Below are 109,561 nucleotides of genomic sequence, written 5' to 3'. Positions count from 1 at the left end.
CAGATAAGACCCTAATTTAACTTATATGTGCTATCGTCCCCACAACAGAGGTGTTACTATATTTAAGAGCAAATTGACCGCATCCTGTCTGCTCATCCTTCGGCTAACATTCACATTTTCGGTGACTTCAATGTCCATAATGTGGAATGGCTGACCCACTCAAATAAAACCGATGACCAGGGGAGGTTTTGTCACGATTTTGCCATTGCCTATGACCTCATTCAGATTGTTCACGAATCCACCCATGTGCCCGATACACCCGGTCAATATGCAAGCCTTCTAGACCTTTTCCTCACACCTTCCCCTGAGCTGTGTTCATGTTCCGTTCTATCTCCTCTTGGATCCTCTGACCACTCTGTTGTAGCAGTTAAGATAAAAATGAAATGTAATAAATCTTCAGACGTACCTCTCCACCGTACTGTATACCGATAATCTATGACTGACTGGGATAGATTCCGTACATTCATATCTGACCTACCTCTGCATTCCATATTTAAAAAGGATGTGTCCTCTATAGTATCCTTGATTCCAGTAAAACAACTGGGCCTGATGGCATTCCAGTTATAGTGCTGAAAAAGGTCCAACCAGAACTTGTTGGAATCCATATTAAATAAAGAAGTAGTCAATCACCTCAACAGAAACAACCTTCTTAGTGACATGCAATATGGTTTCCGCTCTACAAGATCTACAGCAGATGTGCTAACGGCTATATCACATAGGATTAGTGAATCTCTTGACAAAGGTTTCCTTTCCAGGGCAATTGCTCTTGACATATCGAAGGCCTTTGATAAGGTATGGCATAAGGGCTTACTTCACAAGATTTCCAGCTACGGTATTACTGGAAATGTTTTCTCAATCATTAAATCATTTCTCTCTGATAGGTTCATAAGAGTAGTGGTTGATGGGCAGAAATCGGAGCCCCACAGTATTAATGCTGGAGTCCCTCAGAGATCCATCCTGGGCCCAACTCTCTTCCTAATCTACATCAATGATCTCCCAAAACACATACTTAAATCATTCGTTGACATCTATGCTGATGACACGACCATCTATGGCAACACATCAAAGGCTGTAAATGACAAAGGTTTCTCTAATTCTCTCTCCTCTGATCATGAGCGCGTGGTATAATAGGGGAAGAGATGGATGGTCACTTTTAATGCATCTAAAACCAAGCTTCTATCTATACATCATCAACGCTCTGATTCCCATCTAGCATCAACTGAAATGAATGGTTCTCGTCTTGGGGAGGCTTCATGTTTTGACAAGCTTCTGGGTTTGACCTTTACTCCTGATCTGAAATGGAACACGTACATCAAATCTGTTGCCAGGGACGCTGGGAAAATGGTGGGATTCTTCTACCACTCCAGAAGATATCTCACTATTAATGCAATTCTCTATCTTTATAAAAGCCAAGTACGTCCAAGGATGGAGTACTGCTGGCACATCTGGGCAGGAGCTGCTAAAAACAGCCTATCCTGCCTTGACAGAGTACAAAATAGACTTTGTGGCTTAGTGGGGGATGCCCTTTTCTCTTCCCTGCAAGCTCTCTCCCACAGAAGAGACGTTGTGAGCCTGTCTTTGTTTTATCGTTATTTCCATGGCAGGTGCTCGTCTGAGCTCCAATCCCTCGTCCCCCCCCCTCGCCAATCTTTCACAAGAAACACCCGTCTGGCTGAAACTACTGTCAATAATTTTCCCCACTCTTTATCTGTGCCTAAATCCAAACATAGATTCCATGAGCAAAGCTTCTTTCTTAGAACTGCATGCCAGTGGAACTCTCTGCCGCTTGCCTGTTTCCCACCTGACTACAACTTGGACATCTTCAAGTCCAACATAAACAAACTCCTGACAAAACCGCCCCCTTAAGTAAGACAGTCTATCAAAACCCCCAATACTAATGATTACTACAATACTATCTCATTGATTACTGTACACACAATAACCCTTATCCCTGAGTGGCCTTCAAGCCTTGAGAAGTGGTGACCCCTATGTAAAAAAAATATAAAAAAAAAAATATATATATATATATATATATATTATATATATATTATATATATATATATATTATATATATATATATATTATATATATATATTATATATATTATATATATATTATATAATATATATATATATTATATATATATTATATAATATATATATATATTATATATATATTATATAATATATATATATATTATATATATATTATATAATATATATATATATTATATATATATATTATATATATATATATTATATATATATATTATATATATATATATATTATATATATATTATATAATATATATATTATATAATATATATATATATATTATATATATATCATATATATATCATATATTATTTATATTATTTATATTATATATATATTTATATTATATGTATATTATATATATTATTTATATTATTTATATTATTTATATTATATATATATTTATATTATATGTATATTATATATATTATTTATATTATATATATATTTATATTATATATATATTATTTATATTATATATATATTATATATATATTTATATTATATATATATTATTTATATTATATATATATTATATATATTATATGTATATTATGCATATATATTATATATATTATATATATATATTATATTATGCATATATATTATATATATGTATATATATATATTATATTATGCATATATATATATATATATAAGAACAAGTAGTTAATAAAACATGTTAAAAAACACTTTGAAAAAGAGTTAAAAACATATTTAATTTTAAAAAAAAGAAGCACAAAATAAGTGGATAATCCTTAATCCACAGAGTTTCGAAGAAATACTTTCCTTCTCATCAGGGGGTAGGATTTAGCAAAATCCAGGATCGGATTTTGCTTGCAAAAGTATTTGATGAAACCACAAGTAAGTCATAGATCTTACTTGGTAACAAATAGTGAAGGATAGGGAATGCAGTAAAGAAAAAGATGATTTCACGTGAATGGATAGTCTGATGAAGGGTAAAATATCCAATAACGGTAAAATCCAAAAAAGTTAGTTAAGTTTCCATTTCCACAAGTAAAATCCAAGGGATTCGCGTAATTGGAAGATGGTCCAAAGTAGTTCCAAAGGCAGAAATCCGTGGAATAATTCACAAATAGGGGCAAGGAAAAGATGTGCGTAGAAAAAAGAATTTTAATCGACTGTCAAGTCTGGGCTAATATTGGGAGAATAGGTAAAGAAGAAGAAGACAAAAATTGAATGGAGATCGAGTTAATATTAGAATAGAAAGGCCAATGTCAAAATGACCCAGACATGATGACATTGAAAAGCCACCAAAATTTAAAGCAGAAAAGGGGTCAGAGAGAGAATAAAAAATGTATGTGTTGTATCAGTTTTCAATGCTTAATCTCTTAACAAAACCAATAATAGATTTGTAATAAGCAGGTTTCTGGGGATGTTTTTGCCATAGTTTACATATATTTTAATGTTTTCTTTGGAGGAGGTCATAAATGATACATCATCCTTAAAATTATGATATTTCCAATTTGCATGAAGGTGAAACAGATATTGAACACAAATTTAGCAATATTCTCAATTTCTTTTTTCAAAGAATTTTAAAGATACTTAAGTTCCAAATAATATTTATAAAGGTATATTATAGAATGATTGTATATAATTCACTAATCTTAGCACAGTTTCTGCTTAAAAGACTTCTTAAAAAATATTGGAATTTTTAAGTTTAAGAAGCAAATATAACATGGAATGATTCTTTTAAATAATTATTCAAAATGAAGTTTCAACTATGTGACATCATCTTCAAGCATATAAAATTTGATTTTCTTATTTAAAAATAAAACTACTTTATCAATTTTCATAATTTTTTCATTTTGTCATGGGTATGTAAAGATTTTTCTTTATTTTTGTTTTTTTATATAGTGGGAATTCTGAACAAGAACCAAAGATTTTTATATTCTAGCCACCCTCTGTATTTGTGCTCATTCCAATGTAAAAAACAAAAAAAAATGTGCCTTTTTTTAAAACAGAAACTGAATTTGTTAAAAATTGACTAAAAACAATGGTTCATATTTTTCAACAATTCAATTGTTTTTTTTTTTATCAACCATTATTTATTTTTTCAAAAATATCAAAAACCTTTTATTCATTTTTACATTTTATCTATTTCACTATTTAATGACGCCAATTTTTTCTTCTTACAAAAATAAATCTTTTCTTCAAACACCTTTTTTGTTAGATTTCTTTTTCTTTTTTATTGAAAGTATTTTTGTTTTGATTTTGTTATAAAAAAAAAAAACAGTACTTGTGCAGAATTTGAACCAGAAGTAACTAACCGTCTGCTCAGTTTTGCTAGCGACATGATGTCATGCGCTCAAGTTTGATTGTAATCTGACGTAAGATACTGATCAGTTAATCAATGCGTGGCAAAGGAGCAGATGATTCTTGGGGAAAATATTGGGGAAAAAAAAATCAATAAATTAAGAAACAACACATGCTCAAACGGCCATTCTTAACAACTTTATGCAAGATAAATATCTTCACCCTGGATCAACAGTTGCAGACACCAGATGTTGTTTCATATTGCCAAACAAAATGATTAATTGCTGCAAAGAAAAATTGCGTGTCTTGTGGCGAGAGGTGCCAAAAGACGATCCGTTAAGGATGGAGGTGTAACAGGACAAAATGCCAGCAATGGACGAAATGTAGGACAAACTGGGAGCTTCTCAACGATTATCTTTTTGAGTTTATGTGGCGACAGAAATTTGGCAATGATCTGTTTGTCTCCATCTTAAACCATATATCGGAAAGCTATCTTGTTGAAGTTTCTTCCACATCCGCTGTGTCTTCTCACCACACTTTGACGTCATCTGATGCGATTGCAGGAATAAAGGCAGCCTTCTTATTATTATGGATATTATCGAACCATTTAATGTTGTCATTGGTGTTAATCCATTGGTTTAATTCATATTTTTTTTAATTCATAAATTGATTCTTTCTAGTATTCTTTTGCTTATTCTTCCTATTTTAGACTTAGTGGGGTTTATAAGTCTAGTTTGAGGTTTTGTTTCAAAATTGGGTTTATGGTCCTTAAGCAGAATGTAAGCTTCTTTTTTGAAAGTTTTCCGACTCTGTTGCTAATGTTGAGTGTGTCAGTAATATTTTTGCTGTCTAAATTTATGTCCTTAACTAGATCTGATATTTTATAGTTGGTGATAATGTTTTCTTTAAGTAGTTTTAGGTCTACCTAATCCTAAAGGAATATTCTGGCTGGCTTAATTTAATACAAATTTAAAAAAAAAAAACAGTTGTCTAGCCCCACCCTACAGGAAAAAATTTTTTCATGAAAAAATAAAATAACAAGAAATAAGTTTTTTTACAAATGAGTTACCACTTATCAAGGCCCAGAGGCCACTTGAGGATAGGGATTAATGAGTGTATGGTAGTTGATGGGAAATATCATAATCATTATTAGTGGGAATTTGGTAAATTGGATTACTTAAAGGGAAAATTCATCAAGAACTTGTTAATGTTGGGCTTGAAGAAAAACAATATTGCAGTCAGTTGGAAAACAGAACATACAGTTTTAAGAAAGAAGCTTTGTTCATGGAATTTGCATTTTGGTTTCTTTTACATTAATTACAAAAATAAAGAAAAAAATGTAAAAAAAAATAATAAATGAAAAACAAAAACTTTAAAAACTTTTGTAAATAAAAAACAAATTTTTAAGTTGGTTATTTTATTTGAAATACAACTTGTTTATTTTTTTTCACTTAAAATTTTTATTTTTATTTTTTACAAGAATAAAACAAACTGTTATGGTAGGTCATTGTTTCTTTTTTATTCTCGTTATTTTATTTTATTTTTTTGTGTGATTTATATTATATTTTAAATATTTTCTTCAGTATTTTTCTTTGAGTAGCGTTGTTAAACTTTGATAATCAGCAATGCTCAGCGAAAGCTGGCAGCTGACATCATGTTCCAAGCAGCCTGTTAGTTACATCTGGTTCAAATTCTGCACAAGTACCAAAAAAACAATAGAAGAAAGCTAACGTTTTGTCACACCTTCACTGATCTGTTGGTATGTATTTTTTTTTTTTTTTTTTTTTTTACACGGTGATCACCACTTATCAAGGCCTGGAAGCCACTCAGGGATAAGGGTTATTGCAAGTACAGTACGTTAGTGTGAAGATTTGATAAAGTGTTTACTTAAGGGGGCGATTCATTAGGAATTTGTTAACGTTGGACTTGAAGACATCCAAGTTGTAGTCAGGTGGGAAGCAGGCAGACGGAACAGAGTTCCACAGGCGTGCAGTTCTAAGAAAGAAGCTTTGTTCAGGGAATCCACGTTTTGATTTAGGCACAGATAAAGAGTGGGGGAAATTTTTCACAGTTGATTCAGCTAGACGGGGGTTTTTCGTGAAAGATTTGCAAGGGGGGGGGGACCAGAGATTGGATCTCAGACGAGCACCTGCCATGGAAATAACGATAAAACAAGGATAGGCTCACAACGTCTCTTCTGTGGGAGAGAGGTTGCAGGGTAGAGAAAATGGCATCCCCCACTAAGCCACGAAGTCTATTTTGTACTCTGTCAAGGCAGGATAGGCTGTTTTTAGCAGCTCCTGCCCAGATATGGCAGCAGTATTCCATCCTTGGACGTACTTAGCTTTTATATAGATAGAGAATTGCATCAGTAGTGAGATATCTTCTGGAGTGGTAGAAGGATCCCACCATCTTTCCAGCGACCTTGGCAACAGACTTGATGTACGTGTTCCATTTCAGATCAGGAGTAAAGGACGAACCCAGAAGTTTGTCAAAACACGGGGCTTCTCCCAGACGAGAGCCATCCATTTCAATTGATGCCAGATGGGGATCAGAGCATTGATGATGTAAGGATAGGAGTTTGGTTTTAGATGCATTAAAGGTAACCAGCCACGACTTCCCCCACTGAACCACGCGCTCGAGATCAGAGGAGAGAGGATCAGAGAGAACTTTGTCATTTACAGCCTTTGATGTGTTGCCGTAGATGGTCGTGTCATCAGCATAGATGTCAACGAATGATTTAAGTATGTGTTTAGGGAGATCATTGATGTAGATCAGGAAGAGAGTTGGGCCCAGGATTGACTCTTGAGGGACTCCAGCATTAATACTGCAGGCCTCTGATTGTTGTCCATCAACCACTAGTCTTATGAGCCTATCGGAGAGAAATGATTTAATGATTGAGAAAACATTTCCAGTTATACCATAGCTGGAAATCTTGTGAAGTAGGCCTTTATGCCATACCTTGTCGAAGGCCTTTGATATGTCAAGAGCAATTGCCCTAGAAAGGAAACCTTTGTCAAGAGATTCACTAATCCTGTGAGATATAACCATTAGCACATCTGCGGTAGATCTTGCAGAACGGAAACCATATTGTGTGTCACTAAGAAGATTGTTTCTGCTGAGGTGGTTTACTATTTCTCTATTTAATATGGATTCCAGCAACTTATTCATAACACACAGGAGGTTTATTGGTCTGTACTGAGAGGGAGATGACTTTTCACCTGAATTCTTAAATACAGGGCATACTGATGTTTTCCAGGGTATTGGAAAGCGCTTCTCCTTAAGGCAACGCTTAAACAGTTTTCTAAGTATGGGAGCAAGTTCTGGTTGAAGCTTTTTTAACACTATAATTGGGATGCCATCAGGGCCAGTTGCTTTACTGAAATCAAGGTTCTTGATTAGCTTGGTGACCTCATGCACAGATATTTGTATGTTACCTAGCGTGTTCTGTGTTATAGGAGGAAGTATGGGGAATTGATGGCCTTCGTCGCATAAGGTAGAATTAGCTGCAAAGTTCTTGGCAAATAGTTTGGGCTTGTCTGATGCTAACGAGATGACCTCTGGTCCATTGATAATGGTTGGGATAGGACGCACACTTCTGTTCAGGATCCTATTTGTTATTTGCCAAAACTGGTGGGAACCAAGCCGCTGATCAGCTACCTTGGATTTAACAGACTGAGCATATAGCTCTCTTGCATTTTTTATTACTCTTTTACAGTGGTTGCTGGGGTTCCTGAAAGCAGCTTTAGTCTCAGTGCATCTATTATGTTGGTAGTTATGGAAAAAGTGATTTCTGTGCGCGATAGCAGCAGCACATTCTGGGGAGAACCATGGCTGGCTGTTAGGTTTTTGTTGGAATTTTTTTGGATGGTATGAATTGGTCTATGCCTACAATTAACCATTCGGTCAGATCTGATACTATAGAGGACACATCCTTTTTAAACATGGAATGCAGAGGTAAATCAGATATGAATGTACGGAAGCTGTCCCAGTCAGCCATAGAGTATCGGTATACAGTACGGTGGAGGGGTACGTCTGGGGACTTATATTTCATTTTTATCTTAACTGATACGACGGAGTAGTCGGAGGATCCTAGAGAAGAATGAACAGAACATGAACATAGCTCAGGGGAAGTTGAGAGAAAAAGGTCTAGGAGGCTTGCATATTGACCAGTAGTATCGGGCACATGGGTGGGTTCGCGAACAATCTGAGTGAGGTCATAAGCAATGGCAAAATCATGACAAAACCACCCCTTGTCGTCTGTCTTATTTGAATGGGTCAGCCATTCCATGTTATGGACGTATAGTGTTAGGTACACCTAAAAAGTTAATAGTTATTTCCCTTGGACTGAAGAAGGGAGAGTGATTGCCCTTAAAAAGAGTATGTTTGCCGTGACGGTTTTAGAGGTAGACAAAGATGCCTCTCTATCCGACTTTAAATCGTCACCCATCCAGCAGCTTCAACATTACCATTTAATTTGTAAATTGTTAAATGAATGTATTAAAGGTTATTCTTTGTCCATTGCTGATTTTTGAGTGATTATTAAACCGATAACATATACCATCAGATGATGTTGATGTTACAGAGGAGGAGGGAGTTGTAAATGGCAGAGGTAATTCTGGAAAGGACAATCAGCTATCTGTGCTTGGAAAAATGATGTCAATAGAAGCTGGAACTAGGAAAGTCGGTTAGAGCAATGATCCTAGAATGAGGTGCACCAGCAATGATGTCAAAGAAATTCAAAATGGGGGATACAGAATTCCAGAGGATTTTGCATCAGCTGAGACTGACCAACATTTCAAATAATAAATTAAAAAAAGGCATGGCAGAATGTTCTAACGTCATCTGTCCCAATTAGAGGAAAGAGAAGAAGTGACCAGGGCAAGAGAATGGACACATCGGGCAAGAGAGTGGACACATTATATCTCGGCCATTTTGCACACACACCACCACTAACTTTTGACCTATATTTGCTGTCAGCATTGTCACTGGAGAATAAACATTGTTCTAATTATTCTCGTTACTTGTTATTAAACGGACAAGAGGCTTTTTTTGTTTGCATCTGATTGTGGAGGCATGCATAATTGTACGGATTCAAACAAACCACAACCAACAATCCGGCTAATCTTATAAATAACAGAGTATTGATTGACCAAAGCAGAACCAATACATATGTAAAGATTTGACTGCAGAATCAAAAATTGAACCCAACTCTCCCTACTAAAATCAGGAGGTGCTACATTAGGGAAGAAAGATGAAAAATAACTAAATGTACAATAATGCAACAACAAAAAAAATGTATGGTAGAATAATAATTAAGATTAGTTGAGTAAATTATGATAGATTTATTGCATCCCTTCAATTCACCAGATTCTATTTTGACTTTTAAATCAAAATTATAAATAAATAAGAGATAAATAAATTTTTAATTGAAGCAGCTTACGACCACCCAATCTTATCTGCATACCAGGCAACAGGCATCAAGGATTATTAATAAAATGTGTGATCGTTTCAGAGGGAGAGGGCCTAACTCATAACTGCATCTCCACATATCATCCCACCCACTGACCTCATTGTACCATTATACTAATTGGATCACTAACCCAAATCACTTTTTTCCCTTTTCTTCTAAATCTAACGACAGTTGATCCAATTATCTTTATGACATCATTGACACAACAGCGTTTCAATCCAATCCCGAAGATGAACTTCCTTAATTTTTTTCCTGTGACACCACTTGACGACTCAACAAGCCCAAATGTTGTGTGCCACAACTTTGTTCTCCATCATTTTATCTTCCTATGGCCATATCGCCATAGTTTCTCACACTGGTGGCCGTCAAGTGGAGTGCATAAGTTTACAAGTAAAAAAATAAAATAAAACAGGAACAAAAAGAAAAACAGACTCTGACACTTCACAGATATATCAGCTGGACTCTGGGTGTGCGCAACATCATTGACTTTCTACTTGCTAAGGTCCACATCTATAACTCCTGTTGAGGCTGTGTTGTCAGTTGGTTGGTCAGTTCATTTGTCTAACTGCTCTGAGCTACAATCCATTTTTAACTGCATCCTAACTGTTCAAGCATCCAACTCTACTCTTGTCAAATGTATTGTTAACGACTATTTGGTTGGGAGTGTTTAAATCCAACTTTGTCATTTGTCAATCATTTCTATTGTCGTTAACTCATAGCTACCCCCCAAGGTGCCCGTAAACCAAATCTAAATATATCTACAGGTCCATTGTTCAATCCCTCCGTTAGTCACTACCTTATCAACAATCTCGTGTCAAGTTTCTTTGTCTACCTTCCTGTCTATTATTTACTAATAAGCTCTATTTCATATTTCTTTTGTTACTCAATAACCTACTTTTTTTTCTTTTGTTATATATCTTTTTTCTTTTTATCTCCTACTTTCTAACATTTGGAGTCGACTATAGTATCACATTCAATAAATCCTCATTATCAGCTCCAACCGATTGAAAGGAGAAATTTCCATGTGATATATTTTCATCCATTTCCACACATTTAACTAATACTGTCTTTCTGAAGTCATATGCTCTCCTGCTCAAGAACCGCGACCCCAACACTGTGTGTGCCATGGTCTTCCATTCATCTTCATCTCTTTTCGACTTGGCCATGTTGTCGTCTCTCACACTTTCACGATTGCCAAAGGCAAGCACTCGTTTCACAAATATAAAAAAAATAAACAAACACAAGAGAAACAAAAGACTCCAATACATTTCCAGTGTCTGTGTAATACCATTGAACCTCTAAATGCCAACATCTATATCTTAGTTTTCTGTTGAGACCTCTTTGTTATCGGTTGACATTAAACTCATATCGATCAGCCTGCTGTCAACAGTCATCAACTGTAAATTGTCGTTAACTGCCATAAACACAAGACTGTCCCTAAAACTCATTCCCACTCCTAAAACCGTTTATGAACTAACTCTAAACATATTGACTTCTATGTTCGGTCCTTTGTCCTAGTCAATGCCACACTTTGATTAACAATCCTATTTTCAACCACTTTTGTGTGTCTTGGTGAACCATTGTCTTTCTACTAAACTCATTGCCTAACACTTTGTGGGGGCGGGACTCCATAATATCCCACCAAGTCAACATGCATAGGAGTTCAATTGACCGTATCAATATCTAAAAAAAAGAAAAATAGAAATATCACTTAAATCAAAGTGTTCAACTTAAAGCCTACTTTTTGATATTGCAGTCTATTCAAATGAGATCTCTTTCTGATTCAGCATACCCAACAATATATCACCCAAGTGAATATGGACACACCGAAGACGATAAAGAAACAATGAAAAAACTACGCAGGGTATGTACATATCTCTTGCAGTTCTCAAATATTTTGAAACTAACAGGACCTGTGGAATTTCTACAGAATGAGAAATATGTTTAATCAATAAATATCTTTTGATTAAGCTGAGAAGTCAAGTATAAGGCGCCATAAATGTCGGGAACTGTGGCTCCCCCAAAAGGTCTATTCATCATTGTGTCACAAATAGAACACCTCAATTATTCCAAAATCACCTCATTTATTTATGACTTACACAGCCTGAAGTGCAAACGATTTTCTCTGGTCATTTCCTTATTTGAGGTAAGATCTTTATAGGCTGGAGGCCGTTTCTGACACATATTCAATATGATAATAGGGAACAATGCTTTTATCAGGACACCATCTCTTGAGGACATGTGTTGCATGGAGAGAAATGATATGAGAATGATACAATGGATGTCTAATGTAAAACAGACTTTAAACAGGTAATTTTGACAAACATTGAATAGAATGGATGAGAGTTCCTGGGACAGTAGATGTAGAACAGTTGAGGTAGTAGAGTTAGTTGGCAAAAGAAAACATAGGAGGAAGTGATAAAAATGAACTTGAAGGAAAGACGGATAAATAAAATAAAACCTTATCATTTCTTTCCATGTTTTCTTTGGCCTCCCACTGCCACCCTACCTAACCTACTACCTCAACTGTTCTACATCTTCTAAACAAAGAACCCTCATCCATTCTTTCAATATAAACAAACCAACAAAGTTTCATGTTCTGCACACGTCTCCCTTTAAGGTAATCAGATCTAGGTCTGTCTTTCAGAATCACATTACACATCCATCGTGTCATCCCATATCATTTTTCTCCATGAAACACATCCTCAACCCTTACAAGCTAGGTTTCATTTCTATACATCGTCACACGTTGTACACATGCTGAATAGACTCTTTCCTTGGTCAACAGTAATGATCTGCTGGTTAGTTATAGCAGATGTCCCTTAAAGTGACTTTTCCATCCACCTTCCTAATTCTTGCAATCACACTAGCACCTGCTCCTCCCGTTGTTCAATCTCAAGAGTCTTGTCATCCATTGTTTTACATTTCTTGCATGCAAACTGATTATAATCTCTCAACCTACCAGTAATTCCACTGCACTTTTCCTCATGTACCCGATCAAAAAATTGAACTGCACTCGGCTCACTTTTATCCGAAATCCACATAAAAAGAAAGATGAAAAAACTTTACAAAATGAACTTTGATGAGTTTTATTTTCTAAATTATTTTATTTTATTTCTTTTTTTTTTTTTTATACAATATGAGTTATTAAATTGCAAAACTGCTGCATGAATTTATGTACATGCATTGAAACTCATTTCTGGGACAACACTGTCTAAATTAAGAACAAATCCAATCGTGTGATCAGGCGTAGATAAATGATAATAAAGAAATCAGGTTGTTCTTATTTACTTGCCTCCCCACGAGGACACAAGGTCGATTTTTAATGTGGGGGAAATCTTGCTCCCCAAAAAGAAGTAATCTGAACTGGAACAAAAGTAAAAATTGCCCAAGTGTAGAAGGATTTACTCTATTCACTGAACAAGGATAGAATAGATTAAATGCAGCATCGGAACAGATACCACACTTTACTCCTTGCCAAAAGACCAAAGGCCAAAGGAATTGTGGTGTTGCTGCAAAAAAACGAAACATGCATCCTAAATGAAAGTAATATAACATGGATTTGATTTCTGCAACAGGAGTCGTTTAATGGATATCATTACCGTCTGCTTTGCTCTCGCGAGTATTAATACACTCATAAATGAAGGAGAAGACCCCCCCCCACACACACACACATAGTCATAGTGGGTAAAATAGCAATCTGTATTCAACTAATCATATACAATTGCTGAGAGTAAATAATGTGTTGATCCAACAATGGTTGATTATGTTTTTGAATTTTTGAAATGATGATCAATAATTTGTACTATTTGAATTTTTTGTATTACTGTTCTCATCTTTAATGTTATTTTCACAACGTTGCGACCAACGTGACCTCTGACCTTCTTCAAGGCAAGGTTCAATCCTTAGCGTGGCCGATACTCAGGATATAATTCCGAACTACTTAGGACTTCTACTGGCCATAACTGACGGAACAAGAATATGCTAATCCCATGGATTAAATAACCGTGCAGATCCTCAAGTTTCACAAGATACACCTAAAGAAGGTTACATCATCCGAAACGTTGTGAAAATAACATTCACGGTTAGAAGAGTAGTTTGAATAATCCAAATAATTTGAATTGTTGATTAGAAATGAAAAAAACATTCCTCATTTTTTTTTATCAATGTTTAGTTTGTCTAGAGCAAACAAATTGAAATCATTCTTTAGATGGTGCTGTTTAAAAAAAAAATGGATTCCTCAATAAATAAGCTATAAGCTATAGTCTATATATATATATATATATATATATATATATATATATATATATATATATATATATATTAGCGAGGGGACAATTTCAATATTTTTCCCGATTCCGATACAATTACCAATTCTGATTCCAATTCTTTATTTAATATCAAATATTTAACTATAGAGTTGTTATGTTCCCAGATTTCTGTAAAAATAAAAATAAAAACATGTTAAATATGCAGGTATTTTCTCAGACATAAAATTACACTTGTGGGGGATATCTATTTTTATTTTACTGGTATTTTAAAATCAATAAATATTTATTATTTCATTAATATTACCAGCAATGGAAGATTTTGCTTTAAACAAAATCAAATAAAAAAAGACAATTAAAAGAATCATTTTGGCATCGGAAAATAGGCATCGATTTTTTGATTCCGATAACGATTCCAATCCCTCCAAATTTGTTGATTTTTCCGATTCCCGATTCCGATTAATCGTGCCAACACTAATATATATATATATATATATATATATATATATATATATATATAAAAGTGACTTCGTCTGTGTGTTTGCCTATTTGTACTGTGTGAGAAATGGTCTATACCAAACTACTTTGTCAATTTTTGGTTTACAAGACTAGTTAAGGATTTAGTTTGGAATTCAGGATTATCACCATTTAATAATAGATATGCTTTCTTATATCTTTTTTTCTACTCTTATCTTATGAATCTGTGAATCATGATAGCTTTATTATTGGAGCTTATTATTCTGACTATATAGTCAAAACGGTTAACGCACTCAGCCATAATACATATGGTCTGAGGTTCGAATCTTAGATACAGTCAAGCTGCGCTGACGAGAGGTAGTACTTCGAAACACGTGTTTGTAGATTACTGTTGTGTATATATATATATATATATATATATATATATGAGTAACGTCTTGAGTGAGTGTCAGGCCTTCATTCAATGCCTGTTCATGGGCCCACTGATGGCTCTGCAGTCTTGCCAATCAATTATATAAACTTGAGCAGGTCTGACACTCATGAAACGGCTGTAGATAAAATGCTTCCATGTAATTGATAAGACCTGCTTTTAACAACAAAGTTCAATCATAACACCTCACAGATCCACAATTGTTGGTAAGATTTTATGTTTCCTGCATGCTCTTTGTTTTTCTTTTTTTTTTTTTAATGCACGGTTAACCATGGCTGCTTCAAAACGTTCAATGCCATTATAAATCTGTACCCTCCACTACCTACGATCAGATACTAGGGACTCCCAATTGTCTGCTGGAATAGCAAAAGATGCCAAACTCTCATTGACACCATCTCAAAATTGTTTTTTGGGCTCATGTTTAAATCTTTTGTTTGAAAGAAGCTCACCATAAAACAACTATTTTATGAGTCTGCAATCATCAGACCAGACAAGATAACCAGACCATTGCATTTGGTTCCTGATCACAAATGTAGCAATACTGCTGTCTTCAAAAGACCAAAAAGAAAGATATACTATAAAATATTAAAATGACCAATTGGGAGAGAGGAAAATTGTTCAACTTCTTGACTAACTCAGTGTTTGAGAGATAAAGAACTTTCATGGAACATTCAAATATCTATGTACCTCATATAGAGTTCAAATGTTAGCCCCAGGTAGAGAGCCCGTTGATTTCTGAAAAATTCGACTGAAGGAAAATGAAACAAAAGTGTTTTAGATTTGGCTAAGACACTTATGTCAAAAACGAAACTGTTCTACCTCAAACAAAGAAAGTGTCTGAAGGAGTGTTGATGAAATCTTTTGAGCCATTTTATATGATTTATCCAACGTTCATGTTTCAGAGACATAAAATATTGATGATAAAACATGTTTGAAATACTGACAGCTTTGTTGTCAGTTATATCACCATTAGACCAAACTTTTTTACAACCTAACAACTCTGATCCCTTTCTGATTCTGTCTTATTCCTGTATCAAGAGATCCATCATCGGATAAAGTACTACCAAGCAGACGAAATCCTTGATGACTTCAAAATACTTCCCATAGACAAAGATATCAGGTTCCATATAAAGATCATGAAGAACAGGAGTATACATAGCTTTAGTTTTCTTAATGCTAACCATCAATTCAAAGCAGGTACAAGCATTCATGGAGAGATCTATGTCATTATTGGAAGCAAACCATATCCTCTGGAAAGTGTGTCACTAGGTCAGCATCATCAAAATACAACAGCTCTTTTATAAATCCCTCACTAATAAGGGTTTGGGCTTAAAATCTTGTTAGGTTGAATACTTTTCCAGTTGTTTGGGATCTAATATAAACACCAATATTGTACCTATTTACTATGCCTCCCCACGGGACAGAGTTAGACACCAGGGTCGTTTTTTAACGTGGAGAAAAGGTACAAAAATAAAAATTGTCTCAGTCGTGAAGGATTTCTCCTCCACCGAAAGAGAACAAGAAATAGAAGTGCAGCATCTGAAGAACAGATACTATTGTAACTAGTGTCTGTAGGTATTAAAAAATACTTATAGTAATAATTATGTCTGTCCCTTTAAGAATTGAGTTCTTATTGTTGAGCACTTTATGTTGAAATGAAAAAAAGTCGGTCACTTAAGCCCACATATGCAGATCATGTTAAAATTATTTGATCACTCTCGACCTTCTTGAATGACATTTACACTTTATATAATGTTAATTTCAACTATATTCTCACCATGGTTCACGTTGGCTGAGTGATTTGTTCCTTGCTAATAGAGTCAGAGATAGCTTTGTGGCCAGGTTCAAATTTCCTGATCGACGGTAATGATTCCCAAAAGGATGAAACATTAGTGTCTGTAGGTATGAAAAATAATTATAGTAATATATATATATATATATATATATATATATATATATAAAATGAATGAATGACAAAAGTCTATATTTCAAAGTTCATGATATTGACCATCTTACAATTTATTCCTTTAATTCAATTGACATTTAATTCAGTTTTACATTTTGAAAATGGCGTAATGTAAACATATTATAAGGTATTTACAGCTTCTCTTCCAATTTTCGAATTTTAATCATGTCAAAACGCACTTTATTTCCTTTTGACGGATTTATTGTTGCTATTTCTTCTGATGAGCTAAGAGCAAAATAGATTCACTGATTGATATAATAATTAAGTGATCGATTTTGTGATACGAAACGGATACTGTCAAGAACTGTAAATGTCAGCTGAATTAAAGGAATAAATTGTAAGATGGTCAACATCATGGACTCTGGAATATAGACTTTTGTCATTCATTCATTATATTGCTTTGTAATTACATTGAGCTTCTTAAATAAGGATTGGTATATATTATAAGGAAATAAGGTATAAAGTATATAAAATCTAAATGAATAAATGCAAAAGTTTTGTCCACTTATCCAAAGTACATCAACGTCAAAATAGGTCAGGGTTATTTAATTCAACAACACAATATTTTTAAATACTGTACACATAGTAATTCACTAACGCCAAAACAAAGAAATGTGTATGCCTAATTTGCATATTTATTACTAAAACAGTTTCTAATAAGTGTTTTATGTGATTCAAAATGTTTATTGTCCTATTTGCTAACATATATGCAGAAGAGCAATTACTATTACTATTAATATCAATAAAAACAATTTAATGAAAAAAAGATAACTTTCCAAAATATTAGTGATGGGATAATTCCAATATTTTTTTCCAATTCCGATACAATAATCAATTATTTTAAATTCACAATTCCAATACAATAACCGAGTCTGATTCTTTTAAAATGTTTAGATATTTAGTTGTAGAGGTGTTTATTTTTTTTATTATTTTCAGATTACCGTAAAAACCCACATAATATGTCCATATATTTTCAGAAGTGTAAAATTATACTTTCAGAGTAATATATAGATTTTAACTCTATTGATAGTTAAAAATCCGTAAATACTTATTTTTTCATTAGTAACAAGCAATTAAAAATTTTGTTTTAAACAAAAATAAGCCGAAAAATAAACATTTAAAAGAATCATTTTTGGCATCATAAAATAGGCAGAGATTTATCCGATTCTGATACTGACCCCTCCCTCTCCAATTTTTACAAATCATCTCAACACTAATTTCCGTTTTGAAGAATACGGGGGGGGGGGGTAATTTTATTGTCCTATTTGCTTATACATACACAACAGTTTTATTAATATTATTGATAATAATTACTTCTTCCATGAAAACTAAATAAATAACTTCTTTAAAATTAGCAAATTAAATGGCTTATTTTTAAAGTCTAAACAAAAATATTAAAAGTGTGTGGTTAAAATTATGGTTTACAATGTTCAAAGTTAAATCCCAATTCAACAATATTCCTGACATGGAATTCTGAGTAAAACTTAATTTTTAAAACATTTTAAATTATGTCCTCCACTCCTCAGATTAATTGCTGCCCAGAATGCATAGAGCTTTTTGCTCATATTATATATATATATATATATATATATATATTCATAATTAAATCCCCAAAACAATTTTCACAGTAAACAACTGATGATCCTTAAAATAATATTAAAACTAGCATGAATTATTGGAAGCAAACCGACACTGATTGCAAGACATTAATTGACTTACAAGTAAAATAGTTTCCCAACAAAGGACTTCCGATTAATAAATTTTTTAATTTTTTTTAATACAGATTTAAAGGTTGAAAAACTTCCAAAATATATATGCAAAATTTAATCATTCACAGACAGCTGATTCATCGTCTATGACTTAACAGTGTGGCTAGACATAACAAGTGCATCCAAAATTTAAAACTAGAACAGCTAACATCCAAATACGGCCAACAGTCACACACCATATCTATTGCCCAAAAGGCCATAAATGACCAAGTTCTCTAATTTTCTCTCCTTTGATCTTGAGCACATAGTGCAATGGGGAAAGAGGTGGCTGGTTAATTTTAATGCATCTAAAACCAAGCTTCTATCTTTATATCATCAACGCTCTGATCCCTGTTTGGCATCAATTGAAGTGAATGGCTCTTGCCTTGGGGAGGCTCCTTGTGTTTTGACAAGCTTCCGGGTCTGACCTTTACTCCTGATCTGAGATGGAACACGTACATCAAATCTGTTGCCAAGGCTGCTGGAAAAATGGCGAGGGTCCTTCTACCGCTAGAGTAGATATCTCACTGCTGATGCAATTCTCTACCTGTATATTTTCCCATTGACTACTGTATACTCATTAACCCTTATCCTTGAGTGGCCTCCGGGGCTTGATAAGTGGTGACTTCTTTGTAAAAAAAAAAAAAAAGAAGCTATATTTATGTACTTTCTTTGTTCACATATATTATAACACAGCCAGTAACTAAGAAATCTATTCTTTACAAAAGATTTCTTTATGCTAAGTGCTATAAATAGGGAGCATCTAATAGTCATCCGTAAACAGTTGTTTCGCCAAGGACTCATCAGTGTGGTTAGATATAGAGTGTATCCATGCTGAGACTCAAATCTTGTATGTCCAACCCACCCAAAATGTGACTAGCAATCAAACATCGTCAGATATTGTGATTGATGGCTGAATGGTCAGAATCGTTGAATATCAACTATATGGTAGAACTTATTACCCTAGCTTGAAACTCTTGCCTATTTAGCCATAAAGAGCTGTGATACAGCAGAACAGTCTATGATTGATTAATGTATATTTATGATTAAAATTTAGTAAAAACAAACAAAATGCTTTTGTAAACCACGTTTAAGATGCAAATATTTTTATTAAAAAAAATCAGATTTTTTTTATCTTGATTATTTTTACTCATTAATTTCAGATAATACAGGGTGGAATGATAAAATTCTCGCCAAAGAAAAGACAATATGATTCCATTTCTGTTTGATGAAAAACAATTTTCTTTTTTTGGTTGCAGACTATCTGCTAGTTAACCACTTGTGTATAAATCCCAAGGACGATAGGAGCCTTCAATCATGTCTGAAAATGACACAATATTTAACAAGTGAGATCGGAGATGCGCCGCTGTACAGCTCATGCTCTCTACTGATCCAAGTTATGACAACAGGACCATTGACAGCATCCTCAAAATTCAAATCTGGATAACAGGGACGTGCCCAAGGTGATGAAAACAAAGTTTCCGGCCACAGTTATGGTCTTTGGTCTGGTTTCAAGTGACGGTCACATCATGCCATCTTACATATTCGAAGTTGGCTTGAAAATCAATACCAAAGTGTACCTGAAGAGTGTGATGATCTCCTGGTGCAATCAGGTGTCTGCTAGCAGACCCTGGGTGTGCCAACAGGATGCTGCACTGGCCCACAAGTCCAAAGAAACCCAGGCTTGGCTTCAGAAGGAATGCTGCAACTTTGCACCCTTCTTTCACTGAACCCTGTCCTTCCCTGACCTGAACCCGCTGGACTAATTTGTTTGGTCATACGTTGAGAACATCATCAACATGACCTGCCACAACACCAAAGCCAGCCTGATCGCTGAACATTTGCAGAGCTCCTGCCGGCGCTTGTGGAAAAGGCATGCTCACAGTTCTGGACCTGTATCGAGGTGGTGATTGAGGTTAAAGGCGACTGTATTGAATAGACGTTAGTTCTACTACATAATCAAGTTATCTGAATTGATTTTTTCAATAAAAGTTTTAAAATAAAGCTGTTGTGTTGTTTTCTTTAGGGAGACAATTTTATCATTCCACCCTGTAAAATATCTGTCATCAGAAATCAAGCGTTTATAAAAAAAAAAAAAAAAAATTAAAAGTTTTACCATTATTTGTTTTTAGTAATGTCCTTGCCACATGGTGGATGCGACGGTTAGATTTCTTTAAAATGATGCATGATGAAGACTCATACGCTCATACTATAAGATGATGCATGATGAAGGAACATTGCTTCTTTGAACTTTTGGTGCTTGTTAAGATAGTCGACAGATAGATTTTTTTTAAATATGTGGTTTTAAGCAAAAACAACAGTACTTGCTTAATTGTCATGTTGAAAATAGTAATATATCCAAAAATATATACAGAAATTATGAACATTTATCAAGTAGAACAACTGCTGTTGTGTTTTTTGTTAAAAAAAAAAGTTTATCACTATAGACTACAAATGCCGGAAGCCATTAAAGTGGTGAAAAGGGAGATAAGTATGTCTCTTGTATTCGCAATCTTCAAAGTGTTTACATCTAAGGAAAATGCGATTTCTTCCAATTTTCCGTAAAAATTAATTTTAACAATAAATAATTTTCTACTCAATGAATTTTGGTAATTTTTGGATATATTACTATTTTCCACGTGACAATAATTTAATAGGGTGTTTGCTTAAAAATTACATATTTTAAAAAAATTGATGTTAACTCTATCTTAACAGACTTTTTTTAGCATGTAGATACTATAGCATAATTAAATTAGCTAAAGTTTTCTGAAAGCATCTTTTGAAGAAATTTAAGAAAAACAGACAAAATGCCTGTGTAAACTATGTTTAAGATGCAAATATTTTTATCAAAAAAAAATCATTAAATATTTTTTATCTTGACTATTTTTACTTATTAATTTTAGATGATAAAATATTCATCATCATTGTTTTCCTCAATTTTAAATTTCTTAAAAGATTCTTTTTAAAAAAAACGTTTGCCAATTTTATATAGATATATGTATGCAATTCTCAAGATTTTTTTGTTATAGAAGTTAATCTAGCGAATCTTTACCTCAGGATGAAAACAAACGGAATATTTTTTCTTTTTTATTTTCATCATAACTTAGCCTAAATAAGGCAGTAACTGAAACATGTCTGCACATATGTAGCCAAAATATTTATATAATAAAAATTCATGCACAAACATACACATAAAAGCACACAGCATGGTTTCCTGTTAAATACACTGTATCTACATTCAAAAACATTCCTGTAAATATGTTTGCTATTTATAAAGCATAATACAAAATACCTTCAATAAGTTACCAGACCTTTTTTTGCATTTAAAATTGTCATGGACGCTTGAAAATTCAGTATCTTATTACTATACATCTTATGAGATGACTGACTAATTTTTATGATTTCAGGTTCAAAAGAACAGATACAGCAGGAATTGGAATGCACCCTACTAAAGCCTGATTGTCACCGCTAGTGCATTTCAAAAATGCAATCTGGACATGAGGACATGTTAGAAGAATGACATGCAATACAATTCTGTTAGAAAAAATGCCAAAGAAACGTATGGAATGCTCCAGACTGCATGAATCAAGCATCAGTTTTGGAGTGGCATAAGAAATTCAAGAAAGGCAGGAAATATGTGAGAGATGATCAGAGATGTGGGAGTAGTAAGGAAGTTAGAACATCAGAGTTGATTGGCCAAATAAAGAATTTCATGGATAAGGACTGTCATGTGTCTATAGAGACAATGAGTGCACAGTTTGATGTCAGTGTGCGAACTGTACATACAATTTTTTGTAAGTAACTGAAGATGCAGAAGATTTGCGCAAAGTTTATCTCAAGGATGCTCAGAGAAGATCAGAAAGAAAGACGTTATAGGCATCTAGAAAGTTCCTAGAGTCCAGACCTTGCTCCCCACGATTTTTGATTATTCCCTAAGCTCAAGGAAAACCTTATGAGACAATTGAGGAGATGAAAGAGGCTGTGACGAGGATCATTGACTTGCTCACACAAGGACTTCCATGGGGGCTTACAGAAGTTGTTGGAATAGTACAACAAGTACATTGCAGCCAGAGGAGATTACTTTGAAGGGGACTAGAGTTTTATGTGTGTCCATATGAAAAAGTCTGGAAACTTATTAAAGGCACCTCATGAATGTATGCTTTAGGTTCAAAATAAAGAATTGTTTTTATTCCAAAAATCATATAACCAAGTAATCTTTACTGTTGCTGCTTTGATCTCCAGAAAGAAAAAAAACCTTTTCATCTTGGGATCATAATGAATATACAAGCAAGGAATGGCACAAAGAATATACTGAACAGTAATCAAAACAACAAAATGTAAGGGTTCTTCTTCAGAATTGCCCTTATATGAAAAAATAAAAATAAAGAAAAATCTGTATGATGTACGTATCCATGACGAAACAAAAATATCATTCTAAAAATCACATAAATTGATCAAGTAGTTTTATTTTTATAAAGAAAATAATTTTTAAGCGATTAATGGGAATTTGTAGGCATTACAGTATAAATCTATAGTATAAAGTGTTGAGTTATCTCCCTTCGCTTAGAGATTTTTTTTTCAAAATAGCAGGGAGACAGTCACTTCTTTGGTAGTCGTAAAATTTGATTTTTTTTATTTAAAAATAAAATTACTTGATCAATTTATGTAATTTTTGGAATATGATATTTTTGTTCCATCACAGTTCCGTAGATCATACAAATTTTTTTAAATTTTTTTTAATATAGGGGGAATTTTGGGTAATAGCCAAAGTAAGATACTGGTTCGAATAATCCCTACGATAAATGCATGTGCATATTTACATAAGTAGCATTCGTAAAACTAGATGAGTAATTATTTGCAATGGAAATGCATTAGAATGGCATCGGAAAGGATAAAAAGTTTGGTTCACATGTTATTTCTTATGTTCTTCTTTGATGTGTTCGATTAGTTTGTTGTATATTGCAAAACTTTTGCCGCAATGCCGACAATCGAGAGGCTTGTCCGTAGTGTGAACCAATTTGTGTCTGGTCAGCTGAGCTCCATGCTGGAATGTCTGGCCGCACTGGTCACATTCAAAGTGATTCCGCTTGCTGTCGTGGATTCGTTTATGGACGATGAGATTGGAACGATATGAGAATCCTCGGTTACAAAACTCACACCGGTATGGTGTGTCGCCCGTGTGAATTCGCTCGTGCTCTGTCACCATCGATCGAGTCATGAATGTTTGGTCGCAGTACTGGCACTGGTACGGCGTCGCCCCGACATGGGTTTTCTTGTGAACAATGAGGTCGACTAATGAAGAATACTTCTTTCGACAGAACTCGCACTCAGTCGGACCCTTAGCCCCGTGCATACGCTCGACATGGTTAGTGAGGACGACTTGGCTTGTAAAGATACGATTACAAATCTCACACTTAAGACCGTTGCTATCGACACGACTCACAACCTGTTTTGAATTTGCATAAAGCTGTGAAAACGTGTTGCTTGTTGTAACTGAGGTAGAAACTAAATTTTTTTCATCTTTGGAAGTGGTAGTGGCAGTACTTATAGAAGTGGTAGTAGAATTAAGATTGGCGCCTACATTGTCACCATAAGAACTGGAGCATTCACGTATATGAGCTGCAAATAAACAGCTATAAGAGAACGATTCGGCGCAATAATGGCATTTGTATCGCTCGTCTTCAGGAAGGACAGATAGATATTTCAAAATATCGTCGTTGTTGTGAACTTTGCCGCACATCTTGCAGATTTTGCTGCTGCTGTTGCTGCTGCTAGATTCTGTTGTGGGTTCAATCTTGACCATTTTTGCCTCTGGAGCAGAATCATCCTCTTGGACATTTTTAGTTTTCTCAGCTTTAGTCCGCATTTTGTTGTTGTTAATTTTCTTTACTGGAAAAAGGGGTCCAAGGAAAATAAAGAAAGATCCGATGGATTCTGGATAAAAAAAAAAAGAAGAAATAAATGTATGATCAACAAGATGTCATCTGTTTGCACACATAAACAGATGTAGTTGTTACATAAGATGTAAAACACACTCTGATGAAAAGTTAACAATTTATTCAAAGCAATGTTTACCGCTTGCCTTTGGAATTCCCTTCCTGCTCCCAGTTTTCCTGATCATACCAACATGCAAGATGTGGAAAAAAAAAAAATTTCAAAACCTACCTGGTAAATATAACTAGTGAACCAAGTTCCAGAGAGATACAAATTGCACTTAAAAGGACAGTTAGAAATGTTAAAAAAAAAAAAAAAATCTATTGGAATATGTAATAGCAAGTGAATGCCTAGCACTTGCGAGTCATAGGAAGCTAAAACAAAATAAGGAAATTAAAAAAAAAAAACATCTTGCTGCTTAACTTTAAACCTATATGGTCCCCTTATAAATTTGGTCCTTATTACAGAAGCTCCTTTCTCTTCAATGACAATATGCCTTGTTTGGGATGAACAAAAAAAAAGTGTTTCAATAACACATCTGAAGCATACATGACACATGAAAAACTGATGCAGAAGCTCCAATACTGCTGATATTGGGGGATCAACTCACCTTTTTGAATCCCGTTTCTCAAACATCCAATTCTTTGAAAAATATATATAAGATCTTTTGGGGGTTATGTGACACAACAACTTGGATAACAAAATGTTGCCGTTTGTATTCTGAAATGTCAAGTGCTAATAAAGCACGATTAGACATTACTTGTCATAAAACGACTGTCTCATCTCAAATTCACTCATCAACATTAATCGCGTCAACTGACACTATCTCCATCACACAGATGTAATATCATTTATTTCTCCGGGTTTTTTTTTTGTGGAGGGGGGGGGAGGCCCGACAAAAGAAGGGTGGACCTGAAATTTCACCCTTGTCTGTTCGCCTGTCCGCACTTTTCTCAATAACTACACTTTGGAATTCTTTTAAATTTTGCACAAACATTAAACATGATATGAGTTAAAAAGTAACAGAATGGACTTCCCAGGAAAACTCTGGTTGCTCCCTCTAGGGGGGGCCTTTCAGGTTAAAATGGCTAAAAATTGACACTTTTGTGATTATTAAGAAAAAAATTGATGGCTTGAATTTTTATAAAACTTTCTGAAAAGTTGTAATTAACTGGTTTCTATATAATTTTGTTATAACTCTTATTATTAGGGATAATAAAAACACTCCATTTTTGGGACTATTTTACCATATTTGTCCAAAATTTACTGTGTATGTCTATTTAGCAGTTTTGCATGGTGCTGAACTTAAATTGAAATATGTTAGGGCCTTGGGGATTTTGGGGGATAAATGAGGGGGGGGGAGGATGATGGACGTAGTCATTTCTTTTTTTTTTGCATGTGCAGAACTCAAATTTATATATGTTAAGGCCGAAAACTGCACTGTTTGTTCATTTTCACCAGTATTTCACGCCCCCTGTGGGGACTTTTGGAGCTAAATGGTGGGGGCAAATGCTGAACTTAGCACTCACGGGGGACCATGCATACTTCACTTGTTTTTTTACAAGTGAGTCACCACTTATCAAGTACTAAATGCCACCCGAGGATAAGAGTTAATGTGTGCAGTGGTCACCGAGACAACAGCATAGTAATCATTAATGGTAGAATTTGATTATTTAAGTGGACGTCTCAACAAGTACTTGTTTTAGTCAGCTGGAAAGCAGGCCAGTGGAAAAGGGTTACACAGATGGACAGTTCTAGAAAAGAAGCTTTCTTCGTGGAATTTGTGTTTAGATTCAAGGCACAGATAGAGTGAGGAAAATTATTGATAGTGGTTGTGTGACTAGATGAGTGTTTTTTTTTTTTTGTGAAGGCTTGGCAAGAGTTGAGAACCATGGATAGAAAATCAGATGAGCACTTTTAATGTATTAATGAGTCACCACTTATCAAAATTTGAGGATAAGAGTTAATGAAATGAATAAATTGACAGTTGAATGATGAACGATATTATGAGAGGATTGAAACTATAAATAAAATTTGATTCCTCATGAGGATAGTCTATAACAAGTATTTGCTGACATTCAATTTGAACATGATCATGTTATATAGCCCATAGGGAAATCTATGGTAACATGCACCACAGGTTGGAAGTTCTTAGAAATAACTGTTTGTGGAAATTTCTTTGCATTCGACACACGTATTACCACAAAAAAAAACACAAATTAATATGAGGAATTAGTAAAACTAGTGTTGGGATAATTAATCAGAATCAAAAACAGGAATCAACAAAAGCAGAACATTTTGGAACATATTGAGATCATAAAAAATTGTGCCTATTTTCTGATACCCAAAACGATTCTTTTTATTGTTCTTATTTCTTGATTTTTGTTTAAAACTTAATTTTCCATGGCTCGTATTATCTACTATCTACTATATAATAAAATGATTGCAGAAATTCCCCTCTGGACCAAAGTACACTAGGTTTGCCCCAACAGATGCCACATAGAAATTTATTATATTTGAACTATTATCCACCATCTTATGTAACTTTAGAATGCCATTTTAGACACATTTGTTCGTTATAATAAAATCCTACTTTTTATCCTAGGAGAAACATCATCACAATTGCCAACTTCTTTATACGAAGTAATCTGCATTTTCTCCTCTAAATCTAAAGTCCTCATACTGCCACCAGTCTACCATTACCTTTCCTTTTCCAGTTACAAAAATAATCATTTCTCTCTCAATCAATTCCGGCTATTCTCATTGGCTGTAAGTTAAATAATCGCTTATTCCGGAATGCATATCTTTGTAAATAAACAAACACGCGGGACATTAAAAAAACATGGCCACTATCATTTTAACCTAAAACAAACCGATTGTTTTCTTTCTTTTTTTTTTCCACTTTATTTCCTAAATATAATACTTCATTTACTATATTAGTTTTTAGTACACTTAAATTCCTGCACAGACAAACACGCATGTTAGCACGACCTTGGAGGTTTTACAGACCAGCGAGCAAGAGTCTATGTAAGCAAATATATATATATATATATATATATATGGAATAATGGTACTAGTCCAGAGAGTGATCCGAGCATAAATAATATTATTTAAAAAGCCATTCTTAACATGGGGAGGGGAGGGTGTTTTGTGCCTATTCTATACTTCAACCTTACAATTGAATAAAAAACATATAAAACTTTAATTAAACTTGGAAATACGATTTAAAAAATAGCGCGGATCACTCTCTGCACTAGCACCGGAATAATCGCATTGACACACTGGTTCTCGTCAGATCACAGAAGTTAAGCAACATTGAGCCTGGTTAGTACCAAATGGGTGACCATTTGGAAATTTTAGGTGCTGTATGTATTCTCCGCTTATCTTGGCATTTTTTCCAGTCATCCTGAACATACACTCCACTTGCTACTGGTATTTAGCAATGTTGACTCAGGACAGGTGTGGTTGGAGATTGTGCACCTCCTGCCACAAAAATTCCATGCACAAGCACCCCTACGGTGGGTACCCATGATCTGTCAAAGACTGAGGGAGCCTATATATATATATATATATATATATATATATATATAGGGAGGGAGAGATATGAGGAGAGGGAGGGAGAAAGAGAGCGATACAGAGAGAGAGAGATGATGACTGCTCATAATGTCAGAACTTCTACATGGCCAAGGCAACTAGAGTATTTACTTTTTCTCCAACTACTTTTTCTCCCAGTGTTACAACTTCTAGACTGGGTAATGCGGATAATTTTCTTTTTTTTTTTTTTGTACCACTCGATAGGGTACTTGATGCTATTTTCATTTTTTTGTAAGAGGTTACTTAGGTTTTTTTACATTTCTTTTTCTGCAGACTCGCACAGATAATAATATTAAAAGTTTTGTTTCTATTTTTATAACACAAATAGGTCACAAAACATACTATTGTAAATTGCTTTTATGTACATATACTGAAAAATACTTATGCGTATTTTAAATACTTAAAAATAAATTTAAACACAAATAGGTCACGAACCTAATTAACTTGTTGTGCACAATATTTCTTTCAAACAAAAAATAACATTTTTGTTTCTGTTATCTAAAATTAAAATTTTAATTGGTATACATTGTTTCAATTTATAAACTGTTCTATTCATATTATTTTTGCTATAAACACAATTCTGTATATATTGTTTACAATAAATAATGATTGCTTAGTATTTACAGAAAACACTCCGTGTATAGCGTTTCTTAAAATTTTTAATAGAATCTTACTTTGATAGTTTAAACTTTTAATTCTTACTTTGATAATAAACTGGCTGTGAACAATATTTCTTTAAAAAATAAAACAACTTTTTTTTCTGCTGTTTTTTTACATGACGAGGGGGGGGTCATATTACCACTAGACAATGCCAATTTAAGGGTCCTGCTAGTTAATTATAAAATGATGCATATTTATTGATTTTAAAATACCAGTAAAACTAAAATTCATAGATTTTTCTCTTCACCACAAGAGTATTTTTGTTTGCAAAAATATAGGCACATATGACATGGATTTTTATGGTAATCCTCCACCCCTAAAAAAGAAAAACTTTACAGTTAGAAATTTCAAAAGAATTGGAATTGGCAATTGTATCGGAATTGGGAAGTTAACTCTAGCTTCCCTTATTCTGTCCTTTAGTTCTCACATTCCAGGAGCAATGTTTTTGACAAAGGAGGGAGAATTGCTGTTTTTTGGGTCGTAATCTATTCCCTCTAACACTTATCGTTGGCAAGTTTTTGACTTTGAAGTACAATTTTTTTTAGCTCCTTACATCAAGTGGCTCCATGCTTTGTCTGGAGCAATTTCCATTAAAAAATAAATAAATAAATAAATAAATAAATAAAACAAAATTGGTAATTGTATCAGAATTGGGAAAATATTGGAATCGTCCCATCACTAGTTATTACATGGAACGTGCTCGACTGAGCTTCAATCTCTCATTCCTTCCTGTAAAACTTTCATAGCAAGAATTTGTTTTCCAACCAAGACTTCAAAAAAATTTAAATACTTTTAAAGTTGAGTTTGATATGATTTACCAGGCATAACAAGTTTTACGGTATCTTTTGTTTATTAAATTATTAGATGAAAGTACAGAATAATTATAAAACGCTCTCCCTCCCCATGTTAAAAATGGGGTTTCGAAATAATAACGTTATTATTTCAGTACGGTCTTTATTCTACATAAGTACCTACAACACTTCCACTAACCCTAAGTTCGAGTGGCAATATCGCACCCCTACTATAAAATTACTATGGAAATTACGTGTGGAGATTTTCCACTACAGAGCGTCGGTTGTCAAAGGTTTGCAACAATGGTTTGTTGCGACCTATGTCGTAGGTTAAAAAAAAACAAAAACGTATACTCTCGTCTGTCTGGTAAAGTTAATCTCCTCCACTGATCACAACCTCAGAACGATTAACCATCCCTTCATGTGACTTTTTATACCCAAGTCATCCAATCAAACGAATCAAACGTTCAACAAACACTCTCACAAACATTTCCTTTGCTCCAGTTCTTCCAGAGGGTCGCAGGTAAGTGTCGTGCAATCGTGCATCATTTTTTTTTTTTGACATACGTAAGAAAAAAAAAAAAAAATGGTTTATAAACGGAGGTAATTCTATGAAAATACTGAGGTAAAATAAGAGAAAATTAAAACGAACGTTTTTTTCTTTAATGCCTAATTTAAAAACAATATTTATGACTATATTTTGAATTATTTTTCTCTACATGATTCTCACCCGGTCAACATCGGTTTAATGCAGTTAGTTTATATATTTATGCCATTAAGATGCTTTTTTTTATTTTATTATCCTTGTATATTTTAACAGAAGAAAAAAAAGTGGGTATTTTTTACGACCTGCCCCAAGCGTAGTATAACCCCCCCCCCATGTTGAGAACGGCTTTTGAGGTTGGGGGGGTGCTTATTTCGAAAGCCGTTCTTAACATGGGAAGGTTGGGGTGTCTATAATACGCTGGGGCACGTCGTAAAAATTTACCAAAAAATGTTTCAGATAAAGTCGACGGATCGAGTTTTTTTTTTTTTTTTTTTTTTTTAAATATGTCGTTTTAAGTAAAAACAATATTAAATACTTAATTGGCATGTCGAAAATAGCAATATATTCAAGAATTATGAAAATTTATTGCGTAGAAAGTTATTTATAGTTAAAAGTAATTTTTGCGGAAAATTGGGTAAAATTGCATTTTTCTTAGACATTATAAAGTAGACAGACAGTAAGAGTCTACACACAGGGGATATAACTTGAAACGAATATTTTAGATTACTTCTTCATGGCTGCAATATTTGGTACTTGTGCATTTTTAGTACCGTGCTGAAATAACGTTATTATTTTGAAACCCATTCTTAAGGAGGGGAGGGTGTTTGTAACTATTTTGTGCTTCCACCTAACAATTTAATACAATAAAAAAGGTATCGTGAAACTGGAATTTAACCGGAAAAAACTATTTAAAAAATAACGCGGTGCCAAAAATGCATAAGCACCCTTTATTTTACTCAAAACACAATCGCAGTTGTTCTACTCGATTAATTTTCGTAATTTTTGGATATATTACTATTTTCAACATGACAATTAAGTACGTAATATTGTTTTTGCTTAAACGAACATATTTAAAAATCGATTTGTCGACTATATCTTAACAAGGCCCCAAAAATTAAAAAAAATAAATAAACCCAATTAATAAAATATGAAAGATAAATTATTTACATTTCTTGTGGCCTTTTTTCTCTCTTTTAAAATGTCCCAAAAATGGCGTAGAGAATGCGAGCGATGAGGATCAATATTCAATAAACAATACAGCCGCTGTTGAAGGATCTAAGCAAACTATATTTCAATCGATATAAATAACCTATTATAAGAGGTTAATCATTTGTATCGAAATGAATACAATTTCTGAATTGTTTTTTCACTGGTGGCGACAAGAAAGAAAAACGGTGCGTATTTTTCCTCTGATCAGCCTCTTTCACTTTTCGCTACAAAGGGAGACAACTTCTCGGTGTCATAGAACACAAATTCCCCATAAATATTCAAACGAATTGGTTCGTCTCATAAACGTTCTCAACCAGGGGTAAATTTACCCCTAGGAAGTAAAATATTACATAGTCGGACATAAATAATTGAAGTACCTGATAATTTAAAAAATAATTATTTCTTTTCAGATAGTGTCATGTCTAAGAAACGTAACTTCATACTTTTCTATTTAGAAAAAGGTTTGATTTTCTTTATTTTTTTTGTAATACGAATGTATAATACTATTACAAAACCTAAAGTCCTATACAATAAGAAAGTTCATTTTTTTTACCCTCTTGTTTTTTGTCACTTTATAATGACTATGAATTTTTTGTATAGGAGTAGGGGAGGTAAGTGGAAAAATACATGAAGTCGATAGGTCAACGACCAGTTGTCACTATCCAGCTCCTCCACCCCCCTAGGGGGAGCTGCCCCCCCCTTTCCCCCTCCCTCCTTTCTCTCCACATTAAAAAACGGCCTTATGCCTACTTTGCTCAGTAGGGAAGCAAATAAATAACCAGCGATGGGGGAAAGTTTGAAAATGGCTGCTTTAATTACAATCGAGCTAATGCATATGTTGGGATGGGGGGGAAATAATGCGCAAGTAGGCCGCTACAACTTTTCAAAGGCATAAAGACAACAATGAGCAAAGAAGGATGACAAATACATGAATTAAGACTAGCAACAAAATCACACTTTTTCGCTGTAAAGGTAACTAGATGCGGGAAGATTTTCTACGCTTATATTTTCTTCTTCAAACTGCTTGTCTTTGGAAATCCTTCCCTCCTCCTTGTTTCACCAACCATACTAGCATGCAGAAATTTAACTGTAATGTTATACTGCGAAATATATGATCGCTAACAGACCTATATTTCCAAGTAAACAACATCATTAACACAGATTGTAAAAGCAGTAGCCAAATCGCAGCAGCAGCAATAGCCACACATGATTAATAATAGCAGGAGCAGTGGCAAGCGAAAGACAATATCGATATACAAATAACAATGACGACCCTTTATGTAACCCAAAACTGTTCAATCAATTGTTAATGACACGCTAAGGTATCAGAAACTGTACGAGCCCTTTCTAGTCTCGCACAAAAACATGCGTTCACATCTCAAGCCATTTTTCTTGTCATACACATACGCGCACACAAACATACGTGCACACACACATAGATATATTCACGTTCGCGTACATACACTCACATTCACGTGCATACACACACACGCTAACGTACACACATGTGTGCATACATACACACACTTGGGCAACGTCACTTCCCCTTTGAAGGAAATCCACACATGCGCAAAAGACCACCGGAAACAACTATAAAAGCAAGAGACATAAGCCGTTTCCCTATTTTCAATTCGGCTTCCGACCTGAGAAGTCGACAGACCAACCGGTCCCTCCTGGGGCGCACGCGCCCACCTCACGTCACCTGCTACTATGTGTGGGGGCAAGAGTCAACAGACAGTACGTACACCTTACACGCTTTCTATCTCCATGGCCTGGATTGACTCTCTCTCTCTCTCTCTCTCTCTCTCTACAACAATAGTCTTTCCTTCTCACCAGCCAACAGCAAGAGTCACACGCCAAACTGGATTGACTCTCTCTCTCTCTCTCTCTCTCTCTCTCTCTCTCTCTGCAACAATAGACTTTCCTTCTCACCAGTTAACAGCAACAGACGCACGCCAAACTAAACACGTGCTGTACCCTTTTCTTTCATGTGTTTCTTCACAAAATAAACTCTAGTTCGTTTAATTCAATTTAACACGTTGTTCGTTTCTTCCTCAAAACAATTCATATTTCCTATTTTGCCACACCACAACAAAACTATCCTTCTTGTGCCCATCTTTCCATTACGATACACAGTTCATTCTGGTGAAGAATTATCTGGCATAGCACATTCATGGAACAAACAAAATAACTACGCTAGAAAAAAAAGGCATTTTGATTTCATCAACTGACCATGAGCCTATATTGAATTATTTGGCATAACACATTCGTGAAAGAAAATAACTACACTAGAGAAGGAAGGCATCTTGATTTCATCAACTGACCATGAGTCTATATTGATAAAAGAATAATTATAAAAGCACTGCGAGTGATAAACTTAGCTTAAATCCATGCACAGACACATCAAGTTTGACTGGACACAAACAAATGCAGACTCCAGGATAACGACTATTCCCTCACAACAAGGTCAGTCATGACATAGCAACACATCGACGGCAAGATCTTTTCTTTGATTGCAGCACAAACTGTTTGTCTACAACTACGTCCGCACCATTGTTACATAAAGCTCATGTCATCAGCTGACAGCAGCAGTTGGTAAGTGAGGAAGCCAAAGTGTTTTGTGAACTCTCCTTTCTTTCTTTGTTGCTGACGATGACATCTCCCTCTTCGCCATAGCAGTAGCAGCCTGCTAGCTTGCATTCGCCAGTATACGACTCATACAATCAATCTGCTAATACTGCTTCTTCTTGTTTGTGCCAGACCTGACATCTACAGTTAATGCACTATAAGGATACAGTGACAAGGACAATTATAACACTCTTTTCTTTCAGACTTCGATTCTTCTTAAAACAAGGGATATTACTAATTTCCTTTCCTTTCCAGAACATCCTGACAACAAAAGACAATCTTAACCATTTCGTTTCCTCCAAATAAAGATTTCAACTTAATATTCCTGTATGTATTTCTTGCTACCATACGTTCATTTGTTGTTATAATTGTTGACGTCAAGTGTTAAAATGCAACATTTTATGACAGCGATATAGCAATTGGTATCAATTGCTAATAATAAAAATATAACAACTTGGTGTCAGGCATTTGGAAAGATTGATACAGACAGATGCTGATAGTAATATTATAAATTCAGATAAGTTATTCATTGAAAGTCTACTTGAACAAGACATATTCCAGCAAATGTTCAACTCAGATCATCAATTTGAAAGAATATCTCCTAGCAACACATGACAGCCAGATGACTACTTTTGAACATCTCAGCTGAGTCTGAGACTTAGAATGTTGAGATGGTGAGAAGTTAAAGGATTTCGCAGGCCAACTTGAAACTACACTTAGAGAAGAAGGCGTTTATAGCAAAAATAAATTTTAAAAAGGATATATACTCCTATTTGACTCTTGTTGGATTTGTTTCATTATGTGTGCAATGCTTATGAGTGAGAAGTTAAAAGCATGGAATGCAGACCTTTACCCTCATCTCGTCAAAACAATAGATAACCACTACACCGCAATCGGCATAGCATGCAAGGCACAAAGATATTTGGACTGCAGTATAAAATCTGATACCATCACTTCACAGGATACTGCATTTTTCTCTCAAAAGCAACATAGGCCCAACCAGAGAGAAACATCACAAATATCGCATTCGCATAACTGTCGTAATGGACGTCATCATCCAAACCAGATGAGCATCAACAGCCACTCCAAGCAAGACCACCGTCAGCATCAAGACGTTCGCCAACAATCACCAAGTTCCCAAAGATACCTCAGGGGTGAACTTTGCCTTTATGGACACAGCTGCAAATTCCGGCACCCTCCACACACTCAAACACAGGCTAACGTTGCAACCATGGATGATGATACCCCAAAGATAGAGGATCAGGATTTTTGTTTCAGTCAAGACGAGATGTAATGCCTCATTTAACTCACCCCAACATCTGTCATCATATTTTCAACTTTCAAGGACACACTCACTGTTCACCTATATCCACTCTACTTTCAGCATTGGGGACATATACTCCTCTGGCATAGCGATGCTAGATTCTGGATGCTCAACCTGCATCATACCAGTATCTCACCTGATGAAGCCAGGAAATATATTACCCACTCTGATGTACAAATGAAAGGGAATCAGTGGCAGCATCACCACTCTTGGAAAAATACCATGCAATATCACAATCGGTGGCCCATATTTAACAACATCGATATTCTGATTACGACTTAGAAAACACAGTCCACTCGTACCTCATCAACAACCAAAAGGCAAAAGTTCAATTCAGTTGTACATTGATGTCAGGACCCTCTTCACCCACATCCTCTATTATAGCACCACCATCATCAATTCATACTTCTAAATACGGCAGTCATACTAACTTCATTCAAGATCACACTACCATTGGACTAAAACCCGACCTCCACTCTTTAGAGGAGAAGCTAAACTGGTTGAAAAATAACACAAATAACACAGGATTATCACTACCAATCCACCCTATCTGAGATGAATTAGAAGCTATAGCTGATTTACTCATTCAATATGCTAACATCATTGGTACCAAAAATGGCGACAAGGGCACATTCATCTGGCCTATTCGGATACCAACACATGGCCAATCCCAACGTCAGAAACAACACCTGATCGCTCAAGCAATAGAAACCGAGGATGACTGTGAGATCACATGCATAGCAAACAAGGGCATCATAAAAAAAAATGCAGCGACCCCAAAGGCTTTAATAGTCCAGCATTCGCAGTGTGCAAAAAAAGACAGATCCATCTATACCATCGCTAATTTCAAAAGGACACTCAACAAGGTCTTAGTTGATTTAGACCCTTATCCAATGCTGAGGATTGATCACTTCTTCAACAAAATCAAAAAAGGAAACAAATGCTTTGACTTCCTTGACTTATGTAGTGAATATTGGCAAATTGAAATTGAAGAATGAGACCGACACAAAACGGTATTCACATGAAAAGACCAATGCTATCGATACACATGCCTAAAAAAAGAAAAACAGATAAAATTAAATCTACTCTTCTCTCTTTCCACATCTCTTTAGTTCTATTTCTCCATTGTATCTCTATTTTCTTAGTCTCTTTCTTTCTCTCAGCTTTCATATATATTCTGTCTAAGGCATTGAGCACTGTTCTATTCAACATAAGACTTGATAAGATTAAAATGATATTATAATACATACCAACAGTATTTAGAATATCGAGTACATTTAGATTCAGCATGTACCAAGCACTCTACTGCATTATTGCATGCATCTGTTAAATCTATGGACTTGAGCACTATTTCATGTAGCATATACTATTTATCGAATGTCCTACTGTATTCATAATTTACTAGCAGAACCTGTAGAAATTCCACGGTAGTTGAAAATTTTTAAAACACATAAATAAAATGGATAAAAATAAAATAAAACAAATAATGGCGAATTTAAAACAATTTTTTAGCAAATTCTGTTTTAACCTTTTAAAGCTAAAAAGAATTGATTTTAAAAAATTTAGATTTAGATTTTTTTCCATGAAAATCCAACACACAACACATTTTGTTTTTGTTTTTTTTCTGAATAATTTCTTATGTCAATTTTAAAGGAACAGATGTCAGTTCACATGCACATTTTTTTAAATTTTAAAAAGAAACTAGAATTAAAAAAATTACCCTTTCTTCTCAACATGACTTTTTGTAATTATAAAATAAATAGCAAGTTCAATGTACTCACAAAAAATAGGACAAAAAGACACCAACAGATCCTATATACAGCAATTTAACAGACAAGAATGATTATACAAAAAGTAGAATTAACTTTAAAAAAAAGAATAATTAAATGGAAACACTAGGAACGTGTGTTGGATGAAAGCATGCTGCCTAAATCCACACACACACACACACACACACTCTCTATATCTATCTATACATCTATCTATCCCCCCTATCTCTCTCTCTCTCTCTCTCTCTATTTTTGAAAATGTACACTTTGTGTATATTTTCTATTCTGAAACCGTAAACAGACAGCCATGTTATTTTTTTGGAAAATTTTGGGAGAGGAAGTGGTTTTAATGATTTTTAACTGATAAAGAGCAACTAAAGGGAGGTGATTCGTTTCTAATTAATTAATGTATGCAATGATGATGTTTTTTGTTTTTTTTTGTGAGACTGGATGTATGGACAAGTAAATTATTAATAATTTATTGCTCTAGAGTTTGTTTCAGATTATTGACAGGGACTATATATACCAAAGTTGTATATAAAAAAAAAACTGCTTAACATATTTCTGTTAAAACTTATTTCTTAATCTCTCATTAACATGGAACTCATTTGTTTTAAAACACATTTTAAAGCACAATATTATGAACTAACAAAATATTTCAAGCACAATATTATGAATTAACAAAAACAATTTCGGCGCTTCTACATTATTGGGACGAAATTTCGAAAATCGAAATACTGAATTTCACATGATAACAATGGTATCTACATATTCCTCATATTTTTAAGATGATGTAACGTGAACCGACATCTTGCTGCGCAAATCCCAACATAGTGCCCCAGTAGTTGCTGCCCCTGATAGTAGCCCCCTACACCAAAGTGGCAATGTGCCTTTTTTGGGGTGAAAATGTAATAAAAAAAAAAAAATGATTATATCCAAAAATTATGATAAAGTCGATAAGGTAGAAAATTATTTATTTAAGAAAATAAAAAATGTAATTTGATGAAAACGATCGTAAGAAACAGGAGAGTTCAAAAGGAAGGTAATTTTCTGTTTCAATTTAAACAAGATGGCGGCAATTTTTCACCTACTAACACGATTAAAGTTTTTTTTTTTAATAATTCAGTAATATTCAGGTAATTCAACTGCATAATTTGGAAGCTACCATTGTAATTTATTAGAATTGATAATGATGCATGCTTCACTTGTTCATAATGAAATTACATAGCTCATACCTTACTTCCCGTTTTAACCTGTATTGAAATGTACTTTTAATCATAGTTATATTGTTACTCAAACCTATATCAAATTAATATATTGTACTTTTCGCCCTTATTGACTTAAAATTTGATGCATGACTGAATATTTATCTTAATTCCAAATACCACTTTGCACCACAGTTAATCATCCTATATCATTCTTAAACTAATATATGAACAATATTTGAATCATAGATAAACTCCTAAAATCAACCAATTGCAAAACTACATCCTTCCACTGTACGCTTTTTCACTTACCCCACTCTTTTCCATTAACAATGAAACAGAATTTGTTCATGGCGTGGTGTTCGAAATTGTGTGGACGAATTTGTTAAGGACTGTGCCGTCACTTGTGAAAACATATATATATATATATATATATATATATATATATATATATATATATATATATATGTATTCAGACACGTCTCGTTGAATGTCATGTTCAACAAGACATATCTGAATAACAATCTGCTGCCAAAATATACAAATATATCGTGTAGCGACACCTATATGGTATGATGTTTTATTGTTTCTTTCTAAACTGAGCAAATAACGCTACAAGCAATGCTATGCATATCCAATAGATACTTTGCCTCCAAGATGACTGCCTGTGCCTGTTTTGCATGATAAACATTATCCCAAATTTTTATACTTCTAAACTCTACCCCAAAATCTGTATATCCTAATGTGTATTTATACTGTATTCTGTAAGTTATAATCATCTTTTCTGAAAACTAACCAATTGTTCTTCCCAAACTGCTAAAAAATCACGTATATTGCACATACTTCTGGAGTGGGATTCAGCTTTTGGACCTCAACTTTAGCAGGTTGACCCTTTAAAAATCAATACACACTAAACATCTATAAATTTCTATTGCTAAGGCATGCATTAGTGTATATTCTGATTTTATTGCTTACCTATAAAATAGATACTTATTAGCCATAGTTCTGTACTTAGATTTAAAATGATCTGTATTAAATAACACTCTCTATATCTCTTTCCCTTAGATGGGTGAAAGCAATACAAAAAATACCACAAAAAACTGGGCCGATACTCTTTGTTCTGCAAAATACAATTTCGAATTTTAAACAAAAGATAAAGTTTTTTGTTTTGTTTTTAGAAGTCAGAACTTTAAGAAATATACCTCATATCTACAAGTTCTATATGTTCGTATCTACTGTAAATATGTCCACATTCCTATTTAAACTAAATTATACATACTGAATACACCATAGCTTATACTTTACTTTCAGATATACCTATGCTGAATTGTACTCCAAATCAAAGATATGTCGCTACTTTACTCTATATTGAATAGATACATTTTATTATCCCTCCTTTCATCTTAAATATTCAGAGTTCAAGTATCAAACTGTAATTTAATTCTTAATATCAATTTAATCATACTTTAACTTGTTATCCTATTCCCAAAATAACATATGAATAATATTCTAAATCAAATATTAACTCCATCTCAAACCAACCAGTTGCAAATTTAGTTGCTTCCACTGCATGAATTTTTACTTATCCTTTCTTCCAGTAACAATGAAATGAAAGCATAGTAATATCCTTTTAATTATTCTGAGGAGTATAATTTTTCAGTAGATATATTACCTTTAAAAACTAACCTATTAACATAATAACCCATGCAGAGTTGCAGAAATACCTGGTTTAAGACCTAGGCGTGTGGCTAACCCTCTCGGTGCTGATGGACCTGTAGATCTTCTCAGGTCATCTATCTAAGAGATGGAAAACTCTGAAGCTAAACCTAGGGGTGGAAGACTTCTTCAGTCCTGGTCGACAATCTTCCTAGAGCTGGTGACTCAAATAAATTACCAGTATGCAAACCTAAACTGCTTAAGGAGTAGATAGGCTGTGTCTATCGCCCTGCTTTCATACGCCTTCCTTGCCTATTAGCCAGACACAGAGGTACGAGGACAGGGACTCGACAAAAACACCCAATTTTCAACCTTGTTTCCTGACTAGGGCAATGAACCACATTCCCATCCCTTAAAACTGGGCACTTTGGGGGTGCTTGAGTGCCATGCATGCCAATGCAATTGGATTGGGTTGATTTCTGTCTGATGGGCTGAGAGTACTGGTTTGTCTGTTCCTGGCTGCTGTTTCTGACCGATAGTACAGGTGCCCTAACTCTTTGGTAGTGCTTAGAGCGGCTGCTCCATCATCACTTATATAATATCAGGATGGTTGTAGTCCCATGTCGTGCATGGAAAGAGACCCTACACCCATCTCTGGTGGGCTTTATCGAGGCCACAATTCTGTAGATGAGGAGTTAGCTGATGGTCTACTTGTGTTGCATGTTTGGTATTCTGCACAACCACTTTGTCCAGCACCTCTCACCCTAACTGAAGCTTTTAAATAAAATAAGTCCAATCAAAAATTACAATTAAACCAAGCTTAAACTCAAACAAAACCAATTTGCCTCCTCCCTTGAGGCTTGCATTTATGAACATCCGCGGGCTTAGAACTAATTTAGATGATGTTGAATCTTTCTCCTAAAAAACATCCCAGATATCTTAGCACTAAGTGAAACTAACCTACACTCCTCCATCCCATCTAACCCACTTAACATGCCTGGTTATCTCTCACTTTGCCACTCAGACAGACATATGCACGGACTTGGAGTCTATATTCAAAACACCCAACCCTTGACTAGAGAAACAAAACTAGAATCAGACGACCAGGCCTTTATGTGCTTTAGACTTAAAATGCAACATAACATTAGCTACTTATATTTTCTCTACCGTTCTCCCTCGACCCAAGACTGTACTCTAATCACCCAAGTCTCTGATAGCATAGATACAGCACTCTCCTTTGATACTAGCACACAAGTACATGTATTTGGTGACTTCAATGTCCACCATAGTAATTGGCTTGGTTTCTCTACTTACACAGATGCAGCTGGTAGTATAACATATAGCTTCTCTATATCTCATTCCCTATCACAGACAGTTACATTTTCAACACATTTATCAGATCAGCAAGATCAACATGCATCACTTCTAGATCTATTTCTGACCACAGTTCCCGATAACTGTGTAACAAATGCCCATAGCCCACTCAGAAACGCTGATCATGCTGTGATAATGGTAGAAATTGCCCTTAATTCTTGTCCCAAAACTGAAGAGCAATTGCCCAAAACGACAAGGTATTATAAGAAGGCTGATTGGGAAGCTATCAGGGATCTCATTAGAGATGCCCCATGGGGAAATATCTTTTCTCTTCCCGCTGAACAGTGCGCAAATGAGACCATTGAATGGTTCTAAGTGGCAATTGAAGCACATGTTCCCATGCAGAAATTCTATAATCAAACTCCACTCTTTCCAATAGTTCACTTCCACTTATGCAGCAGCCATTGCACAAAGGTAGCATGCATACCACAGACTTAACTGACAGAAGTCCAACACAAACAGACAAAAGTATATAGAAGCTAAAAGTAATTGTAAGAAAGAAATAGTGACAGCTAAAAGAGAATATACCAAAACCGCCAGAAAACGCACTGAAGCACAGAAAGTAGGAACCCGTGATTTCTAGAAAATCTACAACAGTATAGTAAATAATGGGCAATCAACAATTCCCTCACTATCCAACAATCATGAAGTTGTTTGCATAGCATCCAAGAAGGCTAACATGGTTGCCAGTCAGTTTGCTTCAAACTCCACATTGGACCCAGCAAACCACACCCTCCCTGACTTTTCTTTGCGAACGGATGCCACATCGGATGATCTGAAAATTACCCCTTCTCAGATACATGATATAATAAAAAAACATAGACAGCTCAAAAGCATGTGGATCTCATCTCGGCTGTGCTATTAAAAAAATGTTCCACTGAGGTTGCTCCAGTCCTCTGCAAGCTTTACAACAAATGCCTGAATGAATCTTGTTTTCCTGGCTGCTGGAAAACTGCTTCTATGGTACCAATTTACAAGAATTCTGATGAAAGAACTGACTCCTTAAATTATCGCCCCATTAGCCTCCGCCCGCTTTTTGCACAAAATATTTGAGTCCATAATTAATCCAGCTCTAGTCCATCACCTTACAGATGCTAAACTTTTGACCGAAAAACAATATGGATTTAGGCAAGCCCGTTCTACAGAAGATATCCTAACTGTAATCTCTGAACGTATATACCATGCACTGGACAAAGCAGGGGAGGTAGAGCGATTGCCCTAGATATATGTAAGGCAGGGTATGGTATAATAATCTTCTCAGGAAAATCAGATCATGTAGTATCACGGGACAAATACTTAACATTATTAAATCCTTCAAAAATAAGAGAAGAATCCAGGTTGTCCTCAACGGCCATACATCTAAAAAATATGATATAAATGCGAGTGTACCTCAGGGGTCTATCCTTGGACTTTTATTATTCCTAATATTCATAAATAACCTCCCTGATAAAATTGTCTCTGAGGTGAGTATATTTGCTGATGACACTAGGCACGAGGGGAAAACAAATGAACACATATCTAAGGAAATGACAGACACACTAGAGGAAAACCTCCAATCTGGAGTGGAATGGGGACAAAAATGGATGATCACATTCAATGCTGTGAAGACTAGACCTGTCTCCTTCAATAATTACAAGAAACCTTCTCAACCACCAATAGCTATGGCTAAAGATACATTACCTGAAAGTACATCTTTTAAACTCCTCGGTTTAACGTTCACAGGGAACATGAGTTGAAACAGATTTATTGAGAGCATTGCCAGGGCTGCTGCGAGGAAGGTGGGCTCTCTCTACTGTGCTAGAAAGTTACTTACACCTGAAAGTATCCTATACCTCTACAAGGCCACTATTTGCCCATGTGTGAAGTATTGTTGTCACATTTGGGCTGGTACACATGCTACTAGTCTATCGCTCCTGGACAGGGTTCAAAAGAGAGTCACTGACCTGATAGGTTCTGAACTGTCATTCAAGCTTCAACCATTGTCCCATCAATGAAATATTGCATTCCTCTGCCTGTTTCACAAGTATTTTAATGGTGAATGCTCTGACGAATTACAAGCCCCTGTACCCCCTTGACGTAAATACCCCCAACTAACTCAACAAGCAGCCTAGTCCCAGCCTCACACAGTAGAGATCCCTAGATGTGAAAAGGCCTTCTACTCTAATAGTTTCTTCCTCAGAGTTGCTAGACTTTGGAACTCCCTCCCGGGTTCCTGTTTTCCCAACTGTACTGACATGCAGAAGTTCAAATGTAATGTGAACAGACATCTTGCTGCTCAACTCCCTACATAGTATCCCTGCAACTACTGTCCCCGATAGTAGCCCCCGCCACCCCCATCAAAGTGGCACTTTGCCTTGTTTGGGGTGAAAATGGAATAAAAATAAATAAATAAATAAATAAATAAACAAAATTGTATAACCGTATTCTTGTAGCGTCTAGTATCTGTTCTGTCCTGAGTTCATAGGAAAAAATCCTTCTAGACTGAGGCAATTAAAAAATTTCTTTTTACTCAAATCTACAGTGGTTCTTTTTTAAGGGAGGGGTTCTAAATTCCCTTCCACCCTACAAAACCGACTTTGTGTTTAGCTTTGCCCTCTTAGGGAGACAGGTAAATAGGGACAGGTCTCCTACTATTATTATTATTATTAGCAGTGTTTTCTGGATATCCCAGCTACTATCAAAGTGTAGTATCTGTAACTTTGCTCTCGTAGAGAGGCAAAGTAGGATATTCAAGTGGTCCGCTTCCTTTGCAATTGACAACGGTTTCAGCTTTCATATCAGCAGCAGCCGGGATTATATAGCATACGTGTTGTTGTTTTGTATGTTTTTAATTAGTACTTTTGTTCGTTAGTTTTTAATTGAGGAGTTCATTAGATTGGCGCTATAAGCACTGTAACAAACACGGGTTTCGTGCTTCATCACGAGTTTTCCTGTTTGTTCGGAATGCCTTCATGCGGCTTTTGTTTGTTCCAGCGACCGAAAGAATCAACCAAGTTGTGCGGCTACTACTTATAGTAGCAGTAAGTAGTAGAGAATCCTACTGCAGCAGCGGAACCTATTTCGTGTGGTAAGTAAACAAAATAAGGTACTTTTATTTATTACTGCATTCGATTATCATTTATTTTTGTTGGGTAATTAATCAATTAATAATTGTTGCAACAAATAACATTGAAAATCCATAGTTTCTGAAAGCCGGTTCAGAAGAATTAAGTAACAAGTGTTAATTTTTTGTTATTTTATTAACTGTATTCTTCGGACTACTATTCTCATCATGGTTGCTGTTTTCGATCGATTTAACCTCCGACATTCTTCGAGTGCATTTTTTTTTTTTAACAGAACTTCTGCAGTTTAACATTCTCGAACAAATTTAGAAAGCCATTTTTAACATGAGGTGAGAGGCTTTGTTAACTCTTTTACGTTACTCGGACGGAACTCTCCTAAAATGAAAACCATTAATTTGCTTTTGAATGTTAAACTGCACTAGTGCACATTGTTTTTTATTATTATTTATTTGCGTCGTTCGTGTCCATTTGATATACTGTTTCGGAACTTTTTTGTTTGGATTTATTCGGACTACTATTTTCACCTGAATATAATATTCACAATGTTTTGGCCGATGCCCCTCCCCTTCGAGTAAATCTTTTAAAACTTGTGAACCTGTATAGAATTTCAAACTGAACACTGCGTCAGTGCGTCACTGCGTTTAATCCACAGTGGTAGATTGTTCTCGTTCCGTCAGTCATGACCGATTATGAATGCTTTTTTTTATTATTTTTTCTTCATTCGTAGTTATTATTACCTGTGGTAACGATTGAACCAGAATACAGTGACTCGACTCACTCAGCTTCAATGATTGTTAATCAAAGCTTTTAACCGTTATACCATGGGCCCGACTAGAAGGTTCCCACATTCGGCAGGGCTTTGGTATTATTCCCAATTAACTTATTTTCGACTTAAATCATGATTTTAGTTACAAAATAATACTAAAAAGCCTAAATTATAATAATTTCCATCGCGCATGAGAGACGCCGAAATAAAAATTAAGCCGGAAAAATATAGTTGCCGTCTTTATATACAAGTTGAACGAAACTAATGGCAGAGAACTAGTTATAAAACAGATAATTCGGAAGCTTAACTCATTGTTTTAAGGGAGGTAATTTTAAGAATTGTAAGCATTTTTTTTCAATTACATTAGTAAAATAATTATCTCCCTTAGAATAATGAGTTAAGCTTCCGAATTGGCATGAAAAATAAAATCAATAACATTACTTTGCGTCCTCTGTTAACTCTGAAATTATGAACTTCAAGTTATGTGGCCGTAGCCTCAGCGTCGACTTGTTAATTAAGATGGAGCCGGGCGAATTTTCATTTCGGTTTTTAACGTGTATGATGTAAAGTTGATTGTTTATAATGTTTTGTTTTCAAGTAAAAATAAGGTTCGTTAAAACCTATTTCACTCTAAATAAATTTGGATGATTAAAATAGGAATTAAGAAATAATGAGACATGGTATAAGAAATTTTGTGATTTCGGTTTTTTTTATTTTCTGTTATCAGATATCGTTGGAGTCAACGTGTCGTATAATATTAATTCATTTTGTTCGCAGTGCACTGGCACTCACTGCACTGCACTGCACTGCACTGCACCGACCAGTCTCTTACAGTTACCGGAGTGTGGGAAAAAGACTAACACGTGTAATGAATTAAATTGTGGACACTTCTGGTGTTTCTCGTGTCAACGTAACGTTGATTACACATTGAATGATATTTTATTCGTTCACTATTAATCTAATATTTATTAAAATAAAAAAATGGGGGAATATTGAATTTTCTTGCTCACACGCCCATATTCCTTATTTATTAATGATCGCCAACAATAGATTGCGTCTCCTATGCACCATTGCACCAAGCACTCCTAATAAAAAAAAATAACAACAAAAAAAAAGGCACATTAAATCTTTGCCAAAGAAAATTTTATGAAAATTTGTTGGAATAATTTATTTTAAATGAAAATTAAATATTAAGTAAAACTTTTTTACTAAAAAAAAAAAAAAGAAAATCAAATAATTTGAATTAAAAAAATGATTTCTTTTAATTTAATTATTTGGTGTTTATTCAAATTGCACACTAAAAATAATTGTGAATCATTTATATCGGTGGTACTTGTTTAGTTTAAGACATTAAAAAAATGAAATATAAAAAAAAAAAAAATTTATATTGTACGTACCCGTTATGAAATTAAGTTCTCATAAAAATTTTTCACTTAATTTGATCAAGTAGTTTTTTTTTTCACAGAGTAAAATCAAATTTGAATGAGAGCGTCGCGAACGAGTGGTCGGGGTGGGGTGCATTTAAACGAAAAAGGGATTAACAAAGGACGAAATGAAAAAGGGATTTTAAAAAGAAACTCTGTAAAATAAGTGAAAAAACTAAAATATTTATCTAGCTATTTTGTTCTGCCCATGTTTCAAAATAATCTCGTCAAATTTTGACAAACTTTAAAGCGGTGAAGTGGAGTTATCTCCCTTGGCACCGCTCCTCGTCTGCGAAATAGGCAAGATGGCTGGATACGATCGATCTCATCAAAATTTGATTTTCTTCTGAAAAAAAAAAATCTACTTGATCAAATTAAGTGAAATTTTTTATGAGAACTTAATTCCATCGTACAATATAATTTCTTTTCAATATTTTCATTTTTAACGTCTTGATTAAACTAAACAAGTATCCGTTGATGACGAGCTACGTAACGCACGGGCATAAATTCGTACTAGGGAGTGTTTGAGCGTGAAAATTTAATATCATCCTAAAATCCAATTTAAAAAAAAAAAACGATTTTTAAAAATCCTATTAAAAAATAATAATTACGAAATTAATCCACCACAATGCGTAAACAAGTCTAATATTTTACTAGTTGAAAAAAAAAATTATGCATAGATCAATCCCCATGGCTGCTGAGTAAAATCCGATGAGTTTCAGGAACCGAAAAATGATTACAACAAAATAAAAAGTAAAGAAAAAGCAAAAAAAGCTCATCGATTTATTTACATTGCATTTTTATTTTTTTATTTGTAAATTGTTGCTTCTTTTTATTTATTTATTTTTGTTTTTATTGTATAACTGTCTCTAGGTGTTATTTATTTATTTTTTTTTTCATTTTTCAGTCACGTGAACAATTCGTTTTTGTAGTTTAATTTCACGTGAACATTTTTTGGGTCAATTTTTACGACGTGCCCCAGCTTATTATAAGCACTCGAATCGGGGGGGGGGGTCCGAAAGCCGTTCTTAACATGGAGAGGTTGGGGTGTTTATAATACGCTGGACGGCCCAGCGACCCAGCGTATTATAAACACCCCAACCTCTCCACGTCGCTGGGGAACGTCGTAAAAATTGACTTTTTTTTTTTTTTTTAAATTTATTTCGACGTGTCATATTTTACGAAATTCCAGCAATGATTCACTTTCCAACAGTCAGAAACCACTTTTATACAATCTTTGCTACACTGGCATGACCATGTTTCGATCCATAGTTATTAAAGTCACTGTCACGAAGATCATATACCAGGGACGACCAGATAATATCCGTGAACTACTTGCTGAGATTCGATCATATGAACTTGTTGATGAATCTGGAATCCTAGAGAAAACAGTAAAACACGCTGACTCTCAAGAAAAAGCGTGTACTGGTAATTATTAGGTACGGGCAATAATGGCGAAATAAAGATGGGGGACATTAGTTTTGAAAGCTGGTTTATCATAATTTTTTTTTTTTTTTTTTGGTTCCCGATTACTTTTTGATTGTACTTGAAAGATTAATTTCCAAATGGGGGTGGGGGTGGGGGAATTGTACACGTGAAAAAAAAAAATGTTTGTTTTCATGGTGACATTCGGAAGCTGAAAAATTCGGCTAAATTTTGAAGTTAAATAAATTCATTGTAAAATCCTTTGAAAGATATTAGTTTTCTCGGTTTTAGTAAACTCCTAAGATATTGAATTAAATAAATAAAAAAAAAACCTTGTTTGTACAAAAAAAAAAAAAAAAATAGCTTAGTTAGCCTTCGCATAAACCAAAAGAAAACGAATTCGTCTTAGAATGGATGGATGCCCAAAATAGCATTGTCAAAAGCTGTCTGAAAATGACGTCATGTAGTTGGAGGGGAAGTAGGGAGTGCTGGTTTTCTTCCCCCCCCCCCAGCCATACATTCCTATCGTAAACATTTGTATAAGTTTTACCATTTTTTAATTTAATTATTTTTCTGTGTTTCTGCTTTTAAATTATTATTTTTTTTATTTTTCAAGATTATATAAAGATTGTTATGCTGAAAGTTAGACGTTCATTCAAGCAAGGAAAATATCAGAATCTTACATATAAATATTACGTGAAGCCTGTAATCTAAAAAAAAAGTAGAAATAAATTTTGTAAATATAATTTTTTTTGTGTGAAAATATTAAATAAGCAATACTTAATTCAATGACAATATCGGTAGTTTGAGAAATTAATTTTTCTTTGAGTTATATCGAATTCATTAATATGCACGTTAGCGGCTTTTTTCGTAATGTTCCTGAAAAAAATTCATTTTCTTTTATTGTTATAATTTATGCTTTATTTTCATAAAAAATCAAAAACAAACTCATTCATTGTTTTTTTTTTTTACTGAAAACCATAACTTTAGTAAAGGTGTTTTTTAAAACAAAATAATACATTTCCACTAAGATTCAATTTCCTGATCTTTGGTAAATTTTTAAGTAAAGGGAGGGGTTAAAATGTTTATACATTTTGAGCATCGGCTATTTATTTTGCACGTACCTAGTAAATATCAACAAGGATATTGAAAGGATGTGCAGTGATGCATACTTTGCCAAGAATATTAAGATGCGCACTTGCACGAAACACACTCGTCTAGCTGAAACCACTATCAATAATTTCTCCCACTCTTTGTACCAAAACCTAAATGTTGATTCCATGAACAAAGCTTTTTTCTTAGAACTGCACGCCTGTGAAACTCTTTTCCGTTTGTCTGCTTTCCAACTGACTACAATATGGTTGTCTTCAAGTCTTAACATAAACAAGTTCTTGATGAGCCGTTCCCTTAAGTAATCCAATTTACCAAATTTTCACTACTAATAATTATTATGGTATAGTCCCATTTACTACCATAAACTCATTAACTCTTGTTCTCAAGTGACCTCCAGGCCTTGATAAGTGGTGACTCCTTTGTTAAAAAAAAAAAAAAAAGAAAAAAGAAAAAAAAAAAGTTATGCACACTTTGCCAGGAATACCAAACTGTGCACAGGCACAAGCCACTGCACTCACATGATATCCAATTTCATCCCTAGAAAATCATTACATCAGACTTATTTGAGATTGATGGACAATAATTTCTGCTTGACAGATACTCAAAATACCCAATCGCCAATGAAATGACATCACTAATCAGCAAAGCAGTGGCAGATAAAATTTTGGTTGTCCAGACAAAATCATGACGGACAATGAGCGACAGTTCTCAGAACAGGTCTTCTAAAGCTTCATCAAATTCTGGGTTATCAAGTGCATCACAATCTTACCTCACTATGCCACCAGGAGCAATGGCTTTGTAAAGAGATATATAAGACGTATCAAATCAATAATTAAAAAAAATGCAAAAAGAAGAGCTGACATCCAGCTTACTGTGCTACAGATTAGGGTAATGCCAAGAGACAGCAAACTACCATCACCAGCTGAAATACTTTTTGGAAGACCTACATCAATGTTGCGGGTGTTTTTAGATGAAAAACAGTGGATGAACAACAATAAAAGAAACAACGCTCACAAAAATATGTAACTTACAAAGTGTGTGAATTTATTACATGCGACTGGTACAAGACATGCTTATAAGAAAAGAAGAGGAGGAGAAAAATCTCCATACGGCCATACCGAATGGCATCAAGGTGAAAAGAGAGAGAGAGAGAGAGAGAGAGAGAGAGAGAGAGAGAGAAAAGAAGTCTATATCGCCACCTATCGGTTTAAACATGCAACTCTGGAAATAAGGGGCAATAACTGTATATGTCTCAAACATGAGGGTGTTGTGTCCGTGTGTGTGTGTGCTATATGTGAGCAAGGCTGAAATAGTAGTTCAGCCAACAGTCTCTATACCAACCACCTTACTCAGCCGATCAGAACCAGGAAAAGAACATTCGCAAACAGTTATGTCAGAGATAAAAAATCATAAAAATCTATCATATAGTGAAACCAAAAAAGTTAGCATTATTATATCAAGGTCAGTGTGTATGGGTACTAAATAAACTCTACAACACATGGCACCCTGGAATCGGTGTCGAGAATGAAAAAGGACCTAGAAATTACATAAAGATTAGAACTAGACTTAGCTGTAATCGCACCTATTTGTGCCCCATACTAATTCTGGTGACTAAAACGGTTCACTTTGATATCTCTGAACCTGGCACCATACAGAACACTAAGAAACCAAAGGAAATTAATCTTTAAGACAAAATCGCTAAACCCAACATCACCAGACCTACACTAGATATAAAACAAATATGGCTCCATTCTACTTGGTTTTTCTTTCGTACAACAGTTTTCATTACATACTACTAATAGATAGCAGTACACCTCATTCTTATACATCTGCAAAATCTTAGTTTGAAAAACTGATTTTATAGGGTGTTGGTATCAAGCATATAAATATATATTTTACTAGCAGTTCCGCCCGGCTTTGCTCAGGCCCTATATACTGTCCATAAGGTTATGTGCATATGTATATATTAAAAAGTGTGAATATGTAAAGTAATGTATTTCTGTATAGTAGTCTTCCTTAATTACCATAGAGAAAAGACAGACAGACATTTACACTTTTATAGATGTAGATAGATAGATAGATAGATAGATTGGATGCAATATATAATAATGATTAAAAAAAAGACTCATGCGCCACCATTGAGAATCGAAACCAAAACGTTCAGCTCACAATTTATTTTGCCTCTGCCATAAATGACTGGGCTATGAAAACATGTTTACTGCAAGGCTAAAAATTAAAACATGAACCAATATTAACTACAGTATGCATTCGTAATGGCGGCATTCGACCTTCACCTGGCAAATTTCATTTTTTTTTAATTTTCACACTTTTGCACGGATTTTTCCAGGCTAAAACCCAAATATAAAGTTTTGCATGGATTCAAACATCTTATATATGAAATTTTATGTCCGTAGACCAAAAACTCTAGGAGGAGTTTGGTAGGCAAAATCTGTGCAACAAAAATATATACGTATATATAAATATATATGGAAACAATTTTGTGTTTCCTGTACACTTTTTACGCAAATATTATGCAAGTATAAATCATGTAGAATATCTGCATGAATATAATTACACGTAATAGTTAAATAAAGATGATCACCCCATAAGAAAACCGAAAAAAACTAATAGGAAATTAATTAAAATGAATGTTTAAAAGAATATGCAAATTAGCTAGATCTTTTGCAGATGGATGCAATTCCACAACCCATATATAAGAAAATTGTATTTTCTTTTTAAATAAGTAGAAAAGGGAGTTTTTAATATGAATATCAATACACCCAAAAGAAAAACGAATTTATAGGAATATAGATAGATATAGATATAGATAGATAGATTATAAAAGGTGGCATAAAAATATCAAAGTATCGATACTTTTGATAACTGCTATGTATGAAATAGTGTGATATATAATTTCATGATTCTTGGGGGGGGGTACAGAATTTAAATATCGAAATCATGAAGAGAAGACTTTTTATTCATGATTTAAAAGTAAAATGCGTTTTAAAATAAGGAAAAAGGGGTGAAGAAAATAAAAATAAAAGGGGGAGTCAGCTGAATGGTTTCGCCCTCACTTTCTCAAAGCTGTATTGAGGGATTTTAAAAAGTGGAAATCGAAAATATGTGGATTTAAAATAAAATTATGTTACGTTTCGTTATGTAATTATATATACATACTAGTGATGGGACGATTCTGATACAATTACTGATTCCGTACAAAATTCCCAATTCCGATACAATTACCGATTCCGATTCTTTATAACTCTAAATATTTAACTATAAAAGTGTTATTTTGTCCCGATTACCGTAAAAACATATCTTAAATGTGCCCATATTTTCTCATACGTAAAAAAACACTTGTGAGGGGGTGATCTAGAGATTTTAACTTTACTGGAAGTTTAAATCGATAAATACAAGCAGTCGAAGATTTTTCTTTAATCAAAATAAAATAAAAAAAGATAATTTAATGAATCAGTTTTGGCATCAAAAAATAGGTTCAAATTGTTCTGATTCTCGATTCTGATTAATCATCCGAATACTAATATATAAACAATCTTTTTGTTTCATTTTCCTTCAGTCGAAGTTCTCAGAAACCAAGAAACTCTTTTCCTGGGGCTGACACTTGATCTCTATATGAGATACATAAATATTTGAATATTCCATTAAAGTTTTTCTTTACCTTTCAAACACCGAGTTATTAAATAAGTTGAGCACATGATTTTCCTCTTCCCAATTGACCGTTTAATGTTATCATAAGAACACCCTCATGGTAACATCGTTGCATACTATAAAATCAAAGACAAAACATGATAAATGCACACAGACAACACGTATGCACGTACAACTAAACAGGGAGGATGTTATTGTATTGCAAATAATATTCACCTCTGCTTGCTTGGAATCAAATGTAAGTGTTATCTGCCTGACGCTCTACTGAATAAAGTTGCTTTCATACTTGCCCCATCATTTGGCCCTGCTTTCTTACTAAATACTACCAATTGTCACTTCACATATCTGTATAAATTAATAAATAGTAATATATAAATAGCTCTTTGTTATTGGGCACTATTATATAAACCCAGTAGATATGCTTTGGATTTTATCTTACAAATACATTCTTAACCTGAACTATGCATGTATTTATATGTGTGTGTATATATATATATACTCTTCAGAATAGTTTTTATTTAACAATCAGTTGTTATGGAAACGTGAGATTGTAGGTTTACAAAATATTACTGGCAGTAATATTCTATAAGTTATCCCATCTAAACAAGAATTGCTCGATATTCAAGATAGAGCAAATAAATTAAATTGTAATTCAATGAATTTTAAAAAACTCTCATTGAAATGAAATGAAGTGGTTGAGTTTCATATCAAAGAATTTTTATTATTCTAAGCAAGACAAAGAATGCTTTAGAAAATTAATCTTAACATTTCATTTCAATGAGAGTTTTTTAAAATTCATTGAATTACAATTTAATATATATATATATATATATATATATATATATATGTGCCTGTCTTATCAAAGAACCAACTGTTGATTTTATAAAATTATTTTTACATAATCACTTAAATTAAACGTACAAAAGTCGAGTACCATCGTTCAGTTGTGCTCTAAAAAGAAACATTCATTTTGAATGCGCTCTTGTCTTATAAAAGAACCTACAGTTGATTTTATATGTTATGCCTTTCTGTGCAGTGATAAAATTTCAGATACACTTATGATGTTAGGTTGTATAAAAAGTGTTAACTTTGGTCAAAATCAGATTTCCTTTAATAGGATTTTTTCGATTTTCAATACTTATCAGACACATTCCAATATAAAACCTACATAAGAATACTCCCAGACACATCAAGTACCTTCATGTGAAATTTTCAAAAAATTGGCCCAGTCGTTTCTGTGCCCATTAGGAACAGACTCACTTACACATGCAAAGTTCCTTTTATATAATAATAATAAATAAAGCCCACTGTTCGTGTGACTGAAGAAAAAAAATGAATGAACAAAATCAAATAACACTAGAATACAATTACAACATCAAAGCGACAATTTAGAAAATTACAATGCAACAATGGAACAATGGATACATTATCGGTATCCCCACCACTGCACACATTTTTTTCTGTTTTGTTTTTTTGGGTTTTTTATTTTTTTTTATTTTTCTATTTCATTAACCCGTGTTGTAACTCTTTACCACAAGCAAATATCAACAGGCATGGGTGTTGATCTATATGAATTAAGTGATAAAAATTATGAATTACTTGGTTTTAAATTTGAAAGTAATTTTGGAATCCCTTAAACTGCTGAATAAAACATCATTTAAACTGGCTTTAAAATTCTAAGCAAATCCTCGTGTATTACAAGTTCACTTTTTTTTTTTTTTTTTTTTTACACGGTGGTCACCACTTATCAAGGCCCGGAAGCCACTCAGGGATAAGGGTTATTGCAAGTACAGTACGTTAGTGTGGAGATTTAATGAAGTGTTTACTTAAGGGGGCAGTTCATTAGGAATTTGTTAACGTTGGACTTGAAGACATCCAGGTTGTAGTCAGGTGGGAAGCAGGCAGACGGAACAGAGTTCCACAGGCGTGCAGTTCTAAGAAAGAAGCTTTGCTCATGGAATCTATGTTTGGATTTAGGCACAGATAAAGAGTGAGGAAAATTTTTCACAGTGGATTCAGCTAGACGGGTGTTTTTCGTGAAAGATTGGCGAGTGGGGACCAGAGATTGGAGTTCAGACGAGCACCTGCCATGGAAATAACGATAAAACAAGGATAGGCTCGCAACGTCTCTTCTGTGGGGGAGAGGTTGCAGGGTAGAGAAAAGGGCATCCCCCACTAAGCCACGAAGTCTATTTTGTACTCTGTCAAGGCAGGATAGGCTGTTTTTAGCAGCTCCTGCCCAGATATGGCCGCAGTATTCCATCCTTGTACATACTTGGCTTTTATATAGATAGAGAATTGCATCAGTAGTGAGATATCTTCTGGAGCGGTAGAAGGATCCCACCATCTTTCCAGCAACCTTGGCAACAGACTTGATATACATGTTCTATTTCAGATCAGGAGTAAAGGATAAACCCAGAAGCTTGTCAAAACATGGGGCTTCTCCTAGATGGGAGCCATCCATTTCAATTGATGCCAGATGGGGATCAGAGCGTTGATGTAATAATTTATAATTTAATGACCTAATGATACCGTATTAATGAAATTTAACTTAAAAAATGAAAGTAAAAAAAATCCCGTGTAACACTGGTTATGAACAACTAATATATCTATATGCTACTAAAACTACATTAACTTCCTTGTTTCTATGCACACTTCACCTGCGTATTATTATTTTAGATGCTGGGAAGAAGGAAACTGATCACAATGACTTTTTTTTTTTTTTTTTTTTTTTTTTTTTAATGTAGCTTTTTATTTCTGAACTATGAAAACAAATGATTTCACCCATAAGTATGATATGCAATTTGTGGAAAATCCATCAACTTGAATTATATTGTAAATATGACCAAAAGGGAGATAACCCTAAACATAACGTGTGACTGTGAGAGACTTTACTTATCTCTCCCCTTGATTTGTTTAAATCAGTCATCTTTTTCAGAAGGACTTTTTTTTCTTCTGCGTTTTGTGTGTAGAATTAAATTTTCTATAACTTTTAAATGTTAATTTTTTTTTTTTTTTTTTTAATAAAATATAAATTGTTTGAGAGCAATGGAACCCTGCCAAAAGCCATTTAATTGTAAACACGTGACCATAATGTCTCTCCTCACAAGAGCGCTTGGATATAAATTTAAATAATATCAAGTGTTAGCTCCAGGAAGGAATCTTCTGATCTCTTGAAACTAGTTGAAGTAGAGTAGATCTTAAAAAAAAGGGACGTGGAGGGTACCTATTAATGCTATTTTCATTTAAATCAATAATGCAATCGTAATTAGTAATTACAAAGAAATAATTGCTCGCTAGATTAGATCAATTTTCAGCTTAGTAAATAGTAGCTTAAAATCGTTTTCTTATTGTTGCTAAAAAGTGTTTTACATTGACCACACAAAACAAAATCATTAAATTCTTTTCAATATGTCAATTCATTTTTTTTTTTGCTTTTCTTTTTTTTGTTAAATAAATTTATTGAATAATTAACTATTGCTCTGAAAGAATTGACGACGAACACTTAAATTTGTAAATTTCTGTAATCTTTTAAAATATTTTTTTTTGTTACTATATATTTTTTTACTTTTGTACTGATGAATAAGCATTTAGCAATGACTGCTTGAGGATAAAAGTTAATGAGATTGTCTGTTAGAGAATGAATAGTATTATGAGAAGCTGTAGGATGATGGGTGAGATGGGTAGAATTTCATTAACATAAGCATCAAATTGTCAGGTGATACATTAAAACAAGTCAAATTTTTTTGGTGTGTATGTGCAGGGAGAGGGTAGTTTCCTATGTACATGTAACATAAAAGCATAAATCGGTCATTTTGAAATATTTGGAAAAGCTTATAAAAACAATTGTCAACTGGAAGCAATCATGTTGAATTGTCTTCAGCTAGTATGAACAAAAACCATAGTATTTATTATTATTATTATTATTATTAGTAGTAGTAGTAGTAGTAAGCAGCCCAGCGTTGCCCGGTCGTAAAATAAACTTAAATATGATATTTTAATTTATACAGATTTTGTATTTATTATTATAGAAACAATATTCTGTTCATTATTATATTGTACCCAATATATAGTAATGATTTTAAAAGTAAAAAAAATATGATTTGGGTGCCATCAGCTAGAATCAAAACCAAAAGATGTAGCTCTCCAGCCTAATTCGTTACTATTAGAGCTAAGTTCATATGTATATAAAAACTTAAAAGATAACCTAGTTAAGATATGGATGTATATTTGTGCATGCGTAAAAATAACACATTTAGTCGACTTATGCCTGCCAAGTTCCAATTTTTTTTCAATTTTGACCCCTTAGCAGCTATTTGTACCAGCTAAAGACCAAATCGAATTTGTTCTACAGATTCAAATCTATGTATCAAGTTTCAAGTCTGGTGACCAAAAATTGACAGAGTAGTTTTGTAGAGACTGTTCTGCACACACAAACAGACAAGGTTACTTTTATATATAGATTCTTAAATCAAACATGTTTTTGTCAAAAAACAGACAAAAGAAAAAATACCTCCAAAGTAACTACTGAATTTAATGGTTTTATGCAATAAGTTATTTGGAAATAGTACCGAGCTGCTTATTTTTTTATTTTTATTTATATTTATTGATTTATTTTAACTGATTAAAGCATGTGTCCAAAGCTTCATTTTTTTCAACTTGTTTTTTGTTTTGTTAGTTTTGTTCTGATGAATGTTAAATTACAGTGAAAAAATATTAATAAACACTACAAGAGCAATTATAATAGCCATCAAAGCAAGGTTGAAAGTCTGAAGTAACCAAAGAATATGATGGAGTCTGGTTTGACCCAAATATTAGATTGATTTGTATCACACGCATGTACACACACACACACATGCACACGCTATGCAAATAGGAATAGACAGTTTAAAGGCCTTTAAATCGCACATAAAGAGATTTTGAAGTATATAAACTGTCAATTTCTGGTTATGATTAAATGTTAGTCAAGCAATATAGTTCACTGTAAGATTTTGGCAAAATATGGGTTTCGGCTATATTATTCTCTTAATCTGTTTTATTTTTTTTTATTTAGTATATAAAGAAAGAATTTTAGTCAATTATACTAAAAAAAAAAAAAAAAAAAAAGTAAGATTTTCCTAGCTTTAGAAAAAAGATGAAATAATGGCTTATCAGCATGTGCCAGAAAACACTATTTAATAACATGTCTGATCTATGTAAACACAAAAGATTTAGCACGGTAGCATAACTGTATAAGAACGATTAATGTCTATGGTATATTTAATGTAAAAAATAAAAGAATTCTTGGCTTATGAACATGTTTCAATGTGCCACAGTTGGTTATGTTTAGTTTATTTTATTTAAAACGATTGCCTCTTGTAAGAGTGACGCCATATTTGAAAATTTCTGGAGTGTTTATTTTTGTAATAAGATTTAGATTCTGGAATGAAAGAATTGTCAGCTCCCAGTCAATGAGATTTGGCAGAATGTGAGAAGAAAGAATTTATTATTTTTTAATTTGGAAATGGAAAGATCATGGTATGTCTATGAGTATATGATCCAGTTAATAAGGGTGAAATTCTCCCAGTGATGAGTGGGGGTGGTAGGCGAGCTCCTTATTTAAAAGGAAAAATAGGAAACTTCTTCCTCTAATTGTGATGTTGTTCCTAGGATGAAATGTAAAATTTTATTATGACTAAATGCGTTTAAAAAGGCGTTCTAAAGTTACATAAGATAGTGGTTAATAGTCTAGACATAATAAATTTGTGCGTGGTATCTGTTGTTGCAAACCCACAGTACTTTGGTCCAGAGAGGAATTTCTTTCAAAATATTATATAGGAGATAAACGTTGTCGAATTTCCAAATATGTTCTCTCATCTCATTTTTTCCAAAGATTGCTTGTCTTTTTTTAAGATTGAGTTAGAAATATTGTGCTCCCCTACAATAAGAATTAGATTAAGTCCAGAAAGAACTATAAATACATTGTATTTCTATACTTTCATTTTTTTGTATGTTATATGTAATGTGAAGGCAAGAATAAAGAAGATAATTTTGTTCTATTAACTGATGTATGATACAACACATTGATAATAAGTAAAGGATTTTGTATTGATCTATGCATTACTCGTATTACCAAAATTATAGATAAGATGAAAAAAAAAAAGATCACCAAATTCAGTAAAATAAAGCTACAAAAAACAATATGGAAGACTTCAGTAGTTTTTATTTTGGAATTTTTAAAACTAACAAGCAAAACAGTATATTCAAGATATGGAAAGACCCAAAGAAAAACTTGAAAAATAATGTAGTCAGTCATATGGAAAGTCTTGAAAATCTGCAGCAAGAAAACTTTAAATGATAGAAGAAATTTTTAGTCTCTTAGAAAAAGTTCTCGAAATTGACCAAGGGAACTAATTCTTTTTCTCCAGATTTTGGAATCAATCCAATTGGAGAAATTAGGCGCAGATCAGTATATTTTAGAGGAGGACTTTAAAAAAAGAAAAGAAGATTGTTCTATATAGGAAGAAAAGAAAAAAAAATTGACTCTTGCTTGGAAAATTCACAGCTGCTGAACATGAAAAGTAAAGGAGATATCTCATTTCAGGAAATGATTTTGCTATAATTAACAAGGAGTGTTTGACGAAAGTTCACTTTTCAATATACATTGACAATGTCATTGCTCTGACTAATGGTATGGAAATGTTGAAACGTTGAATCTCTCCATGTAGACTTCTTACAATATATATATATATATATATATATATATATATATATATATATATTATATACATACAGTCACTGTCAATATAGTTGACCTATTTGGCCTTTTGGCTAGAAATATAGGAACAAAGTGTAGTATCTGTTTTGATGCTACACATATTTAATTCTGTCCTTAGTCAAGTCTAGACTAAGGCAATTTAAAATTTTTGTTCCACTTCAGAGTGCTCCTTTTGGGGGAGCTGAATGTTCCTCATATTTCAAACCTTTTGTCTCATTTTGCTCTTGTGGAAAGGCAAATAAATAGGATGACCCATAATGCATTGTAGGTCAGCTATCTTCTCAATGGACAACATCATTCTTTCATTACTTCAACATTTATGACATCATAAAGGAGTTCTTTGTCTTCAACCTGTTTTATTGGATGATGTCATCCAGTGTGCATGGAGAAACAAAGAAACATACCAAATCTACAGAGTTTTAGTATTATATAGATACATATGTAACAGAGCATGGATGTACATATGGCAGCAGCAGCTGTATGCAAATGACCAAGCCATGTATGAAGAAGAAAGGAAGAAAAAGACAAATGGGTGTTTTTTTTTTTTGTTTTGTTTTTTTTTTTTTTACATGGTAATCACCACTTATCAAGGCCCGGAGGCCACTCGAGGATAAGGGTTATTCCGTGTACAGTAATCAATGGGATATTATCATAGTAATCATTAGTAATGGAGATTTGATGAAGTGTTTTACTTAAGGGGGCGGTTTATCAGGAACTTGTTTATGTTGGACTTGAAGACATCCAAGTTGTAGTCAGGTGGGAAACAGGCAAACGGCAGAAAATTCCACAGGTGTGCACTTCTAAGAAAGAAGCTTTGTTCATGGAATCTACATTTTGATTTAGGCACAGATAAAGAGTGGGGAAAATTGACAGTGGTTTCAGCTAGATGGGTGTTTTTCATGAAAGATTGGCGAGGGAGGACCAGAGATTGGAGCTCAAACGAGCACCTGCCATGGAAATAACAATAAAACAAAGACAACGTCTCCTCTGTAGGTTCTGTGTGTTACACACGTGGGCCGCAAATGACAAGAAAAGACCGATCCTAAACATGATCGGACAAAGACAGAGTACCACGTGTTCGACATGACAGATTTTTGTTAAGCACATTGGTTGGTTGGTTATTTTTGTTTTAAGGCTTATCAACCCTTTTCAGGTTATTTAATGCCGAATCCAGTGATTTTGAAGAACAATTTTTTAATAGAGTATATTTGTTTTTGTTTTTTTTTTGTTTTTTTTAAGTTGGTTTCTATTTAACCCATAGTTGGGACTCTAACAAGTACTACCAGTCCACACTCCCCAAAGCCCGCAAGCTGGGGCCTCACCATCGGATATAGTTTAAGGTCATATCCAGGACCTAAGCACATTGTAGTATGAGAAAACTTTTGAACAAGAGACAAGGCATTATTCTAGAAAATGCTGTAAGTAAATGTATGTTCTTTCACTGAAAAAAGTGTGAGTCGAATTATTTTCTTGTCTTTGTTTCCTTGCAACTGTGTGCATACATGTGAGTCCCGAGTGTTGACATGTAACGACCCCATTAAAAAAAGAAGTACTATGTTGCACATCTAGATTAGGCAAACTTCGACCCATTAATTTCTTAATTTTGACATTGACTGATAAAGCAGCTGTTTTTTTTATTTACTTATCTCTTCACGAGGGTAAAGTTAGACAAAAGGTCAGTTTTTAATGTGAGGAAAATCCGGTTTTATGGGTCAATTGCAAACTTTGGGTGAAATTTGCTATGATGGCATTAAAAATATGCATTTTAGAAAATAAAACTATGCAAAATCAATATTACTGTTATTAAAATATTATTTGTTATTCTGACCTATATTCTTATCTTGGTTTGTAATTTTCAAATATTTAGGCCAGTGTAACCACCGACCAAAATGTGGAAATAACAATCAAGATGAGAATAATCATTATCGTTGGTATCATCATCCATTTTATTGTCTTATTTATCTTGATTAGAGATCTGATGTTTTTTGGCTTCTTGCAATCTCAAACTTAGTAATTTTGAGGATTGATTCCTCCAATGTCATTTTCAAGTCTAATGTAAATGTTCCTGTTGAGCCATCCTCTTAAATAATCAAGCCCTACCCAAATTCCACCATTACTGATCATGTAGACTCATTATCTACATAACACTTATTAGCCTTTATCCTAGATTAGCCTCTGGGTCTTGATAAACAGTGATACTCAAACAGAAATAGATTCTTGTTGATGGTGTCTATCAAAAGTCAAGATAATAAAAATTATCAATCAATTTAAAAATTCTAAAACGCATATCATAGTACTTGTTTTTTTATTAATGAAAATAAACTTGAAATCCCTTCTAAATGTTTAAATCCAACCAGTAGAGCAACGTGTGCCATATGTACATGTTTAGGATCAGTTCATTCCTTCTGCATTGTTTTATCTGTAGCAGTCATAAATAAAATCTTATTTGCTCTTGTGGAGAAATGTCCCTGTTAAGTGATTTGGTTACACACTGACCAATCAGCTTGCAGGGCACATTAATTTCATCTGTTCCCCTGAATAACTACTTCAGCACCTTTGGGAATAATAATAAGTCAGCAGAGAGAAACCTGAAAGCAACAAGAAAAAACATCTCTCTCTCTCCTATCCACTGGACACTCAAACATCGACTATTTTTGTCTGAAGATAACTGCTGATAGACTTTTTGGAGACCAAAGAACTTTCTATCTCTCCAACTTTTTTCCACCTATGCCAAATGGTATAAGTAATTAAATAAATCCTTTTATTATTGTTATAAAAGAGGTTTTGGTTTTCCTTTCATGTTAGATGAGTAGCACACCTTTCCCTAGTCGACGAGGAATGGGTGAAGAGACTGACGATCTTGATGTAGTCTGAGTGCGTCCTCCAAGTTCCACTAAAGAATGCTGAGCGTTCTTTTTCACAACATGAGCATGGACAATCAAAATTCTGATGTTGAACCCAATTCAGCCGCTGACAGTTTCTTCCATTTATATCACAATGTGCGCTGTTAAGACTATTCTCATTTGCGCAAAAACTGAAAGGTCCCATTTCAAAAAATATTTGCTCATAAACAACTGTAATTTAAACCTGCTCGACATGCATTCCTCTCCCCCACAAGTTCACGAGGAATTTCGGGTGAGTGATGTGAAAAAGAATGCTGTTCACTCTACACTCTGAAACAATAGAGAAGAGGGTTGGTTAGCTTATGTCCTAGGTGATGAGAGGAGACATTTACATTAGCTATCTCCCCCACCCACGGTGAGGTTTTTGCGGCCACGACAAAAAACATCCTGTACAAAAGTCCTCTGAAGCTATATACACTGTGATGGAATCATTGGTCTTGGTTTCGCCGGGACCGCAACTTACTTGCTAGTGCAGTCTCTGAAGCACCAGGAGCATTGTGTGGCATCAGTCGGCTCAAGGCCCTGGGAGCCTTCTTGGCAATTGTATGCATGTTCTTGGGGGTGGTGTCATTTCCAGCTCCAGCGTTCTTGGGAGTGGCAGAATCTCTAGCTGGGTTAGAAGCATGAGGGGTAGTTGGAAGGATCTTAGAAGGGCTCAATGGCACGTCATAAAAATGTTTATTGCTGAACTTACGTATAGGACTATCCGTTGGATTACTAGCATGGACTTCTGGCAGGGTGGCAGGAGAGTCCTCTGACGCCCCTGGTATGGTGCTGACAGAGGCGTCTTCCGGCAGCCTGGTGACTGGTAGGAAGGACTCTATCACATCTTCATTAGTTGTGGTTCTGAAAAGCTTGAATTTCCGAAGGTGTTGTCGGTTTCTGAGCGTAAGTCTCCCAGAGCCATCTATCTTGACCACATATTGGTGAAATTGTCTCACCTCCACAACGGTGCCTGTTCGTTCCCAGCGTTTAGGGCGATTTCCAGTTAGGTTTTGAATATACACGTGATCCCCCACGCTTAGAGGGGACAAAGATCTTGTATGCTCGCTCCACTTTTCATGCTCAAGGGAATGACGTTTTGCTAGTGCCTTCTCCCTGTTTACAAGCGTCTCAGACCATGTGGGGTGGGGGCAGTACCGACCCATTGGAATCGGGATGGGATCTCTAATGAGTCGTCCGAAAACTATAAGAGCAGGAGATGCCTTCGTCTCTGGGTCGATGGAGTTGCAGTATATTAGCATCGCCCGGTGAAACTTGTCCACATTGATGGATTCGCCTGCTGAGGTGTTATCCATCAGCATTCGTTTGACAGTTTTGACTGCAATTTCTGCTGTGCAGTTGGTGTGAGGGTTGGCAACAGAGGTAAGGCGATGGTAGACTCCCCATGATCGGAGGAAATCCTGAGTCTTCCCAGCAGTGAACTGGGGTCCCCTGTCAGATGTCAGCTCCTCAGGCACTCCGAAAATCACAAAGACTTCTCTTAGGCGCTTGATGAGGCCATCTGCGCCGTTCTCTGCTTGGAATACCATCGGCCAGTTGGAGTACCGGTCGACCACCACAACATAATCATGGTTGTTGTGTGTGAAGTAGTCGCTGGCGATCTTGTGAAACGGGTACTCCGGAGGTGCAGCGTTAAAAGGTGGCTGCATAGCATTAGACTTTGCAATCCGATGGCAGTGGGTGCAATTGTCCCTGACACGTTGGATGTCGATGCTGATATTGGGCCAGTAAACCGAGTCAGCCGTGCGGGCACACATGAAGCTGATTCCCTGGTGGGCCGCATGCAGGGCTTCTAATATCTCTTGGCGTAATGTTGCCGGCACAATGATGCGGTTGCCGGCAAGGATCACGCCATCAACGGTGCAAAGGCTGCTGGAGATGTGGTGGTACGGCCGGAGTGCAGTCCTTAGCTGTCGGCAGTCCAAAGCAAATCCGTCATGAATCAGTCGGTGTAATTCCTGTAGGTCTGCGTCCGAAGATGTAGCTTCCCGCACCATGTCCCAGGAAACCACATTAGTGACTGCATAAAGAGTGTTAGACATGGATGCATGTATCCCATCATCCTCTCCAATATCTGCAGTGTCATCTGTGCTAGAAGCATCATCTGCGTGGCTGGCGGCGGCAGATGGGTACCGGGAGGCAGTGTGGATGACTTTAAAGTTGTAGGAGAGAGTCTTTTCCTTTAGATTCAACACACGGCGATTGTCTATCTCCGTCAAGGAGCGGTCATTGAGTATCCCAACCAGCGGCTTGTGCTTGGTAGCCACAGTCAAGTCACGGCATCTGAGGATGTAATACCGTGTTTGGTGCAAGGCGTAGACAACAGTGAGGGCTTCTCCTTCAATTGGTGCATACCTGGATTCTGCTGCGTGGGTGAAGCGGCTACCCATCAGGCAAAGCTTCCAGCCCTCCTTGCAGCACACAGGCGTCCAGTACTTCTGCATCATGAGGTGCCACCTTGTAACGATAGTGACCCCATGGGGTTATGAAGGTTGTAATGTGGCGATCTTCCTCTCGGATGGGAATAGAATGGTAACCATTCCAAGTGTCCGTGACAGTCTTCCGAGTGTGCTGGGGGACACGATCTGCCGGATGGAATGGACTCTCCACATGGTGAGTCTGCCTCACGGACCATCGATTCTGTGGCTGCAAATCCACTGTTCTTCTAGGGGAGCCGTCAGCTTTTGCGGTCACCACCATGCGGGAACACCAGGTGGTCGGCGTATTGGGGCTGACCTTCTCTAGGACGCCGATAGTGACGTTTCTCTCAAGGTCATTATAGACCTTATCCTGCCAGTGTAGGGGGACCAATGCAGGCTTATGAATGGCGACTGGCTTTGCGTTGGGGTCGATATGGAGCTCCAGCGGTTCACACTTCATCATGGGAAGTGGCTGGTGCTCGCATGTATTAAACGTTGTTGATGAATAGAAGTCAAGCAGCCATTGCTTCAGAATTGGCACAATTTCATTGGTGGGCGCAATACCTGTTGGAAGCTGCCTATTTTCATCTTCGATTGTATTCAGGAGGTCTTGAGGCCAACTTACTGGCACAGTTGGGAAACTGGCAGGTATGACCCCTAATGCCACCAGTGCTTCACGACAAAGGAAACCTTTGCCGATTTTTCTAGACACATATAACAACTTCTTTGTTGTTTTTGGTGTGCCACATACATCAGCTGTGGATACCTCCACGAAGATGCCTCTTTCAACCCCTAGATCCTCCTCGTTAGCTCCTTGCATGAACAATTTGACAGGGAATATGTCAGTCTTGGTGATGCCCATCGCAAGTGCTGATCTGATGGGTATGATGGAACTCTGACAACCAGAATCCGCCACCATAGGTATTTCGATTGATGTGGGGGCCGGAGGATTTTAGTGGGCAGCCAAGCTTCTTGTGGTCATCTGGTAACGGGGTGAGCTTCACCGTCATCATTGGGTGGGGCTTAGAAGGTCTAGCAACCCATTTGCCTTTGTATACATGATGTTCGATTGGCTTGCAGCTGCTAGTTAAGAGTTGAGTCTGGACGGTACAAAGCTGGTCAAATAGTGTGCCAGCTTCGTCATCCCCCATGTGCAAGGTGTCATTACTGTACTTGGGCTTAGCCTTACGGCGGGGGTTCTGAGGGCACCACCTGGAAGATCTGTCTCGGTGGCCCCATAATCCACAGTTCGAGCACTTACTGCAGTTGGTTGCAAAATGGCTTTTTACAGAGCACTTTCTGCATGTTACAGACCAAACACTGCAGGACTTGGCTCTGGAATTCCGGTCGTTTGACTTACCATGCTGTAGTTCTCCGCAGGCCCAGCACTTGCTCTGTCTGTTGCTGCGAGATGGTTGTGACTGGTGGGGTTTGTCGTTGCCATGGCTCATGGCAGCAGTAGTTTCTCCAACAGCTGCCCTGGTGGATTTACCCTGTTCCTTCTAGGTTATATAGGCAACAGTTTCCTCCAGGGTTCGGTCTGTTTTGGGATCACCCAACAGATCAGAAAGAATCTCTAGATCAGCAATACCACGAATGAGATTATCCCTAATAATCTCACTGCTATAATCATAAGTGTGGCCACAGCCCGGTTCCTTACACTTTGCTGTGTACTGGCATAAAGCGGACTGACCCCTGAAAGCGGCAAGGAAGGTTCTGATAGGGGTACCAGGGGCCTGTGTCATCCTACTGAGTTTGATGCGGTGGACCAGAGTGCTCTCCTCCCTAACTGCCAGGCGCCTTATAGCAGCAAGGAGGTCTGCCTCGGTCATTGATGACACATCTTCCTGCAAGTCTTTCAAGAGGTCATTCATGAGGTCCTCATCACAGCAGTGAAAGAGGGCAGTGGCGCACATAGCATCAGTGATAGCCATGCCGGTTTTATACATAGACCATTGTCGCTTGAAGGCTGATCATTGATCGGGGGTGCTTTCAGCACCAATAGATGGGTTCTTGAGCTTAAGCCTGGGAGCTGTTGGTTGTTGGGGGTTTGCCATCAGGGCTGAATGGGCAGTTTGGGCATGAAGGTTCATGGAGGTAATGAGCACGTTACTGAGGGATTCAGGGAGTTTCTGGGATTTCCAGCCACATCCAGTAACTGGGCAGGTGACTTCAATTTTGTCGCTCATTATTTATTTAGGTGTAATGAGTTGCTTTCAGAAGTGGTGAGATCAGGACGATGTGTAGTCATAGAACAGCATAGATGAGTAGCACACCTTTCCCTAGTCGACGAGGAATGGGCGAAGAGACTGACGGTCTTGATGTAGTCTGAGTGCGTCCTCCAAGTTCCACTAAAGAATGCTGTTCACTCTACACTCTGAAACAATAGAGAAGAGGGTTGGTTAGCTTATGTCCTAGGTAATGAGAGGAGACATTTACATTAGCTACGTGTAACAATTTTCATTGCATACTACTAATAAATAGAAGTGCATCTCATTTTTATACATCTGCAAAATCTTAGTTTGAAAAATTGATTTTATAGGGTCTTGGTATGAAGCATATAAATATATATTTTATTATTATAAAAGGGGTGACCTCAAAAAATATCAAAGTATCGATACTTCTGATAATTGTATTATGTATAAAATAGTGTGTGTGTGTGTGCGTTTTGAGGTACAACATTTATAAATGCACTTAAAAACAATGGGTGGAAAACTCTAGAGCTTTTTCAACTATCCTCTCATCAGCAGAAATTGATAGTATGATATGAGAAAAGGCTTAAGTTGACAAAAAGTGGGTCCTTTGTATAGAGAAACTTAATCGATAAATAATTTGGTTTTCACTGGTGTGGTAAAGAGACTTTTAAAGTAATTCTATTGATATTATCAATCATATATACTCTATAAAAGTATGTTTCAAGACAGGTAGCACTAATCCTCCAAAAAGAACAATTTTGCACAATTTTTATGCCCCTTTATGAAGACTAAAACCAAGATATAATACTATGAAACCTTGTGTATAGAATTATTATTCAAATTTTTATCAAAATCCGTTGCAGGAATTTTAAACTTAAGGAGTCTTAAAATTAAATTGAAATTCAAGAAATTTTTCTTAATTGATGTCTATTGACTATGGATCAAATTTAATGTAAATCTGAAATATTTGAATTTTCAAATAGGAAGTTGTTCCCATATTAGAACCCTTTACAATACTCTAACAAAACTGAAATTTAGGTAATACTAGCTGGATGCCCAACGTTGCTTGGTCATACAGTATGCTTAAACATGATATTTTAATTTATGCAGATTGCATCTGTATTGTTATAGAATCAATCCTCTATTGAATATTATATATAACGAGGAATAATTTGCCCACTGGACTAATTTGGAAAAATAATTTACAAAAAAAAAAAAAATGATAATATCGTTCATCAAATTCCATCTGTTTGTTTACAATATCACGTCAGCTGATATTTGGGTTTTACAATGAATGCTCTGGAAAAGTCACTTCTGATTAATGTTTAGTTTTACATATGCAAATGAAGAAATTATTTGTGGTGATTTTAAATGGTACCTCTCCTTTTATCATAAATTAAACTCATAATTAGAAAAAATTGAAATAAAATGGTGAGGTACATCCAGGCTTGAATAGGGAACCATTTGATCTGTAGTCGAATACTTTACCACTGAGCTATATCTCCAGATTACAATAGTTCTGTTTTTTTTTTTAAGAAGAAATGATTTGCTGAGAATTGAATCTCCCTTAATTTGCTGAGAATTATCTCTCTTGGCCGGTGTAACATAAAATATTGCCCTGTAAAAAATTATTTTTTATATATAAGAAAAAAAAAAGATTATTTTTAGGATTGGATTTTTTCGATTTTCGATATTTATCAGATGAATTTCTGTACAAAACATATCTAAGAACATTGCCAGACATATAAATTACCTTTGTGTGAAACTTTCAAAAGATAGGCTCAGCCATTTTGGAACCTATGAGGAAAAAACTCACACACACACAGTGACTTTTATATAATAGTAGAGATTTATTAACGTCAAACATCTACTGTTAAAATTTTGCAAATGTTTTCCACCCATTCCTTGCTAGCTTTGCATAAAACTAAAGTAAGGTAAATATAGCCCACATGTGGACCACTTAGGTCTAATAGCTGTGTTCCAAAATGCATGATGATTGGTGAATTAGTTTAAGAGTAAAACCTATACATAGAAATATATAAACAGATGTACATACCTAACTTTACATAAATAAATATAGTGAATTATAAAGTGTTAGCAAGTATGAAAAGAAGAAAAAATATAACAAAAAAAACAAAAACAAGGAGAAGCAAGTTTATCGACAGAACAATGGAAAGGACGTTGTTCATCAAGGTACACAAAGGGAGCTGAATAGGATTGTTAATCAAGGTGTGGCAGACAAGACTGGACATAAAGGCAGATATTTTTAGAGTTTGTTTACGAGCAGTTGTAGGTATGATGGTGAATTTTGCAACAGTTAGGGACAATTAACATATCATCCTGGGTTTACAACGGTTGATAAGTTTTGCATTGAGGACAGTTGCAAGTTTGACATAGAACACAGATTGTGGCTCAGATTAGCTGATGGCAACTGATGAACACTAGGGCAGGTCGATTTGCAACTTTTTTCAGAAAATCAACATGGCACTGGTGATGATAGTTGTGATTTGATGTGATAAGAACATATGCCAAAAATTAGATTCCCATCTTGAACAGAAAATTGAGCATTTAATTTTAAAAATCGTGTAGAAAAATGCTGAAAAATCCTTCATTTTCATTGTATTTTTCACAACACTGACTTTGAAATTTCACTATTTTTATAAAATATTCAGTTAAAATTGATATATTTATATGAAATACATTGAAAGAAAAATAAATACATGAATTATAATTTTAATTATGAATCACAACTAGCAAAATATCTCAACCTTTACTGCATTAATTAAACAAAAATAGTAAAAAAAGCTAATTAGCAACTAAGTCTTTTAAATTTCACAATTCAAAAAGGCATGGAGATGTATTACACAATATAACAACTTGATACAAGTTACAGAACCATGTATTTTAATTTTTTATTAGAGGCAATAATATAAACTTATAATAGAACTAAATTATTCTGTATCATTTCCTTTTGAGGAAAATGAAGGCCTAATTTGCTGGCACGATGACTTTGTAATAATGTGTCTGTGTCTTGCTTCCTGTCCATATACAACTTTTTGAGAAAAATCAATCAAATTTGACCAGTGTGTGGCTGCAAAATTGATAGCAGTAATTTTTTTTTTTTTTTTGAGTTGTTTACTATTTCTGGAGAAACAGCACACAAAAAAAAAACAATTATTTGGAAAAACTTATTTTTTATATTTTTGCGATTTATTATGAATAAAAAAACTAACTATTGTTTGGGTAAATTAAGAAAACTAATAAAATGTAATGAATAAATATCTATTTACCTAATGGACAAAATCGTTTGAATGCCCTCTTCTCTCACATCCAATTCATCTGAGTTTATCATCGATATTATATTTTCCAGAAGTAGTGCAAAAGCATTATATTTTGAACAGTTTAAAATAGTAATTTGGATTTCAGTTAACTGTTTTGTTCTCTGAATCATATTAAAATATACTGTTGTTGGTTAAAAAAAAATATTGTCGCTTTTGATCTCAAACCAACTAACTGCATACACTTGGATGATAAATTTGACCAGAATGTTTAATTTATCATAGTGTTTGAGGATGGACAACTCTAGTCCATAAACACATTAATCTTGTGTCTTATTTTAGCCATCTTCCTTGATTCAATTTTCTAAGTGAACTTCTCCACAAGAAATGCCAACAGCATACTCAAAAAGTAGCCTCTGGTTTTCACACTTAAATTATTTGTTTCTTCTGCTGTCAGATAATGATGATCGGGAGGGACACTAATGTTTTAGAATTCTACTTGAGGCAAATCTTGATAATTATTGATACAAAGTTTCCCCAAAGGACCAGTAAATGTTGTTAGGCTTTTTGTTGTTCCATCAATTAATTAAAAAATTGCTGTAAATGGCAGTTCTTCTAGTGGAACCTGAAAATTGGAAAATTTGCATGTTTAATGATAGAGCCAGATTACATAATAAATACCAATATATTATTTTATTTTCCACAAAAAGGAACATAATTGCAGGTGAATCTACAGAATTAATTTTACCTCCTTGTTAGGAGGACAAGTGCAGATTATGTGCCTTGTTTGACAATTTTCTGTCTTGCACTTTACTGCAAAACCATCACTTCTCAAGACAGAAAGTTTACAGCTACACGAAGATATATCAAACAGTCTGTCTAGCTGTTCCTTCATTCTTTTCACTTTAATTGCTGCAAGAGATTTCCTGTCAATCTGCTTGGCCGTCTTATAGAAAAATATATTGACCTTCTGTCCTATATAATGTTACCTTAACAAGCGTATTTGTGAATTAACTGCTTGCCAAATACTAATTATTTCCTTGGCAATTAATATAGAAATCTCACTATTTTTTAAGTGGGATAACTGTTTTCGAGGAAATAACTAAACTGAATGACTTGTGAAGTTAAGGTGCTGTTTCATCCAAATGACAAGGTGGGCCAGCAAATTTTGTGAACCACAGGTTAAAACTGAACGTTGTGCTTTTACTGACATTCTAATCTGAAAAGTAAAATAAATAAATGGATTATAACTGAAGGAAAGTGTTTTAGGCTATGTTCCAGTTTCATATGTAAAAAAATAAGTGCTAGTTATTAGAAATAATGAAAAACTTTGTAGAGTTGAATTAGATGTATTGAAGAGAGAGGACCAAACCAAATCAGAGGCATATTAGGGTTTAGTTTAGACATTTTTAGCAGATTTTAGCTCCTCCTTCGATAACATGAATTTATCCTTAAAGAGATTTATTCTTGTTGTAGCTGTGCCATTTTAAACGAGTGTTTAGTGTTTAGAGTTTGAAAAACCAGTGCTTGTGCATCTATGTTACTATGCTATTTTTAATAGTATTTTCAAATTAAATTTAATTTTTATATTTTTGTTTATAAAATTTTTAGGTGAAAGTACAGAATAGTTAAAATACAACCTCCTTCCCGTATTTAGAATGGCTTTCTAAATAACAAAGTTATTTTAGCACAATAACATAGATGCACAAATAGCGAAAAACCTTTAAAGGAGTTTCCTTATTTACTCGTATTAATCTTTGTGGGTTATCTGATTTTAAAATTATAATTTTAGAAGAAAAACACTGCTTAAAAACAATTACTCTCTAAAAATAAAAGAAATTAAAATTTGATACTAATTTTCTGCAAAGTATTTTTTATTAAGTAGAAAAACTTGAAAATTTATGGAGTTATGTTTCATAAAGAATGTGTAGAATAAACTTGTATGGACTATTTTTTTTTAATATAAAACTGGAGTATTACCATATTTTAATAAAAATTTCAAATAGAATTTGATGTGAAATATTAGGTTGGTGCAAAAATAATGTTTTTGACGTTCATTTGAACATCAAAAAATGGAATTATTTTTGCACCAACCTAATAGAAAAACAAATGAAAAAAGATAAAACAAATATATTTAAATTCACTGCAGACACTTGAAATATAATACATATTTTAAACAAGTCTTTTTCGTTTTTCCTTTCGAAATAATTAAGCCTAAATCGTAATGGTTTCAAATTAAATAAACAAACATTAATTTTCAATATCAATAACTAGCGTGTTTGCGACGGTGAAATCTAAAATGTTTCTACTCCAAAAAAGTTCCTGAAATGAAAAAGCGAACTTTGGTCACTATTATTTAAAAAACATAATTTTGCCTTTACAGTTAATATTTATTTTATTAATTCATTATCCTCACTCATTTTATTTAAAAATGTAGTTTAAAACATATTGCAAATAATGATTCCATTTTCTTTACAGTACGGATTGTTTTGATGATGAGACGTTCTTAACAATTCACCGAAAAACTTTTAATCGCTTCCATTTTTCAACTTTTAAAGTAATTTCCTCAAGCAAAGATAACGATTTTGAGAAAAATATTACGTGTAGGTCTTTTCTATGTCAAACCCCAACTATCATCACCATTGCCTCACCGGGGTTTCAAAATCGACCTGCCCTAATAAACACGGCTTAGACAGACTGTGGATTTTAGCATGTAGAGGATCGATAAACACACCCAAAGTACAAAGAGCAAACTACACAGCCAGATAAAAGAACATGGAGGAAGAAAAGACCAGGGTAAACAATGTTAGGGTTGGCGATGGTGTCAAACAAGTGGGGGAGCACATGAGGTGCTATCGCATTAGAATGAAGATCGTTGAGTGCCTTTTTTATCTTCTCATTAAATCACTTAACACGTGGGTTAACACTTAAAATAATCTGTTCTATTTGTATTTCAGGAAGTGTGTGTGTGCGTGTGTGTCGCTGAGGACGAAGCTGAGGTGTGTCGCAATCTGGATGATGATACTTCAGATATGTTATCGCCTGTTTTGCATTTTCACTCAAAATTTACGTACCATTTTTAAATGGTACATGCACAGAGTGACTGGAAAATGTGAACTGCGACGAATTCTGGAAAAGGCCCAGCCAGGTGCAAGAACTTCTAACCAGATTGGTGAGTAACCTTTCCACCGTTCACCATTTTAGTAATTAAATTTATGCAAACAAAAAAACAAAATCGAATGATGAAAAAAAATTTCACACAAAAGTTCCTATGTCCAACCATATGTGCCAAAAATGCATATGCAATTTTGATTTCAATATTTCTTATAAATATTTTCACATATGACAATTCAATGTTAAAAACATTGTTGTATCAAATTCCTGTCTTTGTCATCTTTGCCAGAAGCAATTCCTGTCTTTGTCATCTTTGCCAGAAGCAATTCTTGTCTTTGTCATCTTTGCCAGAAGCAATTCTTGTCTTTGTCATCTTTGCCAGCAGCAATTCTTATCATTGTCATCCTTGCCAGAAGCAATTCTTGTCATTGTCATCTTTGCCAGAAGCAATTCTTGTCGTTGTCATCTTTGCCAGAAGCAATTCCTGTCTTTGTCATCTTTGCCAGAAGCAATTCCTGTCTTTGTTATCTTTGCCAGAAGCAATTCTTGTCGTTGTCATCTTTGCCAGAAGCAATTCTTGTCGTTGTCATCTTTGCCAGAAGCAATTCTTGTCATTGTCATCCTTGCCAGAAGCAATTCTTGTCGTTGTCATCTTTGCCAGAAGCAATTCTTGTCGTTGTCATCTTTGCCAGAAGCAATTCTTGTCGTTGTCATCTTTGCCAGAAGCAATTCTTGTCATTGTCATCTTTGCCAGAAGCAATTCTCACATTTGCCAGATCCAATTCTGGTCTTTGTTGTATGCAATTGTCGTCTTTGTTATCTTTGCTATATGCAATTATTGCATTTGGCAACACTGTCAAATGTGACTTTTTTTTTTTGTTTTGTTTTATCAAATTCTTATACAGGGTGGAATGATAAAATTGTCATCCTACAAAAGACAACATGATTCCATTTCCATTTGATGAAAACCAGTTTTCTTTTTTTTGTTGTAAATCATCTACTGCTAGGCCAGTTGTGTACAAATCTCAAGAGCAATAGGAGCCTTCTATCACGTCTGAAAGTGAGACAATGTTTAACGAGTGAGATCGGAGATGCGCTGCTATACAACTCATGCTTTCTACCGATCCAAGTTATGACAATAAGACCATTGCCAGCACCCTCAAAATGCAAATTAAGATAGCAGGAACATGCCCAGGGTGATGAAAACAGTTTCTGGCCACGGTTATGGTCTTTGATGTGGTTTCAAGTGAGGGCCACATCATGCCATCTCACATCTTCAAAGTCAGCTTGAAAGTCAACACCCAAGTATATCTGGATATACTGAAGTGTGGTTATCCCCTGGTGCAATCAGGTGGCTGCTGGCAGACCCTCAAGTCCAAAGAGACCCAGGCTTGGCTTCAGAAGGAGTTCTATGACTTTGTACCCTTCTCTCACTGCCCCCCCCTTTTCCCCTGACCTGAACCCGCTGGACTATTTTGCTGGGTCATACATTGAGAACATCACCAACATGATCTCCCACTACACCAAAGCCAGCCTGATTCCCGCCATCCACGGAGTATTCGCCTAACCCCTGCTGGCGTTTGTGGAAAAGGCATGCTTCCAGTTCCGGACCCATATCGATGTGGTGATTGAGGCTGAAAGGCGGCTATATTGAATAGATGTTAGTTCTATTACATAATCAAGTTGCCTGAATTGATTTTTATTTTTTTTTTCAATAAGTTTTAAAATAAAGCTGTAGTGTTGTTTTCTTTTGGTGGACAATTTTATTGTTCCATTCTGTATTTTTCTTCTTTGTCCTATGTAATTATAATTGTTTTTCAAGTTTGATGCTACTGCTTAATTCATCTTTGTACAAATGAGGAATAGCAAATAATGTGATCCAGATTCATGAAGATAATTCTTGTTAGAATTTTAGACGTTTCCTATTGCTTTGCTTTCTTCCATTGCCGACAACATGTTTGTTCAATCATGTCTGTAGGCAGGAAGAGTTCACCAGGGTTATACACTTCTTCCTATCTAAGGACACTTCTATTCTTTACTTGCTTTTGTAGAAGATTGGTATTGTCCATTCCAAGCACCACATATCTAAGTGGCATCTATTTCATTATTTAACTGGAGAGAATCTGGCAACGTTTCTTCTGTGAGAAAGAGGCAGTGAGGAATAGATCATCCCTCACTAGATTGTATCGTTGATTTTTAATTCTTTTTAGACAATGAAGAGTATTCTTAGTGCCCCCTCCCATATGTGACAGCAGTATTCCATCTCATGACATTTCTGGCTCTTATATAGGTAGAGGAATGCATCAGGAGTTAGGTACTTTCTGGAATGGTAGAATAATCCAACCAGTTTTTCAACAACCTTAGCAACAGATTTCATTTTACATCTGGGGTTAAAGTAGGTCCTAGGTGCTTATCAAGGAGAGAGCCATTCATTTCAACTTGAGCAAAACAGTGATGGCAGAAAGAACTATGAATTTTATTAACAGTTTTATGGGTGTCATTGGAGAAGGAGCTTAACAGACATTCAGAGATTAGATTGTCACTTGTGGAGGGATAACTACAGATGATATTTAAAAGGAAAAGGTATGATGCTATCTATTTGATTTCTATCATCTCAATCAATACTCATTGGTAACAGCTTGTTGAGAAATCTGGTCAAAACAAAAGTAACCTTCTGCATGTTCATTCCATGTGTCATCTGTTTTGTTCCGTGTGTCCACCGTCTGTTTCGTTCTGCATGTCCACCGTCTGTTTCGTTCTGCGTGTCCACTGTCTGTTTCGTTCTGCGTGTCCACTGTCTGTTTCGTTCCGCGTGTCCACCGTCTGTTTCGTTCCGCGTGTCCACCGTCTGTTTCGTTCCGCGTGTCCACCGTCTGTTTCGTTCTGCGTGTCCACCATCTGTTTCATTCCAAATGTCCACTGTCTGTTTCGTTTCACATATTCTCTAATATCTATTTCCTGTCCTTTTCTTTCTTTCTTCAAGAACGCTGTTTGCGTCGATCACGGAATGCCAAGTTACGAGCCTTGGTTAATGAAGAAGTCGATATTGCTAATAGCGTGGTTATGCTTCTACATACAAAATCCATCCCAAATGAGTGAGTAAATTCAACATTGCCTAATGTTTAGCAGAAATTTAGCTGATTTTTTTACCATAGAAAAAAATGTCACATCGTTTTCTGCATCGTCTGATTCATACAAGTCCACCAATAATTTTTATTACTTTTTGAATCTCAACGATTTTGTTAACAAATATTTTTTTTTTGTATTTGAATTTTAAAATCTTGTAGTAATTTTGTAGTTTCTCATCCAAAATTGTGAATGACTGTGACGGCAATCATTTGCTATTTTAAAGTAAACACTAAAAATGAACATGAATTATTTCTTATATAATTTAACCTGCGCAAAAAATAAATATGTGAATGTTTAAAGATAAAATTTTACATGTTCTTAGCTCTTTTTGCTCCAAATTTGTCTATTAACACAGACTAATATTGCTACAATAACACATATTAAATAAACTAATAAAATATTTTTTTCTAGTTATATAAACTGTAGTGCTTGGAGGAGGATGGTATCATGACGAATAAGAAGATATTGCACTGCCCCCACCCCAAGAATTGTTTCCTGACAACAGATTTTGCACACATAGAACCCTTTTAAATAAGCATTAAAAGACAGCACAAAAGTCTAACATATTATAGTTTACATTTCAAACACAGACAGGCATATCAAATTTTCAATATTAATAGATAGATATGTAAAATGGTGTATGCACCCCTTAAATAAAGTACCTCTAATCAAAAAAAGGGAGATAACTCATGTTTATAATGGACCAGTTCTAATAAACAGCAGTTTTATTGGATAATCTCTGTTAATTATCCATTGAAAATAAATGCTGAATCTCAGGTAAAGTATTCTATTAAAAGAATTATATGGCTGGATGAAATATGTAATTGATGAAATTGATTGGAATGATAAATATTGTATATGACTGGCTAATCAGAATCAAGTATTATTTTATCAAATACAATGCTATTACGGTCTTTGAGAATCTGACTTATTTTATATATTAATTATAATAATGAATGCACAAATATTTAACTGTACATTCATAGTCTTTTTTTCTACTTCAAACAATGTCCATCTGAGAAAAATTAATACATATAATACTTCAAAATCGCTGTCTGAATAACACATCTCTATATCAATAAAATTGTGAGCCCTTCACATGAGTCTGTATTCTTCATTTCTATACGATTTACTCATTATGCTTTTTATTATTTATTATTAAACAATTCATTCAAATTAAAAATGCAACAGTGTAAAGCACAAAAATAACTTTTCAAAAATCTTATTTAAAAAAGAATCTAATTATTAAATAAAATCCACCACTCTGCACTAGGGCTTCTTCATAAACCAATCAGCCATTTTAATCTTTTGTTAATAATTGAAAAAAAACAAAACAATGAATTACTTTGGGATCCTCAAAAATTTGAAAGGAATTCCTGGCTTTAAAATTCTTAGCATGTTCTCATGTATTAAAAGATTAAAAGCCTTGAAAGTGATTTACATTCAATATTTTTATAAATAAACTAGATTTTAACCTGTTAAAATCGGGCAAATATAGCCCGTTTACTTAGATCGAATGCTTTATGCCAAATTGATGCTTGAATATGATTAAGTTTATGTTCAATTTTGCATCAAATACTAATCTTTATTAATCCTTAACTCTGCACTGAATGGATACCATAATACTTAGTTTGCTGCACCTTATCATAACAAAGGTCCATACAAATTTTCAGCCAGATCTACTCAGTAGACTCTGATAAAAAGTGAAACACACAGACTAAGAGAAATCTCTATATATAAAAATGTAATTTTTGGTTTGTTAAAAGTGAATAAAACCATATTTCTACGTTACCAATTTAATTGAAATTTTCAGAAAATCTATTTTTAAAGTCAAAGAATGTTTGCATGTTATTAAAATAATTTAACATTGCAAATTATAAAAATATTAAATTATGAATGAAAATATTTTTCGTAACTGCGAGATTGTCCCGATTTCATTTCTGGTAGAAATGAGCCTTTCACTTATTGAGATAAGTATTATTTGTATTAATTTTTATGATACTCATGCAGAGAGTGATCCGTGCTGAAATAATAACGTTATTATTTAAAAAGCCATTCTTAACATGGGGAGGGGAGGGTGTTTTGTACCTATTCTGTACTTTAACCTTACAATTGAATAAAAAAAACATATTGTAAAACTTTAATTTGGAAATACGATTTAAAAAATAGCGCGGATCACTCTCTGCATTTTTTCCTTTTATTATTCTTAAAGAGTAAAACTTTTCTTATTCATGAAAAGAGTTAAGCCTACGTAAATAAATAAATGTTTGTACACGTGACAAATTCTCAATAAATGGTTTAGTTACTTTTTTTTTTTAAATTATTTATGAAAAGAGTTAACGTAAATAATCTTTGTAAAAGTAAGTGCGAAAGTGCCGTAGTTGTACTCCATGCGTAATTTCTATACTTATAGGTTTTTGGAAATTTTTTTCACTGGATTATTATTGATTGGACACTAATTAAACAGATTATTAAAAAAAAAAAAATTTTAAAAAGAAATCATTATTTCGACATTTGAAAGTGGTGCTCACTTTTTAGTTACAACGTTCTGATAAATCAGTCACCCATTTTGTAACCAATAAAAACGCGGTATATCAAACCCATAGAAAGTAAAAATAATATGAGTCTTTACCGCATTTGTAAGTCAGAAATATATTTGTTTCTCAAAGAAAACAAAAATAGATTGAACATGACTTTTTTATTGTTTTTATGAAAATAAAGTTTCGAGTTTAAAAATTCTTCTTTTTTTTTTACTTATTGAATTAAAAGTCAGTTTGTGGGTGTTTTTTTTTTTTTTTTTGAATAATTTGTTTTTATGAAAGGTGAGGGTTTTTTGGGGTTTTTTTTCAATTTTTTTAAGTATTATAAATTTCACTAACATGCTGGAGAAATGTTGGTGCTAATGCAGAGAGTGATCCGCGCTATTTTTTTAAATCGTATTTCCACGTTTAATTAAAGTTTTATGATATGTTTTTTTTCCTCCGGATTTTTGATATAATTTTCCATTAAGGGGCGTGCGTCTCACGTTCGTATATAACAAAAAAAATTTTTGTAGACTTCGGTGTGCTAAAAACGAATCTGCAAACTGTTTCCATTGCAAAAAAATAGTTTTTATGATATGAAGAAATTACTTTTTCGAAAAGTGGGCGATCACTTTTCCATGTAAATTTAACTTAAAATGAGCACCCACTTTCTAGCCACTTGAGAGAGGGGGGATTTTTTCCCATGTTTATTGGCTAAACAGCTTTCGTTTATGCTCACGCATAGCATAAACGAAGGCTACGGCTGTGAAATGGAAAATAGTCCCAGAGTTCAGGGGTTATTACCAAACAAAAGAAATCAAACAAAAAACTTTTTAGCCAAGAAACACCCAGAAAAATGCCCCTCTCTCTCAGGTGGCCAGAAAGTGGGTGCTCATTCTAAGTTAAATTTACATTGAAAAGTGATCACCCACTTTTCGAAAAAGTAATTTCATGAATATCATGAAAACTTTCTTTTTGCTACGGAAACGGTTTGCAGATTCGTTTTTAGCACACCAAAATCTGCAATAAAATATTTCGTTATATACGAACGTGAAACGGGCTTTAAAGTAAAATAATACCGGATTTTTTGGAGCAGATTTGCCGTTTAGTTGTACAAATATCCTCAAACCAGGTAATCACTAAAAGGGACTTTTAAAAGTCGTCACCTGTATCGAGCAAAAGTTTAAAACCACCGATTATATGCCAGCCTACGTCATGATAACATATATTGAGTGAGTTCCTAACAGTATTTTGTATAGTTTTTTAGTTTAAACTCATTTTCCCAAAATTTCCCCAAACTTAACGTGTTCGATACAGTCTGCCGCCATTTGTATTTTTCAGATAGACATTGAATGTTTTTGAACCGATTATACATTACATAAAAACACTAAAATCTTATCCAGTTAGGTAAAACATTTACTTTTCTTGCCTTTGATAACATTTATTTGTTATATATTTATTTTTTGACAACTTTTTTGTATCTGTGTTTAGTAATATGAACTCTTTTCATTTAATGTAACGTTTAGTCGGCTTGAAAAACAGTGTTTATCGGTGTATTTGAAAGCTACAAATGGTGGAGGACACTGTTGAATACTTTAAGTTAGAGGAAGTGAGTTAAAACTAAAAAGCTATACAAAATACTGTCAGAAACCCACCGATTATGCCAGCCTATGTCATGGTAACATATATTTGTGGGGTGTCAGACACTGTCTTGTATAGTTTTTAGTTTTCAACTTACTTTCCCAAACTTAACGTATTCAACAGAGTCCGCGACCATTTCTGTTTTTCGAGCCGATTAAACATTTTACATTACATAAAAACACTAAACAATTATCCAGTTAGGTAGAAACGTAACTTACCTTACCTTTGCTTTCATTTATTTGTTTTTGGACAACTTTTTCGAATCTGTGTATAGTAACCCCCCCTTCCCCCCATCAACCAAATATTAATTACTAACTCACATTTTTGTATACAGAAAAAAAAAAAAAAATTTAGTGTTTCAACATTTTTGCTACGTTCGGCTTCATCCACTGATTGTTGGTCGAGTCCAAACCATGAATGATTGACAGAAACTCCCGAGGATCCAGATCAAATTTTGCGAGAGTACCATTTTTTTTTTCATTTTCACCTTCTTTTTCACGTTTTGGAGTGGATTGCTGTACTAAGAATATAAGAAACATGCATTTTTCTCTTTTTATTAAATTTTTACATTACACCAAATTGAGCCACTGCAACGCGTGGCAGGGTACAGCTAGTATAATATAAATTTAAAAAAAAACACCACATTAACAAAATTATTTATAGCTTTATAACAATTTGGTTTAATTAATAATTTTATGATCAAACAATACTGTAATAATTAAATTTAACTTTAAAAATCCTGTTTAAAAAAATAATAATTGAGTAAAACAAAAAAAAAAAAAACCTGGCATAGTTGAAAACAAATTGATTCCTGAACAACACTGTTAGTATGTACATAAAACAGGGAAAACTGATAAGAATCACATTATTATTTATCATTTTTAACTCTTATCAGGATTTTTATTATTACTGTCATCATTCATTTTTTTCTACAGAATGTGTGCTGAAATAACCTTACGGCTTGGACAAATAATTGGTTACACCCGACTTATATCAAGGGTTGAAGTAGCTCGTCAGCGAAAACATGATGTGGCAAATTCTGAATATGAACATCATTTACGACAGGTGAGCAGGATCTACAATTTAATAGGATAAAAGACAAAAAAGTATATTTTTAAATATATATATATATATATATATATATATATATATATATATATATATAAGGTGTACTGGTGACCTGTTGTCACAACTACTATTACTATTTATTCTACTTTTAATTTATTACAAAAATTCATAAACTGTAACATGTTCAGATATTCTTTTTGCATAACTAAAAATAAGTCTTTTTACTTGTATATTATTATTATTATTATTATTATTAGTAGTAGTAGTAGTATTCTTATATAGGAGTAATTGTAAGATTTATTAAGTTGATATCTAATTAACATACATGGTTGCAGTAATTAACACATTTTTTTTTTCAAACATAACTCAATCCCAGAACTAAAGTATATTTTAGCATATAGTTTATGTTATCAAACTATATATGAAAAAATCCTTAAAGACACACATTGATTAATACACCTTTAGTATAATTAACACCCGTTTGAAACACGATGGTAGTAGGTGCATCAGTAAATAGTAACAATTGTATATACCAATACTAGCTGGATTTTCCAACTCACCATGCTTTATTCATCATTTGAAATATGTGAAACATTAATTGAAAATAATAAGCACAAAACAAAATCTTTCTCATTTATTTATGTAGAGGAATAAACATTAATATTTTGGTCATTTCAATACAAACTTATGTGACTGTAAAAAAAGGAAAAGAAATCAATTTGCCTTTTCATTTGCAATTTTGTAATAGATTGCAGTTTATTGAAAATAAAGTCAGTCTCTCTAAAGAAAGAAAACATTTGAATGCAAATGCTAAATATCTGTCCAGGAAATAAAACTGTCTGTCATATTAAAATCCAAATAACCATGGAATTAAAAAAATAAAAATAAGTTTTTTTTTGTTTTTTTGTTTTTTTAAATGGAAATTCCTTTTAACAAGACATGAACACTTTATAAAAATTTTTTTAAATACCACTTCAAGGTAAAAAAATAATTTTAAATACCACTTCAAGGTAAAAAAAAAAAATAGCCAATATATATATGGATAGATTCCAATCCAGAACACAACAGTTCTTCCCTCTTTGTCAGAAACATTGCTCATGGAATTTTGACTTTATTGGGTCTAATTTTTGCATTTATTCACTGTGATAGACATTTATAAGCCAAAGAAGCCATTTTTGTTTATTCTTACAGATTTGGACCATTTTACAACCCAATATGACTTTGACCGGAATGAAGTCTAAACAATGGACAGAAATCGGGTTTCAAGGAGAGGAACCACATACTGATCTGAGGGGTATGGGGATGTTGGGATTGAATCAATTATGGTAAATAACATACTTTTTTTATTATTACCCCCACCCCCATCTCATTATCCCTTCTCTCTTCCATATTACATACTAGTTAACTAGTGGCTATTCTCTGACCCATTTGAGGATTTTTGATAAATTGCAGAAACATATTCATAATTTGATTGGCTCCACCCTTCTTTCTTTTTGACAGATGTGATGTTGCTAGTCTCAGTCTTTTCTACAAATACTATTATGGCATGTGTTCTTCAAAACTGATTTATTTCCTGCTTCCTTTGTTGCAGTTCATTTGATTCGTTAGTCTAGTGGTTTCCATCAATTTGCTGTTTTGATACCTCATTGAAATACAGCTTCTTATTCCAATAACTTCTTTTTCAAAAGCTGCGGGCTTGTGGAACACTTCTTGCTGACTGTTTTCCTCCTACCTATAATCTTGGTCATTTCAAGACCAAGGCCAATGAGCATATTCTGTCTTTGTGATAATGATTTTTCGTTCTTTTCATTAAGTGGCTTCATGTCTTGTTTAGAGCGATTTCCATTAAAAAAAAAAAAAAAAAAAAACACATGCATGCATCTGTTTATCCAACTAGAACTTTATTCAACATGCCCATACCATCATAATGTCTGACTCAATGTCTAACCCTAACCCCTTCCTCTAAATCCATCAACCTCAACAAACATCTACTGGCTGGATTTACATTATCCATTCTGTTGACATGTCCATACCATCTCAATTTATTCTAATAAAGATGAAAAGAACCATCCAGGTAGATGGCCAAGATCTTCTCAGAATGAGGGATTTAAAATATCAGGATCAACTGTCAGTAAGTACTAGTATCCTCGGTGAGATTACCTCTGCATGACTGAAATGGTCTACTGTCCCATGTGTTCCTTTTAATTCATGGATCCATAATCATCTCAAATCCAAGATCTACCATACTGTGGTACAACTTGCTGCTTTTTAGGGCTCAGGAAGTGTGGCTGTTGACAAAAAGTGCATAAAGAAAACTAACGACTAACAACAAAGATGCTGTGTTGGACTTTAGGCTTGACCATACTCAACCATTCTCAAAATGTTTATATTTGTTGATGTTTCTAGTGTTATGCCAATTGCAAACAAAATGAGGAAAAATTGTCTGCACTAGCAAATGACAACACTATCAAAAAAACAGGATTTGAGATGGAGACTCTTCAGAAAAGGTTGAGAAGTCAATTCTCAAGATGCCAAAACTTCATCCTAATTAAGTCTTTGACCATGTATGGTCGATGGAGAAATTCAGGGCGGATCTGCTCTGTACACAATAAATGTAGAAAAAAATTTATGATTTAAAAAAAGAAATAACAGCAATTTATTTTTTTTTTTTACAAAGAATAACTTTAACATTTTTCAAAAAGCAATATTATAATAAACTCACGGATGCTCAAAATATTGTAAGTGTAAATTGAAGAAGTAAATGGGCCAGATGCAATAAAATTTACAACCTGAAATATTTTCTGCTTTTCTAACAACCAATCTGTATTTTGTAAAAAAAAAAAAATAAAAAAAAAATTCTTCCATCTCCTCAAATTAAAAAAAATTAAAAAATTTCCCAAATGCTCATCTCATGATTAATATGAAAGTGGGCAGAATTTTTTTTTCCTGGAGAAAGGACTGCATAACAACCACTTAAGAATGGCAGATGTTGGGATTGGTTACGAGAAAATAACATTCTTTTCTATTCTCGCTCTTTCTCTCTCACACACTTCTCTCCTCTCAATTCTATAATCAAACTACAGATGTTTATACTTATTATGATAAGCATATAGTGTTTGTTTATGTGATTAAAAGAAACATTGATTGTTTTTGTTGGTTTAGTTTTCAAATTTTTCTTGTTTGTGGACTAATTTTTTTTTTAAATCATAAAATAGTAAATGCTTTATTTTAAAAACAAAAATAAGGATATTAAAATGTTCATATGAAGAATGCTCTGATATTTCGAATTGCAATGAACAAATGCTTTTGTTTTGATTTTTGTTTACTTTTAGCCTTGCAATTCTTTACAGGGATGAGACACGGAAAACTGTAGCTTAATTGTCATATATATTTTCATAACTTACTACCTAGCTCTACTCACGTATTGAGCACTATTTAAGTAAATACTGAAAGGTTATGCATGCATATGTATATATGTATAGGTGCCTGTATACATGGAGTGAGAGATAGGAAGATAGACCTGGTGAGAGGGGGGTATATGTATTAACTCATTTTAGATAGGCTCTAAGAATCCTTGTAACAATGGAATGCAGAAAAAGTCTATGTAATTTAATCAATCAACATATATATTTTCATAATTTACTACCTAGCTCTACTCAAGTATTGAACTCTATTTAAGTAAGTACTGAAAATCAATAAATAAAATATTATACCCCCTTATAACATTTTATGCCAATACCTGAAATATGAAAATCACTCCAGACAAGGGATGAAGCCACTTAATGTAGAGAGCTAAAAGAAAAATACCATTTCAAGATCAAAATCTAGCCAATGATAAGTGTTAGATATAGATTTCGATCAAGAAAACAGCAATTCTTCCCCCTTTGTCAGAAACATCACTCATGGAATGCGAGGACTAAAGGACAAATTAAGGGAAGCCAGTTATGAGGCTGGCAAAAATAAACCCAAGGTCCACTTTCTACTCTCATATATATATATATATATATATATATATATATATATGGCGATTAATCTACACTGAATATTCGGCATTTCATCCACTCTAGGACACCTCAGGCTTATGCGCGAATTCTGTGGTTGTTTATCGTTTTTATATGCTCCTCTTCTATTGAGATTTTAGTTAGCCAATCAGCTTTCTAGTATCCACCGCGCCCGTTCCTATCAGCCAATGGGCATGCATGTTATCGGACAAAGGATCTGTTTTGAAACTAGGTTAGTGTTTTTTTTTTTATTGTTAGTTTATATATAAATATATATATATGTGTACATACATATATGCACATATATATATATATATATATATATATATATATATATATGTGTGTGTGATCGTTTATGTATATTCATGTTTATTTAATTTATTTATTTGTTTATTTTCTATTGTTTTTGTTGTTTTAAAACTATTTTGTATCGCTATCCTAGAGTAAATTTTCTCTTCTACAGTTTAATAGATGTTGGGGTTCTTTAAAGTACAGGATAGCAAATTTTTCATGAAGGCATAATCTACATGGGTCGTCTAGGTGCCTACATGTGGTAGCTTGTCTTATTATTTTCCATTCGACTACCGGCGAATGTCCGCTTTCTTTGAGTTTCCAGTATTTATTCGCTAGTGTTGTTTTTATACGGTGTTTTTTATTGTTGAATGTACTTTTATGGTCATAGTATCGGGTTTTGAAATCTAAGGAAGTCATGCCGACGTAATATTTCTTGTTATTCGGGTTTTCTTTCGCAAATATTGTTGCCTGATAAACTATGCTTTTGGTTAGACATTTATTTTGAAGTGGGCAAAGTGTGCGGTGTCTACAGTTGCATTTATCTTGTTCGTTATTAGTATTTTTATTTATAGTATGGTTGTTCTTGTCCGAGGTTGGTTTGTTATTATTATTATTATTATTATTATTATTATTTCTGCTAGTGTTAGTTTTATTTTTGTCATGGTGTTTACTTTTTTTATTGTTTATTTTGTTGTTGTTTACATTGTTTTTATTTAATATTTTGTTATTATGTACTTTAATTATCATCTCTAAATTTTTGCAACAACTGTAGGATAACTTTAAGGTATTTTTATTGAAGATTTTGTGTAAGGGGTTGGTTGCGGGAAAGTGTTTTCAATAAGATCTAGAAATTTCTTGCCAAGTTTTGTTTTTAACATTTGATTGTATGGGGCTGTGTACCAAATTATAGTTCTTTTTCTTCTATTTTCAATTTTATTATAGTTATTGGTGTTTTGTTGCTTATATTTGATATCAATATTTTTGTATCCACTATTTTTTAGGGCTGTTTCGTAGATATTGGTTGACCTGTTAAATGCATTTTCATCGATTGAGTTATTACGTATTTACTTATGATCGAGTTAGGAATCTGTTTTATAATTGATGGTGGGTGATTGGACTTAGGGTTTACGTATATTGGAGTAGCGTTATCTTTTAAGTAGGGTTCATATGTGTTTTTATCTAAATTTAACATGACGTCCAGGAAGTTTGTTATTTTTATGTTAGCTGATACATCTGCTTTTAGGTCTAAGTTTTTCATTTCCTTGTGTATGATTTTCTTAAAGTATATATATATAGTCTTGGAAGTTTTTTAACCTTTAAAACTATATAGAAAACTTATTTAATTTTTTTATCATTTGTTGAAAATCTATTTAGTCAGTAAGTCATTTAATCACCTACAATTGCTGTATCAACTTGCTTTCTTGAATTCACAATAGTCCTAATGTTATTTCAGAGATCGTCAGTTATTTGGGGATTTAAAAACTAAAGAATATATTAAATCATGGCTCTTAAGCAATGGTGATCAAACACCACCTTCCTTAATCACAAGAACAAAAAAATGTTCCAAATATCTGATCTAGTTTCTTGCTCCAGATTAATTTGGCTAACCTATTCATGCTATCAAAAAATGTCTATGCTATTTGGATTATATATATTTATGAGATGGATACTTTGTTGGGTTAGGATAAAGCTATAGTGATTTTCGTTGCTCAATAAGCTTATTCTAAAAGTCAAATATTTATATACTATTAAAACTGAATCTTGTTTGTTTCCGTGCACACTGAATGATTTCTCAAATAGATGACTTTACAAAGAGATGGCATTACTCACCTCACTGTGTAAGACACCAAGGGACATCTGTTATGGTGTCACAAAATGATAATGTTGGATAGGGTTAATGTCATCCATTAAAATGGAGATTGGATATGAACCATGACCTGAAGTGGCAAAGGTTGTTAAACGTTTTTTTTGTTTTTTTTAAACTCTTATTCACCCCAAACAAAGCACATTGACATTGGGACATAAGGGGCTACTATTAGGGACCATTTGTACAGGAACACCCTAAGTAGGGGTTTGAGCAGCAAGATGTCTATTTACTTGCTTGTCTATTTGCATGTCCAAGAATTGACTGCCAGATTGTCTATTAGCTCAAAAGACAACTAAGTTTATTTTTTCTATTTGCTTGAAACTACGAGGAGTGTGTAATAAGTAATGCCCCTAACCCACTTCCAGTTGTCTGATCTAGCTGAAATTTTGCATGTGCAACGATTTATATCTCTACGGGTTATGTGGCAAATTACAGCTCTGAACTAATTGTGGTTTCTGTTTTACAGGTGTTTGAACTGAGTTAGGTGTGAAATGGAGCCTGTTGAATGTCGAGCAGCGATCCGGTTTTTGTATTTGAAAGGACGCACACCACAGGAGACTTTTGATGAAATGAAAGAAAATTATGGTGATAATGCCTCATCATATGACCTTGTAAAATGCTGGCATCGTGAATTCAAGCATGACCGGAAGTCTGTGGAAACAGCTCCCAGACCTGGTCGCCCCCCCCCCCTCTGCCATTGATGAGGCATCTGTCCATCAAGTTGAGGCTGCCATTTTGGAAGATCGGCGCATTACTATTCGCCAAATAGCCCAAGATGTCAAGATTAGTACAGGGTCTGTGGAAACTATCATTCATGACCATTTGCATATGCATAAGGTGTCTGCCAGATGGATTCCCAGGTTGCTCACACCATTCCAGAAGCGAGAACGCGTTGAGTGCTCGAAGATGAATTTGAAGATGTGCCAAGAAGATGAGTCAAAGTTTTTCAAAAGACTGATTACACAGGATGAAACCTGGGTCCATCACTATGATCCAGAGACCAAAGCCCTGTCAATGCAGTGGAAGCACTTGGACTCACCACCTCCAAAGAAGGCAAGGGTGCAGCCCTCCGCTGGCAAGGTCATGCTCACAGTCTTCTGGGACCAGGATGGAGTAGTGATGACAGATTTCCTGGCAAAGGGTACCACAATTACAGGAACGTATTATGCTTCACTTTTGAGGAAATTAAGGGAAGCTATCAAAATCAAGAGGCGGGGCACGATTAGCAAAGGTACCCTCCTCCTGCAGGACAACGCTCCGGTCCACAACTCGCATATTGCCAAATCAGAAGCACGGGCGTGTGGTTATGAAATCCTCCTCCATCCTCCCTACTCTCCTGACCTTGCACCCTCTGACTTTCACCTCTTCCCAGCCATGAAGTTGTTTTTGAAAGGAAAGCGTTTCCCAGATGATGCAGCCTTGATTTCTGAAGTCACGTCATGGTTGGAGGACCAACCTGGGGTGTTCTACAAAAATGGTCTCTAGAGCTGCATCAAACGATGGGAGAAATGCATAACTCTAGGTGGTTCCTATGTAGAGAAAGACTAATAACTGTACCAAGTTTCATTGCTCTACTGCTATGGGAAGTGGGTCAGGGGCATTACTTATTGCACGCCCCTCAGTGCCTGCGTGTGAAATTTTTGTGGCAGGAGGTGCGCAATCTCCAACCACATCTCTCCTGAGTTGACATTGTTAAATACCAGTAGAAAGTGAAGTATATGTACAGGACAAATAGATACAATGAAGAGATAAGCAGAGAGCGCATGCAGTGCCTAACCTTCCCAAATGGTCACCCATCTGGTACTAACCAGGCTCAATGTTGCTTAACTTTGGTGATCTGATGAGAACCGATGTGTCAACGCGATTATGCCGTATAAGACAATATGGCAATAATTTTATCTATCCCCTGAAGAATTAGTCAGCCAATTTGGGAATCATGGTCAGGCAACAGAAAGAACTTTGGAAGCAGCAAAAAAAGACATCTTTTTTTTTTTTTTTTTTTTTCCGTCCTTGTCCATTGGATGCTCAAGCATCAACTATCTTTGCCTGACAGACTTTTGACAATTCAAAGAACTTTTCGTCTTTCCTCGATTTGAATATCATTCAACTATTTTCTACCTATACCAATCTGTATAAGTAGTTGAATAAATCCTTTCGTTGTTGTTATAAAAAAAGGTTTTGATTTTCCTTTTGTGCAACGGATTTTGTTACATACTTGTCATTTCTATACATCTGCACAGTCTTGGTTTGAAAAACTGGTTTTATAGGGCTTTGGTATCGAACATAATAGAATGTACTCTTGCAAACTCAAAGCACTTGTACCCTCTTGACATAAATACCCCCGACTAATCTGACAAGCAGCAAAACCCCACCTCTACACTGTAGAGGTTCCTAGATCAAACTAATATATAGAAATGCATCTTATTTTCTATAAGATGACCTTACACTAGCCTAAAATGGCTTGATATTGCTTTGCATGTGTGCATTTTCTCCAGTGAGTGATCAAGTAACAAGATAAATCAAAATATCTGTTTTATACATTCATGCACGGTCACTGGTCTTCATTTTCTAATCATCACTTTCCTATATGTAGCTATGATCCTCTCGTGATTGTTTATCTTCTGTTTAAACTTAAGATGGATCTACTAATGCCTGAAAACACAAATGAGACATGATGAGGTTTTCAAGGGTTTTTATTGGAGAAAAAGTTTGTTCATGGGAAGGAGGGAGAGATGAAGACTACATAGGCTAAAATTCATTCCATCTTACTTGTTCTTCTGTTTAGGAATTGACAGACACAAACAGGCAGACCATAAAGTAACATTCATATAGATTCTCTCTACATCATTAAATACATGTGGCCTGTCTCACTTTCCGACTCAGAGACTGTTAAAAATCCTTTTGTTTTTCTCCTCAAAGGTGTGACGTCATCACCTTTTGCATTTCTAGCAAGTTTTATCTTGGGGAACTAACCTTTGACCCCACCCCTCCGTCCTCACTTCAATCACTCCACCTGCAGCTGATATATTTATGCTTGCTGCCAGGTTATCATGACATATACTATTGTAACCTTTGCCAAAATTCATACTAGTTAACATAATCACTACTTACTGGTGTAGGAAACTAATATATAACATTGACACGTGAACATATTTTATCTATTTTCAGGTATTTAGTAACCTTGTATCCTGACATTGCCCGCCAGATTTACAGTCGTGCAAATCATCCAGTCCACGGGTAGGAAATCTTTTATATACCTTATTAATCTGTTTTTTTTTCCTTTATCTATATAATTTCTATTATTATACTAAATCTGAGTTAACCAGTATTTATTTCCTAAGATTTTATTCCTATATATTTTACTCATACAAAATACATGCTAAAATATTTTTAGTTTAGGGATTGAGTTACGTTTGGAAAAAAAATGCTTTTTAACTGTTCTAATTAGTCATAATTTGCAAGTGACTCGCTTCATACCAAATTTCTGTTTATCACATTCACCCTCTCTTGCTGTATCTTGTTTGACCTCCAACCCCATCCCTCAGTTTTATTTTATGCACTGCCTATCAATCTCGCTTCCGACTATTACGAGGTAATAAAATTGTTTGGAATAGTCTATTGTAAAAAAATGAATTATCACCACAAATAGTAATATTATTTAACCCATAGCTGGAGAGAAAGCTAGCAGAAAGAAACTTGTCTTTTATTTGTTTTTTTTGTTTTTGTTTTTCTTTAATTGAATTGGCTTTGCAAATTCACTTTTGCCTGATTTAAACACTCTAACTGTAGCTCAATGGATGACCTAATGGGTCACATTTCTTCCAGTATGATATAAAAAAAGTTCTAGTATTTTTTTTTTGGGGGGGGGAAGTTGTTCTTTTTTTTTTTTTTTTAATCTTTTTTAGATTCACCTCTTTTAATTATTTTGAAAGCTAAAATTACATTGCATAATAAATTTGCAAAGCTGTAGCATTCAAATCTGGTGACGTTATTACTGTACCAGTACAACATGAAAAAAATGTTTAAAAAAATAAACTGAGATGAATGTACAGAATATATAACAATTTTTTTTTAAATTTTGACCTCTTAAAAACTAATATATATATATATATATTTCCATCCATGGATATACCACCTTTTTTTTAGCAATTTTATAAGTTCCAAATCTCGGTGACTGTTGGTCAGAATTTAACAAAGGAAGACTCGTTGGAAAGGTAATGATCTGAATTGTGTAGTGTGCTATGTGACATTTGCCCTAAGGTCACACATTAAGGGGATCATCCAAAACCCATTTTTGGTACTTTTTAACCTCTTAGAAATAAGCAACCAACTATTAGATTTTTACAAACTAAGGTTTTTAAACAACCTTTAGCTTAATTTATAATAGTAAGTGTAAACTTTGCCCTTTATGTCACACATGTCCATTTTTTTCCTAACTTTTTGTCAATTTTTTGTAAAATTTATATACCCCATTTCACAGTCATAAAATGTTTCAATAATAGTCATTTGTTTTCCAAGTTTGGCATATGTATTACAAAATATCTGATATTTTTCCCAAAACCTCTGGCCTTGATGGAGGGGAGACTAAAACTTGCTAATATTATTTCAAATGATCCAAAATAACAGCAAGGGAGGACTTGATTCCAAACTTCCATTATATTATTTTAAATTTCTTTATATTGTTTTTTATATTTATATCAGATACATATAAATAATAGACATTACTCATGTTATATCTCCCCTCTTTGGAAATAGGGTAAGATTATGAATATCTCCAGTATCAAATAATCCTTGTACACTGAAATTTACTTTATGTGTGATACTATAAAGTGGACCTGAGGTAGACTTGAGTCACTAAGTGCTGAGAGGGGGGGGGGATAGACAAAGGAATTGGAAATGTTCTACAATAAAGCAGAAAGTAGCAAACAATGAATCTGTAGGTATTTTTAGATCGAGCCTACAGATGACAAGGGAAGGGCAGTTTCCGGGTGGCCGGGGTGGGGGCGACTTCAGATACCAACGGGAAGAAGACAGTCAGTTGACAACTAGATGCCCTTCGTGGCAGATGATTGTAACAATGGCTGGACAGTTTTTAGAGTTGACTGCAAAACAGAAATAGAGACGAATTGCGACTGACAGACGAACGTAACATCGATAGAACGGGGAGAAGACACACATGCTCACAAGTCCAATCATCAAATATATGTGAAACATTGGCGTTTGTGTTTTCCTTTCTTTTGTTCCACAACTTATTATATTTCTACTTTGTGAAACCACGGGTGTTCCCATCGCCAGCAACAAAATGACGATCCGTCCATAAGAAGAATAGTGAACGAAAAATACCACAACACACAACGTTAGGGGTCAGTGATCTGTCGGGGGGGGGGGGGCACACACCAGTCTGGTCACCTATGTATGAAAACCAAAGAATGGAAATATAACATATGAGAAATATTTATCATTGATATGTATCTGATATAAATATAAAAAAGAATAATATAAAGAAATTTAAAATAGTATAATGAAAGTTTAGAATCAAGTCTCCCCTTGCCTTTATTTCATATCACTTGAAATCATATGAGCAAGTTTTAGTCTCCCCTCCATCAAGGCTAGAGGTTTTGGGGGAAATATATATATGACCTTAATTGGACAAAAGAGGATAAAAAAAAAATGTTTATATATACTGTGTTCAGACAGATGAGGTTACATCCCTTGAACTAGTTACCTCCCTTGAATGAATGTTAGCAATAGTTAAAGTATAATAATATTGGAAAGCAACATGGTTTCAGTGATGTCATAGAAGTTGCCAGATTGTCTTTGAAACTAATTTTTCTTCAGGCTTGATGCTCAAAGCCTTTCCTATAAGTGGATATCCCCATAAGGCATCAGAGGTTTGAGATCAGAATTTTTCTTCTCTTAAATGAGTTGTCATCCCAGAATGATGATCCTTATCTACTCAAACCATTGGTTGGGATGATTATCAGAATCGCAATCGGGAATCGGAAAAATAAAAAAATTTGGGGGTATCAGAATGATTATCGGAATCGGAAAAATCGATGCCTATTTTCCGATGCCAAAACAATTCTTTTAATTGTCTTTTTTTTTTTTTTTTTTTTTTTTTTTTTTGATTTTGTTTAAAGTAAAATCTTTCATTGCTGGTAATAATGATAAAATAATAAATATTTATTGATTTTAAAATACCAGTCAAACTAAAATCGATAGATTACTCTCCACAAATGTATTTTGATGTTTAGAAAATTATTTGCATATTTAACATGTGTTTTTACAAAAATCGGGGAAAATAACAATCTTATAGTTAAATAATTAGAGATTTATGAAGAATCAGATTCGGGGAAAAATATTGGAATCGTCCCATCACTAGTTTTATCAGGTAATCTGCCTTCAACCCCCTTTTCCTATCAGTAGTAGTAGTAGCAGTTCTATCGAATCCCATGATCAGTTGAGGAGCTGGACTTTGTTGTCAAAAACTAGTGATGAGGGGAATTTTATAAACAATGGGATCTTGTCCATATTGTATCCATCGGTTATATCCAATAACATGCAGTGGTTTGGTGATTCCATGATGATGTCCAGAGTCATTTACTTGTTTGTATGCCTCAAAACTAAGAAATATCATAAGAAAGGGAAACAGTTTGAATATAATTTGGTGATTCCCCCACATACAATTTGGATGGCCTGGGAGATATGTTTTAACTAACATTTATTCACAGCAAATTCCAGAATATCTGCTCCCAGTTGGATTGAGTGCATAAAAATGTGTACATAGGTCCAAGAATGTATGAAAAAAATGTGTGCAGGTGAGTGTGAAGTTGAGAGAATGTGTCTTGCTTATCATAGATTTTGTGTGTGCGTTATGCACACGTTTTAAGTAGAAAAGAGAGAATCTCTTGTTTTGGCTTTTATACTACTGATCTCAGCAACTCTTAGTGTGGCGAAAATAAGGATAATTATGTATGTGTAAATGAATGTGTGGAAAAGTAGGTAATGCTATGATATTTTTCCAACTTTTGCTTTTTTTTATATATAATTCTATTTACAAAATGAGAAGAAAAAATGATTGAATTTCTTTCCTTCTTGTTCACAGCTATCCATTTGCCATTGTGGGTATCTCATTAACAAGTATGTTACGTGACTTGTTACAGTCAGGACGGTTGCGATTCCACTTATACAATGTTTGTCTGGCAGCACCAAAATTGGAACATTTCCATGAAGCATACTGTAAGTGTTTCCATCCATTGAAATCTACAAGTCTGCAAATGGTTTGATTCTTTCTTCCTACTGCTCTCTTTTTCATTCTCTCTCTCCCTCTCTGTGTTATCTTCTTAAACACTTTATTTGACAGCATGTGACATTGTGCGGAGAGTTTTTTGATCCTGTTAGGTACACAAAAAAAATAGTTATCCCTCTTGGACTGAAGAAGGGAGACTGATCGTCCTTGAGGTAGAGGCAAGTCAACTATGACAGTTTGAGATAACCAACATCAGTTCGTCTTGATTCTGAACATCCAAGAGACAAAATCGATTTTATTTCTTTACCACATACTTCCTCCCATTGCACTTGTTTCTCCTTAAACATGCATATCCTTAACAAACCCATCTATCAGTAAAATCCCACCACATCACTGTAGAGGTCCCTAGATGCAGGAAAGTCTTCTACTCTAATAGTTTCTTCGTTTGGACTGCTAGACTTAGGAATTCCTTCTCTGCTTCCTTCTTTCCTTCCTGTACTAACATGCAGAAGTTTAAATGTTATGGAAACGGACATTTCGTTCATATCCCGCCTAACTACAACTTGGATGTCTTCAAATCCAACATAAACAAATTCCTGATGAATAGCCCCCTTAAGACACTTTATCAGGTCTCCAATACTAACGATTGCTGCGATACTATCCCATTGATTACTGTACACGCAATAACCCTTATCCCTGAGCGGCTTTCGGGCCTTGATGGATGGTGATCTCCATGTAAAAAAAAAAAAAAAAAATCTTTAGATTGTCCCCTGTAGACATGGTCCCAAATAATAGTCTCTTATCTCCAAGTGACAATATGCCTTAGTTAAGGTGAGTAAGAAAAATATTTTTAAAAATATAAAAAATAAAATAAAAAAATAACTACATATTCTTTCTATTAACTGCATAAAACAAAACCTCCATTTACATCTTGGTATAAACAATGAAAAAAAATTAATTTCAACATTAAAACATATTTTGAATAAAAATATAAAATTGATTTAAAAACTATCCGTAGAATCCATTCATCCCAATCAAAACATTTGTCGATGTTATTTTAAAACAACACAAGTTTCTTGACTTACTCTGGGGAACTTTCACTTGCTAAGGAAATCCTGATGTTTAATTGGATGAGCATATAAAAGAAAGACTGCCCCTGGTTCATTTGACGTGCAGTCAGATGTTTAAGATTGCAGCTCTCGTAGATCTACTTCAGGATAATTTTGGATCAAGTTGTTCTATTTCACACTTGAAACTGGTTGAAGCATTGATGCCTGTTTAAGTTGGTGATCATCTACCAATTTGATGGTCGTGTTATTTTTTATTGACAAAGACAGAGCTCTTTTCGTTTAAGTTGGTTAGTCGTAATTTTTGTTGACTGTGGATGAAGAAAAGAAAACTGCTAGGTTATCAAAAGGAGAATATCAGTTTTTGCCGATTTTAAAATTTCATCTTGAAAATAAAAAATCTCAGATGGAGATTCATGCGAAAAATAATAGGAAATGTTATGAATATAACAATGACCTTTGCTCTTGTAACTTTATCCCATCTACCTTGCTTGTAAAATTGTTTAGGCTTTCATGTGAAATATGAATCTAACTTGTGCTTAATCTCCTCATGATGTTAACCTAGGCCATCTTGAAATAAGTGATAATCTAGGGCAGCTAGGTCAGGAGAATATGCAGAATGAGGCAAGATTTTCAGCCAAATTCTCCTAAAAAACTTTGGGTCAGTAATGCTGTACAAGGCCAAGCATTATTATGATGGAAGATGACTCCCTTTCTGTTGACTAAAAAAGGTCGTTTTTGAGACACTTTCAGAAAAACATGAATGATGCTTTAATAATGTGAAAGAAAATATAAATCAATCATGTTGATATGTTAAATAAACATAAAATACATTACTGATAAAAATGTTAGATTTATTAACAACAAATAACAATAGAAGAATTATAAAAGTTCATAAGGCTTAATATTTTTTCGAAGGAAGGCAGAGTAAGCAAGCAACTTGGAACAAAATTTATATTCCCAACTTCATTTAGAGAACAAGGGTTAATTATAGGGTTGGTGCAAATTTTTATCTGTACTGAACAAACTATTTCGATATGTCAGACTTCTCTATTGGTATCTTAAAGCCAAGAACGTGTAATTTTTTTTTTTTTTTTTTTTTTATTACATTTTCACCCCAAACAAGGCAAATTGCCACTTTGGTGGAGGGGGCTACTATCAGGGGCAACAACTACTGGGGTACTATGTAGGGATTTGGGCAGCAAGGTGTCGGTTCACGTTACACATGAACTTCTGCACGTCAGTACTGTTGGGGAAGCAGGGACCTGGAATGGAATTCCAGAGTCTAGTGGTTCTGGGGAAGAAACTATTGGAGTAAAAAGATCTTTTACATCTAGGGATCTCTACAGTGTGGGGGTGGGATTTAGCAGCCTGTCGGGTTTGTCGAGGGTGCACACGTCGTGGGGGCACAAGTGATTGCAGTTCGTCAGAGCATTCACCACTAAAATACTTGTAGAAAAGGCAGAGGGATGCAACATTTCGTCGATGGGACAGAGGCTGAAGCTTAGATGCCAGTTCAGGGCCTATCAGGTTTGCGACTCTCTTTTGAACCTTGTCAAGGAGCGAGAGACTAGTAGCAGATGCACCAGCCCAGATGTGGCAGCAATACTCCATACATGGGCGAATGGTGGCCTTATAGAGGTACAGGATACTTTCGGGTGTTAGTAGTTTTCTAGCACGGTAGAGAGAGCCGACCTTTCTTGCAGCGGCCCTGGCAATGCCTTCAATGTAATTGTTCCAACTCATGTTTCCTGTGAACGTTAGGCCAAGGAGTTTGAAAGATGAACTCTCAGATAAAGAGTCGTTGGCCATTGCTATGGGTGGTAGAGAGGGTTTCTTGTAATTATTGAATGAAACTAGTTTAGTCTTGGCAGCATTGAACGCGACCAACCACTTTTGTCCCCATTCCACTACAGATTGGAGGTCTTCCTCTAGTGTTTCTGCCATTTCTTTAGAAATGTGTTCATTCGTCTTCCTGTCGTGCCTGCCATAGAGTGTAGTGTCATCAGCATATATACCCATCTCAGAGGCAATGTTGTCGGGGAGGTCATTTATGAATATCAGGAACAATAGAGGTCCAAGGATAGAACCCTGGGGCACCCTCGCATTTATATCATATTGTTTAGATGTACGACCGTCGAGGACAACCTGGATTTTTCTCTTATCTAAGAAGGATTTAATTATGTTAAGTATTCTACCAGTGATACCGTATGATCTGATTTTACTGAGGAGACCCTCATGCCATACCCTGTCAAAAGCCTTAGATATATCTAAAGCTACCGCTCTGCCCTCCCCCGCGTTGTCCAGTGAATGGTATATACGTTCAGAGATCACAGTTAGGATGTCTGCTGTGGAACGGGCTTGTCTAAATCCATATTGTTTGTCAGTCAGTAGTTTAGCATCTGTAAGATGATGGACTAGAGCATGGTTAATTATGGTCTCAAATATTTTGGCAAAAAGTGGGAGGAGGCTAATGGGGCGATAATTTGATGGGTCTGTCCTTTCGCCAGAATTCTTGAATACTGGTACAACAGAAGCAGTTCTCCAACAGACCGGAAAGCAAGCTTCATTAAGGCATTTGTTGTAGAGTTTGGAGAGAACTGAAGCTACTTCGGCTGAGCACTTTTTTAATAGCACAGCTGGGATAAGATCGGGTCCACATGCTTTTGAGGTATCAAGGTTTTTTATGATAGCATGCACCTGAGCAGGGGTGGTTTTCAGATCGTCTAGTGTGGCGTCTGTCCGCATAGGAAAGTCAGGTAGGGGGTGGTTGGAAGGGTCCAGTGTGGAGTTCGAGGCAAACCGACTGGCAAGCATGTTAGCCTTGTCGGTTGCCGAGGAGACAACCTCGTGATTGTTGGTTAGTGGTTAGGAATTGTGAAGTATTTCTGCTTGCTTGATATATATTTACAATTCTTCCATTTTCTTTTATCAATATTTTTTCTTCACAAAATCCTTTTTCATTCCAAGAAAAAAAATAAACAAAATCTTTCCAACTGTTTTCTGAGGAACATACATTTGTCTCTGAGTTGTATGGCGGGCTTCCATTTGTCAACAAAGTACATATAAGATGTACTTAATAAATACAAATAAAATATAATGAGTGTGAATTAAATACATTTTCTGATTTGGAATAATAGCTATATATATATATATATATATATATATATATATATATATAAAGCAAGAGGTAATATGATTTATTAAAAAATCATTTACTCCAAGAATTCAGTATCAACAAACAATTAGTATACGATCATTTCTGAGATGATACAGAATTTTATTTACATAGTGGGGCAGATTGCTGAAATAATGTTTCACTTGATGCTTGTATCACTAATTGAAAGATTCTTATGGAATATTAAGATAACATGCCCCACTAACAATCTCATCATCCGTACTAGGATTAGACATGGAATAGAAAGTTTACAAAAATGATTAACACCAAGGTGAGGATATCCAAGGATTATTCAGCAAATGAAGACGTTATATTAAAAGAAGTAAATATACTTTATTTCGAGAAATATGTTCAAGGATTGTTACACAAATACTATTTAAACAAATGGTTTCAATATTTTTGTTGGTTTTTACATTTCAATTATCATGCCAAATGGAAAAGAAAATGACAAATTTCTGATTAGATAGTCATTATCATGAGAACTCTAAAAAATTTGAATTGCAAATAAAATATATAAATTAAAATTAAGTGCTTATAAAGATATCTATTTATATCTGAAGAGTTGTTTAGTGATTTTTTAATTATTCAATGAAATGCGTGTAAGATGTAATATAGTGAAAATCTAGGCATCTGCATAATAATTTAAAAACTAATAAAAATTCGAGTGAATTCCATTTATTTATTTTTTGAATAATAATAACTAATGGTATAATATACATGTGTGTGTGTGTGTGTGTATATATATATATATATAGAGAGAGAGAGACAGCATATTTCATTAAATAAAATAGACATTTTCTTTTGTCTATTAATTCTGTTTCGGATCCTTTCCAACTTCTGAATAACAGTCTTCACTTCTGGCAGTAACTGGCTGATATAATCGTTATATTTGTTGTAATTCTGAGTACTTACCAATCCTTTTGGATTCATCATCAGGGATAGACTAATCCAACTGGTTTTTAACAAGTTATATAATTTTTTTTTTTAAGCATGTATATTGGTTCATGGTTCATTGGTTAATTATTTTGATAATTTAACAAACATCTTAGGATGTTGATTCTATTAGGAAAATTTATTTTATTGATAGTAGTTTTTTAGTTTATATAATTTTGTTTTAATTCCAGGTTACTTGTTCTACCAATTTGACAAATTCTGGTTGGAAGAGCAACCCCGAGATATCATGGAATTTGGACGAATCAGCAAAGACTTCAAGACACATTCAGAAGCTAAATTGAACAAAATGGATTTTGTGATGAAAATGGAATTTCAAAAAGATATACCATAAAAAGATTTGCAGAAAAAAGTCTTGAAACTTTTGGTTTGAGAAACTACTCTTCCCTACTACCTCTGGTCCTAAATTTTGTGTGTTTTGCCTGGCCTTTATGTAGCGCTGGTCACTACTGACCTTGGACTATATACACACGCGCACAAGTCAAACGAGCTTCATCGTACAAAACCGGCTCATGTGAAATGCTTTTTAATTTCCTGGCATTTGTGTTATGCTGGTGGAGGAACAGGAATATACGTACCTCTAATAAATGATCTCCATTTTTTTCCCCTCCCTGCCACCCGGTGGAATCAAATACAAAACTTGGTAAAGTGCTCGAAATGAAGATACAAAATCCTTCCGGATGATTCTGTCAAACTATTGTTGTATGCACATTTTTTTTTTTTTTAACTTATATTTTGGATAACATTTCTCCTTTAAAATTGTCATATATGAATAAATCTTGAATTCAACAATATATATATATATATATATATATATATATATATAATGAAATATAAGACTTCTCATACTGAATTTTAATGACGGTTTTGGAGCAAAAGGAATCTTACAAGTGTTTCTGCAAAAATTCAGAACATATTTGAACAAATTGAATTTGCCACATGAATATGCCATCTTAATGTGGCAAATTCAATTTGTTAGTGTGCTCTGAATTTTTCCATAAATGTGTGTTAAATTTCTTTTGCTTTTTTTTTTATCTGAAATTGACTCTTAATCACAGTATGATATGACTCTTATCTCTGATGTAATTTATTTTTACCTCTATTTCAATTTTCGAAATAACTATTTGAAGGTTTAAATGTTGAATTTGAGCTTTAGTTTGCTTTGAAAATTGATTCTCATAGGAATTGATGTGAGCTAAAAGAATTGTTTTAATATTATATATTTTGAGTGCATATAAAAATGTATACGTTTTTAAAGTATATATTCCTTATGAAATAGTCAAAATTGTTGCGAATAATAAGCTCAATGAAGATGCATTTCCACCTTTTAGAGCATACAGTAGCATCCAAAACTAAGGGAAAAATTTTAAAACCTAATATTTGTGAGAAATAACAATTGTAAAAAGCTGAAATTTTGACAACTGGTAGTCGTTACCATCCATAACATACTAAATTTTGAATCATTTGCAAAGGATAGAAAAAGACTTATAACAATTATTTATTTATTTTCAAAATAGGAACGTCCAAAAGTAAGGGACAAAATTGAGAAAAACAATGTAAACAGTATGCTATATTCAAATTTTTTGATTTACTCTAAAGAATAAGTCTTACTTAGTCATTTGTAAATGTTGCATCAGCCGGTACCATGGCAAAATGCCAAAAACTTGATTACTCTGTGAGACAAGTTATTGTGAAGCTACACAAGGAAAAGCACACCATTAGAGAGATTTCAGAGAAAGTGAAACGTTCCAAGAGTGTTGTAGGCAGGGTTGTTAAATCTTACAATGATACTGGCAAAATAGTTAGTGCTTTTAAAACCGGCAGACCCCACAAAACTTCGGCAAGAGAAGATCGAATAATGCAGCGTATGTCATTAAAGGACCTTTTTAAGTCTTGCACAGAAATTAAAAGGGTTATGAATAGTACCTCATGTGTTAATGTGTCAAGATAGACTGTTTCTGGACGACTGCAAGAAATAGGGCGGTTTAATCGAACCCCAGGGAAGAAACCACTTATTAGTTCGAAGAATAAGAAGAGATTAGAGTTTACAAACAGGTATGCAATTTGGACATATAAAAATTGGGCAAAAGTATTTTTCAGTGATGAAAGCAAGTTTAATTTAGTTGGAAATGATGGAAAAAAACAATATAAAGAAATGTATTGGTGAAAAATTAAGTGCAAAATGTACTAAGAAAACTGTCAAGTTTAGGGGCTGAAGCGTCATGGTATTTGGAATGTTTTCTAGCCAAGGTACAACGCCTCTTGTCCGGTTACAAACCCGTGTAAACGTGCAGATCTATAAAAACATTGTTCAAGATCATGTTGTGCCAATCATACAGAATTCAGGTTTCGATAGGGCTACCTTTATGCAAGATAATGCCCCATGTCACAAGGCAAAGGTGGTAATGAGTTACCTTAGCGAGCAAGATTTAAAAATTATGGATTGACCACTCCAAAGTCCTGACTTAAATCCAATAGAAAATCTTTGGAAGATCTTAGGAGTGAAAGTTACCGAAAGAAATCCAACTAACATGGAGGATTTGTGGGTGAAGCTTCAAGAAGAATGGTCTAAAATTAGCATCGAGGATTGTCAAGAACTGATTCGTTCTTGTAGTCGAAGATGTGCGGCTGTTATTGAGAGCAAAGGCTCATTTACTAAATATTGATTCTACATGTATTTTTATTGTTTTTTGGCTGTTTACATTGTTTTTCAATTTTGTCCCTTACTTTTGGACGTTCCTATTTTGAAAATTGTTATAATTCTTTTTCTTTCCTTTGCAAATGATTCAAATTTTAGTATGTTATTATGGATGATAACGACTACCAGTTGTCAAAATTTCAGCTTTCCCCAGTTATTATTTCTCACAAATATTAGGTTTTAAAATTTTTCCCTTAGTTTTGGATGCTACTGTATATTGTAGAATTACATTGCATTCCAGTTTCCACAAAAAATCAGTCCACAATCATTTATTTTTTATATTCTTTTACTTTTTTTTTTTTTTTTTTTTAAATATAAACAACATTTTATATCGTCTTTTTTTTTTTTTTTTCATGGAAAAAGTAAATTTGTCTATAATTAAAATAATGAATATATTTTTTTTAATAATAATAAATAAAATAAATGAATATAAAAATAAAAATCATGATTGAGACAACTAATATTTAATTCTACAGTGTATGTGTAATATATATATATATATGTATATATATATATATATATATGTTTATGGGGTAAAAATATGCTTATTCAATTATATTTCACTTTTTATTTATACCAATCCTTTAATTCATGAAGCTCGATGTAACTACAGAGCATATACAAATAAATGGCAAAAAGTTTATATCCAAAATTTCAAGATGTTAAAAATTCAAAGATGTCATAACTAAAAGAAAACACAATTGCAACTTCTCTTCTGATTTTCAGATTTTGTAATCATGCTCATATTCCTTTATATTCTTTTAAAGTTAATAAGTTCCTATTCTTATTGACATAATAATTACATGAATGATTCTGCACTACGAAACAGGTGCTGTCAAGAATTGAACATTTTAACATGCTGAAAGAAATAAACGGCAAGATGGACATCTTGAAATTTGGAATATTGACATTTTGTCATTTTTATATATATATATATATAGTGATGCTACATTTATTCTATTCTTAGCCAGTGAAGAAGTCCTAGATCAAGACAATTATTTATTTTTGTTTCCAGTGCTACTTTTTGAGAGCTAAATTTTTCCCACATTAAAATAAACAACTTTGCGTTCATGGTAAGGCAAGTAAATAAAAACTATTGCATAGATTGGTTGAATTTTTGTTTAAAACAATACAAATTAAGTATTTTCATTCGTCAGCAGAGATAAATTATTCATAATTCATAAGATTCTGTTGAATTCTTGTTGAATCTGTGAATATTTGCTTATTTCTATCTTAGGATTGTCTCATCTTAAAAAAAAAAAAAAATAAACCAAAAACTATAAACAGATGTGTTAAATGTACAATCCAGTGATTTCTGTTTGCATAATTTTTCTCAAAAGATGAAACAATGTAAGATGTAGATAAACATATATTTGGAACAGTTTGAGATCAGAATTAATAAAAATATATATATATATATATATATATATATATATTGCTAGATTTAGCCACTCTGATGAGTCGTACACGACAAAACATGTGTCAGTGGATAATTATATTTTAAAAACAATATGTATGCCGCTCCCCATGTTGGGGTACCAAGTTGGTTAAAGGGAAAATTATTCCCAACTCGCATTTAGGTAAAAATGCACTTTCGTAAATAATTGAATTCATTCAAAACTTATCGCAAAAACAAATAACATCTAATATATATACACACATACACACACTTACAGTCTTACTGGATTCCTTTTTTGGATTATTTTTATTTAACTTTTTTCACATCCACAATTTTAAAGATTTCAATTTTTATATTTAATAATAAGTTTCCCTTTAATAAAATTTGCTATTGATTGCCTTGAAAGAGAAAAGTATGCATTTTTGAAATGTAAATGGATTAAGAAAAAATCTTTATTGCCTTCTCTGTTTTTGAACAATAAATTTTGTAAATTTTTATCTTGAATCATTTTAATCCCTTTGTATATATGCATACATAGTCATCTACAGAAGTTTTGCCACATCTCAGCTTTATAGTGTGACTAGATGTGAGTGTTTTATGCTGAGATTTGAAACTAAAAAATACTTGGTCAGCAGCCGACCTTCTGACCGTTACCCGATTGAGTTCACAATGAGTTAAGCAAAATTATCTCATATTTTTTACTTTTGCATTATCAAGAGCTGAGACAGCTGAATTCTCTTATGAAATACATAGCTTTACACTAAAGTTATTTATTCCCTACCTAGAGAGCTCAAAACACAAGTGGGAGTGTTATTTAACTTATATATTACAACAAAAAAAAATTTTTTAAATAATAATCATAGGTATTTGCACATGACACTTTTTTAAAGAAGAAGAAGAAAGTGTCTGAATAGATATCCTCTCAAAGGGTGTGTGCGTGAGAGTTTTTAGTGAAGCCAGGGTTGTTAAATTCACAACTGCATGTCTTCTGAACAAGTATTACTCAAATCTGATGGCAAGTGGCCCAGAATGAGTGGAAACAATGCTGGAAAAATAAAAGAAAGATTAGTTTTATTTAAAAAAGTTTTCTTCTTCATTCTCGCACTTTGATTTACCTACCGTCTTTTTCATAGGGTAACTATTTCGTTGAAGCACTGTTATTTCATTCTTTCGTTCTTGTTCTTGTCTATTAGCTACTCTACATTTTCCAACTAAATCGAAACACTCCTTTAACTTTCGACTTTCTTTGTTTTGGGCATTTTGATTGGCTAATCTAAAAACTTCCTTTTCACATTTACTACCTCTCTGATGCTATGAGACTATTTTCGCAAAACATATTTCCTAACATTTATAGCTTCATGGTTAGCAGAAAGCGCTATTAACCAAGGGATTCTGATTTCAATTCTATCTGTTGACTTGATTCTAGACAAATGTGCTGTTTTTTTATATTTATATAATTAAACATTTTATTTTAATTAGATAATATTTTTCTCTTTTCCATACCGCCTTTTTATATTTATGTTTTTGTTGTTGATGATGGAGGGTTTCCCTATATAAACAATAAAAGGAAAAAATGTGGCATCTGTTTAAATTCCATAGGCAACATTGTTTTTTACCTTTACTTTCCCACTCTGATTTACCGTCTTTTTCATAGAGTAACTGGTGATTTTTCAGAATAACAAAACAAAAAGGGAGTGAAAAAAAAAAATGAATACACAACAAATAAATGTTATTAAAGGCAAGCTAAGTTACTTTTCTATGTACCTAGATAAGTTTTTTTATTTGTATTTTAAATTATTTCAAAGTGTTTATTAATTAAAAATAAAGGTAGTGTAAACCCTGTTGAGTTAGAATGAAAAACAATGGTGTTCTTAGTCGAGCTGCAATAATCATTCAAAAATCTAAAATTAAACAAAATACTGAGTGAACATTTTCACATGATTGGCAACATTTATTTAATGCGTTTCTATCAATATTTTGCTTAATTTTCGATTTTTAAGCGATTATCAGGGCTTGATCGGGATCACTGTCTTGTTTTTTTTTCTTCTTGCATCTTAATTATACTATCTTTATTATTAATTAAAAAAAAAACACTTTAAAAATAAATTAAAACATAAAAAACTTATCCAGATAGATTGAAGAGTTATTTAGCCTGCCTTTGTTAACAAATAATTGTTGTGTATTTATTTTTCCACTTCTTTTTTACTTTGCTAGTTATTCTGAAAAAAAAGTAACTATTTTGCTGTAGCGCTGTTATTTATTTATTTTTTTTTCGCCCTTCTTGTTTAATAACTAGTCTATATTTTCAAACTAAATCAAAATACACCTTTAACCTAAACTTTCTTTGTTTTGGGTATTTTGATTGGATAATACAAAGATTTGCTTTTACATGTACTGTCTTTCTGATGCTATGCCTAAGTAGACCATTTACACAAAATATGCATTCTAATATTCATAGTTCAATGGTCAGCAGAGAACACTGGTAACTGAGGGGTCATAATTTCGATCCTACCTGTCAGTTAGGTGTAAAGAAATGTTTTCCTTTATAAACATATAGTCAACACTGCATTTCAATTAGATATTTCTTTCTCTTTTCCATTCCTCCTTTTTATATTTATTTCTTAGTTGTTAGGACTTGAAGGACTTGTATAAAAACAATTAAAAAGAATGTGATATCTGTTTAAATTTTATTTCATAGACAATATTGGATTAAGGTTTACACCCCCCCCCCCAAAAAAAAAATATACATAATTTTTTCCATTCTTTATTTATTTTTTATGTGTGTCAAAATTTTTTTCTTCAGTTATATAAAAAACAACAATGCAATTTCCAACCTTTCTTTCCTTATCATATTCTGTTTACATAATGATGTCTTATTTTCGGTTATTTTTCCTAAAACTCATCTGAGCAAGAAGTCGGAGGTATCTTCACTCTCATGCTCACGTCTGTCACCGCTGCCACTCATGTAAACAGGAAAGTCTTTTTCAAAGGGTAACTATTCCATCATAGCACTGTTAGTATTTCATTCTTTTGCTCTTATTATCGTCTGTTAGCTACTCTACATTTTCAACCCAAACATGGAATTTTCACTTAACTTAGACTTTCTTAATTAGACCCAATTTGATTGACGGTTATAAAGACTTACATTTTTTTCTCTCTCTCGATATGGCAAAGATTTAGTTTATTTATCAATATGTGCTTTTGTAACATTATTATTAAGCATGCAGATTGCATATGGGTATATTTTCATAATGAGAATCACAGTTATGCTTTCATCAATGTGAACTTGCACATGTTCGTTCAATCAAATCAACCAAATAAAATAAGGTCTTTTATACAAACATGTGAGTGTTCATAATGCCGGTCTTTGTCACCTTGTCCGATACTGTTTCTCTTTGCTATCTTCATGTGTGACCGTGATCGTCTTTCTAACTTACGTGAAATAAACTTTTCATGAATTGCACAAGGATACATTGCTGAGTTCGTATTTATTATTATATTATATTGGACCAAATATATAATAATGATTTAAAACATTAAAAAAAAAAAAAATGACTCGTGTGCCACCACCGAGAATCAAAACCAAAACGTTTAGCTTATGATTTACTTTTTCCTTTGATGTTAATACCTGAGCTGTGAAGACATGTTCGCTACAAGGCTAAAAATTAAAACATGAATCAATAGCTATTACGTTATGCATGCATATTCATAATGTCGCCGTTCGACCTTCACTTGGCAAATTCCATGTTTTTAATTTTCACAATTTTGCACCGATTTTTCCCAACTAAAACCCAAATGTAAAGTTTTGCATGGGTTTGAATACACTATATATTAAGTTCCATGTCTGTAGACCAAAATCTGACTCGAGTTTGGTAGCCATATTTTTTAAACAAATATATATATATGCATACATAAATATATATATATAGAAAGAGGTTGTGTTTACTATAACCTTTTTACGCAAATATTACGCAAGTATAAACCATGTAGCATATCTGCATGAATATAATCTATATAATTATAGAACTCAAATGACCTTGTAACAGGTGTTGTAACCCATATCCGGTTTACGAATGCCGGTTCCGCATGCGTACATAAACATAAACCCATAAAAGCATAAACAAATAAAAACTATTTGCTACTTTTGCAGAATTTGACCTGCGCACTGAAATATTAACGGTATTATTTAGAAATTATTATTTTCTTCTACACTACCAACATAAATAAATAACCACAAAAATGTTTTTTTAATTGTGTTACAAATAAATAATCAACGTGACAATAAAACATATTGTTTAATGTGTATGTTTCAGCGTCCCAATTGTTTTTTTCGCGTTTGAATTAAAATATATATCAAAATTTGAATTTAACTTTAAGTATTATGGTATCTGTTCAGTGCACATTTACCTATAAGTATGGCAAACCACTTATAATTCAATGGCTGTAAGTTTGTTTGTTTTTTTTTTCAAAAATAAGCAATTATAAACAGAACGACTCATAGAAATCTATGTATATTCTTTTTACATTTTAATATACTTTCATAGAAATGTTTCTGTTATGTCATGAAAAACTATTTTTTTTACATCACAAGTGTCATGATCATACATTAATTCCATAGCTAATCTAACATACTGACCCAACAGTTCACGGGTAGTCTAGTTACACATAATAGTTAACTAAAGATGATAATCCGATAAGAAAACTGAAAAAACTAATAAGGAATTAATTTAAATAAATGCTTAAAAGAATATGCAAATTAGCTAGATCTTTTGCAGATGAATGCAATTCCACGACGCATATATAACAAAATTATATTTTCTTTTTAAATAAATAGAAAATAGGGTGTTTGATATGAATATTAATACAAAAAGAAAATTTATAAGAGTGTGGAATTTTTTTTTTGCATGAATCATGAATATTAATTCCAGAACAATTACTCAATAGAAATTCTTTTTTTTATACACTTACCAGTTATCTCTTACT

At 34.0% G+C, this 109,561-nt stretch overlaps 2 protein-coding genes across 2 annotated transcripts; one reads left to right on the top strand and one right to left on the bottom strand.

The window, feature by feature from the left end:
- Positions 1-21,830: 21,830 nt before the first annotated feature.
- LOC145292645 (uncharacterized) lies at positions 21,831-31,678 on the bottom strand. Its single transcript, XM_080138743.1, has 2 exons — positions 31,388-31,678; positions 21,831-24,628 (listed from the first exon to the last, which is right to left on the bottom strand). Exon 2 carries the CDS (start codon positions 24,558-24,560, stop codon positions 23,607-23,609), a length of 954 nt encoding a protein of 317 aa, XP_079994869.1. The 5' UTR covers positions 24,561-24,628; positions 31,388-31,678; the 3' UTR covers positions 21,831-23,606.
- On the top strand, positions 30,054-101,297 carry LOC145292661 (ELMO domain-containing protein 2-like). The gene is made up of 8 exons (XM_080138744.1): positions 30,054-30,196; positions 73,358-73,572; positions 76,498-76,609; positions 81,742-81,871; positions 83,066-83,199; positions 91,205-91,273; positions 95,142-95,275; positions 100,655-101,297. Exons 2-8 carry the CDS (start codon positions 73,416-73,418, stop codon positions 100,813-100,815), a joined length of 897 nt encoding a protein of 298 aa, XP_079994870.1. The 5' UTR covers positions 30,054-30,196; positions 73,358-73,415; the 3' UTR covers positions 100,816-101,297.
- Positions 101,298-109,561: the final 8,264 nt, after the last annotated feature.

Source organism: Euprymna scolopes, chromosome 2 (genome assembly GCF_053919585.1).
Source record: "Euprymna scolopes isolate OS-2025 chromosome 2, ASM5391958v1, whole genome shotgun sequence".
Taxonomy (NCBI): Eukaryota; Metazoa; Mollusca; class Cephalopoda; order Sepiida; family Sepiolidae; genus Euprymna; species Euprymna scolopes.
The sequence above is the reverse complement of the archived record's forward strand: the minus strand, read 5'-3'. Positions and strand labels throughout refer to the sequence as shown.

Excerpts from the sequence above, each read along its gene's own strand:
- LOC145292661 (XM_080138744.1), top strand. The coding sequence starts at position 73,416 with ATGATGATACTTCAGATATGTTATCGCCTGTTTTGCATTTTCACTCAA. Across the intron at positions 73,573-76,497 it reads AAGAACTTCTAACCAGATTG|AACGCTGTTTGCGTCGATCA; the intron begins GTGAGTAACCTT and ends TCTTTCTTCAAG. Across the intron at positions 76,610-81,741 it reads ACAAAATCCATCCCAAATGA|AATGTGTGCTGAAATAACCT; the intron begins GTGAGTAAATTC and ends TTTTTTCTACAG.
- LOC145292645 (XM_080138743.1), bottom strand. The coding sequence starts at position 24,560 with ATGCGGACTAAAGCTGAGAAAACTAAAAATGTCCAAGAGGATGATTCT.